Source organism: Geotrypetes seraphini, chromosome 3 (genome assembly GCF_902459505.1).
Source record: "Geotrypetes seraphini chromosome 3, aGeoSer1.1, whole genome shotgun sequence".
NCBI classification, from domain to species: Eukaryota; Metazoa; Chordata; class Amphibia; order Gymnophiona; family Dermophiidae; genus Geotrypetes; species Geotrypetes seraphini.
Genome location: NC_047086.1, coordinates 304811901 through 304956079, shown reverse-complemented (window position 1 = coordinate 304956079; position 144179 = coordinate 304811901).

The window sequence follows — 144179 nt, the reverse complement described above, 5'->3', positions numbered from 1 at the left end:
CTATCGAGAGATTCATGACTAAAACAGCTTGATGGTTAGCGGAAAGACAATAGCAATACTGCCCTAACTTTAGAACCACTAACAAAATTCTCGATAGCAATATGGCAAATTTCTATGTTCTATATTTCATTTCAGGTACCGGTCTTAAACATGTCTTTTCAAAAATCTTTGAACCGGGGCCCAGATTTTCTCTCAGCGGCCCTGGCAAAGACAACTGCAGCAAATTATTATATACTGTAGGATGATTAATAATCCAGACAAACACCTCATTTTTGGGTATTTAACAAACCTTTTCTAGTCATTAGCAAGTGCTTGTGTTGTATAATATTAATTATTGAACGTGGGAATCTAGTAATGGGTACGAAATGAGGTATCTAATCTAATCTTCTATTTCTGCATCGCTCATACCTAGGTAGGCTCAAGGCGACTTATAGAGAGGGGAGAGGATGGAGAAGGGGGGATGGGATGGAGAAGAAGAGGGTAGAAGGGGGATAGGGAGAGGGGTGAAGGGGAAGGAGGGGATACAGGTGATTAAGTGTCAAATAAATGAGTTTTCAGTTTCTTCCAGAATATGGCATGGTTAGGCTCTGTTCTGACCGTTTCAGTAAGGTCATTTCAAGTTTTTACACCTAGAAAGGTGAGCATGGAGTATCAGTCCAAAAAAGAAGGCATGTTGCCCTTTGAGAAAGCTATCGCACACAAAAGCCATGAAGAAGTAAAGATTATCCTATGTCATAACTATTCATCCTTGATTGCAGGTAATTTTAGGAAAATAAATTTTAAAATCTTTTCACAGCTTTAGAACCACTCTCAAGTGGCGTAGCAAGGGTGAAAGGTTCCCGGGGCAGTGGCGACCCTCCCCTGGCCTTTTCTCTGCCCCCTGCTCCTTCCCCGATCCCGCATGCTGCACGCACCCCCCCTCTCCTTCCCCGAGCCAGCCTGCCGTGTGCTCCCTCCATCCTTTCCCCCTTACCTCTAGTTGAAGTTGTTGCTTACGGTGGTCAACAACGTGCTCCTCGTGACCCCATTGGCTCTCCCTCTGACATCACTTCCTATGTGCCGCACCCAGAAGTGATGTCAGTTGGAGAGCTGATGGGGTTGTGAAGAATATGTTGACCGCCACGAACAACAACTTCAACTAGAGATATGGGGAAAGGGAAGAGGGGCTTGTGCATGGAGGGGAGGAATGGGAAGAGATGAGGGGGTGGAAAAGAAGAGGTGTGCCAGTGCTCCCACCAACATGTTGCCCAGGGCAGACTGACCCCTCGCCCCCCCCTTTCCAAAGCCACTTCCTTATGAATAAATACTTAATTTTAAAACTTATTATGCATTTCTTCTGCTCAAGTCATAGTAAAATCATGTTGCATCATTATTTGTTCACGTTGGTTTTTATTGGATAAGAGTACAATGCAAATTCTTGATGATCGTGCTCAACAGGTGCATAGATGCCCTGGAGAGAAATTTCACAAAGACTGTGTAGTTCACACAGTCAACCATTCACTTTCTGTGATGGTATGGGGAGCAATTGGCATGCGTGGCCTAAGCTCTTTGCACACTGTTGAGGGGACCATGCCACAGGACCAGTATAAAAAGATTTTCAAAACATGGTTACTTCCCCAAACAGAAGCTTGGTATGGTGAAAACCTTGAAGAAAGAGGTCATCTTTGAACAAGACAAGGCCCAATGCCATTCCGCTATGAAAATTAGGAACTTTATAATTTGGCCTAAAAACAAGTGAAACTTCTGGACTGGCCAGGAAACAGTGCAAACCAAAAAAAACCTCTGGGAGTGACGATGTTCCTAAATTGTTTCCCACGTATTCACCTTTATAGGACCCCCAGGGATCCCTGAAGAAGACTTTTAGTCGAAACACGGACCGTGTTGGGTCCTGTATCCCTAGCGGACTAGGTCCTTTAAGGCTTTTATGTGGATGATTTATTTTTATGTGGATGGAATTATTTTATGTGAATGATTTCAGTGTACCTTTGGAATTTTGACAATTTCAAATAAAGTCCATTTAGGAACATCGTCATTCCACAGAGATTTTTTTTTGTTTTCTCTGGGTTTTCTTCTTTGTGGATATTTTGGGATCAATTCCTTTTGTTTTTTGCAGGAAACAGTGCAGACAGGAATCCTATTGAGAGCATTTGGAAAATCTTGAAGGATAAGATTGCACTGTTACAAACAAGCGACAACTAACAGAGAGACTGATAAAAGAATGGTTCCACAAGAACATCAAAAAGTGTGCAAGCAATTTAGGGCTCCTTTTATGAAGCCGCGTTAGCGTTTTAACGCGCGTAATAGCATGTGTTAATTTGCCAGCCGCGCTAGCTGCTACCACCTCCTCTTGAGCAGGCGGTAGTTTTTCAGCTAGCGCGGGGGTTAGCATGCGCTAAAAAGTTGCGTGCAATAAAGCCGCTAATGCGGCTTCGTAAAAGGAGCCCATAATTGAAGACATGCCAGATCATATAAAGGCAGTGATAAAAGGACAAAGCATTGACATTACTCTGATTGATATCTAAATTTTACATCAAATTGGAGAAAATGTTCTAACAATTGTTTTAAGAGTTTCATTTTAAATCTACTAAACATTTTACACTTTTCTGTATTTTGCAATAGAATATCTAAGTCATTTTCAATAAAAAAACAACTTATATTATAAAATCCATAATAATTTGGCCAGCACTGTACAGTCTGAAATTATTACTGAATAAAAACTTCAAAGTCTTTTCTGTATTATTTTTTTTTTAAATTGTTTTCTAAATTTTCTCATCAGCCACTGGATGTCACTATTACTCTATAGGCCTACAGCTGCAAATGAATTTATATTGGCTGTGAATATAGTGATTCTTAAAGACAAGAGTTTTGGAAATGGCAGATTTTCTTATCAATAGAAAGCAATCTCCCCCCCATCCCAGAAGCAAATGTCTTATTTTTAAAAAACTTTTGGCAGATAGTATTCAAGCGAGGCAAAGAAGCAGTGATAAAAATGATTGAGGGGAAAACCTGAAATGGCAGATAAAGTTGTAGGGTGTTGGGCACCATTTGTACTCTAAATTCTCATAACTAATGCATCTAGTTTTCCGTGTGTGGACTAATAACGAAGGAGCCCTTTTACTAAGCTACGGTAAGCATTAATATGTGCTTACCACAGGTTGAAAAGCACTACTGCAGGGTAGTTTTGAGATTGGTGTGAACTTCCCATATGCAAAAAAAATTGAATTTATTTTTAGTATTGGGAGTGTGTCGGGGGGGTTGGGGGGGGACAGAGAGTAGGCATGTTTTGCCCTAATCAGTTAGTGGAGCTACATCGCCATATGCTAACTGATTTCTGCAGAATTAGCGAGTAATTCTTTAGGCCCGGTTTCTGTCATCGGCGCCGTTGTAGGCAGCTACCTTAAAAGTGGCCGCTAATCCCATGTCAATTATGTGACGGTGACAGGTACAGAGTCGCCTCTGGTAAATGTGGGCACCAGAAATGTAGGCTAGGGTTTTCCAGGCCTATATTTCTGGCCTACCTTTGAGGTGAATCGGTCTTCCACAGGTGCTTTAGGCTGCCTAATACCACGTCTGACATTAGCCATGCCCACAGAAGCCTAAAGTGCCTAAAGAGGTATGATTCTGATGCTGATTTTTTAGGTGCCAGTAGGTGCCTTATATTGAATCAATTTTTATTTTCCAACAAAAAATCCAATCAACAAACACCAATATCCAAAAAACAATAACCCCCCCCCCCAATACAAAGCATCCTGATCAAACAATCCCTGCCCTCACCCAGCCCACCCCCAACCCCCTGGACCAGAAACAAAGAGAAACCAAAAGGCAGAAGGCTTGGACTCTTACAGCCCACTGTCAAGAAATTATATCGAAACCCCCCCCCCAAAAAAAAAAAATAATAAAAAATATATATATAATAAAAAATTTCCACATCCTCCCACGCACCTCTGGCGCCCCCGCGAGAACAGTATAGAGAGCTCCAGCCCTAGAGCGGTTACAAAGTATTCAAAATGTCACTCCGAGCCCTTAGTGATAGAGATTGGAGATAAGGGTCCCAAATCTGAAGAAACTGTTGCTTGCGTCGCAAGCTGTGACACACATCCCTCCGTTCCAGTAGCAGCAGAGCATGCAAATGATTCCTCCAAGCCCAAAAGGAGGGTAAAGTATCACCAATCCAGACAGAAAGAATCACCTTCTTTCCCAAAACGCCTACCTGCCGCATAAAGTGACGCTGATCCCGACTAGGTAAACAAAAGGCCTCATAGTTATCCAGCAAGAGACCGGCCTCAGAAAGAGGAAGTGTACAACCCAAAACAACCGGTAGGCGCCTTAAAACGCAAATAAAAATGTCATTTAAACTGTGGTTTTTTTTACTGAGCTTGGGAGCCTAGAAAATTGGCACCATTTAGAGAATACAGGCCTTATTACCTAGAAAACAGATATCGGTAAGTGCTCATGTACTAATGGACACATGATAATGGGGAAATTAGCGGAAGGCCATTAATGGGAATAATGGAAAAATGGGGCCTCAGCGTGTGGGAAGGACCCGCGCTGGGGATACCACTGGCCCCTTTTTAGCACAGCTTAGTAAAAAGGGGCTCCTAGTGTTATAAATTTTCTTTATGATGGATTAACAAGAGGTTGGAGAGGTGACCTAATTAAAAGAAACAACGTCCTCCCAAACTGGATCTTGGTACCTTTTTGTCCTACTTGACTCTGATCTTTTCTTTACCTTCTCCCTCTAAAATCTTCCTTTTATCTTTATCTTTTTATCTTTTGTTATTGTTGTTGTCATAAGTACTATAACCATTTTATTTATTTAAAAAATTATATACCACATACAACTATGCAGTTTCCATATGACATACATAGAATCTTGTTTCCCTCCGATTATAATAGGGATAGAGCACAAGTTTGATCAATTCAGAAGTACAAACAAGCTTTAAATCATTACTTATCCTCTCTTTTACGAAGGTGCGCTAACTGATTAGCACACGCTAATCGAATTAGCACACGCTAAATGCTAACACGTCCATAGACTAACATGCATGTGTTAGCGTTTAGCGCGCGCTATATTGATTAGCGTGCGCTAATTGGTTAGCGCACCTTAGTAAAAGAAGGGGTTAGTGTATTTGATGCCATAACTCAGTTAAAACCCATAAACATTGGAATTTGTAATCATGATGAAATAATATTGCTATTAATTATTTCTAGAGTGCTACCAGACGTACACAGTGTTGTACAGAGTCATGAAGGAGACAGTCCCTGCTCGAAAGAGCTTACAATTCAAGTTTTATTAAGTTTCAAGTTTTATTAGGATTTTATATACCGCCTATCAAGGTTATCTAAGCGGTTTTACAATCAGGTACTCAAGCATTTTTCCTATCTGTCCCAGTGGGCTCACAATCTATTTAACGTACCTGGGGCTAAATAGTAACAACAAACAGGATGCCAGGGTGGGGGATTCAGTTGGGGGGGATGGTTAATCTGCTGGCTAGGGTGGTGAGCAGTGGGGAGTAGGGTTATGGATTGAGGCTATATCAAAAAGGTGGATTTGCAGTGTACTTTTAACAAGGTAAGGGAAGGGGTGTGATGAATGAACGCAGGGCAGCTAGATGAAAGGAACAAAGTCTGGAATTGGCAGTGGAGGAGAAGGGAACAGATAAAAGCAGCTTCGGAGGAATGGAGTTCTCGGGGCGGGGTATAAGAGAAGCGAGATATTGAAGGGCTGTGGCATGAACACACTTGTAGGTTAACTATGCAGAGGCGGATAGGGATAGCAGGCTTGCCTCCGTCCATATGAGGCGGGCCCGCCCCTACCCTGCCCAACCCACAGGATCCTAGGGCCTGATTGGTCTAGGCACCTAAAGCCACTCCCGCTATAGGAGGGGCCTTAGGTGCTTGGGCCAATCAGGCCCTAGGATCCTGTGGGTTAGGCAGGGGAGGGGAGGGGCGGGCCCGCCTCATTTGGACGGAGGCAGGCCTGCTGGCCAGACGAGCGAGGAGCTGTCCGGTCCAACTTGGAAAGTAAGACTAAGGGGGTTCCGGGGTGGGAGGGTTCGTTGGGGGGGGGTCCAGCAGGAGGGGTTGGGTACCCTCCTGCCGGCGATCTTAGGGGAGGCCATTGGGAGGCAGGGGAGGGGAGGGGCGGGCCCGCCTCATTTGGACGGAGGCAGGCCTGCTGGCCAGACGAGCGAGGAGCTGTCCGGTCCAACTTGGAAAATAAGACTAAGGGGGTTCCGGGGTGGGAGGGTTCGTTGGGGGGGGGGGGTCCAGCAGGAGGGGTTGGGTACCCTCCTGCCGGCGATCTTAGGGGAGGCCATTGGGAGGACCGGCAGGAGGGGTTGGGTACCCTTCTGCTGCGATTGGCAGGAAGGGTTGATCTGACAAATGAGGAGCACAGTGAAACACAGGTAAATAGCGGTTCCTAGAAGGGGGTACATTGGCCCGCGGGGACAAACCTGTTCACCGTTTCCGCGGTCGGTGAATGGCCTTGTCCCCGTCACCGCAGCGACTGCTAGTTTTCTTCCCCGTTTTTGGCGGTGACCCGCGGCTTAAATGCGGTGGCCGCGGGTAAACCGTCACCGTGTCATTCTCTATTAGGGAGCCAGTGAAATGATTTAAGAAAAGGGGGTAAGGTGAGTTTTGCACCGACTGCAGAGGGGGAGAAGCGGTTCAGCGGGAGACCTATTAGAAGTAAATTGCGGAACGCTCATGCTCATCAAAAAAGATCAACCTATGACATCAGCATTAATAGTACTTAATGGTGACAAAATCTACTTTCCTTCTGTTGAAATTTGAGATGACCCAAATATCCTGCGAAAAGGCTTGGTTTTCAAATTCACGACATAGGGAAGTTCCTGCAGATAAATAATGTTCATTGTTGATTCTACTTTTAAACAGTGGCTTAGAGAGACACTACATTGCACCACAGTATTGTAGGATGCCCCGATTCATTATCAGTGACATTTCAATATGAATCTTATCTTATATATGTCTTGCATATTTGAAACATGGTAGGGGTACCACACAACCTATACTAATTGCAAAATAACAGAGAAGAAAGAAAACAAGAACGCCCACACTTCAACCACAAACCAATCCAAAGCTAATATATTATGAATGCAAGAGTAAAAACCTAATTTTTTTAAGAAAGAAGAGGGGGGGGGGGGAGAGGAGGCTATTCAATGAATCAAGTCACATACCAAGACCTGAGAGCTTAGTTTTATGAACCTACCATTTGAGAAAGGTTTCTCATTACAGCTCATTTAGGTCTCCTTTTACAAAGCTGCAATAGTGATTCTACTGTGGCAAATACACCAAAGCCCATTCAATTCCTATGGGCTTTGGTGCATTTACTATGGGAGCCTTCGCTACCGCAGATTTGTAAAAGGGACTCTTAGTGAATAATAGTGAATATTCAATGAAGCCATACATATGTTAATGATCTACTTGAAAATACACTTCTCCCTCCATATTCGCAGGTTCAGCTCTCGCAACTTTGATTATTCGCGGTTTTTATCTTGTTGGCTCCACCCCTTCCCCCCCATAAAAAAGACATCTTCCTGGAGTGCCGAGAAAAAGTTTGGCACTTTTTCAGCATTTGCTTCAGCGTGCAGAGAGAGAATTTCACTTTTTTTCAGAACTTGCTTCAGTGTGCAGAGAGAGAATTTCGCTTTTTTTTTTCAGCATTTGCTTCAGCGTGGTTGGGCAACTAAAGGAGGTGGGAAAGCTTGTGAGGATGAAGACACTGAAGATCCACTTCCACTGCCTGAGAAGTGAGAGGGAAAAAGACCCTTAAGAGACCCTCAGGAGGGGCATTGTGCTGCTGAATCAAACCTACCGTAAGGTTTATGAACTGTGCAAAGCAGAAATAATACTTTTGCAAGAGGACTATCTTTGCCCTAGAAGCACCTCGTTTCAGAGCTTCCTCCTTCAGGGACAGCACAGATGCACGATAGACGCAGATTTAGGGAATAGTCGCTTCTGTTTGTTGACATGGGCTAACATGGGTGTGGTTAAGGATAGGCACCACATAGATGCTAGTTAGGCGACAGAGGGCGTCTAAACAGTGTGGAAAATGTAGGCGTAGGAAAAGCTGGTCAAAGTGTAGTTTTTGCTTCATTTCAATGGCATATGTTAGGATAAAGTTAGGCATAAGTTAGGCATAAGTTAGGCTCATGTTAGGCTTATGTTAGGCATAAGTTAGGCTAAAGTTAGGTTTAAGTTAGGCATAAGATAGGCTTAAGTTAGGCTTGCTTTCAAAATTTCAACTTTCTGGCTGATGAATGGTATGTGAGCTTGCTTCGCCCCTGCACCTCATCAGACACTGGGCTCTGCTTAAAGCCTACCGCAGGAGAAGAAAAATCAGCTGTCTTATTTAAGATAGGCATAAGTTAGGCTTACGTTAGGCATAAGTTAGGCTTAAGTTAGGTGCACTTTACAAAATCTAGGCCTTAGTATCTAACTCTACCATTCACAAAAATTTGAGCAACTGGAAGAGTTATGATAGACTTAATTATACTTTCTGGTGGGCAAACTTATGTTCTAGCTACAAATATGAAAGAATGAATGCTGAAATTTTAGGATATAGTAGTGCATTTGAAATGGTGTGGAGCCCATTGACATCATTTATTGACTCACAATAGCTGCCATGTACCTTTTCTTTTTATCTGACCTCCTTACACATCCAGGGTGGGAGGAAGGGAGATGGGAAAACATTATAATTATTATTCACTAGTTGTTTAGCCCGTTACATTAACGGGTGCTAGCAGCCCTTCTCCCTTATTTTTACCTCCTCCCTGTCCAGCAACACCTCTCCCCCTTTCCCTGCTCCCCCCATATAGCAGTAGCCCTTCTCCTTTTATCTCCCCCTGTCCAGCAGCACCCCTCCCATTCCCTCCTCCCCCTGTCCAGCAGTAGCCCCAGGAAAAGAGTGAGGATCACAGGACCAAAGCTTTTACTGACATCCAAGTAGGGGAAATCCACTCTCCCCACCTCCTTGCTCCTGCTGCACTTCCTCCTTGGCTATACACACGCGCGCGCACACACTTACATACAGCTCTCCGGCTCCTCGCGCCCCTCCTCCACATTCCACTTCTTCGGCGGGGGCCAACGTTTTCTTTATTTTGTTTTCTTTTCACGTGTTCCTCCTTCATGGAAAAACAGCACTACCGGCCAACTTAGTCCCTTGCCGCCCCCTTCCCGCGCCGCACAACCATCTTTCCTTCCCTCCCTCCATCAGGTGCAGTGAATCCACCAATGTTAAAAGGAGCCACGTCGAAATCGGAGGCCTGCCACTGCCGTAGCACTTTCCCCTCTGCCTTGGCAGAGAGGAACGTGTTACGGTGGCGGCAGGGCTCCAATTTCAAAGCAGCTCCTTTTAACATAGGCGGAGTTGAACTGACCTGATGGAGGAAGGGAAGGAACGGTGGGGCAAATTTCGGCAACAGCAGGAATTGTTTGGCGGGCCAAGCACCGTGAAACTTTGTTTCTTTAGGCAGCCCCGAGGGGGGGGGGGAGGGGGTTGAATCGTCGATGTGCAGGCCGCTGAGACGGGAGTGAGCAGTTCGGCTTCCCCTATCTGGGGAAACCGGGGAAATCGCCGTGCCGAACTCAGCTGCGCGTCGGGAGTGAGTTTTTCGACTTCCCCTATCTGGGGAAACCGCCGTGCCGAACTGAGCTGCGCATGGGGCCGTAGTAAGCGCGGGGCATGCTGCAGTCTTGGCGGCCACGGACATACGGATCATGGAAGCACGCTGATAAGACTGCGCATGCGCCGCCTACGGTTTTATTATATAGATTATATCTATTTTATTGAAATTATACATGTGGTTTTATTTTCATTAGTTAAGGGGAGGAGGGGTGTTTGTGAAAATGTTTGTTGTTGAAATATTTGTATATTTAAAGTGCTTTTGTTTGATTTGTTTATGCTTAAATTCACTATATTGCACTGTTAATAAACCGAAAACTAATAAAGATTTGAGCATTATTTAGCTTCAATAATGTCCACTCAAACAGCCTTCAAGACATGGTTTGGTTTGGATTCATTTTTAAAAGATATAGGTTTAGATCTGCTTCTCCAGTTTTGGCTTTTCTACAATTGAAACCAATGGAGTACTGTTAAATTTTTAGGAATGGGCTTTCTCTCTCTGAGCATAGGAAGCCCTACAGTTTGGGAGGGCCTAGGAGTGGTCTGTGGAGGAGGGGCAACACATTTCTCTTTTCCCATTTCCCCTCCCACAGGCATGCTAGGCATTTTTTTTTTCTGGGTGGGATACTGATTCCCGCCAACCAAATAAAATGGATTGCCACCGTTCCCTTCTGCTGTCCAGAGCTGGAAACAAGCAGTGGGGAGCAGAGGCAGTCCATTTATTTGACTGGTGGGTCTCGGCACCCCCATCAGCAAAGCAAAAGGGAGTTCAGAAGGGAGCCTGAGCCCAGGTTTTGGGAACCAGTTGTCAAAGTGGTCACAGAGGGAGCTATTATAACAACCAGCTCCCAAAATGCTTAAAAACAAGCAAACAAAAAAACCCCCTTTAACAAACAGCTCTCACGGGCTGATGTGAGTCGGCTCTAACATACCACTGATTGAAACACACTTCAACCAAAAACATAATGAAGTATATATTTAGCAGTCAGACTGCAGTCTAAAGACACAAGAAATCTGTTTAAAGTTCTATGTACTTTCAATGGAGCTATCCACTTAAATGCCTCAGCTGAAAATTCAGATAACTTTAGATGGATATCTTTTTCAACCCTTGGCAAATATTTGGTTTACCTACCCACATGACTTTTACTATGAAAGTGGAAAGTTGTGCATGCTTAGATGAATTTAGCGTAGAAATCACTTATTCTGTTTCAGATGTAAATTTATTTGGATTTTGGGGCGCAGAGAAGAGCGACTAAGATGATTAAGGGGCTGGAGGAGTTGCCGTACAGCGAAAGATTAGAGAAACTGGGCCTCTTTTCCCTTGAACAGAGGAGATTGAGAGGGAACATGATTGAAACATTCAGTGTACTGAAGAGAATAGACTTAGTAGATGAGGACCCTCTCCGAGGTAGGGAGAATGAGAGGGCACTCTCTAAAATTGAAAGGGGATAGATTCTGTACGAACATAAGGAAGTTCTTCTTCACCCAGAGAGTGGTAGAAAAGTGGAACGCTCTTCCGGAGTCTGTCATAGGGCCCGGGGAGAATACCTCCAGGGATTCAAGACAAAGTTAGACAAGTTCCTACTGAACTAGAACATACGCAGGTAGGGCTACTCTCAGTTAGGGCGCTAGTCTTTGACCAGAGGGCCACCGTGTGAGTGGACTGCTGGGCATGATGGACCGCTGGTCTGACCCAGCAGTGGCAATTCTTTTTTTCATATTTAAATTTTTATTGAAGTTTTAAACAAAGCAAAACAACACATAAAGTTCTCATTTGGTATATCAGCAATCGACCACTAACAACATGTGGTCTCCAGAAAATTACAACAACCACCATAATTACGACAGAGTATTAGCCCACCTCCCCCCAAACACAGATAGAACACAATAGGATCAAGTTCCCCCTCTCCCCTCTTCAATGGACAATTTCTGAGTAATAACAGTCCAGGTAGGTATCGACTGCAAATAATAATCACTACATTTAGCCACATATATTTCCATTTTCCAGAACAAAGATAACTTCATTCTCCATTCATTCAGGTCCAGATTCGGAACCAGAGTCTGCTTCCAGTAAGTTGCAATGAGACATTTAATCGCAGCCAGCCCCATTCGCAATAATCAGGTTTGCTATGTGGTCTCACATTGATTGGACACCCCCAATAAACAATGTTGGGGAGTAAGAGGGATCCGGATCCCCAACATCTGCGATATGACCCCCCCACCACCGCCACCCAACAAGGGGCTAACACAGAAAACTCCCACCAGATATGAAGCCAGCAGCGGCAATTCTTATGTTCTTATGATAGTTTATAAGTGAAAAGATAGGTTTAAGGATATGCATTAAAAATGCCAATGAACTTCCCGGGTGTTGAAGGAAACCAACTTTCAGTCTTGCGCCTCCCAGAGATTTTGATAACATCCTTTAATGCATGTTCTGTGCTAGGTTATTTTTTACTTAGTTTCATTCATTACAACATAACTGTTTTATTTAGTTTCTGTATTTATCTGCAAAGCCCAAGATCTAGTACATTCAAATGATACTTTTATCCCTTTATCGTCTGTTAACAGAGCAGTATTAAGACCCTGATTATAGCATTGTCTTCCTTCTCAGAGGAGGTCTTTTCAGTTTAAATTTATTCAGTAGGCAGGGAAGTCTGTTTTCAAAGTCTATTTTAGACTTACATTTTCAAACATTTTACTTATTTAGTGTATGCAGTGGAGGTTATCTTGTGGCTAAAAGACTGGCTGAAATGGTACTTTATGAAAATTTGACTTCCTGACCTGGGGCTGTAAAGTCTAATGGATGCAGAGACATTCCTATTTCTGTCCTCTGGTCTTTGGGACTTTTTCTCCTTGTTTTTCTTGGATACTCCTGGGAGATCTTATTCATGTCTTACATCATGTTCTGTCTACAAAGATTAGCATGGCTTCCCTGAACCTTATCATTACCACATGTATTTGCTTCCTTTACAGTCCACTGAGGATCAGTATTCCACTGGCCACCACACGTCCTCTTGATATTCTAATTATCTTTGGCACCACTGCTTTGGCTAATAGATTGGCTAGGATGGCTCCTCCAAAGGAGCAATTACCACTTCTGTTCTATAAGTTGCTGGAAGCACTTTAGACTCGAGCACTCACATAAGCCATCATAAAAGCATTTCCTCAGTGGGCCTGAGCTCTACAGAAGGATGGCATGTCTGCCCAGACACAGAGCCTGCCTGGCTTAATTACTATTCAGTAGTGTATCTTTTACTAGAAGTTCCAGTATCTGACAGATCCTGGGTTTGGTCTGTGTTCTGTTATCTGAAAGGCACCCATTAACCAAAAATTATCAAGTTCTCAACTAACCATTCTGTTCCATTATCTAAAAAAGGCCTACTACCCAAAACACATGGAGTGGATTTCCATAGTCAGTATTATCCATTGCTCAGAGGAGGCTTGGGCATAGGAACTCTATGAGCGTCGGGAGCAGCACGAGCCATTCAGCGCGGCTCACCGCGCTACATACTGTTAGCGCAGTTTGATAGAAGAGGCCCCGGTCCTAGCCTCTTTGGATATAAGGTATTCTACTTATTCTACTTTAAATGTATATTTTATTTTCAATGATAAGCTAAACTTGATTGCTACGGTTGAACGGACACGTATCAGAACTTTAGTAAGTGTCCTTAGGCATATGTTGTTTAAAGATGCAAAGGTAGGCCCTGTTTATCTTTCCCTTCCTTGAAGAGAATACAAGGACAGATAATGTTTAAACAGAGATAATGTGAAGTGAATTCAATTGTTTTGTTAAGCCGTATTTACAGACAGCTTTAGTTAAGAAGCTCTGCTGGTCAAGGCTTTTTCTGACCCTCTGTGGACTTCAATCTCTAGATAGGAAAAATGCTGATGTGTTTAAAGTTTCATGTGACCTTACGTCACATGCCATCACATGCTGGCAAACCTGATTCGTATAAATATGTGAAACTCATAATAAAAGACGGACATATTTGAAAGATGGTTTCTGGTCTTTAAGATGTGTCCCCAGGTACCTGACTTACATATGACAGAGACAGAGAAAGTATGGGGCAGGAATTGGGACCTGAATCCTTTTCAGTTGGGGGCTTGTCCGCGATGGGCAGATGATATCACCGGTATTTTGTGAGTATTTCTGAATTTTTTCTGTTCTTTAATACTCACTGGGTAGTGGTGACCTGTACCCACCCTTTATTTTAAGTTCAAGCTTTGGGTTCTATTATGGAGTTTTTTTGGGAAAAATCTCGGGGTACTTTCGGTAAGTGCCCCTCATGAATATATACGCAGCTGCCATTCTTTCGGGAAGAATGAAATTATTTATAGAACCCCCCTGCCCACTCTGTCATTTGTAAGGTTAAAAACTTTTATAGAGTATAAGATTTTATTGTCTCTTATTACTGTACCTCGCTTATAAGGTAAGATAAGCGAATATTTTTGCATTATTATATTGGCTTTGTAATGAGTAATAAGGCACTTAGGTTACTCCTAGACAAATGAGACTTGTACGGCTGTGTGTGTGTATGACATTTTTCCTTTTGCTCCCATCTTTCTGTGTCACCAATGTTTACTACTGAGGTAGGACATGCTGTTATGTGGAATGAATTGAATGCGATGTTTGAATCAGTCTAAGATCTTTCCCTTGTAGTTAAAAAAAAAAAAAAAGAAACAAGAAAAAGAAAAAATTCCGTTTTAAAGGTTTTCTTTCTTGTGCAGAGCAAAGCTAATCTGTTCTTTGCTTTCATTATCAGGGTCTGTGCATGAATGTTTTTGTCCCTTCCCCCAGACTTCTCTGTTTGGGCTTCCACTGACCCCCTATAGTGCTTCTTTGAAGTTACTCATTCTTGGTTTTATCAAGCAGTAAGGTGAGATTCCACTGTTTGTCTCTTGACTTTTCTCCGGCATTATCAAAACCACCATCTCTTCTTATAATACGCCCATCGCTCTTGTTGTCAATGCTGATGGCATTATTAGGGCTGTTAGTGTTTTGGTAATTCTCATTGCCCTTATGTTTCTTCCACCATTCCATCGGCAGCCAATGATTTTTTTCTGTCATTATCCTAAAGAATGTTTTATTTTAGTCCCTGTTGGTGAAGCTTTTCAGCTCTTTTTTCTGCCTTCACCTTTAAGCAACAGTATACCTAGTGTGGAATGTCCTTCGGGCTATTCTACAAGTCATGCACTGCCCCTCATGGTCCTATTCTTATTTTGTACAACTTTTTGTGTTCCATAATTCAGGAGACCTGTCAGGCTGATATAATGGTTGTCTGTGTGTGGTCACAAGGTGTCATGAAATAAACTGCACTGGTGTACATCTGAAGTGAAATACCTGGGTTTTGTCCTGTCTCATGGTCAGAGGAAAATCTGCACTTTCTGCACTGCTGCTATTCTGGGTCGGCCCCGCCCAGCTACCAAGAAAGACATGCTTACTTTTCTTGCTATGATTGGTCACTGCCGCCAATGGATCTCTGCTTGTTCCTTCTATGACCAGATTTTGAGACAGACCCTGGTTTCTGAAATGACTGCTCTTATCAGATGGACTTATGAAATGTTGGACATTTAAGATGTGCTTTGGTTTCTAGCTCAAGTTTGGGTTTTCCTGCTTATGCCCACATGTTTTATCTCTTTGTTTGGGACTATTGTAACACCATGAAGGGAGAACATGGCGGTAAGTTACGCTCTGTTGCCTTTTTTTATAGTCACTCCTGTTCAAGTTCCCTGACTGCTTGTGCTATGGTGGTAGAGATGGTTACTTTTCTGATCCTAGGTCACCCCATTACCCTTCATACTTTTCACAATGTCCAAGCCCTTCTTTTAAATAGGCTTCTGGGTCTCAAGGGTGAACAGGATTCTCTTCCTCTCTTTTTTCACAGCTTCAGTCCTTTGTTACCACCCCCTCCTCTGAATTTGATGCCTGGCGTTTGGCAGGTGCCCAAAGCCGCCCTTTTGGACGGACTTTGGTGCAAAGAGGGGAAACCCTGGATACCAGCTGCTAGCTCTCCCTTATTCATTGCCCAATATCATGGTATTGGTTATCGTAGTGCTCGCTCGACATTTTAACTTCTTGCTAGTGATATTTTCATTCTTGACCTTTTGCTCCTTGATACAGATATATATAGCTCAATAATTACAACTGGCACGGTTGTGAATTGAAAATAAATTGGAAAATACAATTCCTTTCTATTGTTTTAGCTGAAATTAGGATGTTGCTAATTTAAAATGGGTTTTTCCGGATTTATACATAGCCATCCCAGATCCATTTTGGCACAGATATTTCTAATGTTTTCCGTGGGTCCTCTTTATCACTGCAGAGATAGAGACGCTCCAAAGAGACATTAGCTTTATGCCTTTTTCCAAATATGAGATGGTTATGATATACATTATTTGTAGTTTTGGTTTTTTTATATCAATGTGTTTATTTGCAGAGTTAAATTCAGCCCTGCACACTTGACAGATGGAGTAATAGCTCCACGCTTAAAAACTTTATGTTTTGTCTGTGTCATGTTTACTTGTTTTGGTTTGGTGGGTACCCCAGGATACATAATATTGGCCATTTCTAGAACTCTTTTTCCACTTCTTACTAGCCTAACTGCGCAATGTTCTTTTACTTTTAGCTTTTATATTCTGAATATAGTTTAGTTAGGGGTTATAAGAATAAGCTTTATTTTATACAGCATTTATTTCGTGGTGTTCCCTACATATGATCCATTCAATATACATTTCTGAATACATTCAGTACATCAGTATGGTCTCTCTGAAGTGCATAATAGTTATATGAAGCACGAAAAAACATATCCTTTTGGATTGTTCAATTAAGAACCTTAAGTAAGTGAGTATTGTCGCTCTTTTGCCATAGCTATGCCAAGTAAATGAATTGGTATTGTTGCATGTTGCCATGTTCAGTGCAGGCAACATGGTTTCTCTTGTTTTCTATCTCTTGTTTGGATCACATTGGAGTACAGCTGCTGAATGATATTTGGAATGCTTTCCAAGCATTTCTTTTCAAGTATCTCTTTCTGTATGCACAGACATCTGGCTGCTCTCCCTTTGAGATTCTCACGGGATGACCTTTCCCCGCCCCATGGGTAGATTTTCCCTTGATACAGGAGGTATACGTCCAAAAGCTAATTGAAATATTAGGGCTTGTTCAAAGAAACGTGTCTTGCACTTCTCCTTTCTCTCCACAGATTCCTACCCATTTTTTCCAGCCTGGTGATTATCCAGCAGCTTTCCAAGGATCGGAAGCAGACAGATTTCCCCTTTGGCCTTCCCACTACTGTGATCGCTGTGCCCAGGCCCGCTGCACTCACTGAGGAGTTTCCTGTTTGGATCCACGCAAGTCGCTTGAAGAGGGTTAACCTAAAACCCCAGAAGCAAGTCTTCCCTGCGCAGATTTCACCTCCTCCAGTAGAACAACATGATGATCTCATTGCAGCATTCTACCAACTTTATCATTCTCTTACTGGCACTGCTGCTGCTAGTTTTTCTCCCTGTATGGATCATTTCTAACTGGGTCTACAGGGATGATGTGTTCTGGGTTCACGACACTTTCTGCCCATACCCATCTGTAAATGACACTCCTGCTGTAAACAGCACCCCCGACACCTCTTTGCGAACACGACGTCAAGCTGGACTACTCCCTCGCAAAGGCTGTCCTTCAATTGGAATCCAGAAAAGAGCAGTGTGCAAGTTGCCACCTTCTCCTTTGAGTATTGTGACATTGCGGACTGTTCATCAATTGATATCCCAAGGCTGTGCCATTGGTCCTCAGAGATTCCTAAAACTAAGGACATATATATATATATTACTGACTCACGTTGGGGGGTTAAGTGTGCATTCTGGGGAGTGGTAGGGTGGAATATTGATACTGACTGGGCTTATAAACTAGAAAATACCCTGAAAAACAGTGGACCAAAATGGTAAATCACTGCTTACTTGTATGACCCTTCATAAGGTTGGACACTGTTATAGGAAAAGTGTTCCTGCACAAATTATTAAGCTTTCTCTTACTATTGACAACCCTAGACCTACTGATGAAGGTATGTACATTATGGACATGTGGTTTAAGGGTGGGTCTAGCTATCATCAGTTTTCTTACGGGATCTATCTACCTCCACTCATCCTCTCCCGCCATCTTGTGGGGGCCTCAAAAAATACTAACCCACTGGCCCCTACATTCAATAAACTTACTGACATGATGGCTATTGCCAATCCCACTTTTGAAGATACTGTGGCTGTTGAGGTAGGGTTTTCAGAACCTAACCTTTGGTTAGAATGGATGAAATTCACTGCTGATCAACATAATAAGAGTAATTGTTACATATGTGCTCAAGCTAGACCCCATCTAGGAACCGTACCTCTGGACCTCCCTCCTGGTATCCAACCATGCTTTTCTGGGTTATTTACCAATATCTCCTCTAATTTTACCTATCCCCTTTGTGCACTGCAGTGTTCTAAATACCCTTTGTTGCCAGGACAGCAAAAGCTTGATATTGCCGTTATCATCTATAAGGGCAATTACATTTGTCATGTTTCTAATCTGACACAGAGTAGTTTTGTAGGTAATTTACCCCCAGGTTATTGTTCTGTCTTGGCTCATAGGTATGCCCTATTGTTGCTGCATTAGATTTGATATTTACTGGCTTTATGGAGACTTTTGGCTCCCTGTTAAGCTACCCAGCCAGTGGATAGGCCAGTGCACTTTAGTTAAGGTTACTATGCTCCTGCATATTTTTCTGAAAGGCATCCTTCCTATTCACATGGTTTTTCCTTTTATTTGTCTTGATATAAATCTGATCACATGTATACATAGATGCTATAGGGGTCCCAGATGAATTTAAGGCCCGAGCTCAGGTTAAGGCTGGGTTTGAGTTCCTTATTCCCTTTATTACTATTAATAAGAATGTTGATCGGATTAGTTAAAATTATTATAATCAGCAACGCTTTGTGAACTATTCTAGGGACGCCTTGCAAAGTATTACTGATCAATTAGGCTCCACTTCTCAGATGGTTCTCAAAATCATATGGCCCTAGATATGATTCTAGCTGAGAATTCTGTTAAATTCTCCTCAGTATTTTATGCTGTTGTACTTTCCTTTCTGACAATATAGGTCCTCCTATGGACATTCAGAAATTAGCAGACCTCTTTGCTGAGTTCAAATGTAACTCTGATTTATCTAATTCTTGGGATCAGCACTTTAGTTGAATGCATAATCTCTTATTATTTGCACTCTTATCTTGACTGCTCATGTACTGTGTTATTCGTATTACAGCTCCTAAAAAGACCCCTCCTTGAGAGACATACCTAGAGTATCACTCCCTTCCAGCTCATGCTGTGTATTTGTGACGTCATTTACATGACGTAAGAGGGGAATTGAACGGACACGTATCAGAACTTTAGTAAGTGTCCTTAGGCATATGTTGTTTAAAGATGCAAAGGTAGGCCCTGTTTATCTTTCCCTTCCTTGAAGAGAATACAAGGACAGATAATGTTTAAACAGAGATAATGTGAAGTGAATTCAATTGTTTTGTTAAGCCGTATTTACAGACAGCTTTAGTTAAGAAGCTCTGCTGGTCAAGGCTTTTTCTGACCCTCTGTGGACTTCAATCTCTAGATAGGAAAAATGCTGATGTGTTTAAAGTTTCATGTGACCTTACGTCACATGCCATCACATGCTGGCAAACCTGATTCGTATAAATATGTGAAACTCATAATAAAAGACGGACATATTTGAAAGATGGTTTCTGGTCTTTAAGATGTGTCCCCAGGTACCTGACTTACATATGACAGAGACAGAGAAAGTATGGGGCAGGAATTGGGACCTGAATCCTTTTCAACGGTGATGTGATAAAAGATTTTCCCCTCTTGATTTCCCCTGTTATTCCATATATATCACACTGAATGGGTTCTTATTTTTAAACAAAATAGAATTTAGACAAAGGATCCCAGTGGCTGCCCACGTCCCTGCTACAAGTGCCACTGAAGGCAGGAAGGAGCCTCAGCCCACCTGAAAGGAGGTAACTGGGATCCCCCACTGACTCAGAAGGTTTCCCTCTGATGTCAGATTTGACATCATAAGGAAGCCTTCCGGGTCGGCTTTGTTGGAGGGGAGTGGGCAGGAAAGAGGGCATGTAATCCCCAGCGGTGGCTGCAGCTTCAGTGAAGGCTGGCGGGCAGGAAAGGGGGGCATGGGATCCCTGGTAGCTATTAAGCAGGAAGGGGGGGGGGAGGCGGGAGACCCGTGCAGTGCATACCCCAGCAAGTGGCTCATGTACTCCAAAGGTATGTATACCACGTGTTGAGAACATCTGCTCTAGGGAGACCCCGGGGGCTGGGATATCCTTCCTTTCTTCCCTACCTTCTTCCTAAGGCCCTCTCACATTTTAAAATGCAAAGGGGTCACTGGCAAAGGGGACCACCATTTTAAATAAAGATTTTATTTTTTGGTTGAAAAGACACCCTCTTACTTTTTTGTATTCTCACCATAAAATCATTGATGCAGTGTTCTGGTTTTCTAAAGTGTTATCTGACAGAGGTGATATCCTGGATTGCATTGCAATGTTTAATATGATATTTGTGTTGATTTATTCTAGTCTTCAGCTTCTGGCTTCTTTCTCCAATGTAGCACCTTTCTTTACATGTTTTCCACTGAATGCTAAATACCACATTAGAAGATGAGCATGTGAAGGATAAGAACATAACAATAGCCATACTAGGTCAGACCAATGGTCCATCAAGCCCAGTAGCCCATTCTCATGGTGGTCAATCCAGGTCACTAGTACCTGGCCAAAACCCAAGGAGTAGCAATATTCCATGCTACTGATCCAGGGTAAGCAGAGGCTTCCCCAATGTCTTAATAAGTTTACTCTAGGAATTTGTCCAAACCTTTCTTAAAACCAGCTACACTATCTGCTCTTACCACAACCTCTGGCAATGTGTTCCGGAGCTAAGCTATTTTCTAAGTGAAAAAAAATTTCCTCCTATTGGTTTTAAGAGTATTTGCCTGTAACTTTATCAAGTGTCCCCTAGTCTTTGTAATTTTTGATGGAGTGAAAAATCAATCCACTTGTACCCGTTCTACTCCACTCAGGATTTTGTAGACTTCAATCATATCTCCCCTCAGCCTCCCTTGTACCTTGTGTGGCCACACCAGCTGCACAAACCTTGCTACAGCCCTGACACCTATGTAGGCATCTTATTTTAAAACTACCCTCATAATCGATGTTCCCATGTATGTTTACCACTTTGTGCTCTAAAAGTCCATTTCTGTGGGTAAAGCACTATTTTTACCTGTAGAAATGGCATCTGTAATTACCATCCCTATTTTTGATCGAGCTGCTTGCATCATTCCATGTAATTTAAGTGGCCCATGCTTTTATGCAACCTAAAAAGTACTGCATGTGATCAAAAGACTCTGTTCTCCTCCCCAAGAATTCATCATCATATCACATAAAATATAAAACCACATTGCCCAGCGTGATTTACAGGACTTTTGCTTTCAGCATGTGTGAGTGGTGATTCAATTCAGAAAGATTATTGTTGTTAGAAATTACTCCACTTTCAAAGAAGAAAATATCTGTGGGTTTTTTTTTTCCTGGAGATCTGGTGACTGTTTTAGAAAATGTAACATTCCCTGGTGGCTATATTGTGCACTGTGTCTGCCCCTTCCCCCTAGTAATCACAATAGAACATGCTCTGCAGATCATGTGTGTAAAAACCATACCATAAAAATCCTCTGATATTTTTAACTGTATTGTAGAAAAAATTGTTTTCAAAAATGATCCACTCATACAAAGACTGTATTGTAGAAAGAATTAGTAAGAATTTAAAGTTTAGAAATGGAAGAAGTTATGCTAAAGCTCATTAAGATTGTAAAGGCTCCAAAGTCTTACATAACTTTAGCATTTGCATCTCAATTCTGAAGATATAATTCAATAAACAATCAGGCATGTGGCAATAACTGGCCGCAGCTTTATTAAAACGTTTGATATGAATATCAAAAACCATCTTACAACTCTTTATCAATTTCCAATGTAAACTGAATAGTTAGACTGCACTGAACTAACTGTATCACAACATTCTCTAGTATAGGTCAACTCCCCACCCCCGCTCTAAGACAAAGTCTGTAGTACTGCCAAACTTTGCTGGATTCTTGGATTCATGATGGTACTACTTAGTGCGAACCCAACCCTCCCTTTTATCCACACCTGGGTTACACCCCTGACACTCCCCCACGCCCCAAAATCCCACTCTGACACCCTGGTAGAACAGTGGTGTGGGATTTTTTAGGTAGTCGCCAGCAACTCAGACCCCAAATTGCTACTACTACCAGTGCTGGATAGTAACTAGTTACTGTAACGCTAGTTACTGTAATTAGTTACATTTTTAGGTAACAATGCAACTAATTACATTTTGATAAAACTGACTTAACTGGCGAGGCAAGAGAAACGAGTTAGAGTGGAGGCTTAATGAGTAAAATAGCATGAATGGAAATTTGGCATCAATTGTTCTGCAGGAGGGAGTGGGCATTAGCACTGCCCGATTTCTGATTCAAATCAATTCACCAATTTGAATTGAGTGAATCGATTCAAATTGATTAGTTAAAAAAAAAAAATCAGCCTCACCGATTTGGTTTCCAACCTACCTCCCTCGCCCCCTAAAGCAGAAGTGGCAGTGCTGCCTCTTGCTGGCTTGCCTCTGCTTCTCCTGCTTTAGGGGGTGAGGGGGTAGGGTCAATCAGGAAGTGCAGCTTAGGCCTTTGCAACATCCTCTAGCTTCCCCTCTGGCCTCCCGCTCTTACCTCATGATAATTGGCAGCCTGCAGAGAGGATCATGATGCTGTAGCGATGTTTGCAGGCTGCAATCGTCATCAGCACCACGTTGGCTCTGCCGTGATCCTGCCTCTGACATCAGAGGAGGGGCAGGACCACGGTAGAGTGAACGTGGTGCTGAGGATGACAGCAGCCTGCAAAGATCGCTACAGCACCGCGATCCTCTCTGCAGGCTGCCGATTATCTTAAGGTAAGAGCAGGAGGCCAGGGGGGAACAAGCAGGCCCTTGGGGGGGGACAGACCTTCAGGGGGAGTGCAGCCTTCAGGGGTGACAAGCCTTTGGGGGGGCAGGCCTTCAGGGGAGGGGAGCCCTGGTGTAGAAGTACATGGAGGGAAGGAAGGGGGGTTCAAAGAGTCGTGCATATACAGACTTGGGGGTGGGGGAAATAATGGCTCTAAAAACAAAGGAGAAGGAGAGAGATGGTGGACAATGGTATTTAGGGAGAGAAGGAACAGAAGGAGAAAAGTTGGACACAATAGATGGTGTGGAGGGGGTGAGGGATAGAGATACTGGATAGGAGGGTAGTTGGGAAGAGAAAGGGAGAGCTGGTGGACCCTGGGGTGGTGGGGAAGGAGGGAGGGTGAAGGGTAGTTGAGAAAAGGAGAGATAGTGGATCTGGGGATGGTGGGGTCTATTGCTGCAGCTGCAGGAAAGGAAATGAAAAATAGAAAAGATGCCAGACCTCCGGGGGAGGGAATGGAAATGGAAGGGGAGGACAGAGATGGAAGATGGATGGTTAGCACAGAGAAAGAAGAAAACAGGAGACCCTGATCAGAAGACAACCAGAGCCTTGGACCAACATGATTTGAATAATGACCAGACAACAAAAGGTAGAAAAAATAATTTTATTTTCTGTTTTGTGATTACAATATGTCAGATTTGAAATGTGTATCCTGCCAGGGCTGGTGTTAGACCACGAACGTGAGCTAGGATTTAACAGAGAGAGGAAAAGTCTTTTTTGTTTGTTTATTTTGTTTATACCACAACGCCAGTGTGGGGAAGAGAGGGCAAAGTTGGTTAAGAGGCTATGAAATAAACCTACCAGGATGTTTGAAAAAAACACCCAATTGGGCAGGAAAATTGAATCGAATCGAAAAATCGATTCAGTAGGCTGAATCAAATTGATATTTTTTGCCCTGAATCAGGCAGCGCTAGTGGGCATCCCTCCTGCTGCTCTTTAAATGTAGGGGGATTGGAAGTGTGTGTGTGTGTGGGAGGGAGGGGGGTTCTGGGTAGCCAAGGAAGGAGTGAGTGGGCTGATTTGTTTAAAGTTTGGGGACCATCGTTGGGAGGGGGCCATCATTCGGGGAGGGGGGGTCACAACATTTTTTAATGGGCACAGATATTGTGTGTGTGTAACACATGCACATCATTTATGCCCATTACAAATAGAAGCTGCTGTTCAGCGCTTTTTTAACGCTAACGGCACCTCCAGACCTGTTGGAGCATTAAAAAACATACACATTCAGGGTGGGAGGGAGGGGGGAGGGGTTTGTACTGGAATTGTTTTGGGGAATTTTTAGATAGTTTCTTGTGGGTATTTATTTTCTTGATTAATAGGTGGAAGGGTGGGGGAAAATAATTGCTTATTACTATATGTAAGTTAATTGTGCTTTTCTTGTAATATTATATATACATGAATTATTTGTATGCACAATTGTAGTTGGAAAATTTAATAAAGATTAAAAAAACAAAACCCAAAACGGCGCTTCATTTTGTGCATCTTATGGTCATCAATCGGAGTGCTCATTTTAATATTGATGAGCTCATTATAATGTGTTTACATATGATTATCAGGAGTTACTACAAACCACGTCAAAGACTACGATTTGCCGTTTTGGACATTGACAGATGCAATACTTTGTTGCCAAACTGGTTTAGCAACGACTGTTAAATGCACGGTGAGTTTTGTGCATAGGGGCCACAATCTTTGCAGAGTCTCTGGTGGAGGATTCAGTCACTCACAAGACTAGAAATCCAGCGAGGGTTTCCTCAAGGAACTGAAAGAGACAGGGAAAACCGAACATAGGCTCTGCAAGCTTTCTAACTAGGTAAAAACGATTCCTTACATCTGTAAACTGCTGACTTTGCAGAGGGAGAGAAAAAAAAAAAAAATCCAGGAAACACACAACAAAGGCTTTTTCCCCCCGCTTAACTGCTCCAGGCAATCCCATTTAGCAGAGTACTTTTCAGCCTTTTATTTCAGTTGACTGAGTCAATTTATCAGCACTTTTATTTTACTAGTTCATTTATGGCTTTATGATGCTGGTACATCTATCAGCACTTTCCTGTGGCAGGTAACAGGTTCATTTGTAACAACTTTCCCGGTCCAGGGCTGACTGCTATCCAACAGGGATTCCTGAGGCTTACAGACAAACAGGAGTAGGACACAAAGTAGTAATTCTTACGGTAGTTTAATGTTACTGTACCTCAGAAGTGTATTTAACACAAAAGGAGGAGCAGGAATGCGGAGGCAAAGGGACAAAGAGCAGAATCTTGCCAAATGCATAACCTCAGGAAAGCAGGTGACTTGGTCAGTAGCAGGAAGCCAGGAGGACCTTTACCCAAGCCTGGAATAATGAAATACCAGCTGAAGAGAAGCCCAGAGGCAGGGCAGAAATACCCAAGCCTATCCTGGATTGGTCCCTGATGAGCCAATCAGGAAACAGAAAAAAAGAACAGAATTAGAAGATGCCACTGTGAAAGAACTGGCCGGCAGTGGCGTACCAAGGAGGGGAGGCGGGGGTGGGGGGGGGGTGGGGAGGGGGAAGGTCCACCCCGGGTGCATGGCTTGGGGGGTGCACAGCCGGCCAGGTCTGGGTCCTCCTGCCCTTCCTTTCCCCCGGCCGCACCGCTACAATCCTGCCTCCCTCCGCTGACAAAAAGTCTTTCCGACGTCAATTCTGACGTCGGAGAGGACGTTCCGGGCAAGCCAGGCAGTGATTCGCTGGCCCGGAACATCCTCTCCGACATCAGAATTGACGTCGGAAAGACTTCTTGTTGGCGGGGGGAGGTAAGATTGCAGGCGTGGGCCGGGGAAAGGAAGGGGAAATGCACTTTTTTTTCCCCCTCTGCAGGGAGGGCAGGATGTAGGCAACCAAGCTGGCTGGCTTTAGCGTGGCAGGGAGGGAGGGAGATAGGTAGACAGGCAGGCTGGCTTTGGGGGTGGCCAAAATCTGGAAGGTAGTGGGGGGACATAAGAAGGAGGCACTGGGGGCACTAAGGACACAGGAAGGAGGCACTGGGGGCACTATGGACATGGGACGGAGGCACTGGTGGCACTATGAACACAGGAAGGAGGCACTGGGGGTACTATGGACATGGGAAGGAGGCACTGGGGGCACTATGGACACGGGACGGAGGCACTGGGGGCACTAAGGACACAGGACAGAGACACTGGGGGCACTAAGGACACAGGACGGGGCACTGGGGGCACTATGGACATGGGACGGAGGCACTGGGGGCACTAAGGACACAGGACGGAGGCACTGGGGGCACTAAGGACACAAGACGGAGGCACTGGAGGCACTATGGACACAGGACGGAGGCACTAGGGACACAAGAAGGAGGCACTGGGGGCACTAAGGACATGGGAAGGGGGCACTGGGGGCATCATGGACACAGGAAGGAGGCACTGGGGGTACTATGGACACAGGAAGGAGGCACTGGGAGCACTATGGACATGGGACGGAGGCACTGGGGGCACTATGGACACAGGAAGGAGGCACTGGAGCACTATGGACACAGGACGGAGGCACTGGGAGCACTAAGTACACAGGATGGGGGCACTGGGGGGCACTATGGACACAGGATGGAAGCACTGGGGGGCACTAAGGACATTGGAAGGAAGGAGGGAGGGAATAGAAAGGGACAATTGTTGGGCCTGAGTGCAGAAAGAAAGAAATGAAAGAAAGGATACACAGTCAATTAATAGATGTCCCCTTTTGATGAAAAAAATAAATGGTCACGTTTACCTCTGACTTACTTTCTCTGCAGCAGAGTCGGCAGCTGCGCTGAGGTGCAGGAAGGTCCCGCGCTGACTCGTCTGCCGGCTCTGCTCCAGAAGAAGTAAGTTACGTTGGAGGGGGTGGACCCGGCAGATGCAGTCATTGCGGGATTTTGCCACAACTCCCTGCGTCTGCCGGGTCCACCCCCTCCAACATAACTTACTTCTTCCGGAGCAGAGCCAGTAGATGAATCATCATGGGACCTTCTAGCATGCAGCTGCCGAGTCCACTCCAGAGCAAGTATGTCGGAGTGGGATGGTCTGGCAGCCGGCAGCTACAGTCATCGTGGGACCTTGCTGCATGAAAGGAGAGAAAGGAGCAGGATTGCTGGAATGGAAGAGTGGTGGAGGAAAAGAAAGGGGGCAGGGTGTTATGGAAGGGTGGTGCTGATTGAATTGATGTACAGAGAAAGGGAACAGACATAAGGGGGAAGGATATTAGAGGGAAAGAAAGGGGGCAGATGCTGATTGAAGAAGGGTGGATGGAGAGAGAAACACTGGAGGAGTGAGGGAAAGAGGTGGCAAGCTTTAGGTAGACAGTAAAAAAGGAAATTGATGAGAGGTTAGTAAGAATGTAATCTAGACAGATGCAGAAAATAAATTGAAATGGAAAATGAGGGAAAAAAGGGAAAGGGATTGCAGAGGAGAGGTATGTGAGAGGGAAGGAGAGGAGAGAGATGCCAGACCAAAGGGGGTGAAAGGAGAGATGGAAGGGGGAGGCATACAGTTTCTGGAAGGGGCATAGAAGGAGAGAAGATGCCATATAGGGGAAGAGAGACGGCAGACAGTGGATGGAAGGAAGAGAGTTACAAGAAGATGAGGAAAGCAGAAACCACAGAAGACAAAGGTAGAAAAAAGTTTTCTATTTATTTATTGCTTTAGGAGACATGTGTCACTGTTTCTGTGATGCACTGTATGCAGAGTCTATCTTCTTACTGGTTCAATTTAACCTTTGTCTATGTATTTCTATTTTATCCCCCCTTTTACAAAACTGTGGAGTGTTTTTTAGTGCCAGCTGTGATGGTAGCAGCTCTGATGCTCAGAATTCTATGAGCGTCAGAGCTGTTACCACCATGACTAAAATTCACACTACAGTTTTGTAAAAGGGGGAGGGGTTAGTTTGTGATGACATATTCCATACTAGGCGAAGGTGGTTTCTGTGTTCTGTGTGTTCGAAAGACATGGTTTTTTGTTAGGATTGACTGCAGGATTGATCTGTACTAGTCTGGTTTGTTTAGTTTTACAATGGGTGTATTGATGTTGTACTGCTCACTGCATATGTAAGATGCTACCTTTTCCTAGGTACTCATGTGTGACATGTGGCTTGTTACTAAAAATCATGTTTTTCGTACAGATGAGGGGGAGAGTGTCAAAAAATGATGGGCCCCGGGTGTCACATATGCTAGGAGCAAGAGGCGGTTTGGCGTCCTGGTCTGAAAGAAACCTGATCGGTCAGGATACACCCTGAGGCAGCATGAATTTGTGAAACGCTGGCCACCGTTGGTGTACCTATCAGTGAAGATAAGTGGAATAATTCCTCTATTATTTAATTTTCGTTGGCACATTACAGCACAGCATACAACTTTATCACACAATGAAGGTTTTTTGCCAGTGAGGTAAATGCTCGACCACCTCTTTGAGCCGTTTTGGTGAGGTGGGAGGGCCCTTTCTGAGGCTTTTTCCTTCATTTTTAGGATTGAGTTAGGTCTATGCTGTTCCTGTCTTATATTTTTGTACATCTTCACACTCAGTGTTGAAAGTGTTTACTCTATTTTACATATGCTAGGTACGCCACTGCCCCCCTCCATAACTGTTCCTCATCACATTTAACTCCCCCCAATTCCCATATCTTTATCATTCAATTTGATATAATTTCCCAGATGAACTTCCCTCACTGCTAGGCACTTACAGAGTTCCTAGTCTCTCCAGTGTTTGCTATTCACATTAGTAAATAATAAAGGAACTTTAATCTGATACCCTTTTTTATTTACATATATTCAAGTAAGAAGGTGTTCAAGATTTTGTAAAGGTAGCATTCAGAATATGTCCATGCATACTGAGTGATTCAGAATGGTGAGCCACCTTAAAATGCCTTATAAAGAGGCCTTATATAACACTTACAAAATACATACCCCAACTGTGTCTCCATTTTTCTAATCATAGGATCTGCATGATTTTATTTGCTAAACTTGGTAAATATGTTTAAGCTGGACATTTTCTTATTCAGCTAGTTAAGGACATAAGGAAATCAACCATGAATGTAGAACAGGTAACGTAACGATCATGGGAGACTTCAACTTTCCGGGGATAAACTGGAACCTGGGAACCTCAAACTGCGGCAGGGAAACAAAGTTCCTGGAAATAATAGGGGACTGCTGACTAGAACAAATGGTGGGAGAACCGACAAGAGGAACCGCAACCTTGGACTTAGTCCTAAATGGCATAACTGGAAGGACAACAGATGTGGAATCACGGTTCCGCTGGGGACGAGCGATCACAACATGATCAATTTTAAAATTGGAATCGGGAAGGGGAAACGAACCAAGACCCAAACCACAACTTTTAACTTCAGAAAAGGGAATTATGACAGCATGAGAGCCATGGTTAAAAAATGGCTCAAGAAAAGGACAGCCGAAATTAAAACGGTCGATCAAGCATGGTCCCTACTAAAAAAATACCATCACCGAAGGGCAGAATCTCTACATTCTGCAGATAACCAAGGGAAGGAATAATAAGAACAAAGGAGAATCAGTTTGGCTAACTAAAGGGGTGAAGGATGCAGTAAGGGAAAAGAGGAACTCTTTTAAAAAATGGAAATGCGAACGAACAACGGAGGCCTGGAACAGTCACAAGGTCGACCAGAAGAAGTGTCACAAGGCGGTAAGAGACACCAAAAAGATCTTTGAGGAAAAGATAGCACAAGAAGCCAAAAACTTCAAGCCCTTTTTTAGATACATAAAAGGGAAAAAAACAGCAAAGGAGGCAGTGGGCCCTCTCGACGACCAAGGAAGAAAAGGGTGCATTAAGGAAGACAAACAGATTGCAGATAGGCTAAACTCATTCTTTGCATCTGTCTTTACCAAAGAGGACACTGCATCAATGCCCGAAACAGGGAAAGTATTCAAGGGAGGAATTGAGGAAAGCCTCACCACAGTGAATGTGGACTTGGACATGATATACTATCAGATCGTCAAACTAAGACGTGACAAATCCCCTGGACCAGATGGAATTCACCCGAGAGTGCTAAATAAACTTAAGGTAGAAATCGGAGAGCTATTACAATCCCTAGCTAATTTGTCAATTAGAACCGGGTAAATACCAGACGACTGGAAAATAGCAAATGTAATCCCAATCTTCAAAAAAGGATCGAGAGGAGAACCAGGCAACTTTAGACCTGTGAGTCTTACGTCGGTGCCTGGGAAGATGGTTGAAGCACTAATCAAGGATAGCATAGTACAACACCTGGAAAATCACGACCTGGTGAGAGCCAGTCAACACGGCTTCAGGAAGGGGAAATCATGTTTGACGAATTTATTTCAATTTTTTGAGAAGGTGAACAAACAAATCGATAGCGGAGACACAGTGGATATAATATACTTGGACTTCCAGAAAGCGTTCGACAAGGTTCCACACGCTAGGCTTCTGAGGAAACTACAAAGCCATGGAATAGAAGGGGATATATTAAAATGAATAGGCAAATGGCTGGAGAACAGATTGCAGAGGGTAAGCATAAATGGGAAGTTCTCGGACTGGGAAAAGGTGACAAGCGGTGTGCCCCAGGGCTCGGTTCTTGGGCCCATCTTATTCAATATCTTCATAAATGACCTGGAAGAGGAAACAACAAGTAATATAATCAAGTTTGCAGATGACACTAAACTATGTCGGACAGTTGGGTCACACATGGACAGCGAAGAACTCCAGAGAGATTTGAACCAGCTAGAGAAGTGGCCGGAAAAGTGGCAGATGAAGTTTAATATAGAAAAATGCAAAGTGATGCACCTGGGCAGGAAAAATAAGGAACATGAATATAAAATGTTAGGTATGACATTGGGCAAGAGTGAACAAGAAAGGGACCTGGGAGTACTGATAGACAGGACCATGAAGCTGTCGGCTCAATGCGCAGCAGCAGCAAATAAAGCAAACAGGATGTTGGGCATGATAAAGAAGGGAATCACAAATAGATCGGCGGACGTCATAATGCCACTTTACAGAGCAATGGTCAGACCACACTTGGAGTACTGTATCCAACACTGGTCTCCCTACCTAAAGAAGGATATAACCCTGCTGGAGAGGGTGCAGAGGCGAGCCACGAAGCTAATAAAGGATATGGAGAATTTGAGCTGCAAAGAACCCCTCGGAAAACTGGGCTTGTTCACCCTGGGGAAGAGGAGACTGCGAGAGGATATGATAGAGACTTTTAAAATAATAAAAAGGATTCAACAATATAGAGCAAGAAACACCGTTATTCACATTGTCAAATGTGACTCGGACAAGAGGTCATGGACTGAAATTGAGGGGCAACAGGCCCAGGACGCTCTGTTTCAGGTCAGGAAGTTCTGTTTCACACGAGTGGTGGACGCTTGGAATGCTCTCCCGGAGGAGGTTGTGACGGAGACCACCATTCTGGGATTCAAGGGCAGGTTGGATGCACACTTTCTTGCAAATCACATTGAGGGATACGGGTAAACAGGGTCTTCATCAGGGAACACCTAGCTTAGCCTCCGCGTGTGAGGGTCGCCGGACTAGATGGACCTAAGGTCTGATTTGGTGAAGGCAATTCTTATGTTCTTATTAGGATAGCCATAGTGGGTCAGACCAATGATCCATCTAGCCCAGTATTCTGTCTCCACAGTGGCCAATCCAGATCACAAGTACCTAGCAAAAACCCAAATAGTAGCAACTGAATCCTCAGTTATTATTGAAGGCATAGCATGTCTTACAAGAAGGTCTCTATTTCTGCACTAGCATTGTGAGTAAAAACCATTTCTACATTTGAAGGAATACAATTCTGTCTTAACACTATACACAGGAGATTTTTCAGCTTGACTGATGCTGAGTTAGGCCTGAATGACTTTTAAAAATATGAGCAATACTTACGAAAGATAGAAAAACATGATATCGTGAGGGTTGGGGGGTGGGGGGGGGGGGAATCTGTCGTGTTGCTAAGACTGCATGGACAGAAATAGGGGCCAATCTTGGTGAGATCTAGTGCACTGTTATGCTCTCCTTGCTTTGAAAACATAAACATTAGTGGTTTAAAGTAGAACATAAAAATTCAGTTGCCAGTCTGCTTTAAAGAATAAACTTAAATATTTACAAGTCTAGTTAAGGTTTCCTGAGCTCAAGTGCCATGAAGGGCACATCTAGAGCCGCCTGATGTGCCATTACTAGACGAATGGGAAGTCTTTGGCTTTGCCTTCAGAATTCCAGTAAAAGTGGTCATTCAGACTATCTTGGATACTTATGCGTGTGCGGGCTACAGTTTTAATTTTGATTCATTTCTCCTGTTTATGCGAACTTTTCATTTGTGAGGGTGATTTTTTTATTTATTTATTTTTTGTTTCATGGCAATGTCACTAAGGCCTGGATTCTCTAAACTAAGTTTGTATACCTTAAGTTTGATTACTGCATCATCTCCATAAAGATAGAGCTCGGCACGGTTTACAGGTAATTCAATAAATGAGGACAGGACATAATAAGAAATTAGAGGTTATGAAGAGGATAGCTAGCTTTACATTTTAAATAGATAGCTTTACGTTTAGGAGAAAAGGCAGGTTTTCAGATGCTTTCGGAATAATTGGAATGAGCCTAGGTTCAGCAGCGGGGCAGGGAGGTTATTCCAAAGCTCAGTGAATTTGAAGAAAAGGGATTTCCCCAATTTACCTGCATATATGATGCCTTTTAATGAGAAAGAGAAAGAGAGAAAAAAAGAAGAGAGAGAGAGAGAAAAAAAAAAAAAAGAGAGGAAGAGAGAGAAAAAAAGAGAAGAAAAGAGAGAGAGAGAGAGAGAGAGAAAGAGAGAGAGAGAGAGAGAGGAAGAGAAACTAACCTAAACTAAACCTTAAGTTTGTATACCACATCATCTCCATAATGATAGAGCTCAATACGGTTTATAGGTAATTCAATAAATGAGGAAAGGACAAAATAAGAAATTAGAGGTAATGAAGAGGATAGCTAGCTTTACATTTTAAATAGATAGCTTTACGTTTTGGAGAAAAGCCAGGTTTTCGGATGCTTTCGGAATAATTGGAATGAGCCTAGGTTCTGCAGTGGGGCAGGGAGGTTATTCTAAAACTCAGTGAATTTGAAGAAAAGGGATTTCCCCAATTTACCTGCATACATGATGCCTTTTAATGAGAATGAGAAAGAGAGAAAAAAAGAAGAGAGAGAGAGAAAAAAGAGAGGAAGAGAGAGAAAAAATGAGAAAGAGAGAGAGAGAAAAGAGAGAGAAAGAAAAAGAGAGAGAGGAAGAGAAACTAAACTAAACCTTAAGTTTGTATACTGCATCATCTCCATAAAGATAGAGCTCGACACGGTTTATAGGTAATTCAATAAATGAGGAAAGGACATAATAAGAAATTAGAGGTAATGAAGAGGATAGCTAGCTTTACATTTTAAATAGATAGATTTACGTTTTGGAGAAAAGCTAGGTTTTCAGATGCTTTCGGAATAATTGGAATGAGCCTAGGTTCCGCAGCGGGGCAGGGAGGTTATGCCAAATCTCTGTGAATTTGAAGAAAAGGGATTTCCCTAATTTACCTGCATACATGACACATTTTAATGAGGGGAAAGATAGTTTTTGCGGGCGGATCTGGTAGTGTCAGGTCTCAAAAAATTCCAGGATAGTGGAATTAGGGGAGGAAGAATGCCATGTAGGATCTTGAAAATTAGGCAGGTGCATATAAAGTGAATCCTAGAAATCACCGGAAGCCAGTGAAGTTTTGACAGAAGCGGGGAAACATGATCGAATTTGCTTTTTGCGAAGATCAACCTAGCCGCAGTGTTCTGGATCCGCAGAAGTCTTTGAAGATGTTTCTAACCTGCAAGGATTTTTTTCTTAGGTGCCCAAGCTCAGTAAAAAATGGCATTTAAACACAGTTTTTAACTGAGTTTCAAGGCACCTACTAGCGTCTAAAAATTCTGCAAGTGCTTTAGGCCACTTAACGCCACTGTGGGTGTTGCTAATGCCAGATGTGGCGTCAGGCGGCCTAAGTGCTTACAGAGGCTAAATTCACATCAAAGAAAGGTGTCAGAAATGTAGGCCTGGAAAACCCTGACCTACATTTCTGGTGCCTATCTTTGCCAGAGGCGCGATTCTGTATCCATCGCTGTCGCATGATTGACACGCAATCGGCGGCTGCTTTTAAGGTGGCCTCTGACATTCTGGCTTAATCAAAGATTATCAATCAAATAGGACTAGATTCTGTAAATGGTGATCAAATTTGGATGACCCCCCAAAAAAGAGCATTGAGCGCCCTAAGTTGAGCATTGTTTATAGAATAGGGTGTAGTGCTTGGATCCGCGTCCAACTTTGGGTGTGAGGATTTACACCGACTGAAACCTGGTATAAATTCTCACATGCAAATTAGACGCGGAGACCCCCAAATTCTATAACAGTGTGCATATCTTTAATGAACACCCTTGACCCACCCATAATCCTCCCATGGCCATACCCCTTTCCAGTTGCATGCTAAAAGATTTACGTGGCCATCATTATAGAATAGTGTTTAGAAAGATGAGCACGTAAAATCCAAATTGTTGCCAAGTAATGCCAACACTGTCACAAGCTCGACTCCCGTCACGACCTTGTGCCAGTTAAGAGCCCCAGAAACCGCCCAGTGAAATTGGTTAGAGCTAACCAGTATGTTCCTTCTGGGCAGGAACAGGACCAGGAAGTGCAGGCTGAGTTCAGGCAGAATTTAAAGCTTAGCCCTGAGAAAACAGGTTCGGTCCCTTTAAGAGCACCATCTTTGAAACTACTGACCAAACAGGTTAGAAGGCAGCCTCAGTTGCAGAAAGCCCTTCCCAAGTAGGGCTGGGCGTGGCACAGCAGCTCTGAAACATTTAGAGAGCTGGCAGTCACAGAGGAGGAGGCAGTCCAGGGAAGTTCCCATGTTGAAGGAACCTCCACCGTCCCAGGAACCAGCAGATGTGGAAATGCTAAACCCAGAGGCAGGGGAAGAAACCCAAGAGAATCAGGTTCCGGAAGATATGGACTGGAATGCTCTGCCAGAGCTTGCTTTTCCAGAAGCCATGGAAATAAGCTGATTTGACTGTGGGTTTGCCTTGAAAAGTTGTTTTTTATATTTTTGGGTTTTGACTGTCTTGATGCTGGGACAATGATTAAGCTGCAGAAATGTTTTGGGAAATTGTCCCTTTTTGAGAAAGATAATTTGACTGTGTTTGCTGAGGAAGGAAAACTACTAGCAAATGATTTTGATGTTTGAAAGTTTTAGTTTTTTTTTTTATCCAAGATGGCCACTGCAAGCATAGGCTGGGCTGCAGTTAGGCAGACCCAGTGATGTCTGTCTAGGAGCTGTGAAAACCCTGAAGGTTGGGGGCAGGATTTGCCCGACATCTACGTGGTGGGTTTGGTGGGTTTATTTTGCTCTTTGCCTTGACAAGGAGCCGATTTGGCAAGTCCACCAACCTTCTGCTCCTGAATACTGGATAGGAGAGAAGATCTACAGTATTGCAATGTGATAGTTTTTCTTGTAGTGGGATTAAAGACTACTTGAGCTCAAATTGTCATTTGTTCTATTGTGGCCACTATGTGGTAGAACTTACCTGGGACATGAGCTGAACAGTTAGGAATCAACCAGACCAGGCTGGGGAGTGCAACATTATTTTGTTTCAATTATTGTTGCTGTTACTTTTGGATTTTTGCTTTACCCACATTTTGGTTTTTGCCCTGACTGGATGATTAATAAATCTTATTGCTTTTGATACTTCCCCGTGTGAAGCCATTCTGTCCATTGTACACAGGGTAAACTCTCCACCACAGGAACTTCCTCCCAATTGGGGAAGCACACCGGGGCTATTTTGTGGCGGTGTGCCGGTCCCTGCCTTACCTTATGAGACGGCCACGCTACAATACGTGATTGTTGGCGCTAACTGGCTCTTTACTCAATTTAATTGTATAAGTAAATTGGGCATGTGCCCAAACTTGCACACACAATTTTGAGTGCCATACATAGAATCTGTGGATGTGTACTGTTATTCAGTAGTGTACCCACTTCTCAAATAGTGCACACGAAGTAGTGCACCCTAGTGCTCAACAGAATGTGCACTATTGAGCAATAAGGCACGCTATTACATAACAGCACCTACTAGTGACAGCACAGCCAACAATAAAATAAAATAAATTGATTTTTTTCTTGTCATTTTGGATTAACAACAACCTGAAATGACATGGGAAATGTTACTGCCATTTCTCACAGAAAATCGGAGTGAGGGTTGGGGGTTGGGGTGGGGTATAGAGCTCAGCTTTCACAACTATTAAATTTTCTTAAAGATTATTACTGAATATACTTGAAAATAATAATTACTCAAATGGGAAGGACAATGTAGTTAATCAAAGATCAAATCATAGGATCTCTTATAACACCTGGTTATTCCAGATCCTAGTTATGCCTAATCATATGTCCAACCTGCCCTACGTCAATTTAAAAAATATCAATAACAAAAATTTTTAAGCCCAAAGTCTATATAAAGTTCAGAGTTTTCAGCAAATTAGTAAACATTTTTGATCCATATGATGCTGTTTCTCACGTCATTTCAAATGAATACACGCCCTTGTGATTCAGAGATAATAATGTTTCCACTGCCATTAAGGGTTTTTTGCTTTAATCAGCAAACTGTCGCATAAAATCTCAAAATTTGCTGGATTCCAGCATACCAATGTATGCCAGTTGTGGTCGCCTTTGTGTTTACAACGCAGAGATAACCCACTGGAGCTGTCGAGTTCTTCCAGCCAGAGCCGCAAAGCAAAAACATAAGTCATTGAGAGAACAGGGAGTGACTTAGAAAATTAGCTTAATCACTCCATGACATAGGGAAATTAAGGTTGTCAGATCTAATTACGCTAAACTGCCTTTATCACAGAGGGTCATGTGACATACAGAAAGAAGAAGACTGAGCAATTAAGGGAAGAAAATATCAGCCTATGCATAGTATCTATCTTACAGCAACCCAGTTCAAAATACAATGCCAGCCTGTGCACAGCATCTATGTTATAGCAATCAAACCCCTATACCAGTTCAAAATATATTTTGCATGCCCTACAGATTAATACACAGATCCCCATTTTTGCTCCAGTTTTACACATGCAGATCTTTTAAAGTTTGGGCTTTTTGTTTCAACATGATTTCTAATTTTCCCCCCTTTTACAAAACCATGATAGTGGTTTTTAGCGCAGGCCGGCACGCCGAATGCTCTGCATTGCTCCCGACACGCATAAAGTTCCTATGAACATCAAGAGCAGCACAGAGTATTCAGCGTGCCGGCCTGCGCTAAAAAACGCTATCATGTTTTTGTAAAAAGGGGGGTGGGGTGGGGGGATAGGGGGTTTTAATACCTCTCTGCTGCCCTGAAGTTCATAAATCTTTATAGGTTATAAATCATTCAAATAAACCCTGGCTATAGTATTATATAACATCTGAAAGACACATTTCTTATGATATAGTGATAAACTATTAGGGTCCTATTTACTAAAGTGTGATTGGGATTTTGTAGTTACTATCCCCTATCCTTTATTCTCCAGTTTTTTTGCTAACTCTGCCCTCTCTCGCCCCTTCCTGCATCGTCTTTTTATTTCCCCCTCTATTTTCAGTCTTCTGATCTGTATTTCTCTCTTGCCCTTCCATCAAGCAAATGCTCCCCCTTCTTTCCTCCAGCACCTCAACTCTCACTCTCTCCACCTCCATCCAAGATATCTCCCCATCACCTTACTCTTTTATCATATGCATCATTTCTCTGTGTCCCTCTATCCCCCTTCTGTGCCAGCATCTCCCCTATCTGCCTATTCCCCCAATGTCCAGGACCCCCTTTGTTTTTCTACTGCCTCTACCCCAAGTCAAGCAGCTTCCATCTGTCTCCCTATTTACCCCATGTCTGATTTTTACCATCACCCTACAACCCCCATGTCCAGCATCCTCCCATGTTCTTTTCTTCCTTATCTGATCTAGCAACTCCTTTCTTAAGCCAGCCAGTTCACCATCTTCCCCATCCCATCCCTCCCTTCCCCATCTTAATCCAGGATATCCCTTCTATCACCCTACTCCTTCCATGATCACTATCTACCCTCCACCCCCAAGCAGGCATATTCCCTTTCTTTTAATCCCCTATTCAGCATCTCACATCCCCTTCCATCCAGCATCTTCACCTTGTCGTCTCCCTACTCCCCCTCCACCATGTCCAGCATATCCCCTCTGTCTCCCTACTCTCTCTACCCATATCCAGCATCTCCCTTCTGTCTTTATACTCCACACTCTTCTGTTCAGCATTTCCCATGTCACTGTGCTCCCTGCAAGGTCCAGAATCTATCTTTATGTTTCTGTTCTTCCTACTCCCATATACGGTAGTTCTAGTAATTGTCCTCTCCCAAGCTGATCCATCATCTCCTTTCTGTCATACCAATCCCTCCTGTATCTACCGTCCTCTTTCTCCTCTCCGCTTTCCATAACAAACATATCACATTATTTACTTCTCCCCAAAATCCAGCATCTCTATTTCCCTCCCTTGGGTGGATGGCTGGCCCTGTCCCACATCGGGGCTAGCTGGCCCCGATTCACATCCTTTTATTCTTTACCTCTTCCAGTATTCGGCTGCTATCAGCCTTGCCTTTGACCCCGGTCCCGCTAAACTGGACAGCAACAATGAAGACAGAAGCCATGCCTATTCGCTATAGGCTCTACCAATCTCAATCCTGCCCCATCTGATATCAGGACCAGCAGAGCCTATAGTGAATAGGCAAGAGGAAGGCCCTGTCTTCATTATTGCCATCCAGTTTAGCGGGACCGGGGCTGAAGGCAGGGCTGATGGCAGCTGAGATGCCCAGACCGTGGGGCCCTCTGAAGCTGTGGAGCCCAGGGCAGCTGCCTTATTTGCCCTTCCCCCCCCCTCCAACACCGGCCCTGTACAGGAGGCAGCTTTCAAGCTTTGTTCAGAAGAAGAAAGTCTGTGGGCACTGTCTATCTGTGGTTACCTTTTGAAAACTGACCAAGGAAATTGTACCTGCTGTTTGTGCAGGTAGTTTTTCATGTACATTTTGAAAATGCAAGGATACATTACAGGGCTACTACTACTACTATTTCTATAGTACCACTAGACATATGCAGTGCTATATCCACATTATATGCAACTACTTTCTCTGTCTCTGGTGGGATCACAATCTAAGGTTTTATACCTGGAGCAATAGAAGGTTAAGTGATTTGCCCAAGGTCACAAGAAGCTGCATGGAAAATAAAAACCCAGTTTGTTTGTTTATTTATTTAGATTTTTATCCCGTCCTCCCAGTAGCTCAGAACGGTCTACAAGCAAACATGCACAGTGGAGTACATTTGGACAATACAAATGTACTCCACAATACAATACAACACAAATGTACTCCTTTACAGTAGTTTAAATACAAGGACTATACAGTAATTTAAGTACAGGTTACGAACGGACTGTACAGCAATTTAAGTAGAAGTTTCGAATGGGGAAGAGAGACTAGAGGGGAGGAGGGGTTTAAGGGGGGGGTGAAGCATAAACTGTGGTTGAATTTTAGTTGAAAGAAGGGTCTTTACCGCTTTCCGGAAGATCATCAATGAGTTCTGTAGTCTGATTTGTGTGGGGAGTTGATTCCAGAGTTGGGGGATGAAGTGGCTGTGGGAGCGTTTGCGGGCGGTTTCTGACAGGAGGGACCTTCCTGGGGGGATGCATAGGCGTTTCTCCATTTCTGAGCAGAAGGGGAGGGTGGGGGTGTACGGGGTTAGCTTGGATTTTATGTAGGTAGGGGTGGTGGTGGTGTAAATTCTTTTATGCGCTGTTACCAGGGCCTTGAATGCATAGCGTTGGTTAATTGGAAGCCAGTGTTCAGCTGGGCTGGGGAGATGGGACCGTGGTAGTTGAGGCTGTGTAGAAGGCAGATTGCTGCATTTTGTACCCGCTAGAGGCGCTTGAGATCTTTTTTGGCTACTCCATTAAATAGGGAGTTGCAGTAATCTATCCTGGAGAGGACATAGGCGTAAAGGAGTTGGGCTAGGTCAGATGTGGAGATGTAGGGTTTGATTCTTCTCAGTTGGCGGAGGTAGTAGAAGGAGGTGGAGACTACTTGAGATATGTGAGTGGACAGGGATAGGTGGCTGTCTAACGTTACTTATAGGCTGCGTACTTGGTCTGCTGCAGTTAATAAGGTGGAGTCCCAAGATAGTGTTGGATGTGTGTATTTGGTACTTTTTTCCCTGATCCATAAGAGTTCCCAGGGTGGGTTATAAACTTACATAAAGAACTATAACATTACATCAGGAAAACATACACCATCAACACAATTCAAAGCAAGAAATGCAAATCATAAAATACATAGACGACCAGCACCTTATTATCATCTTCTCCTTTTCATCAATAGCATAATCTCAAACCCTATAATTCCATTTCCTAGGCCCTATGCAATGGAATATACTGTCCCTAGATACTGTCGGTTTCAACTGCCTCATAGATGGAATTTGTAGCTCCAATTGTTCTGCAGATCGCAGTGGACGAGGTGGAACACGTGGCAGAATGCTCTCGATGAGATGTTTAGGAGCCAGATTGTGCAAGCATATATAGACATTTAGCAGTTCACCAAGATCAAAGCCTGCTGCACTAACCATTTGGCTAGTCCTCCATTCCTAACAGTGCTAGAGCAGCTGTAGTTGCAGCCCTTGGAATGGCTCTTCTTCATGCTTGAGAGGAGCCACAAGCACTAGGGGTCACTCGGAGAAATTGAAAGGGGACAGGTTTAGAACAAATGCTAGAAAATTCTTTTTTACGCAGAGGGTGGTAGACACATGGAACGCGCTTCCGGAGGAAGTGATAGGCCAGAACTCTGTACAGGGATTCAAGAAGGGTTTGGATAGGTTCCTGGAGGATAAAGGGATAGAGGGGTACAGAAAGAACTTGAGGTAGGTTATAGAAGTGGTCAGAAACCACTTCATAGGTCGCAGACCTGATGGGCCGCCGCGGGAGCGGACCGCTGGGCGAGATGGACCTCGGTCTGACCCAGTGGAGGCAACTTCTTATGTTCTTATGTTCTTACATGTATGAGAAATTGTGTGTGTAGAAGAACTTTGTAATAATTCTATTGGCTACATTGGGTAGTAATTTTCAGAAAAGCCTCTTTTCTGTGTAACTAAATAGATACTGACTACAGGGCTTTTTTTTTGCCTAGTTTACTTTCCATGTGTTTATCAATGGGGATCATTTTCAGTGAAGATAGATAGCCAGCTTATTTATTTAAATCAGTGGTTCCCAAATCTGTCCCTGGGGAAACCCCTAACCAGTCAGGTTTTCAGGATATCCACAATAAATATTCATGACATGAGAACAACCTCTATATTTTATTTAATCCATATAGTCAACACAAGAGAAAGCAAGTGTACATATCATAATTGAGTAGACAAACTTGCTTAAACTCGCTCTGCATAAAGTAGTTTTATCTGCATTGCACACTATCATTCAGATACAGACTCAGTGCTAAACACCCCAACATAGAAGATTTCTTCCAATCATAGGGCTGTAGCAATTTTAATTGTAGCCTAACTATAAATCATCAAAGGTAGAGAAAAAAGCTCCAAAGCATAAAAAAACTTCACTTCTTGCAAATGTAACTAGCCACCATGCAAGTGAAATAATAGTCCGGATGGAAGATACTGCTTATGCCGGTGAACATTTAAAGAGATATGCAGGGGGTCGGAATGGAGGAGAGGCACTGGTGCCCCCGCAAAGACAGCGCCTGGGGTGGTTCCCCCCCCTCAATATGCCACTGAATAGAAACCAGTATGAGCAATAACCAGGGTCCAGCAGATGAAGCACAATGTAAACTGATCATTTATCTTCAGAAATCTTCACCGCAATTCCTCACTCACTCCAACTCGTGTGCACACCTCCATCTGTCGAAGGGCCCCTTGTTTCAACACTGCAGCATCAGGGTTAACCATATTCCAAGGTTAGACTGGTTGAGGGTTCCCCAGGATAAACTTGGAAACCACTAATTTAAATAGCATTTAAATAAATACTTTTTTTCATCACTATTAAACATATAGGGCTAAAATTCTATATATGGTATCAGAAAAATCAGTATGTAATAAAAACACACTTAGTGTTATTCTATAAACAGTGCCTAAAGTTAGGTGCGGTATATAGGCTATGCCTAGTTGTTGGCCCTATGACTAAAATTTGGCCCTATGACTAAAATTTAGACATGACCATTTATGTCAACTAAAATCTGGTGTAAATGCCCGCGCCTAAATTCTGTGCAGATTGGGCATATTCTATAACAGTGTGTGTAATTTTTTGGAATGCCCATGACCCACCTATGCCCTTCCCATGACCATACACCCTTTTGAGATCCGCGCATTAGAATCTACATACACCACGTTATAGAATATGCTTAGAAAGTTAGAAACATAGAAACATAGAAAAAAAGCGGCAGAAAAGGGCTATAGCCCACCAAGTCTGCCCATTCCAGGTATCCCCCCCCCTGAATTTACTCCCTTAAAGATCCCACGTGAGTATCCCATTTTTTCTTAAAATCCGTCACGCTGCTGGCCTTTATCACCTGGAGTGGGAGTCTGTTCCAGTGATCCACCACTCTTTCGGTGAAGAAGTACTTCCTGGAGTCGCCATGAAACTTCCCTCCCCTGATTTTCAGCGGATGCCCTCTGGTGGTCGAGGGTCCCACGAGCCCGAAGATATCATCTTCTGACTCGATGCATCCCGTGATGTACTTATACGTTTCAATCATATCTCCCCGTTCTCTTCTTTCCTCAAGTGAGTACAGCCGCAATTTCTTTTGTCTTTCTTCATACGTGAGATCCTTGAGCCCCATTACCATGCTGGTGGCCATTCTCTGAACCGACTCGATCCTCAGCACGTCCTTTCGGTAGTGTGGTCTCCAAAACTGAATACAGTACTCTAAGTGAGGCCTCACCATGGCTCTGTACAACGGCATCATAACTTCAGGTCTCCTGCTGACGAAACTTCTGCGGATACACCCCATCATTTGTCTTGCCCTGGAGGAAGCCTTCTCCACTTGAATGGCAACTTTCATGTCCTCGCTAATGATCACTCCTAGATCGTGTTCCTCCGTGGTCCTAACCAAGGTCTCACCATTTAGTACATAAGTTCTACACGGGTTTCTCTTGCCCAGGTGCATTATCTTGCATTTTTTAGCATTGAAGCCTAGCTGCCAAGTGTTTGACCATTGTTCCAGTAGCAGTAGGTCGTGTGTCATATTATCAGGTAATAAGCATCTGCCTACTATGTTGCATAGTTTGGCGTCGTAGGCGAACAGTGATACCCTTCCTCTAAGTCCTTGCGTCATATCTCTTATGAATAAGTTGAATAGAATCGGGCCCAGGACCGATCCCTGCGGCACTCCACTGATCACGTCCGACGCTTCGGATGGGGTACCGTTTACCACCACCTTCTGAAGTCTGCTGCTCAGCCAATCCCCAACCCATGTAGTTAGAATGTCTCCTAATCCTATCGATTTCAGTTTGTTCAGTAATCTTCAATGAGGGACGCTATCAAATGCTTTACTGAAGTCTAAATATACCACGTCCAGTGACTCTCCGGCATCCAGTTGTCTAGTAACCCAGTCAAAAAAGCTAATCAGATTAGATTGGCAGGATCTACCCCTGGTGAACCCGTGTTGGTGTGGATCACGGAGATTTTCTTCATCCAGGATTGTGTCAATATGCTGTTTGATCAGTGTTTCCATGAGTTTACACACTATAGACGTGAGACTCACTGGTCTGTAGTTTGATGTCTCTGTCCTGCAGCCCTTTTTGTGGAGTGGGATTACGTTGGCGGTTTTCCAGTCCAAGGGGACCCTTCCTGTGCTTAGGGAAAGATTGAAAAGAACAGATAATGGTTCTGCCAGGACTTCCCTTAACTCCCTGAGCATTCTGGGGTGTAGGTTATCCGGTCCCATGGCTTTGTTTACTTTGAGTCTTGATAGTTCGTTGTAGACACTACTGGGTGTAAATTCGAAATCTTGAAACGGGTCTTTCTGGTTATCTCCCGTCTGAAGCTGTGGACCAGCTCCCGGCGCTTCGCGGGTGAACACTGAGCAGAAATATTGGTTTAGTAATTCTGCCTTCTCAGAGTCTGATTCAGCAAAGTTACCGTCCGATTGCTTCAAGCGTACTATCCCATCTTTGTTTCTTTTCCTGTCCCTGATATAGCTGAAGAAAGATTTATCCCCTTTCTTGATTTTCCGTGCTAGCTCTTCCTCCATTCAGAGTTTGGCCTCTCTGACTGCTGTTTTGACAGCTTTGGATCTGTCTCTAGATAGTCCTCTTTTGCCCCCTCTCTGCCTAAATGTTTGTAGGCGATAAATGCGTCTTTTTTCTGTTTAACTAGGTCTGAAATTTCTTTACTGAACCATTGGGGTCTTTTGTTTCTCCTGCGTTTACTTACTGTCTTTATGTATCGGTCTGTTGCTTCATGTAGTATGGACTTCAGAGACGACCACATATCCTCCACATTGTCAGTTTGTGCTTGTTTATGTAGTTCCTGGTGGAGGAAATCTGCCATGCGGTTGAAGTCTGCGCCTCTAAATTTGAGAACCCTTGTTGCTGTGTTTGTTTTTGGGAATCCTTTCTTAATACCCTGCCCCTCTCTATCTTCTCAGTCCCTCTCCTATATCCCTTCTTTGTAATTTCCTTTCCTCCTAACCTCTGTAAACCGTGCCGAGCTCTGCGCATGCGGAGATGGTGCGGTATACAAACCTAAGGTTTAGTTTAGTTTAGTTTAGTTTAAGGTTGAGCCATACCATATTATGGTCGCTGGAGGCCAGTGTGTCTCCTGCTGAGACTTCCGTGACACTATCTCCGTTGGTGAGGACTAGGTCTAGTAACGCCTGGTCCCTGGGCTCCAATACCAATTGCTTGAGGCGTGCACCTTTAAATGAGTTTAATATTCTTTTGCTGCTACCCGTAGTCGCGGAGAGTGTGTTCCAATCTGCATCTGGCATGTTGAAGTCTCCTAGCATTACTGAGTCCCCACGCAGTGTGATATTCTCTATGTCCTCGATTAATTCCATGTCTTTATCTTCCTGTTGCCTGGAAGGTCTATATATCACACCAAGGTATAGGCATTTTTCATTCCCTCTGGCCAGATTCGCCCAGAGGGATTCCCCGGTGTATCTAACATCTGTGATTCTGGTGGTTTTGATGCTTTCCTTAGTGTATAGCACTACTCCTCCTCCCAATTTACCCACTCGGTCGCAACGAAGTAGGTTGTACCCTGGTATAACCATATCCCACCCATGCGATTCCGTGAACCAAGTTTCGGATATCGCTATCACATCAAGATCGGCGTTTGTTATCTCAGTCTCTAATTCTAGAATCTTATTACCCAAGCTGTGTGCATTAATATACATAGCCCTCCATATCTGTGAAGAGTTTACTTTATTAGTTAGTGTGGCTCCTAAAAATTCAGTGATATTTCTCCCTGACTTATCATGGGTATCATTGGTACTTACCTTAGACTTGGTAGTGTGAGTGCGACTTGCCTCCTCAGGGTGGTTTCTTACTGATCTGGGATATAAGTATGTACCCTCCCCCGACTTACCTAGTTTAAAGCCCTGTGGAGTAGGCGGGCCAGTCGATGTCCAAATACGTTTCTACCTCTTCTGGTTAGGTGGAGTCCGTCTGGTCCTTGTAGTCCCTGGAGCGTCTCGCCGTGGTTTAGGAATCCAAAGTTCATTTCTATGCACCATCCTCGGAGCCATTCGTTAGTCCGTCGAATATGCTCTTCTCTAGCTCTGCCTTTGTTTCTTACTGGAAGAATTGACGAAAAGACCACCTGGGCTCCTATCTGCTTCAACTTCTTTCCCAGCGCTCCAAAATCTCTGGGGATGTTCTCTGCGGCATTCCTAGCAGTGTCGTTTGTGCCTACATGGATGAGAAACATGGGAAAATGATCATTAGGTTTTAGAATTTTGTCTAGGTTAGTGGTAATATCCTGGCTCCTGGCTCCAGGGAGACAGCAAACCTCTCTTGACTGCAAATTAGGCCTGCAAATCGGTCCCTCGGTGCCCCTTAGCATGGAGTCACCAATGACTACCACTCTTCGTTCCTTCCGAGGGGGCTGGTCTGCGTGCTCTGGATTTGATGTTGTGAGCTGGGTATCTTCATGAGTATGGAATATGTCATCACAAACTAACCCCTCCCCCTTTTACAAAACTGTAGTGTGGATTTTAGCCACGGTGGTAACAGCTCTGAAGCTCATAGAATTCTAAGCATCAGAGCTGCTACCACCACGACTGGCGCTAAAAAACGCTCCACAGTTTTGTAAAAGGGGGGATAAAATAGAAATACATAGACAAAGGTTAAGTTGAACCAGCAAGAAGCTGGAGTCTGCATAAAATGCAACACCACAGAAACAGTGACACATGTCTCCTAAAGCAATAAATAAATAGAAAATTTTTGTTCTACCTTTGTCTTCGCTGGTTTCTGCTTTCCTTATCTTCTTGTTACTCTTTTCCTTCCGTCCACTGTCTGCCGTCTCTCTGCCCCTCCCTATATGGCATCTTCTCTCCTTCTATGTCCCTTCCAGAAATTGTATGCCTCCCCCTTCCATCTCTCCTTTCACCTCCATTGGTCTGGCATCTCTCTCCTCTCCTTCCCTCTTCCACACCTCTCTCCTGCAATCCCTTTCTTCCTTCATTTTCCTTTTCAATTTATTTTCTGCATCCATCTAGATTATGTTCTTACTACCCTCTCATCAATTTCCATTTTTACTGTCTACCTACAGCTCGCCACCTCTTTCCCTCACCCCTCCAGTATTTCCCTAACTCAGTCCTTTTCCCCCATCATCTACCCTCTTCTCTCTCCCCACTTCCATCATCTGCCCTCTTCTCTCTCCCCTTTCTCCCCACTTCCATCATCTGCCCCTTCTCTCAATCTCTCCATCCACCACAGGCCCATCTTTCTCCCTTCCTCACCTTTCCGATTTTGGCAACAAGATCTGCAACCCCCCATCCTGCGATGACTTAAGATCGGCAACAGGCCTCCTTCTACCTCTGGCATCAACAGAACTTCAGATCAGCAACGCGGTAATCAGTCAAATGCGGAAACAGGAAGCTGAGTCAGAGGGAAGCTTTTGACGTGAGCACTAGAGAATGGCATGGGGAAAAATCTGTCCCCACCACTGCACCACTGCACTGTTATCTACTAGCTACAGCGTCCACTAAATTTCACAGCTGGTCTCACGCTATGGCTGCAAACCACCCTAAGGGAAGGCCAGTTCCCCCCGGAACTTGGCGAAATCATAATTACTCCCATACTAAAAGACCCCAAAGGCCCAATAGACAGCCCAACAAATTATAGACCAATCGCTTCTATACCTCTATACATCAAACTCATAGAGGGTCTAGTAGCACAATATCTCGCCAATTACCTAGAAGACCACCACATCCTACACCCTACTCAATCCGGATTCAGAACCAATCACAGTACTGAAACACTTCTGGTTTCCCTACTAGACATAGCCCGTCAGCACCTCAGCAAAGGAAATAAGTTACTAATCATCCAACTCGATCTTTCAGCAGCATTCGACTTAGTGACCATTCCATACTACTCCAGATACTAGATGCCATAGGAATATCAGGTAATGTTCGCAACTGGTTCCAAGGATTCCTCAAAACAAGATCATACAGAGTCAAGTCAAATGATCTTCTATCCGACTCATGGTCAAATCCCTGCGGAGTTCCACAAGGATCCCCTCTATCGCCCATACTTTTCAACCTCTTCATAGCATCCCTAGGCATGGCCCTAGACGCCCTAAACATTACATCCTTCAGCTACGCGGATGATATAACCATCCTCCTCCCCTTCGACATTCAAGACCCCACCTCCAACGGACGCCTGAAAACAACATTGGAAACTATAGAAAAATGGATGACGAACCACAAGTTAAAACTGAATGCGGAGAAAACCAAATTCCTACTACTAGAGAAGGAACAAAAACCATCCCTAACAGAACTAGATGTAAACACAATCAAATATCCAATACAGAATACTCTCAAAATTCTGGGAACACACCTAGACAGAGGCTGCACAATGCAAACACAAATACACAAAACCATAAAAAAAGCATTCTTCACCATGCGAAACCTAAGAAAAATAAGAAAATTATTTTCCAAAGAACACTTCAAGATCATTGTACAATCCCTCATACTCAGCTCCTTAGATTACTGCAACAGCCTCTACCTACCTTGCCCAAATACTATGATAAAACAACTACAGACCGTTTAGAACACAGCTATCAGACTCATCTACTCGCTCAGCAAATTCGACCACGTCACACCCGCCTATGTAGACTCTCACTGGCTTCCGATAAAAGCAAGAACTCAATTCAAACTCTACTGCTTACTTTTCAAAGTAACCCATGGTATGGCTCCCAATTACCTGAACAACCGTCTTTGCCGCTACCGACTACCCAGATCAAGAAGAACTCAGAATCTCTTCATCTTCCCCCCTCATAATGGTACCCGACGTAAGAAACTTTACGACAGCCTTCTAGCAACTCAGGCAGCGAAAATTGACCCCACCATCACCAAACTGATGATCAAAACAACAGACATCAAAGTGTTTCGGAAAGAAATCAAAATATTTCTTTTCAAAAAACACGTCCTTACTTAATATTCCCCTCCCCAATCACACATGCACTCTCCCCAGCAAATAACACACTAGTCATCCCCTTGAACCTCATTTACCAAAATATCCAAACTCCTAAATAAGCATCTCCCTTAGGTATCCATTTAACCTTCTCCTAAATAAGCATCTCCCTTAGGTATCCACTCAACTGATTCCTTCAAAGTTAGGTATCTTTCTTCAGTTGCCTATATTGTTTTCCCCACTGAACCTTGTAACTACTTGAACCCTGTCAAGCTATTCGATCGATAAATCCAGATATCTTATACTTGTATTTCTATACCACAACATGTAATTTACTTAAATTGTTGTAATGTAATTCTCTCAGTAATGTCCTGATCTCTTTTAACTGTAATCCGCTTAGAACCGCAAGGCACAGGCGGAATAGAAATCACAAATGTAATGTAATGCACCATCCCCTTCACTGCCCCGTCACCACCATTCCATTCACTGCCCCGTCACCGTCCCCGCAGCATCCATACAAGTCTCAGTACAGCAATATTTAGCTTATTCCTTCCTTATAAATCAAAGTTCTGGCTGCTGAACTGGAGAAAGAAATGTTCAGCTGGCAGGGCTTTGTTTATAAATTTTTATCAATACAACTAATATACTACTTTATCCTACTTTATCCTGTTGTCTGGTTTCTGCTTTCTTCATGTTCTCATTCAATTCCGTCCATCCACTGTCTCTCTTCTCTCTGCATCTTCCATTTGCTCTGTTACTGTGCCTCTCCCTTTCTCCCCTCTTCCAAATTGGTGTGGCACCCATCTTCTTCCCTCCGCTCCCCCCATAATCTGGCATCTCTGTCTTCTTCCCTGCCAGCGTCTTCTCCCCACTCTCTCTTCCCCATTTCCCTTCAGCTTCTTCTCCCCACTCTCTCTTCCCCATTTCCCTTCAGCGTCTTCTCCCCCGTCTGTCTTACCCATTTCCCTTAAGCGTCTTTTCCTCTCCACTCCACCTTTCCTCCTTCTCCCCTCCCCCACCCGCCTGACCGACCGACAACAGGCCCAGTCCAACAAACCTCCCTGCCCTGTGGCCACGAGTCTAAATTACCTTCTTACAGGCCGAGCATTGTAGTTGCATGTGGCTGCCGTAAAGATTGTCTCTGACGCAACTTTCGGTTGCGTCAGAGATGACCTTTACGGCAGCCACACACAGCTTCAATACTCCAGCTGTTGTAAGAAGGTAATTTAGACTCGTGGCCACAGGGCAGGGAGGTTTGTTGGACTGGGCCTGTTGTTGGTCAGTCGGTCGGGGGGGGGGGGAGGAACTGCCACGAAGGTAAAGGGACCTGGCCGGCTGTGCACCCCCCCTAAGGCTGCACCTGTGGTGGAGCACCCCCCGCTCCCCCTTGGTACGCCACTGGAAATACCATGATTCATTATTGGTTTAATTATGGGTTGATAATGAGTGTGACTGTTGGGCAGACTGGATGGACCATTCAGATCTTTATTTGCCTCATTTACAATATAGTCAGTGACTACCAGCTAAAGAATGACACAGGGACAAATTAGTCCCCGTTGACATGGAATCTATCTACATCCCTATCCCATCCCTGTGAGCTCTGTCCCAGCTACATCCCCGCAAGCTCTGTTCTCATCTGCAAAAGCCTCACATTTAAAAATCATAAGTGCCCAGGGCTAGTGCAGATGAGGACAGAGCTAACAGGGATGGGGAAGGGACAGGGATAAAACTCATGGGAATGGGACAGGGATGGAGACTGATCACACGTGGACAGAGACAAATTTGTCCTTGGTGTCATTCTCTACTACCAGCCATTGTCCAGATAATGGTGATATTCAGTCATTATCCAAATAATATGCATTTATATTGGAAAAGATGATCTGTATACCAACTAAATATTACCACAATCCAGATAATTTTTAGTCCTTCCCAGATCCACCCAGCCCAGCTCCATTTTATATGGATAGTGTGGGGTATGTGAGTCACATATTCAGCCCCATACATCCATATATATTTTGAAAACTTAACTGAGAGGAAGATTAATACAGATATCGGAGCAAGTGCCCATATAAAAACTAATGAATAATGGTCTAAAAAAGTCTCCTTAATCACTGGTTGTACCCTCACTTCTCTACAGCTGATGCACCATGAATTTTTCCTAGCCTGTAGTTCAATGATCTAACCACTAGGTGATACCTGAGACAGAGGCAGTACCAAACCAGAACTCTATCACTTCTTTCTCACAACTGCTCATTATTCCAAGGCAGATGTAACAAAGACAGACTTGGAAACTCAATGTTTACACCATTTTATAATGAAGATTTTGTTAAAAAAATCAATATCTAATTTTTCTATTACATTTCAGCGCTTCCTCTTCCTGTCCCTTCAGAATAACACTTTATTGATTCTGTCCTTAACGACTTAGAAATTTTTGTGATTTGTCAGTGGGAAATACTCAGTCTTGTATGGATTTCCTCCTGTTGGTTAAACGCCGATGGTGTACTTGGCGAATTAATAAAATGGCTTTGTAAATAAGCAAAAGTGAAGGCACTTTCAACATTTGTTTTGTAACCATTACTTTCTAGTGTCTACACAAAATTAGTTGGTAGGATTAAAGAATATATTCCTCTTTTATCCTGTGTCTGAGTACTTGATCACAGAGGCATAGTTTAATCCAGACATCAATAGCTCCTCATCAATTCAGTCAGATGCAGCTGTCAGAATGGACTTTTGGCTTGTTTAGTGCTTTATGCTTTATCCTTTTTTAGGGTCAGAGTATTTTCTTTGATTTTTTTTGTAATACTGAAAACTTTCTTAATCTTTTAGACTTCAGAAGCATCTGTTACAATTAAGTGGGGGAGGGGGAGCTTTTGATTTCAGAGTGAAGTTCTTTCAAATCCTTTGTACTAAGAAATGAGAAATGGGGTAATGTATACAGTATGTGTTATCAATTCTAAACTCTCCTGACGAAAGTTATCAAACACATACAAATGGAAGCCATTCTTAACTACTTTGGATGCAGTTTGCCTTTGAGGTTTCGTGTGTGGACTTTGTGGCTATAGGCTCTTATTAACAAATTACTTGTATTATATATGTGGATGCCAGTTAATTGTAGATTGAGCTATTGGGCAATGCAATGCAGAAGGGGTACCATATGTATGGGCGATATAGTAAAATCATGACTAGAAATTTAAACTCTTTCCCTTAACCTGTGTGTCAATATATTATGTTTTTAAAATATAAATACAGCTAAAACAAAACTTGCACCTAAAATATTTTGGGACTTTTTTAATGTTCAATAATTTTTATTTATTTATAATAAAACAGACATCGAAACATGACGGCAGATAAAGGCCAAATGGCCTATCCAGTCTGCCCATCCACAGTAACCATTATCTCTTTCTCTCTCCGAGAGATCCCACATGCCTATCCCAGGCCTTTTTGAATTCAGACACAGTCTCTGTTTCCACCACCTCTTCTGGGAGACTGTTCCATGCATCTACCACCGTTTCTATAAAAAAAGTATTTCTTTAGATTACTCCAGAGCCTATCGCCTCTTAACTTTATCCTATGCCCTCTCATTGCAGAGTTTCCTTTCAAATGAAAGAGACTCAATTCATGCACATTTATATTACATAGGTATTTAAACGTCTCTATCATTTCTCCCCTCTCCCGCTTTTCCTCCAAAGTATACAGATTGAGATCTTTAAGTCTGTCCCCATAACCCTTATTATGAAGACCACACACCATTTTAATAGCCTTCCTCTGGACCTACTCCATCCTTTTTATATCTTTTTGAAGGTGTGGTCTCCACAATTGTACACAATATTTTAAATGAGGTCTCATTAGAGTCTTATACAGAGGCATCAATACCTCCTTTATCCTACTGGCCATACCTCTCCCTCACCATATATACAATAAGGGGCTCATAATCGAAAGAGAAAAACGTCCAAAAATCAGCCTAAGTCCGGCACTTGGATGATCATAAACAAAAGACGTCCAAGTGCCGATAATCAAACCGGGTTTTTGACGTATTTCTAAATGACCTAGGCCTTCATAGTGCCACTGAATGACCATAGCTAAATGGGGTGTTTCAGGAGGAGTGTCGAGGGCAGGATTTGGGTGGGACGTGGACAGGCTTAGACTTAGTCGTACTGCATGTATAACCGAAAGTTATACAGCACAGATCGACGGAATTTGGACGTTGTGACTTAGACCATTTAAAACATGGTCTAAGTCACAAAAACCCACCTAAAATGACCAAATAAGCACTGCAAACACATAATACAGATCTCCACATACTACCCCAGTGATCACCGACCCCCCCCTAAAAATATTAATCACAACTTTATGCCTCCAGAATATCATCACCTGGCAGACTGGCATAGGAAAGCCTAGTTGTGCTGCACAGAGGCGTCTTAAACCTTCTTGGGGTTGGGTTAGGGACCCATACAGAGGTGGACCATACCCATAAACCTCTGTAATCTCTGCATTGAGATTGAAACATGTCCACTCCCCTATACACCCCCAAAACCCATTTTTACTAGCATATAAGTGACTCCTGCAGCCATAAGGGCTATTGGGGTGGTAGATAAGTGGGTCTAGGGGATTCTGGAGGTGGTTTGGGGGGCTCACCATGACCTATAAGGGAGCTGTAGTGAGATGAAGACATGGCACCCTTTTTGTGAAGTTCACAGCAGTGCCTTATAAGGTACCCCACTATTTAGGTGCCATGTCTGGGTGTTCAGTCCATCACTTTTCAGACCTCTTCCATGTCCAACAGAGCTTGTTCTAGGCGCTTTTGACTTGGATGAAAAGTTGGACGAAAATGTGGTATAAAGATGGACGATTTAGTGGCTTGGACGATCAGATCATCAGGACGTATAGTTAGATGATTTTCAAAACGGAAAAAAAAATTGAACATATTTTTTTGAAAATGTGTCCTAAGCTAATTTTTACTTTGGATGACTTGGACGATAACGGACTTAGACGTTCCTTTTGATTATGCCCCTCCACGTATTCAGAGTACAGTACACAATAAAATCTTAATAATACATAGTATCGAAAATAATTTCCAGACAATATGGCCCAGATTCTGTATAGGACATCAATCCCGGGCATCCTATACAGAATCGGGCCTATACCCGCCCAAAGTTAACCCGATTCTGTAACCGATGTCCATGTTGCAGACGCCGGTTACAGAATCGGGTTTAACGTGCCCAACATCCCTCCCCGGACCCTTCCCAACGGCCCCCCCGATGATCGCCGGCAGGAGGGTGCCCAACTCCTCCTGCCGGACCCCCCAATGCCCCCTAAGATCGCCGGCAGGAGGGTACCCAATCTCTCTTGCCGACCCTCCAACAGCCCTCCCGACGATCGCGGCAGGAGGGTGCCCAACTCCTCCTGCCGGACCCACCAACGCCCCCCCTAAGATCGCCGGCAGGAGGGTACCCAACCCCTCCTGCTGACCCCCCAATGGCTCCCCCTAAGATCACCGGCAGGAGGGTGCCCAACCCCTCCTGCCGGACCCCCCCAGCGAACAACACCACCCCGTAACCCCCCCTTGACCTTACCAGCAAGTTGGACCGGACTGCTCCTCGCCTTAGGTGCCTGGACCAATCAGGTCCTAGGATCCTGTGGGTTAGGCAGGGTAGGGGCAGGCCCGCCTCATTTGGATGGAGGCGGGCCTGCTGGCTGGACGTGTAAGGAGCCGTCCAGTCCAACTTGCTGGTAAGGTCAAGGGGGGTTCCGGGTTGGTGGTGTTCGCTGGTGGGGATCCAGCAGGAGGGGTTGGGCACCCTTCTGCCAGTGATCTTAGGGGGGAGCCGTTGGGAGGGGTCGGCAGGAGGGGTTGGGCACCTCCTGCCGTGATCGCTGGGGGAAGGGGAGACTTTTGCGGCTTTAGCCGCAGCTGTTATACTAATCACGGCAGGGAGATCCTTGCCTCGATTAGGTACAGCGGCCGAGTCTACATACCATGTAGGCCAGCATTTTGCTAGCCTACATTGTAAGCGTCTCCCGTTCTGCTAGGGAGACGCCTAGGACCAGCTAGGTTCGCTTAAGGCTACTGCCTAGCCTTAGGCGAGCTTAGGTGGCTTGTGGGCCTCTCTAGGCTCCCTGGAAGCGCCTTCAATATAGGCGGCCAGCCTGGGAATCATTTTTTTTTTTTAGATTAGACAGCTGTAGGACGCCTAAAGCTGCCTACAATCGGGAGCACTTTGCAGAATCAGGGCCTATATGTCAAAAATGAACCATAAGAGTAAAAAAAAAAGCAGAAAAAAAATGCTAAAATAGAAAATAGAATAGAAAAAGCAGCATGGATGTACACCATAAACAACAATATGGATGATAATAGTATTAATTTGTTAATTTGTTAATGACTGACGTTAATGTTTTTGGGTACAGCTGTATTGAATAAGAAGATTCCACGTTTTCCTACATGACCTCAATGCACTCAACTTCAGCAGCAATCTGCTCATATTTGACAGTGATACTTACTAAATTCCACCAGGTGATATACTTCACCGCAGAAGTATCCTTCCAGTGTTGAATAATGCCTTTAATTGCTAGCGTTAATAGTAATTTCGCCTGATCGTCTGCCAAGTTTAGAGGAAGACCTTGATGACCCAGGATAATGATTTGTAGAGTTAGAGGTTCATTAATGTGAAGAAGAGAGCAAATAGTGTCCCAAACCCGACTCCAAAACACTTGTACCTGCACACAGCAGTAAAGTAAGTGGGAGAGAGTGCCAGTTTTTTCGATGACAAGACCAGCATTCATGTGATTTAAAATTAGCATTAAGCTAATTAAGCTTAGATAATTTATATGGAGTCCATATAGCTTTATGTAGAACAAAAAACATTGACTGTATTAACGCCACTGATTTAAGCGATTTATGTATTAAGGACCAACTTTGTTCCCAAACTTCCACCCGGAAGTCTTTCTTAAAATCAAATTGCCATGTCAATTCTGTACTGCTGGGATATGTAAACAAAATATTTTGCAGAACTTTTGTAGCAACAAGATATAACACCTTTTTTCAAATTAATCATTCTAACAAGGGACAACAGACCCGGATCCAATGTGCTGAGTGACACACGGCCTCTTTTACAAAGCCACGCTAGCGGCTGCCGCACAGCTTCGGGGCCATTAGCGCAGCACAGCCGCTAGTGCGGCTTTGTAAAAGAGGCTGATAGTTTTAACATATAGTACTGAGTGTGTGGTAGGTGAAACTTGAACTGTAACTCCTGAAAATTGTACCATTTGTTATCATTCCATAAGTGTTTGAGTAACCAAATTCCAGCTTTTTGTCACATAGGCCAATGCAGAGGCTTACCTTGAATTTTAATGTTACCATTTTTCCGAATAGGTACGTCATAAGTGAAAATCCAATTATTCGTCAAGCACGTTTCAATCGACCTCACAGCTTGTATTACACTACTAGCTTTATAGCCCGTTACATTAAAGGGTACTAGAATATATGTGTGTGTCTGTCTTCATTTCTTTCTCTCTCTGTCTCCTTAGCCGCTTTTTTCTGTCCATTCTCCCTTCTTTTTACCTCCCATGTGTCCACCACCACCCCTTCACTGCTCCCCTTATCCAGCAGCAGCCCTTCTCCCTTTGTTTTACCTCTTCCTGTCCATCAGCACCTCTTCCTGCTCCCCCTGTCCAGCAGTAGGCCTCCCTTCATTTCCCCCCCGTGTCCATCATCACCTCTTCCTGCTCCCCCTGTCCAGCAGTAGGCCTCCCTTCATTTCCCCCCCCCCCCGTGTCCATCATCACCTCTTCCTGCTCCCCCTGTGCAGCAGGCCTCCCTTCATTTCCCCCCCCTGTCCATCAGCACCTCTTCCTGTTCCCCCAGTCCAGCAATAAGCCTCCCTTCCTTTTTTCCCCCCCCTGTCCATCATCACCTCTTCCTGCTCACATTTCCCTCCCCCTCCAGGTCCCTGTGCAGCAGTAGCAGCATTTTTCCCCCACCCCCTTCCCTACTCTTACCACGATGTGGCCTGCTCCTTTTGGCCCCTCCGCCTTCCATTCCCGCGGTCTGGCCTGCTCCAAGGGCCCCCCCCTTCCCTTATTGTGTTCCCCGCAGGCAGGTCCAGCTTCTCCCTTCACGTTACCTTTTTTTCATTCTGTTGCCCTCCATCGCGTGGCTGCCTGCCTGGTCCCATTGAGCGGTTCGCGGCTGAAGTCTTTTTTGTTGGCGCTTCCCTGCCCTGTGTTTGTTTTGGTGTTTGTCTCTTTGGCTGATGTATGTGGATTTTTTTTTTTTCTGTGTCTCTCTCTCCTTTTATTTTTTTCTTTCTTTCAATCTTTCTCTATTGCTCCTTGTCTTTAAGGGTTTTTTTTTTTCCTGTGTGTGTCTTTCTCTGTTTGTATATGGAGGTGTCATATGTGACCTATTTATTTATTTTTTTTTTAATAACTGAAGTTTCACAGAGTATATTTTTTTATGTATATTACCAGCATTTCTTCCCTCTCCATTTAGAATATATGTGTGTGTGTCTGTCTTTATTTATTTTTCTCTCTCCTTAGCCGCTTTCTGTATTTGTATCTTTCTTTCTTTCTTTTTTTTCCTTGGCTGCCCACCACTATCCCTTGCCTGCTCCCCCTGTTCATTCTCCCTTCCTTTTACCTCCCCTGTGTCCTCTACCACCCCATCACTGTTCACCTTATCCAGCAGCAACCCTTCTCCCTTTATTTTACCTCCCCCCTCTTCCTGCTCTCTGTCCTGGAGGCCCACTACCGACAGAAAGGAAGTTTAAGTTGTTTCATCCCTGTTCATGTTCACAGTTTCTGCTATTTTTGTCACCTACCATATGTTCCTCACATGGTTAAACTGCAGTGCCCTGTCCTCAACAAATAAAACGTAACCGATTTAATTACCGTATTTTTTGCTCCATAAGATGCACTTTTTCCACTCCCCAAAAAGGGTGTGTGTCTTATGGAGCGAATATACCTCTGCGCCTCCCGGTGTTCTGTTGCTGCTCGTTGCCACCCCACCATCCCCTCACCGCCCTCTGACTTGCTCACCATTGCAGGAAAGGAAGAGAAGGACCAGCGGTCTGCAAGTCTTGCCCCGATGTCAATTCCCATCGGAGAGAAGGTCCAGGCCCAGGCCCAGACCTTATCTCTGACATCAGAATTGACGTCAGAGGAAAGCTTGTGGGCCCAATTGCAAGCTGCCGGTCCTTCGTGGAGTTGCGTGCAGGAGTCAGCCGTCGCTTTGCCCTGTCGGAAGCAGGAGTCAGCCGCTGCCGTGTCGGTAGCGGCATCGGGTGTGCTCTGCGGTCCAGGAATGCAGGAGCCTCGTTTTGAGTGTGTTGCAGTCCAGGCCTTGAGGATCATGGCAGTGAGGAAGGCATTGTTTGCTGGCCGCTGGAAGGAGGGGGGAGTGATGAGGCAGCGTTGCATCTGGATTGTGAGCAGCCCTGCTTTCGGTCCTGTCTCAGTCCCACTAAACCGGCTGGCAATAACGAAGCCAGACAGCACGGGGGCTTTCCCTCTTGCTAAATCGCTATAGGCTCTGCCGGTCTCGATCCCCCCCTCAAAATCAGGAAGTAACTTCAGAGATGGGCAGGATCGAGACCGGCAGAGCCTTTAGCAATTTTGCAAAAGGGAAGAACCCATGGCACCTGGCTTTGTTATTGCCAGCTCGGCGGCGATGCTTGTGGCAGCCGTTGTGAAGGGGCGGCGTGGTGCGGTGTGTATTGTGAGGTGGAGAGCAGGGAAGGGCGCGCATGCGCACTTGTCTTGCCACATCCCGACAGAAAAGGGATCAGGGAACACGCGAGGCAAGTGCGCATGCGCGGCTAGCATTTTATTATTTAAGATGAACAAGTTTATCTTGGCTATGCTGTCTCCCAAGTGTAGAAAATGGAATAAGATATAATGGATAGCCATCCAGTGGCGTACCTAGCATATATGACACCTGGGGCCCATCATTTTTTCATCTGTATGAAAACATGATTTTTAGTAACAATCCAAACGTCACACATGAGTACATAGGAAAAGGCAGCATCTTACATACTGCAATGAGCAGTACAACATCAATACACCTAGAATTTTATTGCCCAGGCTATGTATGTTAATGCACACAGCCTGGGCAATAAAATTCTAGAATTAGAGACTGAAATAATAAACGCTGACCTAGACGTGGTAGCAATATCAGAAACCTGGTTCACAGACTCGCATGGGTGGGATATGGTTATACCAGGCTACAATCTACTACGTCGCGACAGTGAGGGCAAGTTAGGGGGAGGGGTAGCACTATACACTAAGGATAACATCAAAACTACCAGAATTACAGATGTTAGTTACACTGGGGAATCCCTCTGGGTGAATCTGGCCAGAGGAAATGAAAAATGCCTATACCTTGGTGTGATATACAGACCTCCAAGACAACAGGAAGACAAAGACCTAGAACTAATCGAGGACATAGAGAACATCACTCTAAGGGGAGACACAGTACTGTTAGGGGACTTCAACATGCCTGATGTAGATTGGAACACACTCTCCACGACTACGTGTGGCAGCAAAAGAATTTTGAACTCCATAAAGGGTGCACGACTCAAGCAAATAGTGTTGGAGCCCACCAGGGACCAGACGATACTAGACCTGGTACTCACCAACGGAGATAGCGTCTCGGATGTCTCAGTCGGTGATACACTGGCCTCTAGCGACCATAATATGGTATGGATTAACCTCAAGAAAGGTTTCTCCAAGTCAAACACAGCAACGAGGGTTCTCAACTTTAGAGGCACGGACTTCAACCGTATGGGAGATTTTGTCCATCAGGAGTGACATAAACAAGCACAACCTCACAATGTGGAGGATATGTGGTCGACTCTGAAGTCCACCCTACACGAAGCAACAAACCGCTACATAAGAACAATAAGAAAGCACAGGAAGAACAAAAGACCCAAATGGTTCAGTGCAGAAATTTCAAGCCTTGTTAAAAAGAAAAAAGAAGCATTTATCACCTACAAACATCTAGGCAAACGAGAGGCGAAAAAAGACTATCTAGACAGATCTAAAGCTGTCAAAATAGCAGTCAGAGTGGCCAAACTCCGAATGGAAGAAGATCTAGCACGGAACATTAAGAAAGGGGATAAATCCTTCTTCAGCTATATAAGTCACAGGAAAAGAAACAAAGATGGGATAGAACGCCTGAAGAAATCGGACGGTAGCCTTGTAGAATCAGATTCTGCCAAGGCAGAATTACTAAACAAATACTTCTGCTCGGTCTTCACCTGTGAAGCGCCGGGAGCTGGTCCACAGCTTCAGACGGGAGACAGCCAGAAAGACCCGTTTCAAGACTTCGAGTTTATGCCCAGTAGCATCTACTACGAACTATCAAGACTCAAAGTAAATAAAGTCATGGGACCGGACAACCTACATCCCAGAGTGCTCTGGGAATTGAGAGAAGTCCTGGCAGAACCATTATCTGTTCTTTTCAATCTTTCCCTACGCACAGGAAGAGTCCCCTTGGACTGGAAAACCGCCAACGTTATTTCACTCCACAAAAAGGGCTGCAGGACAGAGACGGCAAACTACAGACCCAGTGAGTCTCACATCTATAGTGTGCAAGCTCATGGAAACACTGATCAAACAAAATCTTGACATAATCCTAGATGAGGAAAACCTACGTGACCCCCACCAGCACGGGTTCACCCAGGGCAGATCCTGCCAATTGAACCTGATTCGTTTTTTTGACTGGGTTACTAGACAACTAGACACTGGGGAGGCACTGGATGTGGTATATTTAGACTTCAGTAAAGCTTTTGATAGCGTCCCACACCGAAGGCTATTGAACAAGCTGAAATCGATAGGATTAGGGGACACTCTAACTACATGGGTTGAGGATTGGCTGAGTGGCAGACTTCAGAGGGTGGTGGTAAACGGTACCCCATCCAAAACGTCAAACATGATCAGTGGAATGCCGCAGGGCTCGGTCTTGGGCCCGATTCTATTCAACTTATTCATAAGAGATATGACCCAAGGACTTAGAGGAAAGGTATCACTATTCGCCGACGACGCCAAACTTTGCAACATAGTAGGTGAAAGCAGTTTGCCTGATAATATCATGCAGGATCTACTGCTGTTGGAACAGTGGTCAGCAACATGGTAACTAGGCTTCAATGCTAAAAAGTGTAAGGTAATGCACCTAGGTAAGAAAAACCCGCACAGAACTTACGTACTAAATGGTGAGACCTTGGCCAGGACCACGACGGAACGTGATCTAGGGGTGATCATTAGTGATGACATGAAGGCTGCCAAGCAAGTGGAGAAAGCTTCCTCCAGGGCAAGGCAAATGATGGGTTGTATCCGTAGAGGTTTTGTCAGCAGGAGACCTGAAGTCATGATGCCGCTGTACAGGTCCATGGTGAGGCCTCACTTGGAGTATTGTGTTCAATTCTGGAGACAACACTACCGGAAGGATGTGCTGAGAGTCGAGTCGGTTCAACGCATGGCCTCTAGGATGGTCTTGGGGCTAAAAGATCTCACATATGAAGAAAGACTGAATAAACTGAGGCTGTACTCACTTGAGGAACGAAGAGAGAGGGGAGACATGATTGAAACGTTTAAGTACATCACGGGCCGTATCGAGTCAGGAGAAGATATCTTCTACCTCATGGGCCCCTCGACCACCAGGGGGCATCTGCTGAAAATCAGGGGAGGGAAGTTCCATGGCGACTCCAGAAAATACTTCTTCACCGAAAGAGTGGTGGATCATTGGATTGAGGCCAACAGCGTGTCAGATTTTAAGAGAAAATGGGATATTCACATGGGATCCCTAAGGGAGTGAAACCAGGGGGCGGGTATTTGGAATGGGCAGACTTGGTGGGCTATAGCCCTTTTCTGCCGTCTTTTTCTATTTTTCTATTCTATTGTAAAACTAAACAAGCCAGACTAGTACAGATCAATCCTGCAGTCAATACTAACAAAAACCCATGTCTTTCGAACACACAAAATACCTTTGCCTAGTATGGAATATGTAATCACAAACTAACCCCTCCCTCTTTTACAAAACTGTAGTGTGGATTTTAGCGACGGAGGTAACAACTCTGATGCTCATAGAATTCTGAGCATCAGAGCTGCTACCACTACGGCTGGTGCTAAAAAACGCTCCACAGTTTTGTAAAAGGGGGATAAAATAGAAATACATAGACAAAGGTTAAATTGAACCAGCAAGAAGCTGACTCTGCATACAATGAACCATAGAAACAATGACACGTATCCTAAAGCAATAAATAAATAGAATTTTTTTTTCTACCTATGTATTCTGTGGTTTCTGCATTCCTCATCTTCTTGTAACTCTCTTCCTTCCATCCACTGTCTGCCGTCTCTCTTCCCCTATATGGCATCTTCTCTCCTTCTATGCCCCTTCCAGAAACTGTATGCCTCCCCCTTCCATCTCTCCTTTCACCCCCATTGGTCTGGCATCTCTCTCCTCTCCTTCCCTCTCACATACCTCTCCTCTGCAATCCCTTTCCCTTTTTTCCCTCATTTTCCATTTCAATTTATTTTCTGCATCTGTCTAGATTACGTTCTTACTACTCTCTCATCAATTTCCTTTTTTACTGTCTACCTAAAGCTTGCCACCTCTTTCACTCACCCCTCCAGTGTTTCCCTTTCTCCCCATCATGTGCCCTCCTTTTATTTATCCCCTCCTTCCATCATGTACCCTCTTTCTCTAACCTTTCCATCTAGTAACTTCTCCTCTCTCTCTCCACTTCCATCCAGTGTCTGCTCCCCTCTTTCTCTCCTCCCATTTCCTTCCTGCATTTGCTCCCTTATCTCTCCCATCTGCACTTCCATTAGGCATAGGCTCCCTACTACCATCCAATGTCTGCCCTTTCTCTCTCCATCCACCCCTCTTCAATCAGCATCTGCCCCCTTTCTTTCCCTCCAATATCCTTCCCCCTTATGTCTCTCCCCTTTCTCTGTACATCAATTCCATTAGCACCACCCTTCCATAACACCCTGCCCCCTTTCTTTCCCTCCACCACTCTTCCATTCCAGCAGTCCTGCTCCTTTCTCTCCCTTCATGCAGCAAGGTCCCGCGATGACTGTAGCTGCCGGTTGCCAGACCATCCCACTCCGACATACTTGCTCTGGAGTGGACTCGGCAGCTGCATGCTAGAAGGTCCCACGATGATTCGTCTACTGGCTCTGCTCCGGAAGAAGTAAGTTACGTTGGAGGGGATGGACCCGGCAGATGCAGGGAGTTGCGGCAAAGTCCCGCAATGACTGCGTCTGCTGGGTCCACCCCCTCTGACGTAACTTACTTCTTCTGGAGCAGAGCCGGCAGATGAGTCATCACGGGACCTTCCTGCACCTCAGCACGGCTGCCGATTCTGCTGCAGAGAAAGTAAGTCAGAGGTAACGTGACCATTTATTTTTTTCATCAAAAGGGGACATCTATTAATTGACTGTGTATCCTTTCTTTCATTTCTTTCTTTCTACACTCAGGTCCAACAATTGTCCCTTTCTATTCCCTCCCTCTTTCCTTCCCATGTCCTTAGTGCCCCCAGTGCCTCCTTCCCATGTCCTTAGTGCCCCCAGTGCCTCCGTCCTGTGTCCTTAGTGCCCCCAGTGCCTCCGTTCTGTGCCAATAGTGCCCCCAGTGCCTCCTTCCTGTGTCCTTAGTGCCCCCAGTGACTCCGTCCTGTGTCCATAGTGCCCCCAGTGCCTCCTTATGTCCCCCACTGCCTTCCAGGTTTTGTCCACCCCCAAAGCCAGCTTGCTTTCCTGCCTACCTATCTCCCTCCCTCCCTGACGAGCTAAAGCCAGCCAGCTTGCCTGCCTACATCCTTCCCTCTCTGCCGCAGAATAAAAAAAGCTTTCCTCCTTCCTTTCCCCCGGTCCGCGCTTCTGCAGTCTTACCTCCCCGCTGCTGCTGCTAATCGCCGACAAGAAGTCTTCTTTCCGACATCAGTGTTTGGCTGGCCCGGAACGTCCTCTCCGGCGTCAGAATTGACGTCAGAAAGAAGACTTCTTGTCGGCAATTAGCAGCCGCAGTGGGGAGGTAAGACTGTAGTGGCATGGACCGGGGGAAAGGAAAGAGATGCAGTTCCAGTTGCACAGTAGGGAAGGAGGACCCGGACCTGGCCGGCTGTGCACCTCCCCAAGGCGTGCACCCGGAGCGGAACGCCCCTCGACCCCCTCTTGGTACGCCACGCCCATTTTGCCGAAGTTGCACGTATCCAATTAGGCGTATCATTAGTAATTTTGGATACAGCAAACCAATTCGAGATTTGTTTAATTATATGTGCCGTATGGTACTCAAAAAAATGGGAAGTTCACACCACCTGCTTGTTTTCCAGCTTTTAATTTTTTCTGTGAAATCCTAGGGGGTTTGTCATTCCATAAGAAATTAGATACTAATTTATCAATTTTATGATAAACTGTAGGTTTGAAGTAAATGGGCAACATCTGAAGCTTATAATTAATTTTGGGTGAAATTATCATCTTGATGGTATCAAGCCGGTCCCACCAAGAAAGTCTAAGTGGTGACCATTTTTTCGTTAGCTCTTGAAAAATTATAATTAAAGCCTCCTCATTTAATTGCATGGTTTCCTGTATAGTAGGTCCGAAAAGAACACCATTTTGAAGAGGTGGGCCTGCTGGCTTGTGGGATTAGAGGGGGAGGGGGTCATCAGAGGCATGGGGGGTCTTCGGGGGCACGACTAGAGCATGGGGAGGTGTCGGGGGGGGGGGGTCACTTGAGGGCAGCGGCAGAAGGAAAAGGCATCATTCCTGGTGTTCGGGGGGGTTTGCTTTATGACAGTGGCAGGAGGGAGTGGGCAACCCTTCCACTGCCAGGGCGGGGGGCTTCGATTTTGGATCTTTTTTTTAAATTTGTAGGTTTATTCTGCGCATATGCTGATCACTATCACCGCCGATCAGCACAAGCAAATTTAGCGACCCTCCACAACTCTCCATGAACCTCATTTGCATGCGTGGTTTTTAAATGAATGATTCGCCTTTTTGAAATTGTTGCAATAGCTGCCGGGGCAGCGGCCCATCAGATTATACCGCAAACATTTGAGAATCTTCCTCTGAATACCCTTCTGGTACTGGTATCTGTCCTACATTTTTCTTGATGAAGACCTAAGCAAAGAATTCATTTAATTTCTCCGCTATGGACTTGTCTTTCCTGAGTACCTTGTCTCAGCTATTCAATTTTCCTAGCTATGAAAGGCCCCTCCTTCACTCATAAGGCCAAAAGACTGGCAGAATGCTTCTGCAATGAAGTGTCAAAACATTTTGGGCCATTCAATGGCATAGTAAGGGGGGGGCATCCACCCTGAGCACCATCTTGGTGGGGCGCCCTTCCTCATCTCTGCCTCCCACTCCTTCTCACTACTCCCCTTGCCACATGTGCCTTCACTCCCCCTGCCCATCGTACCTCTTGCTCTTCGCCAGCATGAGCAACAACTTCAACCTGCCGCCCGCACCTGCATCAGCTATCCCTCTGATGTCATTTTCAGGCCCTGCTCCTAGGGAGTGATGTCAAAGGGAGAGCCGACCCTGGTGCGAGCAGCAGGTTGGAGTTGCTGCTCACTCTGTCAAAGAACTAGAGGTATGACAGGGAGAAGTGAAAGTGCGCACGCAGCAGGGGGGCAGGGAAGGAGCGGGGTGGGGGCAGAGAAAAGGGAAGGGGAGGGGTGCCACCACCCCAGGCTCCTCTTACCCTCACTACACCACTGGGGCCACTTTTACAAAGCCACAGTAGCAATTACCTTACAGCAAATGTGATGCAGCCCATTCTATTCCAATGGGCTGCATCACAATTCTCATACCAGGACTTGCCTTCGGCTTTGTAAAACGGGCCCTTCATTTCTTGCCTGGCCTTTTCTTCTTTGTTGAAATCCAGTTGCCTGGAGTTTCAACTATATGCTTATTCTTTGGACTGAGAGTCTACCTGCTTGGCGAGCAAGTTTCTAAATGTCATGTCTCATTCTCCCTGGCATACCATAAATACTCAAATATAAGTCGATCTGAGTATAAGATGAGGTACCTTTTTTCCCCATTCAGTGGCTCAGCGCTGGGTAGGAGCAAGGAAAAGTTGCTCATGTCTGGTACACTGCTAGGCCACGAGAACTCAGAGGTGGCCATTTAGGGACAGACTCAGCGTGGGGCAGGAGCGCAGAAATCTCGCTTCTGCCTGGTACACCACTGGACCACCAGGGTTTTAAAAAGGTACATGTGGGAGGCAGTAGGAAGGTAAAAAAATTGGTACAGTCTGCCAGTACAGGAGACAGGAGGGATCCTCCTTGTCTCGGCCAACCCCACTAGGCCATATGAAAGGCCCGGTGAAGGCCTGCAACCAGGGCAGGATTAACCAATAGGCCAGGTAGGCACGTGCCTAGGGCCCGAAATGGTCGGGGGGGCCCGATGAAGGAGGGCATCAACATTGTTTTTTCCAAACAGCGATGGGCCCCTTCAGCATCGATTGGCAACGCGGGCACCCCTCCCAATTGGCAACACGGCCCCCCCATCGACGGAAAGTAAGACAAGCAAGCAACGCAGGTAAGAAAGGCAACGGGAACTGTAATTGTGCAAACGGTGCTGCTTGCCCAAAGCTTCCATCTGACGCAGCTTCCTGTTTCCGCCTGGGCGCATGGTGGGGCGGGGCGGGGCAGGGAGGCCCAGTGTACTCTTGTGCCTAGGGGCCCTTGACGAATTAATCCTGCTCTGCCTGCAACAAGTCCAGGAGGGGGATGATTGGACGATGACCTGAATATAAGCCATCTTTTTGGCCCCAAAATCTCGTTTTATATTCAAGTATATACGGTATATTTCTTTCTATTTCTACCTTACCAGTAAAAGTCATGAATTACCATTTTTCTTTCCCAGGTGGATAACCTTCTAATCCAAGGCCTCCTATGCACCTTTTCTATACCAGATTTAATAGCAAATGTCTAATCATCAACACTGATAACTCATTACACTGAAGGATTAAATAAGCCCTACTCTCCTATCGCCACCCCTAAAGCTGAGGGGGAGGGGTTCAATATGGAGTCAATGAATCAGTCAACATTGCTATATACGATTTTCTGTTTTGATATGAAGTATTCCAGTTCAGACAGCTTCAAAGGATCTATCTTCTGATGCAGGCAGTTTGCTAAAACGTGACTGTGTCAGAGTTACTTTGATGATCTGCTCCAATAAAGTTTCTTGAGGTTGCTCACCGCTTTTTTTGTCCTTTCTCCTGTTGCTGTATCATGGTAGAATTTTGCCTCATCTTGTTTCTCAAAGATCTTACAAGACTGAAGACTGGCTGTCCCGTGGCAATTTGGGGATGTGTGTGTGCTACCCATGCACTATAAATTAAAATTTATTTTTTAGTGCAGGGGCGAGTCTACGGGTGGAGACATATGATCTAGCCCCATTCCGCCTCCAGCCCCGCCCTCTTCCACCCCTAGTCCTTCTCCATCCGTCCTGTTCCACCCCCAGCCTGGTCCAGTTCTACCCCATATCCATCCAGTTCCGCCTCCAGACCCACCCCAACAAAGCCTCTTCGCTTCCCCCAAGAGCTCCAGCCGCATCTGGAGGGCCTGGAGCATGCGCAGATGTTTATGATGTTGGTTTAAATCTTTATTAATTTTCAAATTTTGATAGTGCAATAAAATTGGTAAATCATAAATACTGCATAAAATGCACTAATAACTATACAATTATTACATTAAACAATCATTTACTCCCATCCTCATCTTAATTATTAATACAATAATACATATGATGTGATTTCAATATTATCTAATATAATAAAACCCTAAGCCATGCATGCGCACTCCCAGCTGCGTGCTCCCATTTTCCGTGTGCTGTAGGGCACCGCAGGTAGGAGTGCGCATGCGCGCGAATCTCTCTCTCTTTCTCTCTCCCCCCGAGGCGGATGTCGGCCACGGCGGCTGTCGGCGGCTGCAGGCCGTGGCAGCTGTAGGCCGAGGTGGCTGTGCTGTAGGCCGAGGTGGCTGTTTGCGGTTGCAGGCTGTGGCGGCTGTCGGCTGCCGGCTGCCAGCGACTGCAGGCCGCAGCGGGCGAGCACGGAGCACAGAGCCAGTGTAGATAACTGGAGGAGGACGAGGAGGAGCTGTGAGAGCTCCGCAGAGGCAGGCGGTGACTAGAGAACAAAAGGAAGTAAGCCAGAGAAGTATAAGAGCTACCATACTGAGACAGAACAAATTGGGAGAGGGAGAGATGCCATTATAGAATTGGTGCCTTATGCTTGGTATCAGCATGCCTAAATTGTGGTGCCCAGTTATAGATTTCCCCCATCTAATATAATAAAACGAGGCAGGAGGTGACTAGAGAACAAAAGGAAGTAAGCCAGAGAAGCATAAGAGCTACCATACTGAGACAGACCACAGGTCCCAAAGAGTAGAACAAATTTATGCTGCTTAAAATAAAGCAGTGGATTTCCCCCAGATTCAGGAGAGGGAGTGGGAGAAGGGAGAGATGTTGGACTCAAGTGAGGAAAGGAGAGAGAAACAGAGACAGATGGATGAGAAGGATAGAGGGGCTACTAGGGGGACCAGGAGAGATGATAGGGGATAGGGAGAGATAGACTTCAGGGAGTGTGGAGGGGGCAGGAGAGAGAGATGGTCTTGGGGAAGGACAGAGGGGGACAGGAAAGGGAAAGATGGCAAAAGGGTAGAGGGTGTGAAAGGGGGAAAGGGAGAGATAGAAATGGTAGGACCACTGCTGCTTTTGGGCACTGAGGGAGGAAAGGTTGGTACGTCAGGACTGCTGCTGCCGCCTAGGGTAAGTAAAGACCCTGTCAGGTGATAAATGCAATGGAGGATCTATGAGGGCCAAAAGGGTACAAAGGAAATGGTGAAAGGTGAGGTGGTGGGACTGGGATCAGTGGGAGGCAGGATCCAGGCATGATAGAGGCGGGGCATGGGTGGGGTCAGAGTCAGGGTCAGGGTATAGGTGGGGCTATTCTAGCACCCATTACTGTAACGAATGTAATGGGCTAAAACACTAGTAATTAAATAATTTAACTCCTCAAAGTACATTTCCCTCCCCCCCCACCCACCCTCCCTGGATGTGTAAAGAAATCTAATGAAAAGGGGAGAAACATGACCCTTACTGTAATGCAACAAAAGTAGTCAATGGACTCCATACATCATTAAAGGACTTACTACCATCATTCTTTCATATTTATATGTGGTACACACATTTACCCACCAAAAAGTATAATTAATCCTGTCATGGTTCTTCCAATTATGTGTGATCAGTTGAACATCTATTCCTGTCATGATCAGGAAAAGGCGACTTTTATACTTGTCTAAAGTAGGCTTAACATGAAGTAAAGTACCACAAATTACAGCCTCATAGGATAAGGGGATAGATGACCCAAGAATGAGATTTATTTGTCCCCAAATTGACTTCCATGCGATGTTATCTGTGCATGTGGCCGGAGCTTCTCAGAGATTTCCAAACCGTGGACAAATGTCAGCTTTCGGAAAATCCATCCAGGAGCCCAGACAGTCCTCTAAAAAGAATACATGTCCAGGTTTTCCCAGATGTCTGGTAACCCTATATTCCCCCTAAGCTGAGTGGGAGTTCTCTACCTATAGTCCTGCCAGTGAGGGATGCTGTTTCATGATCACATTTTCAATAGTCAGTGACAAGCAACCGGTGCAGGACGCCAGGAAACCTGCCTGTCCCTAGTGATTGAAAACATAATATTGAAGCACCATGCCACTGGCAGCTATACAGTTGGAGGACTCCCACTCAGCTTAGATGGAACAGTGCTTCCAAGGGAATAGTGGAGGAAAGGGAACATGGCAGCAGAGAAGGTAGGGACGTCTGTGTGGGTGAAGGGTAGGTGATTAATTGTGAATTTGTGTTTTCTGCTCTTGTCCTCTATAAGTAGTTTTCAGGAAAAATAAAATGTGTGGGTTTATTGTGGTAAATATTTGTGACTATCTCTTTTTATTCAAATTATGTCCTTTTAATTGGCTTCCAGAAGACAAAATGAATTTGGGTGACTGTTCCAAGAGATGCTCACAGACAAAGATAGTGTGATATGGCTCTCTGAGGTACTTAGCCGCATTTTCATTGCTGTTTGCAATAAATTATTCCAGGTCCTGTGAACTTCTTACATGCCTAAAAAGTATCATATTTTCCCTGAATTCTTAAGAAAATTGTTTCATATACAACTCCAGGTCTTGGCTGGAAGACAGTTCCCCCTCTCTGTTTCTCTTTCTGCCTTCCTTTTCCCTTCTCCCAGCTAGGTTGATGATAACTTTGTGAATCACTATGCTGTGACTAGTTTGATTAACGCTATATCAAGTTTATTAAATGAAAACTAAGAGGTAGCTTGTCATTTTCATGCCAAGACTAGGCCATAAAGCAAACTCCTTCTCCAGTTTTCAATCTTTTGGTAATCCTCTGGGGTCGTTTTTCAGGTTACGTTTGTTTAGTCTGTTATGTAATGGTGTAACGTGGACTTCAATACTTAGCCTGCTTAAATAATACACAACTTGATTCATGTTTAAACATTCCTGTAAAGGCTAGAAATGCTACTTTTCCTAACCTCTGCAGGCTCTCCTGTTTCTTAATTTATGACAGGATGGTCTCTAACAATCTGATTAACAGATAATGAACAGTTAGAAATCATAGGTACCTGTTTACTAAGTTGAGTTAAAGCAATGATACACATTAGACCTTATTCAATAACTAACTGGCCTTTACTATCGTCCCCCAGGACAGGCGGAGGTCACTGACTCAGAAATGATGGAGGAAATCAAACAAGTATGCAAGACAGGCAATGTAGTTATATTGGGAGACTTCAATTTCCCAGGAATAGACTGGAAACTAGGAGCCTCCAACTGCGGCAAGGAGGCCAAGTTCCTGGAGGTGCTAGGGGATTGCTTCCTGGAGCAAATGGTAAAAGAGCCGACAAGAGGCGACGCCACCTTGGACTTGGTCCTAAATGGTCTCACCGGACCGATAACAGAAGTAGAAGTCATGGTTCCACTGGGAACGAGTGATCACAATGTAATCAACTTTAAACTTGACATCGGGAAAGGGAAACATGCCAAAACCTTAACCACCACCTTAAACTTTAAAAAGGGTAAATACGATTGCATGAGAGCCATGGTAACAAAACGACTCGAGAAGATGGTGGACAAACTTGAAACAGTAGACCAGGCATGGTGCCTATTGAAAAATACTATTGCAGAAGCACAAGATCTCTACATTCCGAGGATTTCCAAAGATCGGAGAACTAAAGGCAAAGGAGAACCAGCATGGCTCACCATACAGGTGAAGGAAGCCATAAAAGAAAAGAAGGACTCTTTCAAAAAATGGAAATGCACGAAGACAACCGAAGCCTGGAACAAACATAAAGATGAACAGAAGAAATGTCACAAGGCGGTGAGGGATGCAAAACAGGACTATGAGGAAAAAATAGCCCGGGAGGCCAAAAACTTCAAGCCCTTCTTTAGATACGTGAAAGGGAAAAAACCTGCAAAAGAGGCAGTGGGACCCCTGGACGACATGGGAAGAAAAGGGTACATCAAGGAAGATAAACAAATCGCAGACAAACTAAATTCCTTCTTTGCGTCTGTCTTTACGAAGGAGGACACCTCAACAATACCTGAAGTGGAGAAACTGTTTACAGGAGAAATAAAGGACAGCCTCACCACAGTTGAAGTGAACTTAGATCAGATATACTACCAGATCGACAAACTTAAAAGTGACAAATCCCCTGGACCGGATGAAATTCACCCGAGAGTCTTGAAGGAATTGAAGGTCGAAATCGGAGAGTTACTGCAAAAACTTGCAAACCTGTCAATCAGAACTGGTCAGATACCAGACGACTGGAGGAAAGCGAACGTCACGCCAATTTTCAAAAAAGGATCGAGAGGAGAACCGGGCAACTATAGACCTGTGAGTCTTACATCTGTCCCCGGCAAGATGATTGAATCACTGATCAAGGATAGCATAGTTCAGCACTTGGACACACATGACTTGATGAAACCCAGTCAACATGGATTCAGGAAAGGGAAATCGTGTTTGACGAATTTACTCCAATTCTTTGAAACCGTGAACGAGCAAATTGATAGTGGAAAGCCGGTGGACATAATATACTTGGACTTCCAGAAAGCATTTGACAAAGTTCCACACAAAAGACTTCTTAGGAAACTACAAAGCCATGGCATAGAGGGAGATATACAAAGATGGATAGGCAAATGGCTGGAAAACAGGAAGCAGAGAGTGGGCATAAATGGGAAGTTCTCCGACTGGGAGAAAGTGACTAGTGGTGTACCCCAAGGCTCGGTACTTGGGCCGATCCTTTTTAATATTTATATCAATGACCTGGAAAACGGAACATCCAGTGAGATCATCAAGTTTGCAGATGACACAAAACTCTGCCGGGCAATCAGATCGCAGGAGGACAGTGAGGAACTCCAGAGCGATTTGTGTCGGTTAGAAAAATGGGCGGAGAAATGGCAGATGAAGTTCAACGTGGAGAAATGCAAGGTAATGCATTTAGGCAGTAAAAATAAGGAATACGAGTACAGAATGTCAGGTGCAACTCTGGGAAAAAGTGAACAAGAAAGGGATCTGGGTGTACTGATAGATAGGACCCTGAAGCCGTCGGCACAATGCGCGGCAGCGGCAAATAAGGCAAATAGAATGTTGGGCATGATAAAGAAAGGAATCTCGAGTAGATCGGAGAAAGTTATAATGCCGCTTTATAGGGCAATGGTCAGACCCCACTTGGAATACTGCGTCCAACATTGGTCTCCCTACTTAAAGAAGGATATAAAACTGCTGGAGAGGGTGCAGAGACGAGCAACTAAACTAGTGAAGGGTATGGAGAAACTGGAATATGAGGATCGACTTAAAACACTGGGATTGTTCTCCCTTGAGAAAAGGAGACTGCGTGGGGATATGATCGAAACCTTCAAAATACTGAAAGGAATCGACAAAATAGAGCAGAAAAAACTATTTACATTGTCCAATTTGACACGGACAAGAGGACATGAAATGAAGCTAAGGGGGGGCAAGTTCAGGACTAATATCAGGAAGTTCTGCTTCACACAGAGAGTGGTTGACATCTGGAATACTCTCCCAGGGGAGATTATTGCGGAATCGACAGTCCTAGGCTTCAAAAGCAAACTAGATGCATATCTCCTTGAGAGAGGCATATAAAGATATGGTTGGCTATAAAATAAGCCAGGTGTATACCTAGCAGGGCCTCCGCGTGTGCGGATCGCCGGACTTGATGGACCGAAGGTCTGATCCGGAGATGGCGCTTCTTATGTTCTTATGTTCTTATGTTCTTACTAGTGCCCAGATTTGGGCGCTGGCAAAAATTGGCACAGAATGCTATTCTACATGGTTGCATCATAATATTATGACCATCACCTACCTCTGACGTCAGGGACACATAGCCAATGAACAAATGCACGTGTTGTGCATAGATTGGAGATTGGAGAAACTGGGTCTCTTTTCCCTGGAGAAAAGGAGACTTAAAGGGGATATGATAGAGACTTATAAGATCATGAGGGGCATAGAGAGAGTAGAGAGGGACAGATTCTTCAAACTTTCAAAAAATAAAAGAACAAGTGGGCATTCGGAAAAGCTGAAAGGGGACAGATTCAAAACAAATGCTAGGAAGTTCTTCTTTACCCAGCGTGTGGTGGACACCTGGAATACGCTTCCAGAGGACGTAATAGGGCAGAGTACGGTATAAGAAAGGATTGGACAATTTCCTGCTGGAAAGGGGGATAGAAGGGTATAAATAGAGGATCACTGCACAGGTCCTGGACCTGTTGGGCTGCCGCGTGAGCAGACTGCTGGGCACGATGGACCTCAGGTCTGACCCAGCAGAGGCATTGCTTATGTTCTTATATAAGGTGGGATGTCATCAAGTTTATTTCATGGGGAAAAGTGTGATTTATCAGACATTGAAAAAGGCATGACCATCGGCTACCAGGCCAAGGGCATCATAATTTTAAAAAAGAGCAGAGTTTTTGAACTGTTCACAGGCTGCTGTGGTTAAAGTGTAACGTGAGTGGACAAATAGAATCTTTTAGATGACCCAATATGGTAACTGTGGGGCAGCACGAGCCATCGATGTGAGAGGTGAACGCTGGCTGCGCAGGTTGGTGTGGGCTGATTGGCATGCTACAGTTGAGCAACTTGCCATCCAGATGAACTAAGGGACTTCCAAATGTGTGTCCAAAATGACTGTGCAGTGAACCCTGTTGCGAATGGGGCTCCGGAGCAGACAGCTGGTGACTGCACCCATGCTCACGAGAGTTCATTGCAAAAAAAATAGCTGCAATTTGCACAGGAGTACCGGCATTGGACTTGCACCAACTGGCAGAGGGTTGCCTTCTCCAATAAGTCACGTTTTGAGCTCCATCAAATGAATGGACATTGCCATGTCAGGTGTGAAACTGCTGAGAACAAACACCCAGCAACCATTGTTGGATGTACAGAAGCTGGTGGCGGCAGAGTTACCAGGAATGTTTTCTTGGTATGGTCTGGATTCCTTGATACCTCTGAAAGGCAATCTCAACCAATATGGGTATCTCTCCATCCTTGCTGATCAAGTACACCCAAACATGTTGATAGTCTTCCCTTTGGCTGATGGGATCTTTCAGCAGGACAATACAACATATCATACCACCAGAATTGTTTGTAAGTGGTTTGCAGACTTCCAACTACTTCCCTGGCCTCCAAATTCCCCAGACCTTAACCCAATCAAGCACATTTGGGACTACCTCAATCAACTTGTTCAACGACTGGATTCACCACTACACACACATCAGCAACTGTCAGATGCACTGCAATCTGTATGGCTCCAGATACCTCTAGCAACTACTCTGCATCTTATTGAGTCACTGCCATGGCATCTGGCTGCCATCTATGCTGCCAGAAGCTGTTATTCTGGATATTAGCAGGTGGTCATAATAATGTGACTTGACCTTGGTGCTCTGAGTTGAGTGTTCCTTATAGAATATGAGGGGGTATTGAAAAGTTCTCAGCCCAAACATGAAGAGAACGACATGGTTATGGTTCAATCAATGATCTGAAACGATGCCAAAACATAGAATTTCATTTCTACAAATTGGCACTTAATGAAATAAGATAACACTCTTTTCAGCTACAGTGGCAAAATAACGCTCAGAATTTAGGAAGATGGTTGGTTGGGCTGAGAACTTTTCAGCACACACTAGTAGCATTTAGGCCCAGATTCCATAAAAGACGCCTAAAGTTAGGTACCTAAATCGGTGTGCCTAGCCAATTTAGATACCTAACTTAATTTTTTAATTGGCTTAATCAGCGCTGATAAGTTTAATTGACTCAATAATTGGCTGCCGCGATCATTACTGGGGGAGGGGGATGTTTGCCCGGGCCACTGAACTGATCATAGCAGCCGCAATCAGCTCAGCGGCCCGATCTGGAACTTATACCTGTTTTGACTTGGTCTAAGTCAAAACGTATAAGTTCCATATAGGCAACCTCATCAAACTTTCGATTATCGCTGCCGGACGACTAAGTTTGGTTGGCCCACATCCTGCCCACCTCCTGCCCTAACCACTCCTCCAAAAACACCCCTTTTTACTCTGGGTGCACAGACGCAGTCAAAAGGCCTATGCTGCATCTCTATATGTTTAAAATCTGGTTTGACCTGTCTTTTGTCAAGTGCAGATTTAGACAGTTTTTAGACGTATTTTCTTCTCGATTATAAGCCGCATAGGCCCTATAGTTTTTTGTTGTTTTTTTGGATAACTACTCGTATGTTATAAAGAACAAAACTTTGTAATATATGGTATTTGTTAAATGGTTTTATTTTTACATTTTTAAAGGATGAATGCCATTATATATTTCTATTTTGCAGGTTCTATGCAGCTCTGTCTTTAGCTGCTGAATGTTTTCTACTGCAAATTCTTATGTCTCTGCTCTTTGTCTTCCAAGATGCAAACCATGAATCAACCAAGTTTCCATCTTCTTCCTCTATCTTTGACATGCTGTAGCTTGAGGGAACTATGAGTGAGAGCAGCCATATCCCTTCAGAATTAAAGAAGAATGAAGACCTGTCTGCAGTATTTTTTTTTTGTTGTTAGCATGCCTTTTTATTTTTTCATATAAATTCTAAGAAGGATTTTTCATATTTGCAGCCATCAAGGTCCATTTGATGTTATTGGGTTTTTTTTTTTTTTCTTAACTTTTCATGTCACTTAACACAAATTTTATTAGATTAACATAAAGTGACATAAAATTATATAGCTTGATGTTAAACCTATTACAAGAAAAATGTTTTACTGCCTTTTTATAGCTTTCCCAATTAGCTATTAAAGTTTTCCCTGTTTTTTTTATTCACACACAAATTCTAGGCTGCCTGTTTTTCCTTCCCATACTTTTTGCTTATCTCTTGATCAATATCCCTTGTAAAATTATAATAGCTATGTCTGATTTCTTTATACACTATTTTGTAAAGCAATTGCTCTGGAAAAATTGAAATCACTGGAGATTTATATGACTCTTTCCATAACTGGCAGAAATGAGAGTTTCTGGTAACTTTTAAAACACTCCTGTGGAGTGAGAATGCCAGCGATAGGTATCTGCCAGGGTTTTCCCATGCACATGTGAAATACAGCTTAGCGTATAGATTATTTTATAATGTGGTCACTTGAGAGCAAAGGGCAAGGATGCCAGAAGCTGAATCCTTGTTGCAAAAGAAGTCTAGACCATTTCAATTTAATTCATAGAAGGGAATTGTGTTCTGTTTTTGGCTCTGGTCTTGTTTTCGTGTTTGAGAGTACATGATGTCATACGTATTAAACATATCACACCAAAAGGCATTCTTGCATTTATGTTGGCCAGAGGTTTAATCAAGTCTAGATGGCAGGCTGGATTTATAGTATTTTAACTTTGTGTAGGAACTCTAAACCTTTAGTTATGCTAGTAAATTCAAACAATGGCCAACAATGACCACACAACTAAAAGAAGTACAAGTTTCATTATCAATAAATCACTCTATTGTTCAGTTCCTTTAATTAAAAGAGCTAGAAGCAATTAATCTAAACGCATGAGCAAGAAACCAAGCAGTGGAATGGACTTAGCCTGCATATCAGATCTCTAGGAAGTGGGTTAATAATATTCTTGGCTAAAGGAAGGCTGAATTAAAATAGAAAACCAAATTGGTCTACATAAAGCAAGACATGGGTGCGATGTTTGCTTTTTTAGAACTTGGTGACTAAATGTAATATACATTTTAGAGGAGTTTATTAACTAGAAGCACAATGGAAACATAAGCTTCTGAAAGTGTATGTGGATTTGATATGCATTAATATAAAAGTGTATACTGGATATATTTATATTTTTTACAAGGTATGAAAGTCAATTTACTATGCATAGTGCTATTATTCTGTAGTAGTGTGGACTTGCTGAAATTCAATGGAGGGCTGTGTGTGTGTGAAGGAGGCCGAGTTATCTTTGTGTGCCTAGGTGCAGGGTGCATATGTATGTTGAGAGGGGATATTGTATAGTTGTGTGTGGTATAGTCCTGTTATATATGGAAGTGGGAGCAAAGGGTTGTGAGTGTGTGTTAGGATCTGGGGCATGTTTGTGTGGGGTGAGAGCAGTGTGTGTGTATAGGCTAGTAGTATTTGGGGGCATGTTTCTGATTTAGTATTGAGTTCACGTTCAGGGTTATTTTGATATACTGCAAAGTTGTCATAAAACATCTTAGTGGTTCACAATATTTTTTAAAATTAGGTAATAGGTTTAATGCAAAAAACAAACAAACAAACAAACCTCATGAAATAAGAGCAAGCAAAAGAAATAAAAGAAAACACTAGGAAAAAACAGAAAGCAAAATATATAATACCACATGAGATTAGTGACAAAAAGGAAGGAATGTACAAAAGGCCAAAGGGCCAAAGAGACTTGAACAGACAGTTGTGTCTTGAAGTTGTTTTAAATGATTTGATAGGTGAATTCTGTCTTAATAGAGAGGGGAAGGGCATTCCAGAGAGAGGGTGCTACTAAATTAAAGCAAGTATTGCAAAGAGAATCAAGCAGATATGGTGAAAAGAAGGAAATTAGAAACATAGAAACATGATGGCAGATAAAGGCCAAATGACTCATTCAGTCTGTTCACCCACAGCATCCACTATCTTCTCCTCTCCCTAAGAGATCCCACAAGCCTGTCACATGCTTTCTCGAATTCAGACCACCACATCTTAAGATTATCATATACTATCACACTCGTCCCTCCTCTTTTGTACACAAAAGTTCTTCAACCCCTACCTAAACGGTACCGTTCTCTTGGGGTTTTGCAGCCCTAATGTATGACCTTCATTTCGTAGCATTAAATTTTAGCTGCCAAATATCAGAAAATTCTTGAAGCTTTGCTAGGTTCTTCCTCATCTTATTCACTCTATCAGGGGTATGTACTCTATTGCAGATTTTGGTATCATCTGCCAAGAGACAAATCATACCTGACAGCCCTTCAGTTATATCATTTACAAGAACAGAACCTTGAGGCACACCACAGGTAGTATCCCTTTCCTCAGTGAGTTCTCCGTTGACCACTTCCCTCTGTCACCTTCCACTCAACCAGTTCCTGACCCAGTCCATCACTTTTGGGCACATCCCGAGAGCACTCAGTTTATTTATTAGATGCCTGTGTAGAACAGTGTCAAAGACTATGCTAAAATCTAAATACACCACATCTAACGCACTCTCTCTATCCAATTTTTGGGCCACATAGTCAAAGAAACTGAATCCATGTTGCCTTGGGTCCTGTAATGCTCTGGTTTCTACAAATGTCACTATTCTCTGTTTTAAAAACATTTCCATTAATTTACTTACCTCAGAAGTCAGACTTACTGGCCTGTAATTCCTTACTTGTTCCTTCCACTTTTGTGGAGAGGCACTACATCCGCCCTTCTCCAGGCCTCTGGTACCACTCCCAGTTTTAGAGAAACATTGAAAAGGTTAGCCAGCAGAAGCCTCAAGAACTTCTCAAAATGGACACATATTAATCATCTTTGTTGTCTGGTGATTTTATTTTTCTAATCATCTTTTCCTAATGCTCTTAACTCTGTTTTCATGGCATTCTTCATGGCTGTTTTTCTTTCCTTCACTTTCTGCCCTACATTCATTTTTGTTTCTAACAAAAAACAGGGGTAATATATCCTATATTGGAAGTCAGTAAAGTCATTTTGTGAAATTGGAGAAGACTGACTAGAATAAACAATAGTCTCAAAAGAGTGATCCTATATTTTGAATGTGCTCAGAGAAGTGAAACTCTGAAGAGGGGGAGGTAACCCCCTCTTGGAACAAGTTTACCATCCAGCCATAGCGTACTTGAATGGTCGACTGGAATCATTGAGTGAACTTTTTGTGAGCGATTAACATTCACGGACATCAAAATTTTTTGCCAGCCTTTATTTGCCAAATGAGAGCTATATAAATCTATAACTGGGTCTCCTGAAGCAGATGTCGAAACGGGGCTGTGTTGGGTCCCTATAGAATTATTCCTCAAAAGTTAAGTGAGGTTTAATCAATGTTCCAGTGATTTTTCAAATGCAAATACATATATATAAAAAAACAAGATTGGACTTTTACAATATTTAAGAATATATATGTGCCTACTATATCTCAGAGAGTGACATAAAATTATATATTCCAAAATATCAAGTATGCTATGACTGGATGGTAAACTCTTGTTCCAAGAGGGGGTTACCTCCCCTTCTTCAGAGTTTCACTTCTCTGAGCGCATTCAAAATATAGGATCACTCTCTTGAGACTATTGTTTATTCTAGTCGGTCTTCTCCAATTTCATTCTACATTCATTTTTGGCATTAATTTTAAACATTAATTTTTCTTCCATTTTTCTGCTTCCTTCTCAAATCTATTTACTTTTGCATGTCTTCCCTTCCCATCTATCCATGTCCTTCCCCTCCATCCATGTGTACCATCTCCCTCTTTTTCCCCCTATTCCCATCAATCCATAAACAACATTTCTTCCATCTCTCTTCCCTTCTCTATCCCTCCCATCCCCGTGCATAATCACTTCTCTCTCTTTTCCCTTCTCCTCCATTCTGTGCACCATATCCTCCCTCTCTCTCTCTCCCTCACCTGGTCTGGCATCTCTGTCTTCCCCCTTCCCTCCTCTTATGGTCTGGCATCTTTTGCCTCTCCTTCCCACAGTCTGATATCTCTCTCCCCTCCTCTATTTCCTTCCTCCTCCTACCATGGTCTAGCATCTCTTTGTCCTTCCCTTCTTCCTTCCGTAGCATAGTCTGGAATCTCTCTTTCCTCCTTCCCTTTTCTCATCTGCCATGTCTCTCTCCTTCCCCTCTCCCTACCCATCTAGTGGTCCATCTCTCTCCTTCCTTTCCCCCTGTCTGGTATCTCCTCTCCTTTCCACGGTTAGACATCTCTTTCTCCACCTTCTCCTACCATGGTCTGGCATCTCTCTTTCTCTTCTCATTTCCTTTCCTTTTCCTCATCTGGCACCTCTCTCTTCTTCCCTCCCTCGTCCTGTGGTACAGCATCTCTGTCCTCCCCTTCCCTTCCTTCCACAGAAGGTCTACAATCTCTTCCTTTCCTTTTCCTTCCCACCCTTGTGAGCCAGAATCTCTCCCCCTGCAATTTACCCCCTTCTCTGGTGGGATCCGGTACATTCTTACCCTTCTCGTTCCTAGTACTGTACTCTTTCAATCTTTAGCCCATGGGCAGGGTGAGTCAAGTAAACACACAGCTTTTGGCAGTCCCAGAAGCTTTCCCTCTGATTCAACTTCCAACTTATGTAGGACAGGAAGTTGTAGCAGAGGGATAGCTTCCAGGGCCACCAAAAACAATGCGTTTACTTGACTCGCACTATTTCATATGATTTTCTGCAATGCCATAGTGTCCAGTTATGATGAAATTAAACATGGGTGTTTAGAAATATGTTGAACTGGCAGGGGTGACCTTTTCTGATATGTGGAATAGTTGATAGATTGGCAGGAGAATTTTCAATATGACGTCTAAATCCAATTTTGGGAAAAACGTTCAAAATCCAGTAGAGAAAATGACCATTTTCAAACCAGAAAAACATCCAATTTTTTCTTTCATAAAAGGGGCCGATGAACACAGAGTGAAGGTGCCGAATAAAGCTTGGAATGCCCTAATACAGCTTCAGCAAAATGCTGGCTAGCCATCATTGGCAACAGCTGAACTGTTTGACTTTGAGCGATTTTGAGCGGCTGTGTCTAATTTTCTGAAGTTCAGTGATAATGGTGCTGTAAGATAAGTACAAAAGCCTTTGATGTGAACAATGCTGTAAGCAAATGAACATTGAGCTTGCATTTTCATAGGATTGAACATTCACAGAAGCACACCATTGGAACATTTGAATTCGTTTTCATTTGAGCTCTTTAATTGAAGGACATTTGAATAGCATGAGCAATCACAGTGCTTGCATGTACAAAATTTAGACAACAGTAGTTGCATTTGGTAAAGCATAAATTGCTGTATTTAATAAAGTACAATTAAATTTGCTCACAATTAAAGGTGTTTGGTTAGGAGGAGGTTTTTTATGCCAATGAGGTATCTCCATGTGTATTGCTTGTCTGCATGCTAACTTGCTAGTGGCAAGCCAGAGTCTGAGGCTTTTTCCTCCTTCTTTAAAACAAACCCAGCTAATTGTGAGCCGAATGTGTCTAGAGCAATCCTTTGGACAGGAAGGTTTCTAAATTATACAGGGGTTTGTGGGAGAGTTGACTTCTCATTATTACCAACTTACATTGTATGAGAAGCATTGCTGATAAAGGTATTGGGGGGGGTCATGTGTCTGGGTAGGTTTCAGAGAGGGGGATTATTTTTTTTGGGGGGGGTGCCGGCAGGAGGGAATGGGCATCACTCTTGCCAGGGATTGTTTTGGGGTTGGCAGCAGAAGGGACTAGGCATCCCTTCTGGCGGGAGTTGTTTTGGGGGGGTTCCAGCAGGAGGGAATGGGCATTCCTCCTGCCGAGGACAGTGTAAGGAGTTTGGGGGTGGTGGCGGGAGGGAGTGGGCATACTTCCTGCCAGCCAACTTGCGGTGGGGTTTGGGGGTTTCCTGCCATAGCTGCTTAGTTGATCGTGGCAGGGAGCTTTCCTTGCCACGATCAGTTTACTGGCCACATCTATTTGAAATGTAAGCCAGCATTTTGTTGGCCTACATTTCAGGCACCTATCACGGTCCTAGAGAGATGTTTAGGGCCACTTAAGCACACCTAGAGCCACTTCTGAATGAAACCATGCCCACACCCAGTCTTGGGCGATCTTAAGCACCCCTAGGCACCTCCCTGCACCCGCGGCCTGCCTTGGGTTTGTTTTTTTGTTTTTGTTTTAGAAAACATGCATCCTGATTGGCTGGTTAGACAGTGGTAGGATGCCTACCGCTGCCTACAATCAGGATGCCATTTATAGAATTTGGCCCTTTATGTCCAAGGTGTAAAAAAATTAATTTATCACTGGCTCCATGAATGCCGTTAAAGGAAAAGGGTGCAAACTGATATTACAAAGTTAATATCTAGATTGTTTGATAGGAAAACTCCATTGTTGGATGTAATGACTCACAGTTTGGATTAAAAATCTCATTTCGTGAAAAGCCGGGAGCAAAGATGGCATCTGAGATTTAGAAAAGCCGTTCATGTTTGACAACAAATCCAAAAGTGGCTCATCATAGTTGTAATTAGCCAAAACCAAAGAGGATACAAGGTTCACTCATGGCTAAGCATGTTATTCAGTGGACTGGTACATCTGATTGAATACGAAAAAACATAATAAGACTTGTCGAAAAGACTAGTAAATGATTAAACATTGAAATGATTCCATATATTAAAATGCCTTCCATTCAGTAAGGTTATTTAGGCCATCAGGTCCTAATGTGTTCAATTGTAAAATTCATTCTAATTGGAGTAATTTTTTCTCGCAATCATTGCTGCATCTATCTCTCCATACCAGGTCGATGATAAAACATCGAAGTTTGCCAAAAGAATGATGAGCTGTCACACAATGTGTAAACATAGGTGCTTCTAAGCGCTTTCTTTTCAGACTGGATCGATGTTTATTAAGTCTGAGTTTAAAACACCTAATGGTTTTCCCAACATAATTTTTCTTCCAGGGACAATGAATCACATATACTTAGTGTGACCATATGGCTCCAGAAAAAAGGGGACGGATTGAGACATCCGGGTTTTACTTCCATTGAAAGCAATGGAAGTAAGGAGAACAGATTGAGACATCTTGGTTGCTTTCAATGGAAGTAAAACCCGGATGGCTCAATCCGTCCCCTTTTTTCTGGAGCCATATGGTCACACTACATATACTGCATATTGACTGTTGCAGTTACTGAAATGTTTTAAATGATAGGCCCTGCTAGCATGTGAAAAAGAGGAAATTTGTAATTGGATGGCACGATTGATACAATTTATACATTTAAAGTGACCAATTAGACCTGATATTGATGGTGACTTACTCTCCCTTTTATGAAGCCACATTAGCATTGTTTATCGTTGGCTGTGGCAGTAAAAGTTCTGACACCATAGGAGTTCTATGAGTGTCGAAGGTTTTACCATTGTGGGCGGTGATAAAAAATGCTGACACAGCTTCATAAAAGGGGGAGGGGGTTAGTTTGATGTAAATCTGCTGGAATTAAAATCTCCTTTAAATTGCGGCCTCTTGAATACTATAAGCTGCACGTAATGTACAATGTACAATGTGTGCCTTCATAATTCTCCAATATTTTCTAACGATCCTGTTTATAACGGGACTGGGATTGGTGTATCTAGATACAAAAGTAAGAACTTCATGCTCATAATGAGATGATGATGTTGAGGATAAAAGTTGTTCTCAGTGATTGAATTTTGCCCTAGTATATGCTTGTTTAAGGATTCTTGAATCATAACCCCGTAATGACAAATCTTTGATGAAGAGATTAGATTGTTTGAAATCTTGCTTATCATTACATCAATGTCTAAATCTTAGAAATTGTGAAAATGGAAGACTTCTTTCGCAGTGGTAAGGATGGCAACTGGTGAAGTGCAGAAATATGTTTAGGGCAGTCGTTTTCTTGTATACCTTGGAGATAAACCCATCTTTACTTTGTATTACTTCCACATCTAAAAAAGGAATTTTAGTAAGGCAAAAGTTGATGAGTGAACTGAATGTGAATGTTAAAAGAATTTAACCATCCCAAAAGAAGATGTAAACTCATGGATATTTCCTTTCCAAAGTAAAATACGTCATCAATAAATCTGTACCAGCAAAAAATCTTCTCTGAAAATGTTGAGTGGAAAAGCAAATTCTGATCAAAATCATTCATGAACAGATCTGCTACTGAGGGTGAAAATGTAGCGCCCATCATGACACCAGATGTCTGTAAAAATAAATCAGTTTGGAAAAAGAAAACATTTTCTTTCATAGCTACATGTGCCAAACTGATCAAAAATTGTATGGAGTCTAATTCTTTGATCTAAAACTTTAATGCATCGTCTTGTGGAATGGAAGCATATAACAACACAATATGAAGAATAGCCATCAAGAATGGACCTTCTGAGAATGGAATATTTTGTAACAGTCCAAAAAATAAGTGGCATCTTTAATGTAAGAAGGACGATTTTCTCATAAATAGGCAGCTGTTCTAATAAAGAACTGCGAGATTAAATAATAGGTTGATCTGTTGGCTTGGAAGGGTTCTTGTGTACCTTAGGTAACATTAAAAAATCAGGAATAATAGGATTAGGATTATTCAAAAATTAAATTCTTTCTTTTTCAAAAATCCTGAGACAAATCCTTGTCTGGTAATTCTTAAGATCATAGATTTTAACCTGGGAGTGGGGTCTAGAATCAATTTATGATAGATGAGTTATTTAACTAGCATGCCTCAGCAATGGAGTCAGTTTTATTCATGACAGTCACAGCTCCACCTTTCTCGGCCTTCTTGATGACAATATTGGAATTTAATTTTAGACTGTTGATAACTGCTCGCTCAGCATGATTTAAATTGCTCCATTTGGAGAATTTTATTTCATCAATTTCAGTCAATAGTAATTGTTTGAAAATTGACAATGTAGCATCAATGGATCCAGCAGGAGTCCAGTTAGCCTTGTTTTGGACAATACATGAATCTCCATTAGTAGAATTGTGAAAATAGATCTTTAATTGCAATGTCCTAACAAAATGTTCTACATCAATTTTAGATTGAAAATCTTCAAAATTTTGTGTGAGATATAGAGACAAAACAGATAAAAAGACTGTGAGACTGTGAGTTTGATTTTCTTGCTATTCTCTTTAGAACACAGTGGATACTATCAAATGCAGACTCTGCTCTTTGTCATCTTTTGACATAATACATTTGACAGAATATTGGTAACTCCTATATCCGGTCTTTTTATCTGTCACTGCTTTGCTAATAAAAGAGTGCTTTATATTTTATACTAATGGGCAGGAAAGTTCTTAGTCCACCCCTACTTCTGTGTGTTCTTTGGTTTTGCTACGTAAGGTTTTTTTTTGTTTTGTTTCTTTTTAAATATCAGGTTTTCAGCAAAGTTTATAAACAGATTTAATCCCATTCCTGAAAAATACAACCACCAGACTGTACAGGTAGGCTGCTCTGCAAAGCCCACCATGATAATGTGAAGGCTCCCTCCTAGGCCTGTGTGGGGATCCATCTCTGCTGATATGCTAGAAACAGAGATTGAAACCAGTATTTGGAAAAAATATACTAGTTTATTTATGTTAGTAAGTATTAATAATAATCCAGGTTCCAAAAAATGGTTCAGTTATAAATCCTATTACTAATGTCCAAATCCTAAATAAACACTAAGTAGAAAAAAAAACCCCAACCCCCAGAATAACAGCCATCCTCTTAGAAGGTTAAACATGATACAATTGGCTTGGCTCACATTTATACAACAAATTAAACATTTCTTATCTACTCCGAGTAGCAGAAGAATTATAAACAACTTAAAATATTGTTCAGCAGGCAGCTTTTGCCAGAGGAAATCTTATTCCAGATGCAGCTGCAAGCCCTCTTAAAGCAATGTTGTTCTTTCAGCTCAAGCCTACCAGAGGTGGTGAGCTGAAGCCTACTAGAAGGTGAGCAAGTGAGGCAGAAAGCAAGATATTGAGTTTCTCAGAAAGTTTCTCTGATGAGGGCGAGAGGGAACTTGCATGTCTCTCTTCCACTTCTGACCAGCCATTATCGTGTTTCAATCCCTTGGCTGTTTTTCATGGCTTCCATAAACAATCTTTGGGATCAGCGGCCTATGATTCTATCACATCGACACAGCCAACCCAAGTCAGTCCTTCTCACGTGGATCACCAAGGGACAGTGTTTCTGATGTCCCCATGACAACCCCATTCAAGAATGTCATGTTTTGGCTTGGTTGGCAATTCTACTCAGATAATGGCTACAATTTTAGCACTAGAAGATGATTTTTACCTTAAGTTTTCCTCCAAGTGTTTAATTACATTGACAGAGGTAAAATATGCCTTCTTTGAACCAGATCAGTTAGAAAGAGTTGTGCTACAAAGGGTATAACTTAATTTTTCCTTGTAGGAATTTTTTTTCTTCTCTCTTTTCTCCCAATAATGTGGGCTATAGTGGTTTCCTAGATAAGTGCTTTTGTCTATACTTGGTTGTCTTAAAAATATAATAATAAAAAAAAAAGAAATAAAGTTTATGTCATGAAATAATGTGTAGTTGACAGAGTAACCTATTTTGATGTTTTCCTCCTGTCTAGCTCAGGCAGCAGTGGTAGCACCCCCTGGACCTGGCACTGGAAGAGTAGGAAGAAGAGAGTGAGGATAAGGTGACAGAGAGCTAGGAGGAGATAGAAGAGAACGAGGAGGAAGAAGAGAGAGGAGAAAGTGCTCCTCCAGTGACCTCCCCTGCCCCTACCCAAACCCTTTCCCCCTCTGTTCCCCCCCCTCAGGAGCAGCTTGACTAGGTTCAGGAGGAGCTTTTGAGGAATGGGCCAGAGGGCCATGGCCTCTTGCATCCTCCCCCACCCTCTCCAACACACAGAGCTGAGGCTCTGACGGTTCTAGGGACAGGTGCAGCTGCTGCAAGAGATGCATCTGGCCCTGGAATTCTAGATGTATTGGAGAGGATGAGGGGCATGCAGGAAGCACTTGACCGCTGACTACCAACAGTAAAGGGTGTTTGGACAGGGTAGAACATGGCATAGAATGCATTTTAGCTGCCCTAGGACATGCTCCACCACTTATAGTCTGACCCCCCTCCTGAGGCAATTCCAGCTGCTCTCGGGGACCATCTCCCCCCCATTCATAAAGGTAAATAGTTCTTTTCAGTTCTGCCCCTTCTTTCCCACAGTGAGCTTTTTCCCATTCGTTACTGTACCCTTACTTACCCCGCCCATGTAATATTCTTTTTATATGTCATTTATAAAGAAAAAAATCTGATTTTAGTAAAAGTTTTACATTGGTTTATATTGGTGTCTTGCATCTTTTTCTCAGTCTGCCAATGGTTGTTTTGTATGATATTCATGTTTAATGAACAGAGTGGAAGAGATGGGGGTCAGGATGCCCTGCTAAAGTATGTCAACAAAAGAGGAATCTCCAAAATCATAAGCTATACTTAACAATGCCATAGGAGATCAAACATTACCAACCCACTCATTAAATGGAGGATAAAAGGCCTCAGAAGTCCATCATCTGGTGCAGTAATTAATTCACACTGCTGGGTAATATCAGGATTAGAAATCATTCATTGACCAAAAAACCTCCAGAAAGTTCAATGAACATTGTATTAAATACGTGAATCAAAATAGCCAGCACTTATCTTTGAAGATTCCAACGGGGACCCGTTACGCCAATCTTGATTTGCTGCATCTGGAAAGACAAATCAATGAGTTAATGCTGGCTGCAACAACATGGCAAACGTAAAAAAGCTTCAGCCAAAGGAATTAACTTGTAACTGTCGTTCTTGTCGTTGCACTATTATGACCCGCAATGGTGCCAGAGGGTATCAGTTCTTATGAGCAGCCAGTTCTAAAGGGACATAGAAGATGTAGGCTTATAAGTCTTGTCAGAATATGCTGGCGGTGTCCCAATTCATGAATCCATGGATGGTAGAGTATATTTATAGTATTTATATTTCTTTATTAGTTTTATAATTTTGACAATCAAAATCAAAACACAAGAAAAAATATCATGAAATTAGAAATTATTAAATCCACATAATTCAAGGAAAATTTTGAATACACAATATATTTAGTCCACAATCAAATGGAGACGGTGCTGAAATTGCTGAAATTTAACAAACAAAATATATAACCAGGAAAACCTCGACTGCCATAGAACATTTCCTTATCTAAACGGATTAGAGAATCAGAATTAACTATTACTTACTATGCTGAGAAGCAATACATTTAGATAACTGCTGCGGTTCATAAAAAAACATATCTATTCTCTTTATATATCATTACACATTTACAGGGGTACCTCAGAACAAAAGTCGCCCCCAACTGAACCACCCTTGGTCTCAGTATAAGAAACTGCTTCCTTCTCTGTGTCGGACGTGAAACATATGAGTACATTCTTATAGTATTAGACAAAAGGGGAACATCTTTATATTTGAAGAACATTTTTAACATCCATTCCCTATCTGAATCAATAGCGAACTGTACTAATAGTTTAGCTGGTACCTGAGTCTCAGTTTCTGACCTCTCTAGGAAATTAGTTAAATCCAAACTATCTGCACATGAACCTGATTGAATTTTTTGATCGGGTGACCAGAGAGCTGGATCGAGGACATATGCTAAATGTAATTTACTTAGATTTCAGCAAAACCTTTGATACAGTTCCTCATAGGAGGCTGTTGAACAAACTTGAAGGGCTGAAGTTAGGACCCAAAGTGGTGAACTGGGTTAGAAACTGGCTGTCGGACAGACGCCAGAGGGTGATGGTTAATGGAAGTCGCTCGGAGGAAGGAAAGGTGAGTAGTGGAGTCCCTCAGGGTTCGGTGCTGGGGCCAATCCTGTTCAATATGTTTGTGAGTGACATTGCTGAAGGGTTAGAACAGGGGTGTCCAATGTCGGTCCTCGAGGGCCGAAGTCCAGTCGGATTTTCAGGATTTCCCCAATGAATATACATGAGGTCTATTTGCATGCACTGCTTTCATTGTATGCTAATAGATCTCATGCATATTCATTGGGGAAATCCTGAAAACCCGACTGGACTGCGGCCCTCGAGGACCGACATTGGACACCCCTGGGTTAGAAGGAATAGTGTGCCTTTTTGCAGATGATACCAAGATTTGTAACAGAGTAGACACCAAAGAGGGAGTGGAAAATATGAAAAAGGATCTGCAAAAGTTAGAGGAATGGTCTAATGCCTGGCAACTAAAATTCAATGCAAAGAAATGCAGAGTAATGCATTTGGGGATTAATAATCGGAAGGAACCGTATATGCTAGGAGGAGAGAAGCTGATATGCACGGACGGGGAGAGGGACCTTGGGGTGATAGTGTCCGAAGATCTAAAGGCGAAAAAACAGTGTGACAAGGCAGTGGCTGCTGTCAGAAGGATGCTGGGCTGTATAAAGAGAGGCGTAGCCAGTAGAAGGAAGAAGGAAGAAGGTGTTGATGCCCCTGTACAGGCCATTGGTAAGGCCCCACTTGGAGTATTGTGTTCAGTTTTGGAGACCGTATCTGGCAAAGGACGTAAGAAGACTTGAAGCGGTCCAGAGGAGGGTGACGAAAATGATAGGAGGCTTGCGCCAGAAGACGTATGAGGAGAGACTGGAAGCCCTGAATATGTATATCCTAGAGGAAAGGAGAGACAGGGGAAATATGATTCAGACGTTCAAATACTTGAAGGGTATTAACGTAGAACATAATCTTTTACAGAGAAAGGAAAATGGTAAAACCAGAGGACATAATTTGAGGTTGAGGGGTGGTAGATTCAAAGGCAATGTTAGGAAATTCTACTTTATGGAGAGGGTGGTGGATGCCTGGAATGCGCTCCCGAGAGAGGTGGTGGAGAGTAAAACTGTGACTGAGTTCAAAGAAGTGTGGGATGAACACAGAGCATTTAGAATCAGAAAATAATATTAAAAATTGAACTAAGGCCAGTACTGGGCAGACTTGCACGGTCTGTGTCTGTATATGGCCATTTGGTGGGGGATGTGCTGGAGAGGGCTTCAGTGGCTGGGAGGGTATAGATGGGCTGGAGTAGGTTTTAACGGAGATTTTGGCAGTTGGAACCCAAGCACAGTACCGGGTAGAGCTTTGGATTCTTGCCCAGAAATAGCTAAGAAAAAAAATTAAAAAATTTAAATTGAATCAGGTTGGGCAGACTGGATGGACCATTTGGATCTTTATCTGCCGTCATCTCTATGTTACTATGTTACCATGTCACTTTGCGACCAGATTTCCCTCCTGCATTATTCACTAACCTGTGTAGCAATTCGATTACAATCTGCGCATGCAAATGAGGGTAACTGCATGCAAAGTAGGCAGGGATGTGATTTACTAAACAAATTTTGTGATTCGACTGGGCTTTCCACTCATCCTGAAAAGCAACTGCTGGAGACCAGTCAAAAACGTCTTTCCGACTCTCCAGCTCTGCTCTGCCCTGTGTCTCCCTCCTGCCTGCTTGCCCCGATCTAGCAGCCCTGATCTCTGCCCCAAAAATGAAATGTGTGGCGCCTGTCCCTGCTCTCTGCCCCGATCTTCCAGCCCTGCTTTCTGCCCCGAGTTCCTACTCTCTGCCGCCTTCCCTGCAGTTCGAGCCCATGGGTTTAAAGTGGGGCTGCATGCCGCAGTGCAGCCCCGCTTTAAACCTGTGGGCTCGCACTGCAGGGAAGGCGGCAGAGAGCAGGAGAGTCTGGGCGGCAAGAGCAGGGCTTAGAAGAGGAGAGCAGGAGGGCGAGTGCAGAAAAGTTAAAAAAAAAAAAACGGCTCCGGCTCGGATGGGCATGCGCAGACTATCTACAGATAGTCTGCGCATATGCACGCGGATCGCGCACCAGCAATCCGGGCAGGCAGATGGGGTTGTTCCTCCGATCATCCCCATCTGCATATTTGTTTTTTGTGAATTCGTCGGACCTGCCTGGATCGGGCCCGATCGGGCAGGTTAATGAATCCGGCCCTATAAGTATCAGTGCCAACTTTTCTAGCATGTATCTGAAAAGGGTGTGCAGCCAGGGGCATGTTGAGGCATTCCAAAGAAGTGTGTGGAATTATAGAATTTAGCCTAAGCGTGCCTAACTTGGGCTCTGGCATCTACACCTGGTTTCAGCAGGTGCCATTTAAAAAATCACCCCTCTAACTCTCTTTCTCAGAGTGGTATGATGCTTGGAGTATGCTTTGTTTCCAATACGGTTATTGTAGTTCTGGAGTTGTTTGCAAGTGGTCTAAAGCTAGGAACTTCTATATTGGCATAAATATAGTCAGTTATGACTCCATGGAGCATCATATCCTCAGTGTGATAAATAGCCATAAGAATGAATCTCAGACCAGAATAAGGAAGCCTTTGTTGCTTTCAGTCAGCACATTAATTGCTGACTCTCTTGCTGTAGACAAAGAGGAAGTTTTGTCTGAATCCATGAACTTTTAATTGTACGCATTTTTAGACTACCTTGCAGAAGGGAACTCTTCACTGCTGCTTCAGATGTGCCCGTAGTTCATGGATTTATTTGTATTTTTTTTTTCACTTTTCAATAATGCAGGCAACAGGTCGAGCAAAGGAAATGAGCCTGGCAATACAGGCAAAATTAGAATTCACTCTAAGAAACAATAGCAACAACAAAAAAATATGCTGATGCTATGATAACTGACTCAGCTTTTCACCCTTATAGCAAAGGGGTAAATTTTCTGCATTTGCTTAAAGGTTTTACATAATGTCTACTCATCTCAACTGAAATGCTCAAAGAGGAGAGGTGAGCCACAATTTCATCGCACGCTCTTACAATATAACTATGGGGTCCTTTTACTAAGGCGCACTAACTGATTTAGCGCGCTCTAAGGCACTCATTATATTCTATGGGCGCCTTAGCATTTGCCGTGCGCTAATCTTTAGCATGCACTAAATCGATTAGTGCACCTTAGTAAAAGAACCCCTATATTAATATCCCCATCCCCTCTACCACTCATAAAACAAAAACTCCCATACCCACATGAATAAGCACTCTTCTTCCCGCTCTAGGGTCTCTTCATAATTTAGGGAACAGACATTTTTTTTCCCAAACAGTTTTTATTGATGCAAACAATATCAAAAACAACATAACAACATTATGTATACTACAACAACAATGCATCAAATAATATAAAATAAGAAGCATAAATACCCCCACCTCTCCACCCATAACCCTCCCTCTCCCCCAATGGTATTCTCTAATTCACCTCACTATGACACATCAATACACTCTAGGACACCCATCTTAAGACCGCACTATGGCCCTTAGGATGCAAGGTTTGCTTCAGCTCATCAGGTAATCCATTCCAAAACCTTGGGACTATATTAGAAAATGCCTGAGCTCACAATTTCACCTACTGAAAACAGATGGCACATTCAAATATGCCCCTGACTCTAATCAAGTATTCTGGCCTTTCACCTCATAAAATGCTAAAAGCCAAACAGCAATTTATAAAGGACTTGCAACTTTATGGAAATCTTTGGCAGTTGCCTCAACAAAAGCTATGCCATTGCCTATCCAAGCTACTGCAAAACCATTCTGGTCATTGTCTTTTGTGCCACCTGCAACAAGGAAACCAAACATACATACAGACTCCTCTTATAACTCATTAAACAATTCAGTTCCATTAGTGCTGACATTTGTAATTGCATTGGAAAATGGACCCAACCTTCAAAGCCTTCAGTCTTCCATTCACCAACCTCACAGTCCAAGATGCTTATAAGAACATTAGAATATAAGAATTGCCATACTGGGACAGGCTGAAGGTCCATCAAGCAGTTGCTTCAACAAAGGATATGCTATTGCCTACTCTTTCTCTCTGGGTAGAGGGGTCCCATAAAGAACAAAGTTGCAAAGTTCTTTAGCAGAAAATGAGGACTGTAAGTGCGAAAAATAATTTTTCTATTTCACCCCCTCCTTGTATAGTTGCTATTAAGCAATGTTCCATGTTCTTTGTTTGAAGAATCCAAGTTTAAGTAAACCCTTTGATTCAAATCTCAAATTCTGGCCATCTCATTGAGTGCAGAGTGAATGGATCTTTGTTTCAAATGCTTCCCAGCTCAAGCTGGTCTTAAGACTTGATCTCCCTACTAAATAGTATTTAAAGTAATACACTTGATGCTCACTAGGCAAAAGATGGGTTAACGAAGATTTAATACTGTTTCTTTTTTTTTACATTTATTTTGTGCTAAATTTTGGGGCCTTCTTTCTAACATGTGGTAAGCTCTAACGTGTGCATACCACAAGTCAAAATCTACTATAGCAGGGTGTGCTCAGGTATCCTGCAGTAGTTTTGTGGTTTTTTTTTATAACTTGAGTCCTTATCATTCCTGATGTCCTTTTTTGAAGGTTGTGTGCTTAGTAGTCAGATAAGTACATTGGCATTTTTAAACTTTCCTCATGAAGTAGCTCTCTTTTCCTATTGGGCACATTGACGTCATCACGCACTTTTCCATCTTTTGGACGTGATCATGTGGTCATGCGCTTGACTCTTTAAAAGACTCTTTAAAGCTCCCCTCGGCGTTCTAGTGCCGGTTGACACGAGAGGAGGAAGCACAAACATTTTGCTCGATTATTGAAGAGTTTCATTTAGTGGTGAGTGCCTCTCAACAGCCTACAGATAAATTGAGTGTAATAAGTAGTTTGTTTTTAATGAGTTTTTGTATTAATAAAGTATTAATTCATTTATTTTTTAAATTTCAGAGTCTACACCGCTCATAAGTAAAAATTATTCGCAACTTTGCGGGTTCCCTGAAGCAGATACAAAACGTGTCACGTCGGAACATGGCACCTGCAAACTATAAGATAAGTTTTTTGTTTTCAAATAACTATTTAAAGAAGAATAAGTAGTTTGCCTTTCTGGCACCTAAGTTGACCATTTGAACATTCATACTATTTATAAATGGTGCTTGAAGTTGCGATGATTAGAAACATAGAAAAATGACGGCAGAAAAGGGCCATAGCCCATCAAGTCTGCCCACTCTATTGACCCTCCCCCTTAACCCTCTGAAAGATCATACTCTGATGACCCATCCCCTTAGCTCTACCCTTTTAGAGATCCGACATGGGTGGTGAGACGGTAACGTCGGGGCATTATGTCCCTGTTATCATCTCTATGATTCTGAGCACTAAAGCTACCAATAATTGTAAGCAATATTGAAACTGTTGATGTTGGAACCAGTATAGGAGTGATTACTTCATCGTTTTTTTGTGAATTTTTTCTAATCACTCAAGTGCAAATATCTTGAGTTCATTTGCCCCTATTTTGTGTATTTGACGTAGTTTTGTGTTTGGCATATGCTTCCCACTCGCTAAAACATATTTTTTTAGTTTTGGGGTATGTTTTGGGGCAAAGAGTAGGCGTGTCTAGTGATTCAGTTAGCAAAGCTGCCTTGCCATGTGCTAACCGATTAACGAGTAGTTAATGTGGAAGCCCTTATTGCTTATTAAATAGGTGTTGGTAAGGGGTCCTGCTCTGATGTCTATATATTAATTGGGAAAGTAAAACATGTTTATTAATGGGGGAATAGGAAATGTGGCCATTTTACTGCTGTGCTAATGGTACCACAGACCACTCTTAAGTGCAGCTTAGTAAAAAGGTCCAGTGCTGGATTAACCTATATTCTAAATAAGGTACAGTTTAGAGCCTCACAATCTGCAAGGGCCTCACAAAAGTTCAGAAAGTGATCCCAATTACTAATTTTGTCAGCATTTTATATATGTATCAATGTATGTTAAAATTATTTTAAAAATTCCATTTATATATAGTTTCTAGGGTATATGATATAGTGTAACTTATTAACAAGGGCCTCCAGGCTTTATATAGCATAGGGCCTCACAAAGTCTAAATCTGTCATTGAAAGGGCCCCTGTACTTATAAGTGTTGGGTTAACAAATTGCCTATATTTTATTAGAAATCTCTATGAATATTCAGATTGGCTGTATATATAATTGTTCTGATAAGTAATTAAAATTCCTGCTCTGATTCCTTCTACCTCCATTCAGTATAGCCTAAAGTGCATGCATCCTTTTGCCTGCATGCACAAGATAGTCAATTTTCACATAGCTCATTTCTGCAGGTAAAAGACTCTGTTAATGTGAAATTTACTTTGAAAGTTATCCTCTTACTGATACAACTTTCTGGTGTGTCTGTGTGTTTCTTTGTGTGTGTGCGCAAGTGTGTATCTATGTGTCTGTGTTAGTTATTGTTTTACATGCATTTGCATGTTTTTATATCTTATTAATATATAACCCTTTTTAACTAAAATTACATGTTACAGTAATATAACCTGTGTTTGTGCCCTTTAACACACATTAAGGGGCAAATAACACACATTATAGCCATAATGCATGTTGTTCTGCCCCTACTTTATGTTGGCATTTGCTCAGTTTCTTGTATAAGAACAAGTTTAAGTGTTTATGTTAAGTTGTATAAATAAGGTGTGCTGTGTAGGCTTAAATTCCCAAAGGGCTTTGCTTCTCCCAGAAAGTTGGCTGTATTACACAGATCTTAAGCCTGCCCTTCTTCAGTCTGAGAGAGAACAGTTGCCACATTTGTAGACCAAAATGGCTGTATGAGAACCTGAGTTTAGCATTGTTCTCCCACCCTTTATTTCTAACAATCTAACACAGTTTATATCTAAATCTGGAGAACAATGCTATTTCCACAAGGTGTGGACACACTCCCAGCTCCCTTTTTGAATAGGAGGGGCTGGTAGAGTAAGAAGATTCTGTGACAAAGTTGAACTGCCTTGAAGTCATCAATTATAAGTGTTTATTTTTTAAATCATGTTATTAAAGAAGGTTGTTCAAGAATTACAGAGTCTGGCTGATAACATTAAGATTACAGATAACACTAAGATTACTGAATAAGATCCTTATACAATTGCCAATATAATTCAGAGTGAGTTCAACAGTGTTTGGCCATTCAGAGGAGTCCTGTTTTTCAATACAAAACCTGAGGGAATCTATAAAGGCTGTTCAGTGAAGCTATTATAAGAAAAATAATACCAGCAACATGCTGTGGATTATTTTTCCATTCCAGGAACATCAGGCCGCAGAGCTGGACATGTCTTAAATAGGCTGCCTAAACTCACAGCTAACCCTGATACCATCTCAGATCAATAATTCCCACCTAGAAGATCCTGGCCAATTCAAGAAACCAATCTCACCTTGAAAGTTCCCCCTCAATAAAAGATTTCCCTCTGGAAGGCCCCCCCAATCATCAAAGCCCCTCTACTGTTGCTTAGGCACCACCTTGAAATATCCCCGTGTTTGGTGAGGTCAGGCCTAAAAAAGAGTGGGGGGCATTGCTGATTGGGTGAGACCTTTGGAGGTCTTTTATTGGGGGGAATCTTTCGAGTAGGTTTGAAGCATTGAATTGGATGGGGGCCTTCTGGGCAGCAAGACCTGTGGTAGTGGGGAACCTGTGGTGAGAAGGAATCTTCTGGGGGAGGGAGGATGGATTTTGTGGAGATTTAAGGGCACAGCTTTGACTTTGGGCAATGGCTTTGTAGCCTGATGCTACTGTGGTAAAATTAACAGTGGTGGTGGAATTAACAGTGCTTTTGAGGTCCAATGCATGTTGTATTAGTGTTGTATTGTAGAAGTCCGAAACCTGTGATATTGAGCTACTGCAGGTTGGCGACTCTCTCGGTAAATCTAATATTTTAGTGCACCTTGATAACCTTCCCTCTCTGTATTCTGCAGTAGATTCATCTAGGGTTTTATATTAAAATTGCACCCACTTTTTACCATAGATTGGCAGGATATAAGTATTTTAAATAAAGAGTGGAATAAATTATTCAAGAAGTTTAAAAACTTTTTGACCAGTTATTGGATATGCTAGTTCCAAGCTAGCTATGGCTGTGGCTTTCCTTTATGCTATGTTACCGATCAATAGCGTAGAGTGATGAAAAACTGAAATATTTCATTGTAACATAAACTGACCCTTTGTAAATGGAGAAATTGCAATACATTTATTTTCTTCTTCTTGAGAACCATATATTAAAAGACCCCTTCTTATAAAATATCAGCAGCCAAATTTACTATGCACATTCAAAGCATTAGTCTTGGTTTCCCCTTACAAGTCTCATTTCCTTCCTATGTTGGCTTTCATCATTTTTTTTCCCCTGCTGATTGGTGTCACCTCATGTGCTTAGATTGTGTCTGCCTGGCTCTTCAGAGTGTGAACACATTCCTCACAATGCTGATTGGCTCGTTTCACACCAGTGTCAAAATTGTTTATTAAATCTGGCACCTCCTAATACTCAGTCTCTATCTAAACTTTAAATGGTAAATAAGTACATGTATATACAGTTGATGGACCTAGCAAACTCATTTAGAAGCCTTTCTTATTATATTGCAAGCATCAAGAGGCAGAGACTATAATGTTGCCTGTAAGTGCTGCATACAACCAATAATAATAATACTGTATACTAAAGATTTTCCCCTGCATTTTGACTATTTGGCAAACAGGTTGGTAAATAGGGCCCTATTGAGTTTTATCAAAATATCACAGCAATATGCTTTAAAATCATAACCTCTTCCAACAGTTTGTTATAAACCTTTTTCTTATAATTAATACAAGTGCTAGGAAATGATTCTTTCTAGAGCCTGATTAACATGAAAAAATACAACTGTAGAAATCCTTTTCAGTGGCAGTACTGTTTCATCAAGAGATGGATTTTGCTCTTAATTAGCCAGCAGGCCACAAGGGATGTGTCGAGAGTCATGGGTGTGAAAGAGCCTCCAGCAGGAAGAGATCAATCTGAGGGGAAAAAAATGGTGACTTGGGGAATAATTGGCAGCTCCGGTGAACGTGGGCTGGTTGTAATACTGACAATATGTTCCCGTGTAGAAAGGGAACCTGTTTCATTTTCTTTTCTAGGTGGCACATTTCAAGCTAAAGAAAAACAGAGTTATATATAGCGAGCCATTCAACATGCCTATATTTCATGCTTTTGTAACTCCAGTTTCATTAGCTCTGTTTGAGTTCTGTGAGTTTCATAAATGTGTTTCAGTTCTGGAAGTAGATTAGTTGGCTTCATTAATTGGGCATTGATATTTGAAATTCTTCAGAAGGTGCTGTAAAATGCTTTTATGTGCAATTAAAAATGCTTTGGCATGTGACATAGCACACACCCAACTTGGTTTATTGTATTATCTACTATGTAGCTGTGTAGGCTGACAATTCAAAATAAAAATAAATTACCAAATTAGTTTATTCTTTTTCATAGTAAATGATGATGGGGCTTGTATTTTTGACTCTTGTTGCACAATGCCCCCTCCCAGATAAATTCTTTAATAATTGCTAATGCAGTTTATCACACGCTAACAGGCAAAATACTGCAAAATGCTTTACCCCGGATTTTATAAATGCTGCTTTAAGTTGAGCATGTAAACATGGACACGTGCTCAATTTGCACACACAACTCAATTGAATGATGGGACATGTAACACTGATAATTTGCTTTTTCTCAGACAATTTACGCTTGGCATCAAAATGTGGACATGAAAATAGGAGGGTCACATCACGGGCAGGTCTGGGCCATTGCTCAAAATTACGCATATAACTATAGAATAAGGGGCCTCTGCATATAACTTAGGTACATTTATTTATTCATTTAATTTGTTTTCTATCCCGTTTTCTCCAATATACAGTTTACAAGTTAAATTTGCTATAGTTACAGTTCAAGATGTTTCAATACAAGTTTTCCTAATGTGACAAATACCGAGGATCTAGTACCAATATACATTTCTTGTTGATCCATCGGTTGTGGTCCGAGAGTTAGGTGAAGAGGCATGTTTAGAGTCCAGGAGTCCTTCAAGGGATCTGATCTGCGGGGCAGTTGATTCCAGTGGCTCGATATGAAGTGAGAGTAAGAACATCGTTTGGAAGTTTGCAGTTGAAGGGCACGACCAGGGGGCGCATTGAGACGCATTTCATCCTGCGAGCGGAGGGGCCTGTTTGACACATACTGGGAAAGCTTTGTTGTCATGTAGCCTGGTGCCATGTCGTGCAAGGATTTGAACGCTAGCATCAGGCCCTTGAAGACACATTTGGCTACGGGCAGCCAGTGAGCCGACGATAAAGTCACGGATATGGAGGTTTTTTAGAAGTCTGATTGCTGCTGCACACTCCCTCCTGCCGGCACCCCTTCAACATCCCTGGCAAGAGGGATGTCCAATCCCACCTGCTGCAAACCCCTAAATAATCCCTAGCAGGAGGGATGTTCACTTTCTTCTGCTGGCACGTTTCATAGACAAAATCACGCGAGACAACGGCGCGCCGACAACTGAGCGCAAGGTTGACGGCGCACCAAAGAACCCCCCTATTTTACTTAACAGACATCGCGCTGGCATTGTGGGGGGTTTGGGGGGTTGTAACCCCCTCATTATACTTGAAACCAAACTTTTTGCCTGTTTTTTAGGGAAAAAGTTCAGTTTTAAGTATAATGTGGGGGGTTACAACCCCCCAAACCCCTACAACGCCAGCACAATGTCTGTTAAGTAAAGTGGGGGGTTCCCCCCCACACACACCCCCGTCGGAGCCCTTTAAAATAGTGCTTTTCTTCGGCACGCCGTCAACCTTGCGCTCAGTTGTCTGCACTCAGTTGTCGGCGCGCTGTTGTCTCGCGCGATTTAGTCCCGTCACTGCTGGCACAGCCTCCCCCACAACATCCCTGGCAGGAGAGATGCCCACTCCCTCCTGCCAGCAACCCCCCAAACCCCTACCCCCCCAAGCCCCTCAAGACCCCCCCCCCCAGCCGGAGGGATGCCTACTCCTTCTGGCTGGTAGGCCTGCTTCTTCAGAATGGCGAGCCTTCCCCTTCCCGGTGCGCTAACCACTACGCATTATTAACGTGTTAAATGTGCAGCTCTATTAAACATAATCATATCTGCAGGCATTATTTGAGCCACACTTAAATTTCATATGATTCTGATCATAAAGTTATTGGTAAAGAATTCCAAATAGATGGAGCTACATGGCAGAATGTTGATTATGAGAATGATCTAAACTTAATCTGTAAAAAGAAGGAATCCTTAATAAAACGTGTACTCGAGGGTCTAAGAGCCTTAGAGGGAACGTACAGGATAAGCCATAATACTAAACAAGAAAAGGTAGAATTCTAGCAGGCATGATAAGCCAAAATTAATATTTTGTATTGTATCCTATTGCATATGGGTATGGTAATTAACCTTCCTTGGATAATAGAAGTGTCGTAAATCATGATGTCTGTCATTATGATTGAATCTCATTGTTATATTTTGTATTAGTTGTAACTATTTCAAAGAATACAATGAAAGACCTAGAGTACAAACAATTAATTAAAATAGTCTAGCTCAGTGGTCCTCAAACCTGTCCTGGGAGACCCCTAGCCATTTGGGTTTTCAATATATCCCTAATGAATATGTATGAGGCAGATTTGCATATAATAGAGGTGACAGGCATGCAAATCTGCCTCATGCATATTCAATAGGGATATATTGAAAATGGCTGGGGGTCTCCCAGGACAGGTTTAAGAACCACTAGTCTAGGTGACTCAAGACTAAGGCTTGCACCAGGGATCTTAAGCTTTCTGAAAGAGAATTTGCCTTTCCCATGAATGCAGCTACCACAGCCTCTGTAACCTGGTAGGTGATCTTTCGAAAACTTTGCCTTGATTGTGGTATTACATTACATTAGTGGTTTTTATTCCACCATTACCTTGCTGTTGAAGGCGGATTACAGAAGAGGATTTCTGGACATGTCCAGAGGTGTTACAGAGTAGAGTGGGTTGCTTCAGAGGATTGAAATGTTTCATATGGTGTTAGTCTTCATGGATTTCTTGAATAGCAGGGTTTTATTTCTTTTGTGAAAGTTTTGTAGTCTGGGGTCATGATTAGTAGATTGGAGAGTTGGTTGTCTAGTTTTGCTGCCTGTGTGGCTAGATGGCCATCGTACAGTTTTTTTCCGTTTGATGTCTCTGATTGGAGGATATGTGAATGGTGTCTGGGTTCTCCTTTGTCTGGTTGTAGTCGTTTAGATTAGGTAGTTGTTCAAGTAGGCTGGGAGGGTTTTGATCTGGGGGGGGGGAGGGTCAATCCAGGGTGGTTTAGGGGTTGGCCTTCATGAGGCGGAATCTCGGGGGGGGGGAGTTTTGATGGGTGCCCTTCATTGGGGGGGGACGACATGATGGGGGATTAACAGGCTTTCAGGTCCGATGCTCCAAGCATGGGAGAATAACCCCAGCTTTTGGGTTTTTGCATCTCATTACTATATAACCCACAGTGACCTAAATAATGCTGTAGTAAGACATGCCAAGCTCCAATAAGGATCCTAAACTCATGTTAAGGGGAAAATATGTGACTTAAAGCCTAACACATTTTGATAACTTCTTTCTCTAAATGCCAGTACCTATACAATGTATGACAGATGGTCAGCAAATAGGTGCTCTCTCTGCACTTGTAACAGACTGGAAATGTGTCATAATGCACCTTGAAATTATTGCTGCAGAAAAACAGTACATATTCATTTGCAAATGGTTTGCTGAGAAAACTGATTTCACACTTGTTTAGGTGCTCCATTTTGTCTTGGACTACCTTGGAAGCGTAGCCAAACATTTTTTGCTGGGTTTTTTTTACCATTAGTTCAAGCTTACAATATAGTTGAAACATACTCAGATCTCTTAATCTAATCTATTCTAATCTAATATATCACATTTATGTACACATTTATTCTGCTTAACCAAGATGCGTCTCAAAGCGGATCCCAAAATAATAAAAATACATAGTAACATAGTAACATAGTAGATGACGGCAGATAAAGACCCGAATGGTCCATCCAGTCTGCCCAATCTGATTCAATTTAAATTATTATTATTATTATTTTTTTCTTCTTAGCTATTTCTGGGCGAGAATCCAAAGCTTTACCCGGTACTGTGCTTGGGTTCCAACTGCCGAAATCTCTGTTAAGACTTACTCCAGCCCATCTACACCCTCCCAGCCATTGAAGCCCTCCCCTGCCCATCCTCCTCCAAACGGCCATGCACAGACACAGACCGTACAAGTCTGCCCAGTAACTGGCCTAGTTCAATCTTTAATATTATTTTCTGATTCTAAATCTTCTGTGTTCATCCCACGCTTCTTTGAACTCAGTCACAGTTTTACTCTCCACCACCTCTCTCGGGAGCGCATTCCAGGCATCCACCACCCTCTCCGTAAAGTAGAATTTCCTAACATTGCCCCTGAATCTACCACCCCTCAACCTCAAATTATGTCCTCTGGTTTTACCATTTTCCAGAATCCCAGTAATTAGAATATCATCAAATAAATGTATCACCTAAATCAATATTTTAGATGTAGCCTAATTTCTTAACAAATAGAAATAAAATAAATAAGATTTTACAAGTCTCCTGAAAGTGAAATAGCACTTGATCACTCTGATACTATGTGGTAGTTTCTTCCACAAGTCAGGATCACTGTCTGCAATAGATTTCTGGCTAGTAGAAGGTTTCCGACATACAGACTTTGAAAGTATAATTAGTCTAACTTCCTGTGACAGGCGTGACAGTTTAGTGGTTGAATAAAATGCCAGAAGTGGTCAAGAGATCAACTCTACATATCTGGAAGTGTAACAAGATGCCGTAGCGAAGCTGATAGGTTATTACGTGATTGATAGCTAGGATTTCCAACTGGCTTCATTTTTTTTCAGAGCAGGCTGCTGCTAGTCTAATTATTCCTCACTGAATATGTGGACATATAGTCCTGCTTTTCTTAAAGAAATATTTATGAAAATCAAAACTGCTATCTTATTCAGGGGGATGTCATTCTAAAAGCTCAAGAAAAGGCTATTTATTTTCCCCACTGCTTGACAGGAGCTGCATATCATCTCCTTTTTATCCTCTTTACTGTCGATCTACCTGTATTTAGAAAGCCTGAATCTGTAAGTAAGTTGTCTATAGAAATGTAAACAAAGACACACCTCAAAACAGAGCTTTTGAAACCTGTCATGGGAACTCTAGAGCCAGACAGATTTTAAGGGTAACATCAACGGTAGAGCTCTTGAGTCCCCAATGCATGCAAATTTCTCTCCTACACATTCATTGTGGGTATCTTGAAAGCCTGATTGGCTCTGGAGTCCTGAGGACAGGTTTGGGAAGTCCTGGCATAAAGTATTTTTAAAAGAAATATGTTAAGTTATTGTAATTCAGAATAAGTTTCAAAGCATGAAAATATTGTTGTACTATATTTTATGTTTATTAGAATAATTAGTGTTAACAATAAAATATTCAGTTATTGATGTGAACATATGTCATCTTGAAGCACAAGATTACACATGGCTGAAATAAATATTACCTTTTCTATAGTCATAGCTAAAAATTAGCATTTGTGTCATTAATTAGAGAGATATACTATCCCTATATATCTTTTCTCCAGCATTAATGTAAACCTTAATCTTCCCTGTCTGTGCCTTAAAAAATAAGTTAATATGAAAACAAAAAATCTGTACTAACCAAAACTACAAGACAGCAAATACTGCTTTGAGCTATAGGTGTGTGCTTGGGGAAAAAGCGTCATTTTGTGATTTATTTTTTTTCTCTCTGTTTGATTTATTTTTTTTTGCTTAGCACATGCTCACTGATTGTAATGTGACCACTCTTTAAACTGGAAATGGCATCGGGAATGTATGTTCCTGGTGTCACCACCATACTGGTTACAAGCAGTGGCGAACCAAGGGGGGGCGGGGGGGGGCGGGGGGGGAGGTCCGCCCCGGGTGCACGGCTTGGGGAGGTGCACAGCTGGCCAGGTCCAGGTCCTCCTGCCCTACTACCCGGGTCCTCCTGCCCTTCCTTTCCCCCAGTACACGCCTGCAATCTTACCTCCCCCTGCTGTTGCTAATCGCAGACAAGAATTCTTCTTTCCGACGTCAATTCTGACATCGGAGAGGATGTTCCATGCCAGCCAGGCAGTGATTGGCTGGCCCGGAATGTCCTTGCCGACATCAGAATTGATGTCAGAAAGAAAACTTCTTGTCGGCGATTAGCAGCAGCAGGGGGAGGTAAGATTGCAGGCGTGGACTGGGGGAAAGGAAGGATAGAGGCGCTTTTTTTTTTTCTGCAGCAGGGAGGGAAGGATGTAGGCAGGCAAGCTGGCTGGCTTTAGCGCGGCAGGGAGGGAGGGAGATAGGTAGGCAGGCAGGCAAGCTGGCTTTGGGGGTGGACAAAATCTGGAAGGTAGTGGGGGGACATAAGAAGGAGGCACTGGGGGCACTAAGGACACATGAAGGGGACACTGGGGGCATTATGGACACAGGAAGGGGACACTGGGGGCATTATGGACACAGGAAGGAGGCACTGGGGGCACTATGGACACGGTATGAGGGCACTGGGGGCATTATAGACACAGGAAGGAAGCACTGGGGGCACTAAGGACATGAGAAGGAGGCACTGGGGGCACTAAGGACATGGGAAGGAGGCACTTGCGGCACTAAGGACATGGGAAGGAAGGAGGGAGGGAATAGAAAGGGACAATTGTTGGGCCTGAGTGCAGAAAGAAAGAAATGAAAGAAAGGATACACAGTCAATTAATAGATGTCCCCTTTTGATGAAAAAAATAAATGGTCACGTTACCTCTGACTTACTTTCTCTGCAGCAGAGTTGGCAGCCGCGCTGAGGTGCAAGAAGGTCCCACGATGACTCGTCTGCTGGCTCTGCTCCGGAAGAAGTAAGTTACGTCGGAGGGGGTGGACCTGGCAGACGCAGTCATTGCGGGACTTTGCCACAACTCCCTGCATCAGCCGGGTCCACCACCTCTGACGTAACTTACTTCTTCCAGAGCAGAGCCAGCAGATGAGTCATCGCAGGACTTCCAGCATGCGGCTGCTGAGTCCACTCCAGAGCAAGTACGTCAGAGTGGGGTGGACTGGCAGCCGGTAGCTACAGTCATCGTGGGACCTTGCTGCATGAAAGGAAAGAAAGGAGCAGGATTTCTGGAATGGAAGAGTGGTGGAGGGAAAGAAAGGGGGCAGGGTGGTATGGAAGGGTGGTGCTGATGGAATTGATGTACAGAGAAAGGGGAGAGACATAGGGGGGAAGGATATTGGAGGGAAGGAAAGGGGACAGATGCTGATTGAAGAGGGTTGGATGGCGAGAGAAAGTGCAGACATTGGATGGTAGTGGGGAGCCTATGCTGGATGGAAGTGCAGATGGGAGAGATAAGGGAGCAAATGCAGGAAGGAAATGGGAGAGAGAAAGAGGGGAGCAGGAGATGGATGGAAGTGGACAGAGAGAGGAGAAGGTACTAGATGGAAGGGTTGGAGAAAGAGGGTACATGATGGAAGGAGGGGATAAATAAAAGGAGGGCACATGATGGGGAGAAAAGGATTCAGTTAGGGAAACACTGGAGGGGTGAGGGAAAGAGGTGGAAAGCTTTAGGTAGACAGCAAAAAAGGACATTGATGAGAGGGTAGTAAGAATGTAATCTAGACAGATGCAGAAAATAAATTGACAAGGAAAATGAGGGAAAAAAGGGAAAGGGATTCCAGAGGAGAGGTGTGGGAGAGAGAAGGAGAGGAGAGAGATGCCAGACCAATGGGGGTGAAAGAAGAGATGGAAGGGGGAAGCATACAGTTTCTAGAAGGGGCATAGAAGGAGAGAAGATGCCATATAGGGGAAGAGAGACGGCAGACAGTGGATGGAAGGAAGAGAGTTATAAGAAGATGAAGAAAGCAGAAACCACAGAAGACAAAGGTAGAAAAAGATTTTCTATTTATTTATTGCTTTAGGAGACATGTGTCACTATTTCTGTGGTGCACTGTATGCAGAGTCCAGCTTCTTACTGGTTCAATTTAACCTTTGTCTATGTATTTCTATTTTATCCCCCCTTTTACAAAACTGTGGAGTGTTTTTTAGCGCCAGCCATGGTGGTAGCAGCTCTGATGCTCAGAATTCTATGAGCGTCAGAGCTGTTACCACCGTGGCTAAAATCTACACTACAGTTTTGTAAAAGAGGGAGGGGTTAGTTTGTGATTACATATTCCATACTAGGCGAAGGTGTTTTCTGTGTTCTGTGTGTTCGAAAGACATGTTTTTTTGTTAGGATTGACTGCAGGATTGATCTGTACTATTCTGGCTTGTTTAGTTTTACAATGGATGTATTGGTGTTGTACTGCTCACTGCAGTATGTAAAATGCTGCCTTTTCCTAGGTACTCATGTGTGACATGTGGCTTGTTACTAAAAGTCATGTTTTTCATATAGATGGGGGGGGGGGGGGGTTGTGTCAAAAAATGAAGGGCCCCGGGTGTCACATATGTTAGGTACGCCACTGGTTACAAGAGTCAGATCTGAGTAAGAAATTCCTCCTTCTATACTCCCAGGGTCCCTCATAAGCAAATAGCTACACCTTTTACTTCTTGTCCTTCACCTTGAGAAATGTACAAATGTTTAAGCTATGCCTCTTAAACACTACCTCCATCCAAAAAAGTTCAACATTGGACCCCCTGCCAAGACTAGACTGTCCCTTATCTTAAATCGAAGATCTCTGGTCGACAAGTCAATGAAGTCGTCTGTGTAGTGTGCGGCGGCAGCGAAAAGGACAAACAGAATGCTAGGAATGATTAAGAAAGGGATCACGAACAGATCGGAGAAGGTTATTATGCCGCTGTACCGGGCAATGGTACGCCCTCACCTGGAATACTGCATCCAGCACTGGTCGCCGTACATGAAGAAGTACACAGTGCTACTTGAAAGGATCCAGAGAAGAGTGACTAAAATGGTTAAGGGGCTAGAGGAGTTGCCGTACAGTGAGAGATTAGAGAAACTGGGCATCTTTTCCCTTGAAAAGATGAGACTGAGAGGGGACATGATGGAAACATTCAAGATAATGAAGGGAATAGACTTAGTAGATAAAGACAGGATGTTCACCCTCTCCAAGGTAGAGAGAACGAGAGGGCACTCTCTAAAGTTAAAAGAGGATAGATTCCGTACAAATGTAAGGAAGTTTTTCTTTACCCAGAGAGTGGTAGAAAACTGGAACACCCTTCCGAGGCTGTTATAGGGGCAAACACCCTCCAGGGATTCAAGACAAAGTTAGACAAGTTCCTGCTGTGCCAGAACGTATGCAGGTATCAGTTAGGGCACTGGTCTTTGACCTAAAGGCCGCCATGTGAGCGGACTGCTGGGCACAATGGACCACTGGTCTGACCCAGCAGCAGCAATTCTTATGTTCTTATGTTCATCAGTGAACTAGAAAAAACCTCCCAAACCCCAAGAGAGGAAAATGACTAGGGGAAAGAGACAAAGACCAACTGAACACTCAATCAACTGTATTAGAAATTAATAAATGCTTAAGCGGGAGAGCCCTCAGTCACACAGCCACCACTGGGAAACCCCAGGGAAAAGCTGACGCGAATTTACACCCAGAAGAGTGTTAACTGCGAAACATCCCCGGGCTCTCTCCGCATAATAAGTGAATAAATAAAGTGCAACAATAAAGTGCAGTATGTGTGAAAAAATATGATTAAATAAAAAAACACACAAATGAATTAAGTTGAAATTTGTCTCTTGGGGTTTGGGAGGTTTTTTCTAGTTCAGTGATTTTTCTGCCTCCACTTTTGTAGGGTTCATTTTTTGTTCCTTATGTTCATCAGGGCAGAGTGGTAGTGGGGGGAGGATCTTTGTTACCTTTGGGATCATCAGGAGGGTGTTGGATAGTTAGGAAGTTCATCTTGGTGATCTTGTTGCCTTTGGGGGAGTTGGTGAATGGGTAAACCATTGGGGGAGAGGGTTTTTGTTGCTTTTGGGGCCATGTGGGTGGTCAGGTGCTGATTTGGGGGAGGGGGTAGATCAGAACAGGTTTCGGTGACTTCACAGATCCCTTTATTCAAGTCTCAGCTGATATTTAGCAGGACCTACATAAGTGTCTTATGCAGGACCCCACTGAAAATCAGCTGGGACCCACATAAGTTCTGGTTACCCTGAAATGTCAGGTCTTAATCAGATATTCAATGCTGGTGCCTGAACAAGGCCTAGCATTGAATATCTGGGTCTAATTTAACTTAAAAAATACTGCCCTCCACTGGCTGAATACTGACCGATGTCATTTTTCAGATATGGATTTTTCAGATTTTCTTTCAAGCAATATACATACAGTACATGAAAATTAGCTTAATTTGTCCTCATTTAGCTTAATTTGTCTTACTCTATGAACCATGGCTTCCAAATATTTCCTTTTTTTTAAATTAACAATTTCAAGATTTTACAGATTCAAATAAGAATCAAGAAAAAGAAGGATCACTTTCAAACAATAAATCAAACAAGAAACAACTTCAGATGTAGTATATACTACTTTTCTATAGTCCACAATAAATGTAAGAGAGAGTCAAGAAACAAAGAACAAATTTACAGGTAGTCCATCAGAAATATACAAGTGAATTGCAGTTGACAATAAAATAGTCATAACACAACCCTAATAACCCTATGTTACATTACTGATGGAGAATAAGGGTCTTTTTACTAAGCTACAGTAACTGCTAGCATGTGTATACCAATACTTAAAATGGCTTGCCAGAGGTTACGCTTAGGCAGGGCATTTTCGATAGGATGTATAAGTCTGAGATTGGATGATTTAGGCAGCATGTCCACAAACCCAGCAGAAAAAAATGTCCATTTTCAAAGCCGCCAGACATCTATCTTTTATTTTTGAAAATGACCCAAGTATAAGTTTTGGTCCTTAGGATGTGTATCTTTTTTGGCCATTTTTCAAAATAAAAACATCCACATGAAAAACACACAAAAGCAAGTTTTGTAAATATACCCAACTACCTTGTCTGATTGCGGCAGAGGAATCCCCATCAGCTGAGCTAGTTTTGAAGATTCCTACTGGCTCAGCTGATGGGGATTCCCACTGCCAGGATCAACTGAGCCACAGAGCCCTACACCCCTCACCTGATATCCCCCACCATTTCTGGACCCTCCAAATCACCTGACACCACTCTATATCATAGAACACCCCCCCACATCAGCCGACATCATAGAACAGCCCCCCCACATCACCCGATACCAAACAATATCATGGAACACCCCACATCATCTGAGACCCCCAACATCATGGAACACCCCACCTCATCACCAGACACCCCGTACCTTCCACTGCAAAATTGGCAGGAAGGAAGCCCACTCCCTCCTGCCTACAGGGCTGCGTGCTAAGAATGATGGGCCTTCCCCCTCCCAATGCATCTTGGGATGTAGTAGGAGGGGCTTAAGGCCCTGATTGGGTTGATCAGTTAGCGCAGATACATTACTATGTCCTGATTAATGCAAGATTAAAAGTATGAGTGCTTATCTCTTACAAAATAAGTGCTATTAAGTATTCACGTGCTAATTTTTGAATGGCCAGGAGCTAATGGCAACACTAGCATATGTACTCATATAAAAGATTTTTAACCCACTACATGCAAGAAATGCAACAGAACTTATCTCCTAATCCAGGAAAAGGCCTCAGAATTGGAGCCTACGCGTAGTCCTATCATGGACTGAACTGTCAGCGTAGTATTACCACTCCAAGCTCCAATCATAGGCCGGAAAAACCTGGGACCTATAGACTATATGTCTTAAGGTCTATTTAAAAACTATTTATGAAAAACTTTAAGCTTGAAATGAATATTTTAGTACAGACTTTAAGGTTTAAATCAACTATTTGAAAATTTAAAAAAATATTAAAAAATAACAATAAATTAAAAGATTTTATAGGTCCCAGGTTTTTCCGGCCTATGATTGGAGCTTGGAGTGGTAATACTACGCTGACAGTTCAGTCCATGATAGGACTACGCGTAGGCTCCAATTCTGAGGCCTTTTCCTGGATTAGGAGATAAGTTCTGTTGCATTTCTTGCATGTAGTGGGTTAAAAATCTTTTATATGACTATTTGTGATCTGGACCACTTGGGTAGTTTATATTTAGGTTAAACACTAGCATATGGCCATTAATTGTTGCTGTGATAAAAATAGCCTTAACATATGGGAAAACCCCATGTAAAGGCATACTAAGGCAACTTTCTACCACAGCTTATTAAAAGGACCTTGTAATTAGAAAAAACTCTATTTACGACATTAAACGAATACAGTTGCAATGGATGCAAAAAGATATACGAGAGTCTCTGGCATTGAATAATACATTTGTAGGAAAATCTCAAAAAGAAATTAGACCCAATATCAATAACCTGAGGCTTAAGCTGTAAAAATGCCTTCCTCCTGACTTGAGTGGGCTTGGCCACATTTGAAAACATTATAACTCTCTAACCATAAAGAGAAATTTCCTTGAACTTGAAATAATTTTTTAAATTAAACACACATTTTTAAAAATTCTTTTTCAAACCCCAACTCCGCTATTAGAATAGTTCTTATGGGAATACTATCTGATGATGATTCCAAAAAGGCTGAAATATCTAAACTGTCCACTGATAAAGAGCCCACAGCTGTCTCTTTCAAATGTACTTCCCATTTTCCAACAGGTGTATAGTACATTTTACAAACTACTACCTTCTCTGGGGTTTCAGTTTTTAGAATATCCTATAAATACATTCACCACTTGGTCATGAAAAATTCAGAAGTCTAGTTTTCTTTGCTTTAATCATATTCTCCACATCTTCCATTTTTAAATATGAGGATAAACCATCATTAATGAAAGCTATCCCAATTTCCTGAGTTTTGATGGATTTAATTTGGAGGGAGTCTAAATGCTGTACAACAGCTTCTAACTTCTTATCTTGCTCTTCCTTCTTAGCCTCTTTGGTTACATAAGAATATAAGAATTGCCATCTCCGAATCAGACCCTGGGTCCATCAAGTCTAGTGATCCGCACACGCGGAGGCCCCGCCAGGTCTACCCTGGCATAGTTTTAGTCCCCATATCACTATATGCTTCTCAAGGGAGATGTGCATCTACGGTAATTTACCCTTACCCGCATCACTCTATGCCACTCTTAAGCAGATGTGCATCTAGTTTATCCTTAAAACCTAGAACAGTGGATTCTGCAATTACTTCCTCTGGTAGAGCATTCCAGGTGTCCACCACTCGCTGCATGGACAAAATTATATATGTAACCCTCCGGTCTCCTGAATGCTGACAGAGGGTACATAAAGCTTTGTAAGTTTGTATTTTGAGGACCCAAAACAGAAACCAACTTTCACAGCTGTTCCTGTCTCTCGCCCCAATAACTGTAGACCACATCAGAGGGCTTGCTGAATAACTTGAACCTTTACTTCTTCTTAGATAAATTCAGAAGAGGCAAAATCCTTAAACAGCAACAGTTTCATAAACAACCCCAACAGAACGGTACAGATATCCAGAATCAGGTATACTTGACTCTAAAGTTTAGGAATCCTTCAAGTTGGAAGGATCCTATAATATACAATGTTTTCCCAACACAGGCCTTTTAATCTCATGTAGACCTGGTTTGTAGGCTTAAAAGAAGTGACCAGTTGGTTCTGCGTTTTCCAAAAGACAAAACTCCCACCCAGAACCAGGGCTTAAAACTCCTCTGGAATGAGGTCACAAATCACCACGCTCCAAGCAGTCCCAAGGCTGGCCTGGGTTCTGGAAACTGCTAGAATTCTGTGGCAGTTCCAGAGGTGCCTCAAAGTCTGTGGTCTGCCACTGCTTTCCTTGGAAACCCAGATGCAGGGAGATTTGTATCAAAACACAGTTCAGAAGTTTACTCATTCACTTCTTATTGTCTTGTCTCTGCAGCCCCAAAGGTGGAGGCTACTGCTCATCACATGCTCTGGAACACAGCACAAATGATGTTATCCTTGGACAAGCAGGCAGCATATTCTCACAAGTGGGTGACGTCATCCACGGAGCCTGGTACGGACAGTGCAAAAGTATATTGTCACTTTAAGCTTTTGAAGCTTCTAGACTGCCCGTACCGTGCATGCGCAACTGCCTTCCTGCCCGACGGCTCGTTGTTCCTTAGTCTTTCGTTCTCCACAGAGCAAAGAAGTTGTGTTAGACCAGGGGTGCCCAATAGGTCGATCGCGATCGACAGGTAGATAGACTCACTTTGCCTTGGTGATCTACCGGGCCAATCAGCCTTCTTCTCCCAGACGTCAATTCTGCCATTGGAGAGGAAGTTCAGGCCAGCCAATTGCTGCCTGGGTGGGCCGGAACTTCCTCTCCGACGGCAGAATTGATGTCGGGGAGAGGAATGCTGGTCGGCCCGACGCAGGGAGAGCTTGGGGCAGCGGCGACTTTGGGTCCTGTTCCCCGTTAGTGGCAGCGGCTTGGGGGCCTGTTCCCCGATGGCGGCGGCAGTGGCTTGGGGGAGGGCATGAAGAAAGAAAGAAAGAAAGGGGGCAGGTAGGGAGACAGAAGGAAAGAAGGGAAACAGAAAAAAGAAAGGGGTCATGAAGAGAGAAAAAAAGAAAGGGAGGCAGGGAGAGAGGAAAAAAAAGTTGGGGGAGGGAATGAGGTCTGGAGGAGAGGAAGCATTTAGGCTGAAAGCAGGGAAGAAACATTGGATGCACAGTCAGAAGAAGAAAGTGCAACCAGAGACTCATGAAATCACCAGACAACAAAGGTAGGAAAAATGGTTTTATTTTAAATTTAGTGATCAAAATGTGTCTGAATTTATATCTGCTGTCTATATTTTGCACTATGGCCCCCTTTTACTAAACCACAATAGCGGTTTTTATGGCAGGGAGCCTATGAGCGTCGAGAGCAGCACTGGGCATTCAGCGCAGCTCCCTGCGCTAAAAATTGCTATTGTGGTTTAGTAAAAAGGGAGGGGGGTATATTTGTTTATTTTTGTATGGTTGTTACTGAGGTGACAGTGCATAGTCATCTGCATTGACCTCTTTGAAAAAACTCCGGAATAGGAATGATAATTAACATTTTCTCTGCGTACGGTGTGCTTTGTGTTTTTAAAAAAATTTTATTGTTGGTAGATCATTTTGACTTGGTCATTTTAAAAGTAGCTCGCAAGACCAAAAAGTGTGGGCACCCCTGTGTTAGACTCTGTCTTAATGTGTTGCCTTCCCCCTTGAATATTTTTGTTGGTATTTTTTGCCATAGGCATAATTTTCTATTGTTTTTACTGTTCTGTAGAATAAAAACAAACAAACAACTTTTCCTTTTCTTCTTAGTCTGCCCTTTGGGCCTTCATGCTCAATCAAAAATTAAATCCTATGACCTCTCCGCACAAATTTTCCCATCCATGTTGAAGTCAATGAGCAGTTTTAAAAAGTGTTCCCAGTGCCAATGGCTTATCTCAGTCACTGACCTTAACAACTGGACCAGTCATGGCCTCCAGAGAGCCATCGGTACCGAAAAAGGTACCGGCTTCACTGCCTCCATAGGTGTTGGATGCAGTTCCTGCATCAGGTAGACCGGCTAAGAAGCCTTCCACTACCCCATCAGCATCGTAGGCATGGTCAGCATCGAGTACCTCGATGCATGCCAAATACCGATGCCAATGATCTCCTTCGGTAGAGACTGTATCACCTGCGGAGTGTGCAACCTCATTGAGGTCATTCACTCCTCATCGTCCTGCAGCACCAATGGTACTGGCTGTTGAGACATTGGTTCTGGTGCTGATTTTCAGCGAACAGCTGCGGGAGACTTTTCTGAAAGAGATAGTGGTCCTTTTTCAGTTGCATGTGGCACTGCTGCTCACCCTACTCTCTCAATACCGACCCAGTCTGAGCATAGCATACAAAGGCCCACAGGTACTGCTTCCAGTTCTGCATCAGTGCATTGATGGACATCGGCTCCTCCAGCTAAAAGCAAGAAAACATCCCAAGGTACCAGTTCCCCTTCACATCGATGCAGGCATGTTACCAATTCTCCTCAATGTAAGTTGAAACATAGGTCCAAACATTCTCGACATCGTTCTATCTCATCATCTTCTTCAGACCGGTACTGATGTCATTGAAGGAGTCATTCTTGACACTCTTCAAGTCATCGAGCATCTCATTCAAGAAAACAGCATTCTTCACCGACTTCTGAATAGCCTCAAGATGTAGAAGTGGTGGATACTGACCTTTCTCCTTCCTGAAGTTATCTTTACACACACTCCTTAAGAACTTTTCAAGAACTGGGAGATTCCTCTCTCCATTCCAAACTGCTCCTAGAAGAATTGGCTCGCTGTACAGGATTCAATCTTGTCCTCGATTCAATAAATCAGTTATCTCATCAATCCTTGCTGGTTGAGTCCACTCTTAAAAAGTCATCCAGTTCCAGAGTCTATGCTACGGCACCACCAGGTCTTGAAGGCCGTACAATGGATAAATTTGGTAGGTGTCTTTTCCAGATCTCAATGCTTTCCAATAGAGTTCTTAACTACAACTTAGAAACATAGAAACATGATGGCAGATAAAGGCCAAATGGCCCATCTAGTATGCCCATCTGCAGTAAACATTATCGCTTTCTCTCTTCGAGAGATCCCATGTGCCTATCTCAGGCCCTTTTGAATTCAGACACAGTCCCTATCTCCACCACCTCTTCTGGGAGACTGTTCCATGCATCTACCACCCTTTCTGTAAAAAAGTATTTCCTTAGATTACTCCGGAGTCTATCACCTCTTAACTTCATTCTATGCCCTCTCATTGCAGTTTTTCCTTTCAAATGAAAGAGACTCGACTCGTGTGCATTTACTTCTATATGACATTTTATTTAAAACAGCTCATTAAGAAGTTGCCATATTTTGAGCAGTACATTCCATCTGACAGACTTTCAGAATTCCAGGATATTGCCCCAAATCTGCTCCAAACAAGAAACTTTATGGCATGGTCATATTTTGATGCTTTTGATGTTACATCTCAAGCTTCAGCTATGTAAATTGCAATGAGGCGTCTCCCATGGCTCTTAGTCTCTGACATGGATATTAATGTGCAGGATCGATTGGCAAACATCCTCTGCCTTGGAGAAGAGCTCTTTGGAGACTCAGTGGAAGATACCACACAGAGACTTACCCATTGACAGGCTCTAAGGCTGAAAAAAGGACATGTCCGGGTTTTCCCAGATGTCTGGTAACCCTATAACCGCATTACTTTCCATGAAGCACATATCCACCTAGGGCTACAAATATTTTTAACCCTTAACAAACCTACTTATACATCTGTAAGTGACACCGGCTATCACATTGTGGACACATACAGGTTATTCCTGAGATGATCCCAGGGAAGAATGTTGGTATTGGCACTACTAGTGATATTTGAAAACTGGACTTTTGGTGAATACGGAATTAAAGTGGAAGAAACACTGTTGCATACCTGCTACTGGTAACCAGTCTGTGAAATTGGTCGTAGGAACACAAGCTTGAATTCCTTCCCATGTGAAGAAAGGGTGATATGACACTTCCAAGAGTTGACATTGTGATGATGAGGCTTGATGACATCCCACTCCCCAGAGTTGATGCTGTGAGTTTGAAGTGCAATGACCCTCCTCTCACACTTCTGAATATTGAAATATTGAGGTTCTAAGACCAGCGACTCCCTCCATTCCAAAAACTGATGAAAGACAAAGAATGTCAGATCAGCCAGCACCATTATGATCTGCCAGTGAGACAGGAGTGAATGAACTTGCATCTGCTCCTATAACTTATGAAGCCATCTGATGGGATAGGCAGTGATGGGGCAGGGCCTGAGGCATAAGGGGTTATCTTACCTCAGAGCCCCATGTGAACTTGAGGGATGCATATAGGCCTCAGAGCTGTATCACATTGTAGGAGAGGGGAGGGGAGCTCCACAGGATGCAGCAGCCCCTTTATTCATCTAGATGGGAGGGAAATCAGAATACAGACAAAAGGCAGTAGAGTGATGCCATATTCCTCTTTATTACCATATAAGCCTAATTCTGAAAGGAATAAAGCCATTCCTTCTCTTATGGACAATGAAAAGCCTTAGGTCCCAGACAAATCCTGGTGTCAAGCAGGCCTCTTCAAAGCCAGAGCTGGGTTTTCTACTCCCAGTTCCTTATACCTTCTGTCAAAACATTAATAGGTTCTTAATTGCCTACTTAAAGAACTGCCATTCAGCTCAAGTTGTAGCTTTTTCTCTTTAATTAATAATTGTCTATTGACTGATTCCTTGTATTTCTAGGGAGCATCACAACGGTAGTAATCTTAGTGAAATCAGAACAAAATGCCTTTTTTATTATGCTGTCTTATTTTGAAAAAAAGATGACAACAGCCATAAGTGAAATATAGTGAATTCCATCTTATAAGTGGTAGGCCTCCATTATCATCCGACGTTTTAATCTACTATTATAAGGGATAGGTGAATAAAGGATTGCACAATCTTGTATTTAATTTAGCACTTTTGTTAAATTACCTAGTTTAATGGATTCCAACAGAGAAATTCTCTGTGTTGTGTTAACAGTAGCTTGCCAGAAAAGACTATTTTTCCTCTATTGGGATTTGAGTTAAGAGACAATGTTTATTTTTTAAGGAGAAAATTGATTGTAACTAAGAGGATTGTTGGCTTGGAAGTGGGGAATTATCATATCATATGATTAAATGAAAGCCTTACCTTGTTATAAGGTAACTAGACATATCCCAACAGAATTGAGACAATGTTTGATTAAGGCAGATTTTCCTACTTTATATTCAAGGAACAAATTAAAGAATAATTGAAATCCTTTTCAGATCTTTTATAAACTGCATATATAAAGCCTCGGCTCCAGGTGGCAAAGCAATTAGCTGATGAATAAAATCAACCTCACTGTCATTTGTCAGATGTTTAAATTCTTTAAACCAGATAAATGAATGTGTTCTTCAAGCCAAATAAACGGTCATGCTCTTGGTATTACTACAAAACCCCATGAGGATATGCTTTGGGAAAACATTGCTTGAAAGGCCAGGAATCGCTTAATCAGGTCAGAAGTAAGATAGCCATTTGATTTTCCTTTCTGGTAAAATGATGTTTTTGAAGCTAAATCCGTGCATTAAAGAGAGGGGAATTTTTCATGGACATCTTCGTTTTTCCTTGTCTGCTGCCACTGCAGCTATTTGTTGCTGGCATATTTTCCATTGCATTATTTTCTGACAGCACTAGGATTGGATTGATTTTGTTGGCAGGGTTGAAGGTTTTTTTTTTTTGTCTCATAGATGCTGACGCTGTACATCTCATCCTCCAAAACCAAATTCGTGGCCATTGAAATGCAGAAATGTACTGCTTTATCTCAATGCTCCAAATTTCTCTAAGACTAGATTTTGGTTTTTTATTCAAGAATTCAGATATTAATTTATACTACTGGGTGGCCTGATATCCTAGCAAATCTGTCTGGAAGCATAAAACCTGCAAGCTATCATGTTTATTTTAGATTTCACCAATCAGGGAACCCTTTCTGAATGGCTTGCTTCAACTGCAACCACTTATAATTTTGAGATCTTTGAATACCGAATGATTGTTGCAGAGGGTGTGATAGGACAGAGTACGGTTTTGGGGTTCAAGAAGGGATTAGATAATTTCCTGAAGGAAAAGGGGATAGAAGGGTATAGATAGAGGATTACTATACAGGTCCTGGACCTGATGGGCCGCCGCGTGAGCGGACTGCTGGGTGTGATGGACTTCTGGTCTGACCTAGGCACCAATTGCATACTATTTGCTGTAATTTGCCTATCAGCGTGCACTAATCACATGCTATTTATTTTTAAAATTATTTTTGGAGGAAGAGTCTCCAGGTTTATTAAAAATTTGTTATACCGCCAAATCAAACTTCTTGGCGGTTTACCATATATCAAAAGGGTATAACATAAAATGGAAACAACAAGGCTATAAACATGCCCCCTCTTATACTAAGGTGCACTAATCAAATTAGCGCACACTAAACGCTAACATGTCCATCGACTAACATGCACGCGTTAGTGTTTGGCGCGCGCTAATTGGTTAGCACCTTAGTAAAATAGAGTAAAACCAGCAAATTAGTAACAAAACAAACAAAATTACAAAACAAAACTGGAACAAAAAGGAATGAAGGTAGAACTACATAAATGATAGGAAAGAACAGGGAAGAGAAACCACAATAGGGAGGGGAGGCATAAATTATTTCAAAAAGATATAAGAATCAAAATTCGGTACTGAATGAAAAATAAAAAGAGGCATGCCAATGGCAGGGAATGTATATATTGAAATAAGAAGAGGGTATCTCCTCCACACCCCTTTCAATAGGCTCACACTTATGACAGGCTTTTTCAATGTTCACCGACCCTCAGAGGTGCCACCATGGTACTCAAAATATTTCATAGTAACTGGCTTGACGCACCATATCTTCACCAGGTCATACTATTAATAATTCTACCTTTTAAGTTTAGTACTTTTTAAACATTTTGTCAAACTATTTAAACCAAGGTACTTAGCTTTTTGCTTTTTGCCTATTAGGTGGTCAGTTTGTAGGGACACTTATGCAGGGAATGGGCATGGATTAATTAATGCTCATTAGTGCACACTACAGTTCCAATTCTGTAAACGGCGCCTAAAAGACAGGCACTGAGCAAAGCGATGCATAGCAGCTGTCAATCTTCAATTAGACACCGTTTATAGAATCATACCTAATAGCACCTAAAATGGACTTAGGAGCCCCTATTTAGGCCAGAGGTTTCTTGGCCTAAATACTGGTGCCTAAGTCCATTTTAGGCACCTACACAGAGAAAACACCCAAGACCCACCCATGTTCTGCCCTTAACCACACCCATTTTCTGGTAGGCACCTTGGACTAGATGCCTACCCCAAATCATTAGGTCCTACTAATGTAGGAACCTATCTAACCCTTAATGTGGGAGTACCTATCGCTCCCTAAATAGGAAACAGTATGCTCCCACATTAACCCCCACCCCCCTTTTTGAAGCTGCATTAGCGTTTTTTATCGTCGGCCGTGGCGGTAAAAGCTCTGACGCTCATATAATTCCAATGAGTGTCGGAACTTTTACCGCCACGGCCGGCGATAAAAAATGCTAATGCGGCTTCAAAATAGGGGAGGGGGAGTGATATTTTTGCAGGTCTCGCCCACTGATGAAAGAAATTAGAGTGGGACTTGTGACAATGAAGAACAAAAAGCCCTATTTTAGAGGCACGCTAGAAAGGGGCTTTGTACATGAGGAAGTTCAGCTTTAGAATGCGCTAAGCCCATTTCATAGCACATCTTAGTAAAAAAGCCCCTAAATTGGTGACTGAGGGAACGATACCATTAAAAAAAAAAATGTATTGTAAGCTAATGTCTACTGTATGTTCACATTTACTATAAACAACATGCTGAGGATTTTATTACTTTCTATGAAATGTAATAACATGACTAAAATGAATAAAATACACATAAATAATATCCAGAAATTGCTTGGAGGCATCCCAGCAACAACCAGCCTGGAATTAAAGCTTCTAGTTTGCAGTTTGATGTTTCTAGGGTAATACACGGTGATTGGATGAAACATTTACATTTCTCTCTGCTACTAACTCTATTGAAATTTTAATGCCTGAAAATTATCAGATGGGCATGTTTTTCCAAATAAATTCATTAAAAAATGACTTGTCTGATTTCGCTGGGAGACTGTTTTTGAATTAAGACTGTGGTGCAGTATGCAGTGTTTTAGAATGTGTGCAGCAGTGATTATGAGGGGCTGCTGAAAAGTTCTCAGCCCAGCCAGCAAAGTTGGGGCAGTCTCCATCGAGGGCTGTATACTTAGGGCTCCTTTTACAAAGGTGCATTAGGGCGTGGAATAGCGCGCACTAAAATGCCAAGTGTGTTAGCCACTACCTCCTCCTTTTAAGCAGGCGGTAGTTTTTCAGTTAGCGCGCGCTATAGTGTACGCTAAAAACGCTAGTGCACCTTCATAAAAGGAGCCCTTAGTCCAGTGATTTTCCACTCTTTTCATTCTGTATTTTTCTGACGGAACGAAAAAAAGTGGAAAATCACTGGACTATGTGCATAGCCCTTGATGGAGACTTCCCCAGCTTTGTTTGGCTGGGCTGAGAACTTTTCAGTGACCCCCTCGTAAAAATGTATATATAAAGAAAAATGCACAGTTTTTGATATTTATAATTTGCTAAACTTTCTACATACACTGCCTATACTGCCCTGGATCCTATATATCCCACTCAGATTTGCCTAAGATGTATACACACCTTGATTGAGTAACATGCTCTTATCTACTATAATAAAACACTAAGCGCGCATGCGCACTCCTACCTGCGTGTTCTGTGATCCGTATGTCTGTGCAGGCAGGAGTGCGCATGCACGCATAAAACAGTCCCTGCGGTCCCCCCTTACTCATATTAAGTAATTTCTTTGTCGGCACCCCCCGTCGCACCCCTACTAGAAGCACCCGAACCCCCGTTGACCTTCCCATCCCTTCCCGCCGTCTGACCGGCTCACTTAGTCTGATGCTGCCCCCTTCCCTTCCTGTGGTCCCGACAAACCTGCCGACTCCAGCAGCGTCCGCAGCACTCTACACATGCTGCTTCGGGGCCTTCTATTGCCCTGATTTGCTCTGCCGCGACTCTGATGATGTCGTCAGGGATGTGCCAGAGTAAACCAGGGCAGTAGAAGCAGCGTGTGTAGAGTGCTACGGATGCTGCTTGAGTTGGCAGGTTTGTCGGGACCACGGGAAGGGAAGGGGGCCGGCAAGGGACTAAGGGAGCCTGCCAGACCGCGTGAAGAGAAAGAGGTAGGGGAAAACGCTGCTGCTGCACAGGGAAGTGGTGTGGGGGAGGGAAATGGAGGGGGAGGGAATGCTGCTGCGGCTGCTGTACAGGGAAGTGGGGGGGAGGGAAATGTTGTTGCTGCTGCACAGGGAAGTGGGGTGGGGGAGGGAAATGCTGCTGCTGCACAGAAAAATGGAGAGGGAGGGATAGAAGGAAAGACAGACAGTGGGAGGTAGAGAGTGAGGACTCTGGCTAGAGTGGAGCAGCCTGTATACAGTGTGATAAGCGGACTATGCCTGCTAGGAGTGTCCCTAGCTCAGATTCTAGGTTAAGTCCTGCCACAGTCCAGAATCTGCCTTTTTCCCCATATTCTGCCACTCTGTCTGAATTTCCTGCTAGGGCCAGTAGAGGGAGTAAGAAAGCAGCAGTGCTGAATTCCCATCCCCCTCTGAATCACAAGATGAATCTCAGGAAATCCTTTTCACCTGAGGGTTGGGGGCGGGGCTGCAAGCTATTTTCTCTGAAGGCCAGGCTCCTAGAGAGACAGAAGGGGGAGGAACAGCAAGAGGGAAGGTCGCAAGGCTCAGGGTTGAGAGCTCCTGATGGCAGACCAGCTCCAGAGGACATGGAGATTACTGAGACTGAAGGAGAATTGCCTACCAGCCTGAGTGAGGAACCGTTGGCTATGGAATTAGAAACAAGCCCTGAAGCCTAATGCCACACAAGCAGCGCTGTTACAAACATATTCTGTAGGTCAATGCTAAGGATAACAAAGTTTCCTTCCTTGGACCAGAAGGAGATACTGATAAACCACTGGAAGAGATCCCAACACAACACCCAAAGACCCACTCAGTGTGTGAACCAATTGAATATGCATGAGATCTATGTGCATGCACTGCTTTCAATGCATATTCATTGGGGAAATCCTGAAAACCTGACTGGATTGCGGCCCTCAAGGAGGGACTTTGAGATCCCTGTTTAGATCTTAAAAGGGCAAACTTTACTTAGCTAGTCTCCATAGAATAATAGTCTTTTATAGTTCTACAGTTTTGTAAGCTTGAACCTTCTGCTAGAGATAGTTTCTGGCAGCCAGAGCAGGGTCTGGCTTAGGGCTAGATTCACTAACCCTTCCAATTGTGTCCCAACGAGCGCAAAACCAGTTTTACTGGTTTTGAGATCGTTCCCTGACCCTGACCCGATTCACTGACCTCATGACCTATCAACCTCCAACACGATCCGATCCACGCATGCAAATGAGGGCAAAAGGCATGCAAAGTAGAAAGCCCTCAATTCACTTAACAGAAGAAGGAACATTGATTGGGCTTGCTGACCAACTCACCTGCCCTCTTCTGCCCTTTAAAACCACGGGCTGGCAATGTGCTTTTGCAGAATATATAAAAAAGGAATTCTTCCTTTTTTATATATTCTGCAAAAAGTGCATTGGCAACCTGTGGTTATAACCCATGCCGATGGCCCTCCCCATGCGCCAATGCCTGCTGCCATTGCCGCCTGCTGTCCGCTGCCTTTGCAGCCTATGGCAGGAGAGTTCCCACTCACTCCTGCCATCTCTAACACTCCGTATTCCCCATCCCCCAAAAACCTGTAACAGAGCAGGAGAGATGCTCAGTCCCTCCTGCTTCAATGCCTCCCAACTCCCCCCACAAAAAACAAACTGTGGGAGAGATGCCTCCTGTCACCCACCGAATGCCCCCTCCCCATTCCTGGTCCCCTCCGCTCCCCACCCCCTCCCTGTACCTGTAACGGAGCAGGAGGGGCGCTCAATCCCTCCTGCTCCAATGCCTCCCGCAATGCTTCTGAGGCCTTAGGTCCTACCCCAGTACATCAGGTGATGCATGGGGAGGGGCCTAAGGCCCTGATTGGTTCAAGCACCTTGGGCAAAATATCTGCACAATTAAAAAAAAAAACTTTTAAAAAGCCAGCAGAAGCCCTGATAGCAGTGACAGGATGCTGCTTCTCCTGGCATTACTGTCAGGGTTCTGCTCCAACTCAATCAGTTTTGAGTCGGACTTTGCATGCAAACGATTTGCACCTCCATGCAAATCATTTGTATATAAACAAAATAGTGATTAAATCGCTGTTTTAAAATTGGCCAACAGCGATTGAATCGCTATCTTTTAGTGAATCTGGGCCTTAGTCTCTATACCCTCCCTCCTACCCTCCCCTCTCCTGCCCATCCCTAGCTCATTTCTTTACTTAATTTATTGTCAATTATTCTAATTAGGACAACTGGAGAACTCTTTATATTTCATTATCTGTTAAGAATCAAACACTAAATAAGTATACAATATAACCTTAAGATGATCTAAGAAGGAAACACTAAAATAAAGCCCAGTGAAGTTATTCTTATGTTCGTATTAAGCTACAGCCTCAGCACCTTAAGGTTGTGGGTTCAAACCCACATTGCTCCTTGTGACCCTAGGCAAGTCACTTAATCTCCCCATTGCCCCAGGTACATTAGATAGATTGTGAGCACACAGGGACAAACATGGAAAAATGCTTGAGTACCTGAATAAATTCATTCAAACTATTCTGAGCTCCCTGGGAGAACAGTATCCAAAATTACATAAAATGTTTAAAATTATTATCTTGGCCATCCTCTATGACTCTGAATGCTATTTGGGAAATGATTGCTGACTTGGGGAAAACTCTACTTTCTCAGATAAAACTGCTAGCTAATGCTATTGTTCATATAGAAAAGAAGATAAATGCTAATATTTAGCAAATATTTCAGGTGACCCAAAGAGTGGATGTTATAGAGAAGAAGCTTGAATCTACTGATTTATTGCAGAACTCTATGGTTAAGGATCATTCTAATCTGCATTTGAAAGCTGCAAATGAGAAGTATATGACATATAATCTCGGATCATTGAATTTTCCTCAATCATCTTTAATTTTGCCACATGAAATGTTAAGAAGATATCTAATGGAACAGGAGAACATAAGATGGTGCCCATGAAGGGGAGGGGAGACTGGAGCCCTTAGATGAAGATGAAGGGTAGAGATGGCAACCAGACAGATATGAGGAGGAAGAAAAAATGAAAGTGAAGTTGAATGTGAAAGATGTATATAGGGCAAGAAGTGAAGAAGAGAGGAGGAAAGAAAAGAAGTAATGAGTTGAGAGGATGCCCTGAAAGAGTTCAGAGACAGACAGAGGAACAGAACCAGAGACAGGAAACAACATGATTAGAAAAATAAAATCAAAGGTAAGGAAAATGATTTTATTTTCAATTTAATAACAGAAATATGTGAGTTTTGAGAATTTACATCCACTGTCTATTTTGCACTGTACAGGTGGAAATGTGAGGGGGACAGTTTATGTGATTAATTGTGCCATTAAAAATTTTAATCATGATTAATTGTGCAATTAAAAATTTTAATTGATGTGCAGCCCTAATCTTTATGGATTTGCCCTGCCTCAAAAAGTTATAGAATAACTGGAAAAGGCTCAGAGAAGTATGACAAAAATGATAACGGGAATGGAACAGCTTCCTTGGAGAACAGATGGCTGAGAAGGGATATGACAGATTTATAGAACCAGGAATGGGGTGGAACGTAATTGGGAATAATTGTTTACCTTTTCACAAAGCACCAAGACTAGAGGACACTCCATGAAACTAAAAGCAGATTTACAATAAACTGGATGACGCATATCATTACTCGGTCAAGCGGTAGAATTTTGTTGCTGGGCTATGTTGTCAAGGCCCTAGCTGGGTATAAATGAGGTATGGAGAAGCTCCTGAAGAAAACGTCCATATACAATTAGTCAGCTAGACAGAAAAGCTACTGCAAGGAATGAATCTAGTGTTTGAAATCTACTGGGTACTTCCTAGTCAGTGGAGTTGGCCTGGGTCACAGACTTGATAGACCTAACATAGCATATCTTATGTTCCTATGATCTCTAAGAGTCTGAAAGCATACATAGTGGAAGGGCTATCATCTAAATCATTCCAAATCTGGGGCTCTGTTTTTGACCCTGAACTCCTAGGAAGAATATAAACCTTTCTCTCTCACTCAACTATACGATACATTGTACATGTCATAGTATAATTGCTAATCATCAAAAGAAAAATCTCACTCAGTACATTGAAAGTAATAAATGTGAAATGTGAGTGCTCAGTTTAAAATAACCACCACACATGCAGTAGTATGATTATTATATCATCGCACCAACCTATTCGCCCAACCATAGGGTGGACAAACACACAAAAAATATGAGAGAAAATTATATTTTCAAAAAACAGAACTTCAACTCCAAAAAGAGTAAAAAAGAGTCCACTTATCTTTATATAGATGGCATCAGTGATGCGAATAATGACGATCTGCAAATGTTCTTGAATAATGGTGGCTGGTCAACGTTGTTGCTAAACTATAATTGCCACAATATGTACACTGTGTTACATGTCCACAACACAATATTTGCCTTCTCATGTCTACCATGCTAGGTTCTACCTTGTTATATATCATACTATCGTGTCATACTAGGTTAGCTATACTTATATACTATATCTCCCAGCTATGTTTGCTATGCTATGCTTGTATAAACAATACTAGGTTTGTCATACTACATATGCCATGCTATGCTTGTATTATGTGACAGGGAAGCTCCTGTCACGGGTTCAAAATCTGCTTTAAATCCTGCCAATAATGAAAATGTGCCTATTCCTAAGCCAAGGAACCTGCCCATTAACTCTGTTCCCAGTTAAACCTCGGGTCAGGCAAGCAGACACTGAAAGGGTTAAGGAAAGGGGTGGAGCTGACAGGCAGAACGTGCTTAGAGCACAAGTGAAAGTTTCACAGCAGGATAAATCCAAGCCAGCTGAGAACACACACAAACAATCAGGAACCAGGAGGGAAGGCTAGAAGGCTAGCAGAAGGCTAGATGCTCTGTCTTACTGCCTTCTGCTAGAAAACCTCCTACCCCAGAGCACAGCAATGCTTCCTAAGCAGAGGCAAATTGGAAGGGAAAAGTTCCTTGGGCAGGGCTGTCCAAACGCTGCTCCAGAGGATAGTATATCCAGCTTCAGAGAGTAAGGAATCTCTTATGGAGGTAGAGGGAGGTCTTGGAGGTGAATGAAATGGATTATAGCCCAGAAGCCCTAGACTATATGTCTGAATGCAGCATGAGTCAGTACAGTATTATGTGGGGAAAGGGAATGAAAGTTTGTTCTACAACAATGGTCTAAAGCAGTGTTCTTCAACCGCTGGTCCACGGACCGGTGCCGGTACACAGGGCCGGCATGTGCATCGGACCTGAGACAGTGTTCTTTAGCCGCCGGTACACGTTGTGATTGATGCAGCGTTATCTTTGGGCCGGCTCCCTCTTCCTCGGTGCTGCAGTGCACAAAGTTGTGGGCAGCGGCTCCTATGCGTGTCTTGTGCCTGAACCGGACGCCTTCTCTCTGACGTCACGATGTGCTTCCAGATGAGACGTGGGACACGCAAGGAGCTGCTGCCCGCAGTTTTGTGCACTGCGTCAGTGAGGAAGAGGGAGCCGGCCCAAAGATAACTGGTGGCGGCATAAAATGGCCAAGCTGGAGCAGCCCAGAAGATAAGGCATAGCATGGAGGTAGAGAGACAACAAAGGTAGGGGAATGATTTTATTTTTGAATTTAGTGATTGAATTGTGTCAGTTTTGAGAATTTACATCTGCTGTGTCTGTATTTTGCACTGTTCAGGAACAATGGCAAGAAGAGGCACTGGAGATGTCACAACCAGCTTAGGGACTCAAGTCTTTATTGAAGTAAAATCATGAAATATGCAAAATCCCAATCATAAAACATATGATTTCATGATTTTACTTCAATAAAGACTTGAGTCCCTATACTGGTTGTGATGTCTCCACTGCCTTTTCTTGCCATTTTTCTACAGCATTTTGAGGTCTTGTCTCTTCTTTTTTGGTTCTGCACTGTTCAGAAAGAAATGCATTTGTTTCTATTTCTCTGGAGTTGTACTGCATGCAGAGTCTTGCATCTTAGGGTTTGTTTGTATATATTAGTACTTTCTGGTCCCGTATTTGCATGGGGTTATCTGTTTTCTGGTAGGAATGAATGTTGAGAAGCATACGGTGTGCTTTGTGTAGTTTAATTTTGTGGTTAACCATTATGAATTGTTAATAAGATTATATATTGTGTGTGTGTATAAATATGAAAAATAAATGGAAAAAATGGTGTTACAATTAGTACTATTAAGGGGGATGGTCTGAGGTAGAGATTGGGTGGAGATGGGTGGGGTCTGGCCCATGACTTAGCCCAGTGTTCTTCAATTGCTAGTCCGCAGACCATTGCCGGTCCACAAAATAATTCCTTTATTTCTGCCGGTCCATAGGTGTGAAAAGGTTGAAGTACACTGGCCTAAAGTACTTAAAAGAAACATTTATTTCCTCTGTATAAGGAATGAGTGTTTGATGTGTGAATGTGAGGATTGGTTAGCCATAGAAATTAAACCAGAGTCCCTTGTATGCAAGCAAAGCATAATGAGCGGGGGAGGGGTTAAGGCTATTTAACATTAAAAGAAGAAATAAAGCCCTGAGTTGATTCAGTGGCCTGACTTTTGGGAGGGGAATTTTAGACCATTAAAACAAGGGTGGATGGTTCCCAGCCCACTGCCCAGAAATAAGAAGGGTCAGTGGGATATTCATACTTCAGGCAGTCAGGTGGAGAGAATTTCCTGACGAAACCATGGGCTCAATACAATAATTGTGCCAAGCCTAGAAAGAGTGGAGCTAAACGCTTGAATATAAGTTCATGAAACCAGTACGCTGCCAGGAACTGTGCAAAGCATGGCAGCAGAACTGTGAGCAAGAAACACTGTTAAAGGGAAATGTTTTTTTTGGGGGGTGTTTTCTTTCCTGATTGATGCAAGAAGTTGCTGTAAAGGAGAACTTTGTTTGTGATAAACCTTTTCCAAGCATCATCAGCAAATTGAACTGGATAATAAAACATGGAACTGGAAATTATTGGTGGAAGATTTTTTAAATTTTCTTTTTCTCTGCTGTGCTTATTCCAGAGTGGTCCTCCAAAGAGCACTATCCTTGTGCCTGGGGCAGGAGCTGGGTTGCCAGCGCTAGGTTTACCACTGGCCCCGTCACAATATGTAATACTAGGTTTGTATATATAATACTAGGTTTACCACGCTTGTTATATAATGTTTGTCATACTATGTTTGCCATGCCATGTTTTTGCCATACAATACTCATCATGCTATGTCTTACCACACCTGTTATGTTTTACCATGCTTTGTAAGCTGTTTTTGCCATCTCTATTACAGTGTCCTGCCATATCATGTTTGTCAACATCCTGTATAAAAACATATAAATATGTATGTAAACTTGTAACCCGTTCTGAGCTCCCTTGAGAGGATGGGATATAAAACCAAAATAAATAAACTAATTAATTGAACAATCAATATGGACTACTCCCCAATCTTAAGAACATAAGAATATCCTTTCCAGTGTAATAGGTGAGATATTCTAGACAGTAGATTATTTCCGCATAGTCCCGTGCTGCTGCAGAAGAAATCCACTCTAGATTTTTCTCTCTGAACCCATTATACTTCACTGGGCTCTCTAGCTCCACCTTCAGCTTTCTCTAGTTCCACTTTCAGTTCTTTCCTTCTACACACGTGCCTGCAGAAGTGTTTGTTCTGCTCGCCCTATTTTATTATTTTTAATTTATTTTCATTTTGTCCTTTTTTTTGAGTAATTTGGTGCTTGGAGCAAATTTGAAGCTCTGTCTGCTTGAGAATTCACAGACTTTGGTCTGTAGCTGACAGGCTGATCCCACTGGGTACTTGTTAGTCAGCCTTCATAGTTTTCTCTGGAGCTCAGGGTGGTCCCTGATGTGGTCTCACCTACTGTTAATCAGGGGTTGAGCACAGGCTGTTAGGTGCCCTTAGGAGACTCGGCAGTATCTCACAGGGTGCTGGCTGCACAGGGGTGGAGGTGTAGTTTTACAGAACCATTCTCAGCTTTGTGGCAGCAAATTTTCTCATCCAGCTACTGTGAGAGAGTTGAAAGCAGGCTACAGCACAGATCCTGTTAGGTCACAGTATGTACACAGGCTAACAACCTGTGAGAGGAATCGGGGGGCAGTGGCGTACCTAGGGGGGGGCGGGGGGGAGGGCCGCCCCGGGTGCCAGCCCTAAGGGGGTGTTCCCGGCCTTGCCGTTCAGTCCCCCGCTACCCCCGAAGGACCGCTCGTCCCACTGACCTTCCTGCACCACCTGTGAAGCAGCCCGCAGCAGGATCGCGAAGTCAGCGTCAGCATCCCTGCGCTGCTTCCTGCGCCGCGATCCCGCCCCTCCTCTGACGTCAGAGGAGGGGCGGGACCGTGGCGCAGGAAGCAGCGCAGGGATCGCTGACGCTGACTTTGCGATCCTGCTGCGGCTGCTTCATAGGTGGTGCGGGGAGGCCAGGGGGGCGAGCGGTCCTTCGGGGTGGGTCGGGGCATCAGGCCTTCAGGGTGGGGCGGGCGGGCAGGCAAGCAGGCTTTCAAGGGGAAGGGGGTGACAGGCAGGCAGGCAGGCCTTCAAGGGGGGACAGGCCTTCGGGGGGGGTGCAGACCTTCAAGGGGTGCAGGCCTTCAAGGGGGGCAGGCAGGCCTTCGGGGGGGTGTAGGCCTTTGGGGGGGTGCAGACCTTCAAGGGGGTGCAGGCCTTCAAGAGGGGGAACAGGCCTTCAAGGGGGGAAAGGCAGGCAGGCCTTCAAGGGGGGGACAGGCCTACAAGGGGGGGGGACAGGCCTACAAGGGGGGGGGGACAGGCCTTCAAGGGGGGGTGCAGGCCTTCAAGGGGGGTGCAGGCCTTCAAGGGGGAGACAGGCCTTCAAGGGGGGGAAAGGCAGGCAGGCAGGCCTACAAGGGGGGACAGGCCTACAAGGGGGGGGACAGGCCTACAAGGGGGTGGGACAGGCCTTCAAGGGGGGGGACAGGCCTTCAAGGGGGGGACAGGCCTTCGGGGGGGTGCAGACCTTCAAGGGAGTGCAGACCTTCGGGGGGGGGGGTGCAGTCCTTCAAGGGGGTGCAGGCCTTCAAGGGGGGGAAAGGCAGGCAGGCAGGCCTTCAAGGGGGGGACAGGCCTACAAGGGGGGGAGAAGCTACAAGGGGGTGGTACAAGCCTTCAAGTGGGGGACAGGCCTTCGGGGGGGGGTGCAGACCTTCAAGGGAGTGCAGGCCTTCGAGGGGGGTGGTGCAGGCCTTCAAGGGGGTGCAGGCCTTCAAGGGGGGACAGGCCTTCAAGGGGGGAAAGGCAGGCAGGCAGGCCTTCAAGGGGGGACAGGCCTACAAGGGGGGGGAGAAGCTACAAGGGGGTGGGACAGGCCTTCAAGTGGGGGACAGGCCTTCGGGGGGGTGCAGGCCTTCGGGGGGTGCAGACCTTCAAGGGGGGGACAGGCAGGCAGGCCTTCAAGGGGGGGACAGGCCTACAAGGGGAAGGGACAGGCCTTCAAGGGGGGTGCAGGCCTTCAAGGTGGGACAGGCAGACCTTTAAGGGGGGACAGGCCTTTGGGGGGGGACCATGATTTAGAAGTACACGGAGGGAAGGGGGTGTTCAAAGAGACATGCATATGCCAAACTTTGGGGGGGGGGGGAGAAATAATGGGTCTGAAAATAGAGGAGAGGGAGAGAGATGATGGACCATGGGATTTAGGGAGGGAAGGAACAGAAAGGGAGAGAAATTGGACACAAGGGATGGTGTGGAGGAGGGATAGAGATACTGGATAGGAGGGTAATTAGGAAAAGAAAGGGAGAGATGGTGGACTCTGGGATGGTGGGGAAGGAGGGAGAGATGCCGGATGAAAGGGTATTTAAGAAAAGGTGGATCTGTGGAGGGAGATGAAAAAAAGGAAAGATACCAGACTTCCTGGGAAGGGAAGGGAAATGGAAAGGGAGGACAGAGTTGGCAGATGGATGGTTAGCATGCAGAAAGAAGGAGACCCTGGCAAGCAAGTTATCAGAAGAAAACCAGAGCCTTGGACCAACAAGATTTGAAATATAACCAGACAACAAAAGGTAGAAAAATTAATTTTATTTTCTGTTTTGTGATTATAACATGTCAGATTTGAAATGTGTATCCTGCCAGAGCTGGTGTTGGACTGCAAACGTGAGCTAGGATTTAACAGAAAGAGGAAAAGTCCTTTTTGTTTCTTTATTTTATTTACACCACAGCGCCAGTGTGGTTAGGAGAAGCCAAAGGGGGTGAAAAAGCTATAAAACCCACCAGGAGTTTTGAAAAAAATCACCCAACTGGGCAGGAAAATCGAATTGAAAAACCAATTCAATAGGGCTGAATCCAATCAAAATTTTTTTTTCCTGTATCTGGCAGCATTAGTTTGCGCTACTGTCTTAGACTTTAGGACCTGGGATTGGGGAGAGATGGCATCCTCAGTACTTTATAATGCAAGTGAAACGAGGATTTGGTCAGACTTTTGAAGGGTCTGCAGAAAAAAAATATTGTATAGGCCGGGGACATGAGACAGCAGGAAATGGGAACTTTTCTTCCTTCTATTTTTGTGAATGGAAAGGCTGAGGATGTCAGAGAGGTCAGTTAAAATATGTGCTTTATAAGAAAATATAATAATGTGTTTTATAAAGTTTATAGCATAGCTGGCCTACCCAGTGAGGTGTTCCTAGTGGTGATGGTGGCAGCATGTCAATGTGTTGAGAGGAAGAGGTGGTCTGGGAAATTCTGCTGAGCAAACTCCGGGCCCATTTCCACCCCCCAGTTAGTCCACTCCACTCAACTGATTCACACACTGAGTGGGTCTTTGGGTGTTGTTTTGGGATCTCTTCCAGTGGTTTATCTCCTTCTGGTCCAAGGAAGGAAACTTTGTTATCCTTAGCATTGACCTACAGAATATGTTTGTAACAGCGCTGCTTGTGTGGCATTAGGCTATGTAGTGATTGAAAGAAAAAAACAGACCTTTGCACATTTTTGCACTATATGGTGGGTGTATGAGGAGATTCACATTTCCTGCACAGCTAAGTCCATGTGAAGTTACCTTGTGCTGTATTTGACATCTAGCAAGGTCTCTGTTTGAAAGGAAAGATCTAAACTTAAAAATGAAGTGGCCAGAAGTTATGGTAAAAGCAGATAGTGTAGCTGGTTTTAAGAAAGATTTGGACAAATTCCTGGAGGAAAAGTCCATAATCTGTTATTAAGACATGGGGGAAGTGTCTGCTTGCCCTGGATCGGTAGCATGGAATGTTGCTACTCTTTGGGTTTTGACCAGGTATTAGTGTCCTGGATTGGCTACCATGAGAATGGGCTACTGGGCATGATGGACCATTGGTCTGACCCAGTTAGGCTATTCTTATGTTATGTTCTCATCTGTAGGGGCCTTTGTTTTCACTTCTTATTTTAATGTATTTTTTTTCTGGGAACTTATCAGTGTTTTTTATAATGGGAACAAAAATGGAAGAGAATTAATGTGTGTGGAACAGGGGGGGGTAACTAATTTCTTCAGCTAAATAATTCAATCCACTTCAAACAGACATAGGAGAACTTGTGCACCATTCACACACCCTCCAACCAAAAACGTCAAAAGAAAAAAACTGTTCGACAACCTCCTAGCCATTCGAGCTGCAACACTCGACCCCCAACTCTACAACCAATTGATATCAACCACAGACTGCAAAACCTTCAAAAAAATAAAAACCCTTCTATTCAAAAAACACATAAAACCGAACTAACACAATCAGAACTGTCCCAAGCATCACCTGCAACTACTCCATATGTACTTCTAATGTCATGACAATTTAGACATAATTTATGTTATGTTATGTTTGGAATAATGGTTACATATATGAGGTTCAATAAAAGAAAATTTTCACTGCCTGTTTCTATTCTGACCATTTATTCCATTTCATGGTTATTGCAAAAAAAAAAAAAAAAAAATTTTTTTACATGGGGGGGGGGGGGGGAGGTGTCAAAAAATGATGGGCCCCGGGTGCCACTTACCCTAGGTACGCCACTGTCGGGGGGAGATTGGAAAAGTGGGGGTATGAGTGTTTCTGAATGTTCCCCCTCCTGAAAAATCCTAAAATCGCATTTTTAGAGTTTGGGAAATGTGAAAAATATTGTGATTTTGGTGTAAATTTTTTGATGGTGGCCATCTTGGATTGTTAGCGATTTTTTTTTCTAAGGCTCCCTGCTTCTTCAAAACTGCAAATTTCACCTAGAAACTTGCTGGGATGGAGTCCTTGGGCTCCCCTCATGTGGATTATTGTGAGGATTGTACAGATTTAGCATTGTCACATGGCACTGCCGGGGGGGGGGGGTGAGGGGAGGGGGGGGGCACAGCATCCAGCTTAGCCTCTTTCTTGCTGATGCAGGTGACCAAATGCTCAGCTATCCTGGTGGGGCAGCCTTTGTTGCTTTCGGGGCTCATTGTCATTCAGATTTTTTCCCCTTACTCTTTGCTTTTCTATCCAAGCTTATGTCAGAAAGGGGGGAGTAGATAGGAGGAAGCGCTACATGTTTGAAGGACATTTCTTAATAGAAGAAGAGAATGCATTTGGAAACAGCCTCCCCCAATAAAAAGTATGAAGTGATGGATACACACTGGTCAGCAGACAAGGTTCTGCAATGGAAGATATTTGGTGGTTGTCCTTCAGTTCAGTTTAATGCCAAGTGGCCTCAGCATAAAAATTAGTGGAGACTACTGTCCTAAGATTTCTCACCTCTGCTAACAAGTCCAATTCAATACACAAACAAAATCACATGACTGGTCCTTCAATCATTTGTGACACAATGATTCTTAGTTTAGAAGCATCCCCAGACTCAAATGGCAACGTGTTTATATCTGGAGAGGCCTAGAGGCCCAGGCATTTAAAAGCCATTTCAGTACAGGGACTATTCAGACGTGGAGAAGTTGAGTATATATATCTAGAAGGAAGCCTGATCGCTAGACCCTAGAGATCTCAGTGGCCATTTTTACAGCCATAGGAGCATCATGGTGGGAGCAAGTGAGCATTGCTCCCATCCCACTGGACCCTAGGACCCTCTGATAAGACCAGGGATAGAATTGGGGTGGGGACTTGAGGGCCTTCAAATAGAGTTTGACTGTGGGAGAGAGTGTTTCAGAGGAAGAAGCCACATGATGGACACATGCCCACACATTGGGGGTAGAGGGGGGCCTGTATTGAAGGGAGAGGATTCCCAGCAGAGTTACTATCGGGAGGGGGGATACCTCAGATTGCTATAGGTGAGTGGGCTATGATTGGGGAAGGGGGCTTGCTGTCAGTAGGAAGTGTCCAGGGGCTGTCAGGGGAGTGAACTTTGAGAGACTGGAGGTTGCCACAGGGAGGTTTCCTGGTGCTGGGAGTGGGGTACCGCTGATCAATGATATTTGATGAGGGAGCATCGTTGTTGGTGGGAAGACGTAGGGTTCATTTCCCTCATATCCAGCTTTCTGAAATCGTTGCTCCCTCCGGATGTGGAGGGGCTTGGACATGCAACCCTGCTCCTATTTTACGAGAGGCCTCTGGTATAGGGTTACCGTATGGCTCAAATGGAAGTAAAACTCGGATGTCTCAATCCGTCCTCCCTTTTCTGGAGCCATATGGTAACCCTACTCTGGTAAAATACTGTGGAAAATCTACATGTCCTGACTTGAACCTTGGAATTCCTCTCTATATGTCCTTCCTAAAATCTGTCTCAATATTTTTAGGCATAATAAAACTTACGATGACAACCAAAATTGCCTGCTTCTCCTGAGCATGTTCCCACAAGAGCTGGGTCAGTGAAACATAGTGCACTATATTATTCATTCTGACTTCATGTGCTATCACTCAATGAAGGGAATTGCTAAGCATTTTGAAGTAAGCACATGAAATAGAGCATTCTGTGGGCATGCATTTGTCAAAATAACATCAGAACATGACCCCCCCCCAAAAGCAAAGGGTAGACCAGCAAAAGTCATAAAACAGATTCAACGTCTTCTGTAGTCAGTAGAATTCCTTTATGATGCTCTATGACCTAGGGCAACCGTTTGTGATGGAAGAGATGTACTAAATCAAACAGAAAATTGTTCATGGATGACCTGCCAAAGAAAGACAATTTCTAGTGGTAAACTAGGATTTTGCTTACCCAACTCATATTAAGTTGTAAAAATCTCACAAAAATCATACAAGGCTTGTGTATCCTAAAGACTTTCAGTCTGCATTTCCTTGTATATGGCATGCATTCTTTGAAAACAAATAACAAAAATGTAAAATTGCTTCCAGAACATCATCAATTCCCCCTTCTGATTCACCAACCTCTCCCTCCCGGAACATCCCCAACCCCCTCTGTAGATTTTCCTCCCTCCTGGAAAATCACCTTTCCCCAGAACTCCCTCATATCCTGCGAGTACTGGAAGGGGGGCCCTTGGTGTTGTTTTGGGATGGAGGGAGGGAAGGAGGGTTGGAAGGTGAATTGGTGATATTCCAGGGGAAAGGAAAGTGGGGATTAAAAGGGAAGGTTGGTGATGTTCAAGGAGATGGGAGGGAGGAAGGTCTGTTAAAATTCCAGGAAGGTGGGTGGGAGAGGCAGGGAGAGGGGGGGGGAGGATCAAGAATTCACCTAATTCTCTTATGCACCTCCTGGCTGATATTCAGGTAGAACAACAAGAAAATTGATCCTGGTCCTTCCACAAAGAATAATATCGAAGAAACAAAGATATTCATGTGTCTTATGTGGGCCCTAGTTGAGTATCAGTCAAGAGCTACCTAAGACCCAGTGGTCAGCTTAAGGTGAATTAGCCCCAGATATTCAGTGCCAGGGGTGCCCACACAAGGCCCAAAATTGAATATCTGGGGCTTATTTTGCCCAATCTCCACTGTGGGCTGAATATCAGCCGGTTATTATTTTGTGACAGTTTTTAGATTGAGGGCTTAGTCTTTTCATCAGGTGCCTCTAAATAAATACATTCATTTTTGAATAGGCTCTACTGGGGTAGTTACCAGTTATGGGTTGGGTAGTAATGTGTAAGAGGTTGTATCTTGCATGATTAAGCTAAGATTTTTCCTGTCATGCTGTTGGCATTTCTTGGTATGTTTTATGATGATTCTTTTGGATTGTAAACTGCTGAAATCCACAAGATTAATCAGCGTAGAATGTTTTAATAAGCTATAAACCATAAACTGCATGGACTTTTCATACAAAATAGACTATGAACAAATGTTTACCACATGGAGAGCCCCAAATTTAAAAATGTTCTTGTAGCAATATTCCAGGAAATATGACCATGAGAACGGAACACTGACTTCCAGTGGTGTTTCGGCATTATGTATAAAATTTTGGTGCTGATGTATACGATTTTACATATGAGCTACCCTCAATTTTTATCCCTCTGTAAGTGTTGCCACATACCCCAAAATGGGCCTTGCATTCCAGCCAACAGCATTTACTAAGAGCTTCTTTTACTAAGCTGCGATAGCGGTTTTAACGCACATTAGTGCATGCAGAATTGCTGCACACACTAGACGCTAATGCCAGCATTGAGCTGGCATTAGTTCTAGCCGCATAGCGTGGGTTTAGCGCATGTTAAAATTCTGCGCATGCTAAAAATACTATCGCAGCTTAGTAAAAAGAGCCCTAAATGTCCCTTCGTTCTGAAATGATCCTTTCTGTACATTTCAGAAATCAATGTTCTGTATTGTAGGGCTTCAATATAGAATGCCCTTCCTCTGTTATTACAAATGGAGGCTTCCATTCTCTCATCTAAAGTCTTGCTAAAAACACATTTTTTTTCCAATTAGCTTTCAATGTATGAAATAGTCTCCCCACTTAGGGCAGCTGGATAGATGTTACTTGTAGGGAAATATGGAGCACAGCAGACATGGATGGTCTTTGCTTCTCTCGTATTGTAATTATATATATGCTTCTTACTATGAAATAATATCATATATGTGATGGTTCGGCCTTAAGTAGTTAATCAGATAAAAGCAACTTTGAACCTTGAACCCTCAAATGAAAACCCCCCTGCAAAACACATGGTAGCAGATATCTAAGTGCTTTTTGAATAACAGGTTTTCTGGATATTCAGCATATCGTATCGCATATTAATACTGCTTTTGGAAAGATGACAATGCAGCTAATTTATCCACATGTTTCTTCACACCTTCAAAGAAGTCAAGCAAATTGGTGAGGCAAGATCTCCCTCGGCTGAACCCATGCTGACTCTGTCTCATTAAATCATGTTTGTCTACATGTTCCACAATTTTATTTTTTTTTACAATTGCTTCCACCATTTTGCCCGGCACTGAAGTCAGGCTTATCGGTCTCCCCTGGAACCCTTTTAAAAAATTGGCGTAACATTGCCAATGCAGCTAATTTATCATTAGAGTAAGAAAGCAAGAGAATTGAAAGCTGTTTCAATTTCTGCACTGAGCACACATAATCTTTCTTTACTCACTTCTGTTTTCTAAGGGTTTTGGTATTCATATGCCAAGCAAACATAATAAATAGAGAACATTCTCTGTGGGCAGCATAGCCTGCCAGTGTAAAACCACAGCGGTGAGGAGAAGCATGTTTACTGTCATGTTATCGTGGGATGGTGAAATCAGTTATGACAAATTACATTCTATTCGACGATGGCTGATAAAGCCACAGGATTCTACATGTGCTTGTGCTTGTTTTTGGACTCTTTCCTGGACAAATATCCTTCATGGTTTAGGGCATGATTTTTCACACATAAAAGTTTTCTTTCTAAATACATATTACTATGGGGTTTCCATAAGTAAAAGTACACGTGCTGACAAGACGGCAGTCATGTGTAGTGTTCAAGGGCTGAGTTTGGCTGCAGAGGAGGCGGAGCTGTGATTTATGTGCGTTGTTCATACAAATACACATGTATGCATGTACTTCCAATGTAAATATTTATGCTTTCTTTCGAACAGGTGTAAAATGTCTGTGGCTTCAATTACCCTCATACTGAATGAGGCATGCCCTTCCAGGGGCAAGCCTACCTGGGCATAACAGGACGAAGTGCTAACCAAAACAGTATGTTTAGCTATGGCAGTCCCAGGCTTATAGGGATCAAAAGAAACAAAACAGAGCGAGCATTCTAAGGGCTTTAGTTTAGTCCAGGTAGAAGCCTAGCCCCAGCTCTTTTGCAATCCAATCTGTATAAAGCATGTTCATGTTTGTTGTTTGGAAAAACATTTTGCATGCCCCAAATGATTTATTTATTAGGATTTACTTCCTGTCTTTTTAAAGAAATCCACCTGAGACAATGCATATCAAGAATAGTGCAGACATTGGCAATTAGGGGATGGGAATTGATATACTACTTTTTCTGTGTCATTTACGTGGGGCATTGAAGTGTTAGGTGACTTGCCCAGCATCACGAGGAGCTACAGTGTGAATTGAACTCGCAACCTCAGGGTGCTGAGGCAGCTGCTCTCTAATCACTAGACCACTTCTGCAGGAGAAAAAATATTTAAACAGTACATAGTATGGCATAGCATGCTACTTGCGATGTCAACACAATACACATTGGGCCCCTTTTACAAAGCCACAGTAGTGATTCCTGCATGTGAGCAACTCATACAGACTGGCTCTGGGGCCTTCCCTCTGCCATGTCCCACCTCTTCTGATGCAACTTCTTGTAAACCGCTCTGAACTGTTTTGTGGTATTGCGGTATACAAAAATAAAGTTATTATTATTATTATTATTATTAACACAAGAGTAGGATGCAAAAAGGCAAAGAGTTGACTTGTATGAGTCACTGTGGATGCTGAAAATGTAAGCTGGGAGGCCAGAAGGGGATGAAAGAAAGTGGAAGATGGAAAAATGCATGATGTGCAGGAGGAAGAAGGGAAGAGGAAGGGAGAAATGCTGAACCTCAGGGATGAAAGAGAGAGTGGTGCTGAACTTACAGCAAGAGGGAGTGTGAAATGCTGTGCCTGGGGTGTGGGAGTGTGGAGTGTGGAAGGAAGGGAAGAGAGAGGAAGAAAAACTGTATGTGTGGGATAGATGAAGAGAGAGATAGAGATCTTGGATCTCATAGGGGGGAGAGAGAGGAGAGAAGTTGGACATGGGGAGGTATAGAGATATGGAGGAGAGATGCTTGGTATTAGGGGACAGGAACACCAAGGAGTGATGCTGGATAGGATGGCATATTGATATAGAGGGACAGTGCTGGATATGGATGGAGACATTGGGGCTCAAGGGTGCAATGCTGAATATGTTTGAGAGCATATGGACACATAAGGGCAATGCTAGACATGGGGAGGGAATATTGGTGCAGAGATGCAATACTGGACAACGGGGAGTATATGGATACAGAGTGGAAATGCTGGACAGCAGAAGATAAGGACATGGAGAAAGAAGACACAGTTGCGGAACATTGGAAAGGTTAAGGATACAGAATGGGAAGATAGATAATGGATAGTGAAAGAGAAAAAATATAAAATGGACAGGATACCCTGGCAATAGAGTTAAGAGAAGAAAAAGGAAACAGAAATTAGAGATTGAAACTTGCAGTACATGATTAGAAAAATAAAATAACCAGATGACAGTAGTTATAAAAAAACTTTTATTTTCTGCTTCGTTATTAGAATATGTACCTGCCAAATGTAAGAACATAAGAATTGCCGCTACTGGGTCAGACCGGTGGTCCATCGTGCCCAGCAGTCCGCTCATGCGGCGGCCCTCTGGTCAAAGACCAGTGCCCTAACTGAGACTAGCCCTACCTGCGTACATTCTGGTTCAGCAGGAACTTGTCTAACTTTGTCTTGAATCCCTGGAGGGTGTTTTCCCCTATGACAGACTCCAGAAGAGCATTTCAGTTTCCTACCACTCTCTGTGTGAAGAAGAACTTCCTTATGTTCATACAGAATCTATCCCCTTTCAATTTTAGAGAGTGTCCTCTCGTTCTCCCTACCTTGGAGAGGGTGAACAACCTGTCCTTATCTACTAAGTCTATTCCCTTCAGTACCTTGAATGTTTCAATCATGTCCCCTCTCAATCTCCTTTGTTCAAGAGAGAAAAGGCACAGTTTCTCTAATCTTTCACTGTACGGCAACTCCTCCAGCCCCTTAACCATTTTAGTCGCTCTTCTCTGGACCCTTTCGAGTAGTACCATGTCCTTCTTCATGTACGGCAACCAGTGCTGAACGCAGTACTCCAGGTGAGGGCGCACCATGGCCCGGTACAGCGGCATGATAACCTACTCCGATCTGTTCATGATCCCCTTCTTTATCATTCCTAGCATTCTGTTCGCCCTTTACGCCACCGCCGCTGTGCATTGTGCGGACGGCTTCATCGACTTGTCGATCAGAACTCCCAAGTCTCTTTCCTGGGAGGTCTCTCCAAGTATCGCCCCAGACATCCTGTATTCGTGCATGAGATTTTTGTTACCGACATGCATCACTTTACACTTATCCACGTTGAACCTCATTTGCCATGTTGATGCCCATTTCTCCAGCTTTATTATGTCACATTTCAGATATTCGCAATCCCCCTGTGTCTTCACTACTCTGAATAACTTTGTATCGTCTGCAAATTTAATCACCTCGCTAGTCGTACCAATGTCTAGATCGTTTATAAAGATGTTGAAGAGCACAGGTCCAAGTACCGAGCCCTGCGGCACCCCAATGATGACGCTCTTCCTGTTCGAGTATTGTCCATTTACCCCCACTCTCTGTTTCCTATGCTCCAGCCAGTTTTTTGATACACGTGAATATTTCACCCTCGATTCCATGGCTCGCAATTTTCCAAAGTAGTTGTTCATGTGGAACCTTATCGAATGCCTTCTGAAAATTCAGATATACAACGTCGACCGGGTTGCCCTTGTCTATCTGCCTGTTTACTCCCTCGAAGAAGTACAGCAAGTTTGTCAAACAAGATCTGTCTTTGCTGAAACCATGCTGGCTGGTCCTCATCAGACCATGTCCGTCAAGGTAATCAATGATGCGGTCCTTTATCAGCGCCTCTACCATCTTTCCTGGTACCGAGGTCAGACTCACCGGTCTGTAGTTTCCCGGATCTCCCCTCAAACCTTTTTTGAAGTTCGGTGTAATATTCACCATCTTCCAGTCTTCCGGAATCTTTCCCGATTTGATCGACAGATTGGCTATTAGTTGAAGCAGTTCAGCTATAGTCCCTTTCAGTTTCTTAATGACCCTCGCCTCGGACCCTCCTAGACAGAACTTATACGTTGTGACTTAGGCAATCTAAAAAGAGGAATAAGTGCCCAGAAGGTATTCAAAGTGACCAGATAACCACTGCAGAGCCAAAGTACAGACCCCCACTCATTCCCTCAGTGATCACTGACCACCCACCATAACATTCTGAATAAAAAAAGTACATACCTACCTGCAGAACATCAGCACCTGGTATAGGAAAGCCTGGTAGAACTACACAGAGGTGGATTAAGTAGTCCGAGGGGTGGGCTAGTGAACCTTAGAGAGGAGGACCCAGGCCCATAAGCCACTATAACCACTGCATTCATGGTGAAATATGTGCACCCCCCAAAACCCTACTGTATTGCCATATAGGTGGTACCTGCAGCCTTAAGGGCTATTGGGATGGTATACAGGTGAGTATAGTAGATTTTGGGGGTGTTTAGGGGGGGCTCACAATGACCTGCAAGGGAGTTGTGGTGAGATGTTTGTGTGGCACTCTTTATGTAAAATTCACAGCAGTGCCCCACTACTGTGTTGCCATGTCTGGGTGTCCAGTCCATCACTTTGCTGGTCCCTCCCATGCCCATAAGGTCTTGTTCTAGGCATTTTTGACTTGGATGATTTTTTGGATGAGAATGGGGTATATAGATGACTTAGCAGTCTGGATGATCAAGCGGCTAGAATTAGAAGTATACGATTCTCAAATAAAAAAATATTTTGGATGTATTGGCGGAATAGAAATCACTAATGTAATGTAATGTATTTTTTGAGAATGGACTTCGTACGTTTCTGATATTGGGTGACTAGCGACTTAGGCCCAAAATGGACTTAGACTTTTTTTTTAAATTATGCTGCTCCACGCCTCCAGGTATTGCTGTAGGTTCCCAGAAGTGGCTGAATCTCAGTTGTGGCTATGAAGCTAGTGCTATTATAATAGTCCTTGCCAGATTGCATTTCAGTGTCTCTTGGGCTTTCATTTCAATTTCTCATCAGTCAGTGATTGCCATGATCCTCAAGACATGTATATGATCCAGGGGATAAGAAAGGGAGATATGTTGGATGTGGCAGTAGAGGGGGTGGGAAAGATGCCTGGATTTCTCAAGGCAGATGGACAGTGAGAGAGAGAGAGAGAGGGAGACATGTTGCCAATAGGGGTGGAGGAGAGAGGAAGAAAAGTTGGACTCGTGGAGGGACAGAAAGAGATGTTGGTTAGGGAAGGGAATGAGGTCCAGAGGAGAGGAAGCATGCAGGAGGCAGAAAGAAAGAAATATTGGATGCACAGTCAGAAGAAAATGCAACCAGAGATTCATGAAATCGCCAGACAACAAAGATAGGAAAAATAATTTTATTTTCAATTTAGTGATCGAAATGTGTCAGTTTTGAGAATTTATATCTGCTGTCTATATTTTGCACTATATTTTCCTATAGTTGTTACTGCGATGACATTGCATATTTTAAAGTCATCTGCCTTGACCTCTGGAAAAAAACAACAACAGAATATAAATGATGATTAACTTTTTCTCTGCATACAGTGTGCTTTGTGTTTTTTTTTTAATTTTGTGGTTACCATTATGTATTAATAAGATTATATTGTGTGTATATGAAAAATGGATTTAAGAAATTGCTTTACAATTAGTATTATTATTATGGGATGGAATCAGGTCTGGAGTGGAGCTTGGGCGGGGGTACTCAGTTGATATTTGTTAGACTTAGGGGGTACTTGGCTTGAAGAAGTTGAGAAACACTGGGCTAGTGAACCACAGGAGGACCCAGGCTCATAAGCTACTCTAAACAGTACATTTCTGGTGGAAAGTGTGAGCACACCCAAACTCACCAAAACCTTCTGTACTGCCATATAGGTGCTACCTGCAGCAATAAGGGCTATTGGGGTGGTAGACTGGTGAGTCTAGTAGGTTTTGGGGACGTTTTGGAGGGCTTAGCATAAATTATAAGGGGTATATAATAAGATGTACATCTGGCACCCTTTATGTGAAGGTCACAGCAGTGCCCTTTAAAATGCCCCCACTGCTCTGTTGATATGTCGGTGTGGCAGTCCATTACAGTGCTGGCCCCTCCCACATCCAAATGGTCTGGATTTGGACATTTTGAACTTGGATGTTTTATGGTCAAAAATGGCAAATAAAGGGGTCCTTTTACTAAGGCGTGCTAGCCGTTTTAGCGCCCGCTAAACGTTAACGTGCCCATCATAGTCTATGGACGCGTTAGTGTTTAGCTTAGCACGCACTAACGGCTAGCACACCTTAGTAAAAGGATCCCAAAGTTGGATATCCAGGCAGCCGAGATGTCTAAGTAGGCGATTTATAAAAACATTTAGATGTCTAGCGGGGTTTGTTGGTTTCAAAACCAGTTGTTTCTCTGCCTCTGACTTTGGATGTCTTCAGGGAAACATGCAACATCAGACTTAGACATCCTGTTGACAATGCTTCTCCGTGTCACTTTGCAATTTATAAGTATTTGTATTGATGTAATTTTGTCTATTATGTTCTTATGATTTATTTGTCTGTCAATCATTTTTTATATGTGTACTCAGTTTATGCAGGTGGGTATGCCAAAACATAGTCTGTGTCATCAGAGGCGTAGCTGTGAATGGACCTGGCCTGCCCAATCTTGGCTTAGGCCCGTCTAGTCTTTCTTGGCGCTAATATCTCCACAGCCACAGTGAGTTAACTATGTACAAGCAGACTACATTGCAGACGGGCAGTGGAAAGAGGTAGCTAGTACCAGTATTGGGTGTTGGGCTTGAGCCAGGGCTTGCCCAAAATGTCCAACCTCAGACTTAGATGTCCTTTTGAAAATGCCCCTCATTGTGAATTGGTGATTTGTGAATATGCATGAAGAAATAAAATTCCAGTTGTTTGTAAGTCTACCTTCTAGATTTTTTGTCTGTTTCTGAGATCCTAAGAAAATTAGACTTTTAAAATGGGAGGGAAGAGCAGAGTGAACAATCACTTTCATATGTTTTCAACAGTATAATCATTAGTTCATGTTGATACTTCTTTCAATTTTTAATATTAGGGGTGTGCAGCGGGAACATTGTCATATCGTGTCCTTTCCTGTGTCTTTTCTGGGAATGTTCATTTTATTTGTGTCCCCCTTTATGTTGTCAGAGGAGCAATATCATTAATAGTGTGTGCAAGCTTTCTCAGAAGAGTATACATTATTCCCACGATATTCGCGGGGGTTCCGTTCCAAGAACCCCAGCGAATCTTGAAAAAACGCATATATGGTTTTTTGTGGGGGAGACTGGAGAGGGCAGCGGGAGAGGCAGGAGAGAGCAGCCGGAGCACTGACGAGTCAAGAAAATCACTCGCTGTATGCTCCGACCGCCTCTTCCTGTACTATAGTTGGACCTTACCAATCAGGAGCTGCATGTCAAAGCAGCTCCTTATTGGTGAGGCCCGACTTTAGTACAGGAAGAGGCGATCGGAGCATACAGCGAGCGATTTCCTTCACTCGCCGGCGCTCCGACTGCCCTATCCTGCCTCTCCAGCTGTCCTCTCCTGGTCGGCGGTTCGCAGTCAGAAAATACCGCGAATGACCGGGATCACGAACCGCCAACCGTCAACCGCGAAATTCATTGGGGAACACTGTACACTCTTTCCTGATATGGCACACATGCTTGACCCATCAGGCAAGGGCATTGTGCAGGGAAGAAGGCTAGGGTTACCAGATGTCCAGGAAAACCTGGATATGTCCTCTTTTTTAGAGCACTGTGTGGGTTCCTGGATGGACTTTCCAAAACCTGGCAGTTTGTCTGGGTTTTGGAAAGGCCCGAGCTCTGGCCGTGTCTGGAGGGCCTTCAACAAGCATGCGTAGATGATGTTACATGCCCTCCAGAAGCAGCCTGGTGATTGGCAAAAAAA